The following is a 128,455-nucleotide window of genomic DNA, read 5'->3' on the forward strand; positions in this document are numbered from 1 at the left end:
ATTTTATATGACATTATTAGGAATACAATGCATTGTATATGAAATAAAGTTACGTCGAAAAAGCAGACGTACTGGAGCAAAACTAAATATACTAAAAACGTTTGTTTATGAAGGGTGTTTGAAAAATGTCATTTGCTATTATTAACCAAATTTGATGTCGTTAGTGTAATTTATGTTGAACTTTAATTGTAAATTGTGACAAAACCAGACATGTGGCGGCAAATTGGAAGCCATATTCTAAAACTACAGGAAAAACTGTAGAACATGCACTTGTTTTTTGTTAAATCACCTAACAAAACATTTTAAAATGTCGCCCAGTGTATTATATGTCTATGTTATATCTTTATTTAGGCCATATGTGCTCTTGATGTGTTATTTCTCAGTGAGCTGGAGGGATTAAACAAAAACATCCTTTTAGAAATGTGTGAGGAAGTAAGTTCTTTTCTTTTTGAAAAGTAGTGTATCTGTCAGGTTTGCGGCACAGAGAAATTAAATATTATGTTTCACTCCTCAAGGTCAAGACTCTGGTCTCCAGCTCACTGCTCTCTGTTACATTTCCATGGCCATTTTGTCCGATAGTATTATTGGATTTTTCTGTGCTATATTTGTATGTGTAGTTATTGTCTGCTGTATAAATCATTATAAATAAGTTTCTTTTCCTTGTGATGTCTGTGCTTAATAGTATTAAATAGGAGTAAAAGAAACTGCAGTTTCCTTAGTAATGTATTTAATGAACTGATATTTTCCCAACAAAACCCATGTATGCATTCAAGCCTCTGTCATGGTTTGTACATAATATTTGCAACAACCATTATAAAAATTTTGCAGAATATGTACTACAAGCCTCTCCAGTTGCAGCCAGACCCAAATCCAAATTCATATATGATATCTTTATATATGTGTGTATCAACATTCCTACAAAACCATGAGTTACATAATATATCCAAATGCAGGGAATTTCAGTGTGAGTCCTGACGTCCTATGCGTACTGCTGTACTTCCCTACACAAGGTGAGTTTATATTAGTCACAGAAACATCTTAGCCAGTCATTACTGTGTAGTCGTCACATGTTGAACTCTGCAATTAAAACTCCTTGTTTTTGGTCTGTGAGGGTGTAAAATGTCTCTCCTTTGTCACCTACAGTAAGGCTGACATTTGGTTAACTGAAATATACAAAATATAAATTTAAAAGGAAGACAATTTTATCCAAATCCACATTTATATGATGGGGGGAAACACGTTATGGTCATATGGGTGTAATGAACTCTGTTCATCTGTTCACTCTGATGTACCAAATTCAATACAGGAGAGAATTCATACTAATCTGTAGAAAATAATCTGAATAACCTACCAAGTCAAGAGCTTTAGGATGAATGATCTAAATGAAAAGGTAAAAGTGAAAGATTTTGCCTGACTTTCTCCAGCTTTGTCTGAAACATCATCTCTATCTTACAGAGGTGTTAAATACCGTTATATCATTATGGAAGGTTTACTGTTGATCAATTGAGATTACAGTCTTCATGTGCGTCTTTTTATTCATATAAACCCTCGTCTTTAATGTATAAGAGCAGGGTATCTGCAGATTCTTAAAAAATGTTACATTGGATTTTCCAAAATTAAGGCCTTAAATATCTTTAAAAATGACTAGTAGTCCTTAAATCCAGAGTTCAAAGGTCTTAAAATACCACAGACCCAGTAAACAAGATTGCTATATGTTTTTCTGGTAATCTATAAAGAATTTGGTGAATTTCTAATTGGTGTTTTGCATTTTTGTGTATGAGATCGGAATGAGCGGAACCGCCAACATTTCCGTTGTGTTTGTGGGAGGGGCGCTATTTCAGGGACGCACATTAGCAGTTTGTTGCTAGTGGACACGTCATTCATGGAGAAGTGCAAGTTTAACGTTAACTGGGTTGGATAATCCCACATTTGCGACATGGTTAAAAGCAGTTCCAGGTAATAGCTATGAGACCCCTGTACGCTGTGCAAGAAGCTTTTTAAACTTGGTTCAGTGGGAGTTAAAGCTGTAGAGTCACATATGCACAGCGTGAAGCACAAAGCTGCTGCCATAACCCGCCAACAGGCGCCTGCCATTTCTCACTTCTGTTCCGTCTCAACAGTTTCTCAGACTTCAGCTCCATCTCCGAACCCAGCAGTGACCGCCACATCAGTTACAGTGACAGACCTCAGGTCTACCTTTGGGTCCAGCGCTACCCTCCAGGCAGAGGTACTGTGGTGCCTGCACAGCGTAACAAGACACCAATCCTACAGCGCTAATGAGGGAGTTGGGGATATGTTTCTGTGTGTCCATTCATTTCTACATAGAGTTTTAATCCCGTTTACATGAAAAGCTGTAGTTATATTGCCCCTGACAATTCCAAATTTCTATTTGCAGCAAACTGACAACCCGAATAAGCCCAGGACACTGGAAAATACTTGAACAACGTGGTAAAGTGGATTTCAGCCTTTTCTGTTGTTACATTTGTATGTTTCCCGACTAGGAAATCGCAATAAACTTCACGTGTGGTAAAGACAAAACAGCCTATTTCACAAGATTTGATTTGGCTCCTGACATCATTAAACTCCGCGTGGTCGATGTCAACAGTGGCAGTTTTACTTTGATGTTTGATGAGACCCTCAACCAAACAACTAAAACCAAGCAACTGGACCTACATGCTCGTTACTGGAAAGAGAATCAAGTCCAGTCCAGATAGCTGGGATCCCAATTCATGGGTCATAGAACACCTTAGGATTTACTACACCACTTTAAAGTAAGTTATAAGCCAACACTAATATCTAAATCTAAATACCTGTAGTCTAACTATAGCTGTTTTGTTTTGAAATGATGCATTATTATTATTCTTGCATTCGTGTTGGAATCTGTAACAGAGAACACATTTTATTTTTCAACTGGAAAATGCGTAAATCTAAAAAAAACAACACATTTTTGAAAATTTCACAATAATAAAATATGACTTTCCCGTGCAGCAGTTCTAAGTTTTACTTGTTGTGATAGATGATCACCTAGTCTATATATGCTTGATAAATGACACTCAGTTTTTCATCAGCTGCTTTCAGTCTCCATGGATGGACCAAATGTAAACTGGAAGTTTTTAGAACTGCTTCATGAAGAACAGCATGAGCAGTATGAGGGCACTCAGCTGATTGTGGTTGGGAGCTGTGGCCTTCAAACCCCATATAATGCCAGCAAATGTGGTTTCTCCTTATGGCAGCTAGAGGAAGTTTGAAAGCCATTTGTATTATCTTCCATAGTGTGCCAGCAAGGAGAGAGGACTTCACTGCTTTTACTAAATCTGCAAAATTTCCACTTGCATCCTGTAGCCACCGATGGCTTAAACTTACCAGTAGCAGAGAGCCCTGGAGGTGTGGCCGTCTCTGACCAGGTACCTGGATGCAGTCAGAATGAGGAAGCTACCAAATCCAGGAACTGCATCGTTTGACACCCTTGAAGCTGCTCAGACAGACCCCTCATTTTCGCAAAGCTACATTTCTACATTTCTGCTATCACCAGGACCTTCACTCCTTTCTTGACAAGATATCAAACTGATGAACCAGTGATGCCATTCTTAGCCACAGACTTGGCTGAGTTGATGAAGGTAATATCCTAGCATTGGACAGGTTGATTTATTTACATTTCTCCCTGAACATAATCTGTCCTCAGGTTAGTGTTTTACCTGATTAATATGTGATTAATATGAATGATTTATTAATTATATACAGATACTCATACCCACACATCCATCCATCCATCCATCCATTTTCCAAACCGCTTATCCTACTGGGTCGCGGGGGGTCCGGAGCCGATCCCAGAAGCAATGGGCACGAGGCAGGGAACAACCCAGGATGAGGGGCCAGCCCGTCGCAGGGCACACTCACACACCAGTCACTCATACACGCACACCTACGGGCAATTTAGTAAGTCCAATTAACCTCAGCATGTTTTTGGACTGTGGGGGGAAACCAGAGTACCCGGAGGAAACCCCACATGTGACCCAGGCGGAGACTCGAACCCGGGTCCCAGAGGTGTGAAGCAACAGTGCTAACCACTGCACCACCATGCCGCCCCAGGGTGCACCTTGACATGAGAAATTACAATGGGAGGCAAATGGTAGAGGAGCTAGACAGTAGTGGTTACATCACCAATGACAAGTCCCCTCCCACCAGGATCAGCAGCGACCATATGCTGAGACACCGGGGTACTAAAGGGCTTTGAGTCCCAGGGAGCAGACATAAATACTCATTTATTGGATCGAGGCATCATCCATCCATCCATCCATTTTCCAAACCGTTTATCCTACTGGGTCGCAGGGGGTCCGGAGCCTATCCCGGATGCAATGGGCACGAGGCAGGGAACAACCCAGGATGGGGGGCCAGCCCATCGCAGGGATCAAAGCATCAGATAAATGTAATTTATGCATTAATAAGATATTCCTACAGAGCAATTTCTAAAAGACATGGCAGTGCCCTAACATCTCATGTAATAAACCCTTTGGCATCATCTGCTGCCTTATTCAGCCTAACCCAATAGTCCAGAGGATCCTCCCTAGCATCTGACTTGGTTGAACAAAAATCTACTGGAGGCATCCCAGAATGCACAGTCAAATAAGAATGCTGCTTCAGGACACTAAGGACTGCATCCACATCTCCAGTGGCAGTGACAGTGTCATTACTATGCAGCCATGCTCTGACCACATCTCTGGCACATCCCATCAGTCTGCTTGTGCCTGCAGTAGGGATGGGTGAACCTAAGCATTCAGAGGTTTCCCCAGCAGATAGACTATTTTGCATCTTAGAGAGGGCACTGAGGTAGAGATTGGTAAACAACTTCACAATATTATTCTTAACCTGCCAGATCTGGATTATCCCTTCTGTCAGAAATCTTGCAGGCAGAGCCCACTTGAAGCAGAGCCGAGAGGTAGGGCTACATGTTAAACTAAAGGCAGAAAAATACTTGCTTTTCATTACACACTTATGTACGTACGTACAGCCGCGGTCCGTATCCTGCGTTCTTTGCGTCGGTTTTTGTGCACGTACTCAAAAATTAACGGAACGTATACGGAGATGCAATACCTGCATAATTTATAGGGGGCAGTGTTGCGAGATCTGCAGTCAACAGTCAAGATGTCCACGTTTGAGGACCTGTTGATTGAGCAGGTCCGCAATTATCCTCATCAAAATAACATGTAATAATAGATGGCAAGAGATTTCAAACATCCTGAATTTTAATTTGGAAATTTGTAAAAACAAGTGGCAACAAGTGCGAGACCGGTATGTTAGAGCGCGGAAAATGTTAGTCGCGAAACGAAGCAGTGATCCTGCTGACCTGATGTTTTGCAATTATCCACCGTCTGGACTGGATGAAGTGTCACCTCAACCACAAAACTACTGAAACTAATTTCCCTAGAATTGACACGGTAAGTGTTTTTTTTACTTATTGTTCTGAATAATATCCATCCATCCATCCATTTTCCAAACCGCTTATCCTACTGGGTCGCGGGGGGTCCGCAGCCTATCACAGAAGCAATGGGCACGAGGCAGGGAGCAACCCAGGATGGGGGGCCAGCCCATCGCAGGGCACACTCACACACCATTCACTCAAACATGCACTCCTACGGGCAATTTAGCAACTCCAATTAGCCTCAGCATGTCTTTGGACTGTGGGGGGAAACCAGAGTACCCAGAGGAAACCCCACGACGACATGGGGAGAACATGCAAACTCCGCACACATATAACTCAGGCGGAGACTCGAACCCGGGTCCCAGTGGTGCGAGGCAACAGTGCCAACGACATGGGGAGAACATGCAAACTCCACACACATGTGACCCAGGCAGAGACTCGAACCCGGGTCCCAGTGGTGCGAGGCAACAGTGCCAACGACATGGGGAGAACATGCAAACTCCACACACATATAACTCAAGCGGAGACTCGAACCCAGGTCCCAGTGGTGCGAGGCAACAGTGCCAACGACATGGGGAGAACATGCAAACTCCACACCTGATGAACCAGTGATGCCATTCTAAACTCCTGCACCACCGTGCCACCCCAGACTTTAACTTGATTTATTTAAAATATTTCCTAGAATTGCGTATACTAAATTCAACCCAAAAAAGCGAGTGCAAATTATTGCATCATTTAATTTGAGTAAATTCTACAGTTTATTTATTTGCAGTTTACGTACTGAATTACAGTGCATTGCAGCATTTTATCAGCAAGGTTCTCATAAATATTGCCCTACTTTCTACAGTATTGTGCTATTTTACTGATAAACAGTGTTACTGTGATAATTTCACTGTTTATTACAGCAGGGGTGCAGATTGAACCCACAACCCTGGAGGTGTAAGGCTACAGTAGGAGCAATGGGCCACTATTGATACTGTGAGAAATGATGTATTTTTAATCATACACTATAACTGATGTGCCGCTACACTGCTTGTGTATGCTCTGCACCATGTCTTTCTCCCTTACTTGTCTTTCTTGTTCTCCACACCTTGTGAGCTTCAACATGAGCTGATTGATTGTTTTTCATAAGGCCCCAGGTTAGTTAGGTCCAGTCTCCTGGAAAATCACTAGAATGTGTCCTTGGCTTTGGAAGCTAAGAACACCTTATTTTCAGGGAGAGTCCTGTAATATTTATTTTAATAAATTATTTTTATTGATAAACCTTCATACTGATAATCCTCTTTTAGTGGTCCTAAAAAAACATGATTTAAGACACATTTCATGATTCAGTAACCCTACTTGTCCAATAGATGGCAGTGTAGTACTTCGACTAAGACGTGCTATGGAAATTGCTGGTAAAATATAAAGCTCGTTTTCCATTTTAAACGTTTGTCTGACTGAAATGCCCACATGTTGTACATATGTTATTGTACTATACGTCTAACCTTCAGCGTTATATGCCACACCTACCTCAGTTATCTGCAGCAATAAAATATGGATGTGTAATTGGACAGCTGCAAGTCAAGTTGTAGAATCGATTATTTTTCTAAACGTTTATCTGTCTGATTTTACAGTAAAGTATGCATGGAGGCATGGTACAATAAGGTGTGAATAAGTTGAAAATATACATGAAATATAATAAAATAATAAATATTTGTAAACATTTAACTAGATAAAGACAGCTTCACAGTACTTATATAACCCTGCACAATTTAGAATATCATCACGGCTCCCTGGAAATGATCAGTTATCATTATAGTACAAATAAGCAGTTATCCAGACATCCCAAGTCTCCCGCATATTGACAGCGGCTCCCTGATGCTCCTAAATTAAAAAAATATATATTCCGGAAACTAGAGCAAGCAAACAAGAGCATGCACGCGAGACAGTAGCGCGCACTAATGAGCAAGTAAATGAGCTAGGAATGAGCGAGAGAGAGAAGGATAGAGAGAAAGAGAGAACGTGCATATGTGTGGATCCCTATATGTGTGACTCTTCATGTAGTCAGTGCTAGACAGACAGCATCCTGATTGGTTTACTTAGCCATATAAGCCAATCATATTTCAGTGCGGGCGGGCTTTTATTTAACTCCTAGAGAACCGAAGGTATCGGTTCCATGGAGCGTCACGGCGGAGGGAGAGTGTCTCAAAAAACGAAAATATAAAATGCATTTCACCACAGACTACACAAAAATGTGTCCTTGTTTAATAAGGATGAAAAATAATGACAATGTTACGCGCTGAACTGTTTGCAACAGTGATTTCAGCATTGCTCATGACGGTTTAAACGACTGTAAAAGGTACGTCCAGGTGAGTTTAACAAGTGTCATTTAATTTTCTGTATTATTCAGGTAAACACTGGTTAGACACTTGGTTAGTTGTCATGAAAAGACCAAACTCCCTGAAGGCTTTTGTAAAGTAGCAATGGAATATAATTAAGGAATTTACATATAGTAAAAGAATAATCTACTTATATTATTGTCAAAATAATACATAATATTGGCCGTCGTAATTCAGTGCGTTGCCTAGATTAAATTAATGAACATATATATATATATATATATGAGGCAATACAGAAATTCTGTTCTGTAAAATTAAGTTTGTTGAAAGCTAAATAAATTGCCGTGCATAGGATACAGTGAAATTAGGTTGGTAAGAGCTTTTTTTAACGTAAGTACTACTAAATCTCATTATGGCGGCGCGCGTCAGTCAGACGTAAACACGCGAGAGTCTGACTGCGGTCAACGACGTTGTGTGGCGCCAGCGGCAGGCGGTTGTCATGGTTACTTTGCCACAAACCGGCCAAAGTTCGCGCCCTTTGAGTAAGAGATGTCCGACGTTCGAGCTCCGGCAAACAAAGCCGGATTTATTTTGATAATTTCTGCTTAAACTTTATTAAACTAATACATGTATGTTTCGTGGTAATAGCTGGGGGTAGCTGGGTTTCGATCATTTAGAAGTTAATTGCGACTTTTTAGCTGGTTAGCTAGTTCTTGCTAGTTGGTACTAGCATTGCACTGTGTTTTCGTTGGTGTACCTCTGGGTTTTTTGTGTCTGTTAATCTATTAACTACTACAGGGAAGTTTACATCGTTTTTGATAGTGAGTCAGACATACCTGTGTATTAATATGTTTTTCGGGTTGTGTGATTTCCATACATGTATATAGTTGCCACTTGGTTTACCATAGCTTGGTGTTAACTACAGATCTGATTTGGGATTCTGAAATTGCCCTGGTGTGCAGCACATGTCACACTGTCTTCTGATTACTGGTTGCATTTACAACATGCCACATTATATATAAGTCACAGTATTTTGTGTGTCAGGTATAGAGAGAAATATAATTTTTTTGGATGAATTCAGTTAAACTAATTGAGAGTTAGCTGTAGTAAGCTGCCCTACACACAAACGCTGTGACCCCAGAGGTAAGCTGCTGTTCACCCAAACGCCCTGACTCCACAGGAAGGTTCACATCCAACCGAAGACCGTGACCCCAGAGCTAAGCTGACATGTACCCAAACACCCTGATCGCAGAGTTAAGCTGTCATCTACTCAGATGCCCTAATTCCAAAGGTAAAGCTCTTATCCAACCAACTGCATCCAACCAAGCGCCTTGACTCCAGCGTTATGATGACATAAACCCAAACACTCTGATAAAAGAGGTATGTTTTCATCCACTCAGGCTCCTTGATCCCAGTGGTAAGCTGCCGTCTACCGAAACACCCTGATCACAGAGGCAAAGCACTGTCCACCCAAACACCCTGATCCCAGATGTAGGCTGCCATCCACGCAAACACATTGTTCCCAGAAGTAATCTGCCATTCACCCAACCATGCTGATCCCAGAGGTAAACTACCTTCCATCTAACCGCCTTGTTCTCTGGGGTAAGCTGACATTTACCCAAATACCCTGATCCCAGAGACAAGCTGCTGTCCACCCAAACACGCAGACCCCTCAGGTAAGCTCACATCCACCCAAATGCCCTAACCCCAGAGGTAGGCTGCCTGTGACCCAGCCCCCTGACCCCTGAGGTAACCTCGCTTCCACCTAAACACTCTGATCTCAGAGGCAAGCTGACATTTGCCCAAACACCCTGATCACAGAAATAAGCTGCCATCCACCTAAACGACCTACCCCTAGAGGTAAGCTGACATCCATCTAACTGCCTTGATCCTAGGCTGCCCCAGTACATCTAGGTGGTGACAATCCATCCTACAGGGTTGACATGATGTGCTTTCCTGAAGCACACAAAGGACACCTCGGGTTTTATGTAAGTTTGCTTTCTTTTTCTGTGCTTGTGTTTTATTTGGTTTGGATTTTATTTAATGGCATGTACAGAATTTACTGAGCACTTTTTTGATGTTGATCACTGTTAGCACATATTCATCAGTATTAACATTATTAACATTTTATTTTATCTGTTGTGCTGTTTATTCTGTGATTGACCTATTTTGTTCCTAAGGTTACTGCTTTTATGTGTTTTAGGAAGGTGTATGACAGTGTTTTAGCCCGACCCTTGTGCAGAGGTCGGAAGTCTGCGGGTATGTTCCTTTTTGAACTTTTTCTTTTTGTCTTAACTTTTTATTGGCATGCATATAAGGTAACATTTTAATTGTTTTATTGGCCATGTAATTAGATTTTAATGGTGTATAATTGTATTTGTTGGTGGAATTGCTCTTTTGCCTGTTTTAAGGGTAATAGTTCTGCAGGTAGTTCTATTTGTTAAATGTTATCCTTAAAATTCTTATTGTACTGGGTTGGCATTGATTTGCATGGTGTTTCAGCCTTTTAAATTGTGATTTTGTGTTAATGCAAGTAGTACAAGCATAATATTATTTAAAAATCGGCGGGGTGCAGTCTGCGGGTATCGCTTCTTGGCCTTTTGGCTAAGATCAAGTGGATTTTACTGACTTTTTACTGCTTTTTTACGGACTGCGTCGGGTTTTTTAGAGGAAGGCACGGTGAACCTAAGGCGTGACCAGCAGGTGGCTTGACCGCCGCTGCCACGGGGCGACCCGTGCCTTCCTTTTTAGCCTTTTATCCCTGCTTTTATTTCTGTTTATAGTAGGCTGGGGATCCCGCAGTGGCTGGTGGCTTGTCCGCCGCCCTGCTGGGCGAACTGGTGTTTTTTTTTTTTTTAGCTGCTTTTATAGTTTAGCTCTGCTCGACTCATCCCAGATTGGCGGACGTCGGGACCACGGCGGCAGAAGGACTCTGCTCCAGCGGCGACGTCGGTGGACCTTCCCGGATGGCAACGGCCGGCGGACCATCGAGGAAGCCCTTCAGCGGGCCGTGGCTGGTAGCAGGCGGGGGCCTGCGGAATACCGCCCGGTTCTGCTGGAGGGCTGAGGAGGAGGTGGGCACCTTCCCCGACCGGCTGGCCTTCATCCGGGAGGTGGCCTTCAAAGCACTGGGCCTTCATATTCTTTGCGTACAGCGGAATGGCCCCTTCCAATTCTTTGAGGTCACCTTGTCCACCGACGAGAGTTACACCAAGGTCCTGGAGCGGAGCAAGGAGGGGGCCCAGCACCCCCTCCTCGGACGTTACAACATCGAGCCGCTGTGGTGGCCCGACAAGCGGGTAATAACAGTCCATTGTTTCAACCCGCATGTTACCGCCGAGGCCGTTTCCCAATTTCTGACAAAGTATGTGGATCTTCTTCCTGGCCACAGGGACATCCGGGATGAGCTGGGGATCTGGACTGGCCGACGCCAGTTCCAGGCCCGCCTGCGCCCGGACGCTAATGGGGCAGGCGGTTTTAGCCACCCCCCAGCCTATTTTACTCTACAGGGCAATAAGGCATACCTTTTTTATTCTGGACAGCCTCCCTTCTGCCTGGCAGTGCCACAGCTTTGGACACACCCTGGAGGGATGCGCCAATCTGCGCTGCCGCAACTGCCTGGAGTCGGGGCACATGGCCAGGGACTGCAAGGGCCCCCGTCGCTGCATTCACTGCAACGGCGAGGACCATCTGCCCAAAGAGAGAGACTACATATGCCGACGCTCTGTCGGGTAACAGAGCAGTCGGCACGGAGAATGGTGGGGGAGCTCTAGCCCCCACGACTGGGCAGGAACAGCCGGCGACGGGGGCAGGAGGAGAAGCCCTGGTCGAGGTGGAGGAGGCCCCTTCAAGTACGACACCAATGCAGGAGGGGTCTCCGAACAAGGTGGAGCAGCTCGCCCTGGCTCCAGGCGTCAGCAGCAGGCGAAAGAAGAGCGGTGCATCCCCCCGGGGGAGGAAGAAGAGCAGAAGGGAGGCGCAACCCGACGCACCCAGCCCTCCGGCTGCCACCTCGCCAGCAGTGGCGGCCGGGGACCAAGGCCGACAGTGTCCCCCCTCCCCGATGTTAGAGGCCCTCCCTTTCCTGATGTACCCCCTGTGCTGCTGTTGGTTGATTCTCAGTGTTAGTAGTTTGTGAGCCATGCCTGCCATGGACCCCAAAGGGGGGCCGTGCCTGTGGCGGGCTGGGAGTGGAATTTCCCTGGGTCATAGGGATTTTGCCCTCCCTCCTAGGCTGGATGGACAGGATTGTGTGTGGGACTCCTTGGAGTCCCAAAGGGGGAAATATATGGAATATTATTTAGCACTATATAACGTAGAATACAAGTATTATGATATTATTAAAAAGTGTGTCAAATATCCATGATGTAATCATTACAATATAAACATTGCTTTGTGTTGATTACAATATAATCAACTGAGTATGTATTTGCACCTTTTGTTAGTCTGAGATTCTGTTATCTACTTTATGTTAGTCCTGAATCTATGAATATTCTTTTATTAACGTATATTTTATCACAATGTTAAAGGATAAATATATTATCAACCTTTTAGTTAGACAATGTGTAAAAGGCTGAAACTGCCTAGGTTTACTACTGAAGGAAGGGATTCGCCTGAGTTCACCCGAAGTTCACGGCTGAGCATTTTTTAAAAACCAAGTGGAGCTGCTCGCGCCACCATTATGTTCAGCCGAGAGACCAAACGGTAAAAGAAATGATGGACAAACTTGTCACCTAGGGGTGTGGATTAAGGGAAAAAACAATTATTGTGAATGGCTGAAGGAATGATGATGCTTAAGTGACAAGATATTGTTAAATGATAAGAACTTATAAAAATTGGTGTAAAACAGTACTGGACACACTTTTACGTGTCCAGCCTTGGTTGTAACTTCATTGTTGCAATAAAGACTGAATTCTGGATACTGCACAAGCGGACCTCTGACTTCTGATTTGGCGGGGAAGGAGAAAAAACCACGACAGCATCTCACTCAAGGGCACTGATTGGCTGAATTCATGTTGCTATGTGCGTATCTTGTCATAGAAGTTCTAGAATTTTCAAGTATTATATAACTTTGACCTATCACCAGTGGCGCTCATTCTTGATCAAGATGGCTAGGTAAGTGGTAGACTTCTATACAGTTCTGAACTAGGATTAAATATTGGCACTTGATTTTTGAGTCCCCCAAAATACATTTTGCAGGGGGGTGGGGGCGGGTCCCCCACAAAAGAATTAGCGCAGTGATGGGGACGGGGGCAGGGCGTTCCTGGGTTAACACTGATCAACCGGCTAACATTGACTGCTAATGACAATTTGCTGAACAAGAGGGCAAGGTGGTCTTCCACAATGCACTGCTACACTGTTACTTATAAATTTTGGTACTTGGGGAGTGGCAAAGAAAAACCAGTTTTAAACTTTTTTGGCGATTTCTCTCGAAATAAAATCAGTTACAGATTTTCATCCATAATCATCGTTATCGTCAACGACATTTATTTTTAGACTAAAACGAGACGATATCTAAATAAAAATGATTTTGCGAGACCTAAGACTATGACGAAGCGTATTAACACTTTCGTCAACAAATAAAAACGAGAGGAAAATGTTTGCCAGAGACGACATACAATCAGAACTAATGTAGTTCGCATAAGGCAGGGGTATTCAGCTAAAAGTTAAAGAGGTCCATTTGGAGAATTTCTTGAAGCGAAGGTCTGGAAGATCATAATGTCTAACTCTTTAGTGTGACATATTAAGTATCCTATTAGTTGTATCAACATTGCATGTAATCAAAATCTAACTATCAAATGAATTCAGTACAATTCAAAGACTTTTTGACAATATTTATTGTTACGTGACAGAGCTGAACATACATGTATGAGTGCCGATATGTTTTATAATGTTCTCTCATTTACTAGGTTTAAAAGGACAAAAGTTTTAAAAGTATACAGGACTGCATTTCAAAATTAGATAAAATAAAGTGCTTAACTTAAACCGTAAAACCTTAATACAATCGTTTTTATGTCATATATTTTACTGTTCGTGGATTTAAGTATTGGTTTGTATACTGTAATTCCACACCGGTAATTAAATTAAAGTCTCGTTTTAATATAAATACATACGAACTTATCACTTCAATCGCAATTAGAGTAGGATATGGGCGGTCTTATTATTTCGAAACATGTATAAAACGTGACATGTTCTTCTTATATTAGCTTTATATTTGTCGGAGTAACAACGCAAAAGGAATGACAAGCGGTTTCAGGCGAGAGCAGCGTATTTTACTTTTCTTTTCAAATAAAACGCGGGGTTGCCAACTTCGACTAGCTGGCTGGAGTGAGATTTTCAGTTCGAGTTGTCAGCACACATATGTAGCAGTTCGTACCTTGTAAATAGTCTGCTTTTGTATTTACCATGTATAAATTGGACGTAATTTTAGGTTTATAATGGTATAATACAGTAAGATTGCCGTAATATTTCCTGCGTGAGTCTGAAAGCGTATCATGCCAGAAGCTTAAGGTCTGTCAACCATGAAAACGTACGCTTTTTTTTTGTTTCACCTGATTTATATAACAAATAACATTACTTTATACAGTTGTTAAAAAGCGGAAACTTCAACGAACATGAAATCACCTGAAAGAGAGGTTTTTTGGCTCTATATACTCATAAAATTGTTGCCTTGGGGTAATTATTTTGATGTTGAAAATGTTCAAATAGAATGGTTGCAATACCTGCTACCGTTGAGAGGTATGTTTTCAACGTTTGGATTTTTTTTCTTGATAATGGGTATAAATCCCTTATTGGTCTTTTTCTTTAAACATATTTGAGAATTTCAGGTGAAACATTTAACAGCGAACAATAGTAAATAAAAATATCGCAAATATTTATTTTAATATTTTTATTTTAATATTCAGATAGAGCAGGCCAGGTGGCACTATAGCCTGTGCACTTTTTCTTTATTTTTGCATTAATGGCATTACTGATTTTAGTTTCCAGGTGAATGAACATGTTTATGTTTCAAATAAGAGTGAAATCTTTGTCACTGTGCACTGCACAGTCAGACCTTAACACCGTTCCTTAACATTGGTTTAATTTCATCTTGGTGAACATAATGACTTTCAGAAATCGAAGGGAAACTTTAAACATTATTCTTTGAACTTTTCATTTTAGTCGACTAAATCAACTGGTTGGGCGGCATGGTGGTGCAGTGGTTAGCACTGTTGCCTCACACCTCTGGGACCCGGGTTCGAGTCTCCGCCTGGGTCACATGTGTGCGGAGTTTGCATGTTCTCCCCATGTCGTCGTGGGGTTTCCTCCGGGTACTCCGGTTTCCCCCCACAGTCCAAAAAAAAACATGCTGAGGCTAATTGGACTTGCTAAATTGCCCGTAGGAATGCATGTGAGAGTGAATGGTGTGTGAGTGTGCCCTGCGATGGGCTGGCCCCCCATCCTGGGTTGTTCCCAGCCTCGTGCCCATTGCTTCCGGGATAGGCTCCGGACCCCCCGCGACCCAATAGGATAAGCGGTTTGGAAAATGGATGGATGGATGGAAATCAACTGGTTTTACTCAACTGTAATCTTATGAAATATAGTTGACCAAAACTAAAATATTTTAGATGACCAAATTATCACTGAAACTAAATTACATTTTAGTCAGAAGACTACGACTAAAACTAAATAAAAATTTGTCAAAATTAACACTGGTTCGTATTAAGTGGATAACTTTTGCCAAGCGATACATTTTATTGACCGGGGGAGGGGGGGCGCCACGAGAATTAATACCATACAGGAGAATGCTCGGTATGCCATATGCTCTGTATTTGTATTTCCTGTAGCTGCATTGAGTATATTAGCATTATTGTTCATATGTGTACTGCCACTATAACAAGTGCATATATACGTGACAGTAAAACTTTCTGGGCATCTACATTGATAAAACTTAGGTGATAGTACTGTTTTGTTATTAAGTACAATTATTAGATTGAACCGGCTTATTTATTTGCTCTTTAAGAGGTTTTTACTGTTGTCTGGTGTGCTGTAGTGCAACCTGTCTGACCGATACCTTTTTCTCCTCTCAGCACTAGGAGAATGGAGAAAGCAGTGGATTGGACAGATGACGAGTACTGGGCAGCCTGGGATAAGTGGGATGAGGTGATAGATTGGGGAGATGAAAAGTCTTCACCCACAACACCTCCCTCTATCCAGGCTGGCACCAGCACTGGAGACGTGGATGTTGGGGTGGATCATCACCAGCAGCCAGTATTCAAACGTATGTATTTCAGAGCTTTTTTTTTTACATTAATTAGAGACAGTCTGATCATAATTGGAGTTTAAAAAATTGGTCGGCACTATGAAAATGATTCTCACTGATTGAATAACAGCAGAATAGTTGCTGAAATTATATTACAATGTACAATAAAGAGAAATGTTTCTGTGCAACAGGCCAGCAAAAGAAACTGGTTTTGAGGATGAGACTCCATCTGTGTGTCCAGCCTCAGCCTCAACAAGCGGCGCAGAAAGTAAATGACAGGGAGGAAGAAGCCGCAGTTCTGTCTAACATGTCATCTTGGAGGGAACCTGTTACTCAGGAACACAGGGAGTCAAAAAGGCATAAGGACCCATTCTCCGTGCCTGGATATGAGACCCACCACTGGCCCAGAGAAAAATACTGGTCGCGACAGCCAGCAAAGACAGTCATTGATGAAAATATCATCCTGGGCTTCTGCAATGGCCTGATGGCTTTTTCACTGTCGTGAAAATTATGAATTTTAAGAATTTATATTTATTATGTAATAAAAATTTCAAGCTAATGCTGTCTCAGCCAAATTCTGTCCTCTATGTCCATCAATAATGCAATGAAAAAGAAAATATATCAAGCATCTCAGTAGATACTGACTGTATTGAATTGCACTGGGATAGTGAATCCCTGGGAGAAAGTTCGATGTAGGCAGGGTTTCATCTATTCTGTTATATAATCATGTGTGACAAATTGCAGTAATGGAAAAAAATAATCCTATTAGAATCTTACATACCTGGATCATGTCCCCCCTTAGTCTCCTTTGCTCAAGGCTGAATAGATTCAGCTCAGCTAACCTCTCCTCATAAGACATTCCTCTAAGACCAGGAATCATTCTTGTAGCCCTACATTGAACCCTTTCAAAGGCAGCAATGTCCTTTTTAAGGTAAGCTGGATTTATGAATTTAACAATATTGTGCATTTAAAACACACAAATAGTTCAAATCAGCAGTTATGGTTTTAACGGTAAGGTGACCAAACCTGCACACAATATTCTAGGTGGGCTCTTACCAAGGAATTATCCATCCATCCATTTTCCAAACCGCTTATCCTATTGGGTCGTGGGGGGTCCGGAGCCTATCCCGGAAGCAATGGGCACGAGGCAGGGAACAACCCTGGATGGGGAGCCAGCCCATCGCAGGGCACAATCACACACCATTCACTCATGCATGCACACCTATGGGCAATTTAGCAACTCCAATTAGCCTCAGCATGTTTTTGGACTGTGGGGGGAAACCGGAGTACCCGGAGGAAACCCCACGACGACATGGGGAGAACATGCAAACTCCACACACATGTAACCCAGGCGGACACTCGAACCCGGGTCCCAGAGGTGTGAGGCGACAGTGCTAACCACTGCACCACCATGCCGCCCCCCCCAAGGAATTATATAATCTAAATATCACCTCCCTTGACCTAAATTCCACACAGCTAGAGATGTAACCCAATATCATACTGGCCTTTTTAATTGCTTCCCCACATTTGTGAGAGTGGGACATGGCAGCATCAACATACACACCAAGGGTAGTCTACCATTTTGTCTTAGATTATAGCTTCCATTACTTTTCCAGAAGCCTATAGTTTGATGGATTACTTCTATCCTTTTCAATATGGGTGTTATATTAGCATGCTTCCAATCAGAAGGTACCACAACAACAGATACAGATTTATGAAATTATTAAAGGTCGACAAATAATATCCCTCATCTCTTTTAAAACTATAGGTAAGATGCTGTTATGATATCCTGTCTAGGGTTGGAGTGTAACAGTATTCACGGGAAAGGGGAATGGGATAAAGGGACAAACAGGGTGAGGGCAACAAGGGAACACCAGTGGACAAAGGGATATTTTTTTGTATTTTATTCATACACAATACTGACACTAGGAACTAAAACTGGGCCGTCACTGGATCTTCCAACAGGACCATGATCCTAAGCACATGTCCAAATCAACACAAAAATAGTTAGCTGACTATAGGATGAAGCTTCTGCCATGGTCATCTCAGTCCCCTGACCTGAACCTCCCTGGGATCAGTGGAAGACTACAACCACTTCCTATACAACGACTTCCTACAGTGGTGGCCAGGAGCACCAGTGCAAGGGATGAGCACCCCAGGAGCCGGGCAGCGTGCCTTCCTGGGGCAACCCGATGGATCCAGCACAATCCCCTCATGACTCCACCCGGAAGAGTGAGCGGACACACTCCACTCACCTACAGTAGAGGGGAGCTTCTCCAACTGCGGTCGTCTATCACCTCAAGGCAGTTGCTCTTCCTCCGGAGTTTCGCCTGAGGAAAAGAGGTAGGCGAGGAGGTGTACGCTCCAAGCTGAGGAGGAGACCCTTCAGACCACCGCTACTGCCCATCATACTGGCCAATGTATGTTCACTCCAGAATAAAATGGACTTATTGCATGCCAAGTGTCGGGTGGAGCGGTATCACCTGTGTTATTGCCCTGACTGAAACCTGGCTTGATGACACCATCTCAGACTCAGGTTATTCTCTCCAATCAAATCTGGTTATTCTCTCCAATTTTATGATCTGGCGGACTGACAGGACGTCTCAGTCAGGTAAGAAGTGGGGTGGTAGGGTCTGCATCTTTGTCAACGAGCGGTGGTACACGAATATTAAAGTACACCGCATTGTTTGTACACCTGACAGAGATGCTGATTCTATCTGTACGCCCCTTCTACCTTCCGTAAGAATTCCCTACTGTAGTAATTACACTGTAAAAAGTAATACCTAGATCTAACATAAAAAGTGAGGCAAGTGGCTGCATTGGATGTTTTAAGTTGAGTCAACTTGCAGCCTTTTTTAAGTGTAATAAACACTGTAGCATTACTTAATACAAACACAACAAAATCAAGTTGAGTTAACTAATAGTACTAGTATTGCTCAGTTAGATAAACCTACTTTTATTGGTATAGGTAACTTATTTATGGGTTGCTACAAGTAACCTGTACTCATTTTAATTAGGTTTTATTAACTTTATTTTCTCAGTAAAATTAACCTAATCAAATGTGAATAAACATTTTAATTGAGTCCTGTCTATAACCTCAGAAAAAAAATCTAAATGGCTATATAGTCTAAGTACTACAGTGATTAACTGTACATAAACAGACTTTGTCAAAAACAGTTACAAATTAAATTGAAGAAGAAAAAGATGGGAAGATAGATTGAAAATATTTCTATATTTTGACCATTATTTTTAAGAACTTCCAAATTGTGCACACAACACTGTTGAGTATTTACCTTATGAGGTAATAATCGGCACAGAACACAGGCCAAAGTGCACATTAATTAAGGCACTGAATAATGAACAAAAAAGGAAAATAACCAAATTATATTACCTGAGCAACTTGTACCTGTCAAATGAGTTTTAAGATCAAAAACAAACAAAAGAAATCTGTAAAACTAATTATTTCAAATAAAAATATTGGTAAAATTCAGAGACAAATATTTATATCACCCTGAATATTATAAAATTATCTGATTATGTTACAGTACGTTTATGTTGGCATTTAGCAAAATCACCTACCAAAGTGACTGAATTTTTTCTAATGACAGCAAACAATGTCAGATGCCACTGAGAAATAATCTAAGACAACTTGGTAAGGAGGTTTGCATACTTGGATGATGGCTTAGGACGCATGGGGTCCAATCCCACAAAGAGCCTCTGATATATCTCAAATGTATACACCATTTTTGAGGGATACTTGAGGTCGAGGGCATAGGTAAGTCCAAACAGGAGGCAGCATGCTTTCGACAGGTTTGGCACACCTCTGACCACGGGCTGTCCTCCTATGATGATCCCAATCGTGTCGGGCTGATGGCATATGTAAATTTTCAGTGGGCAACTGCCAAGCTCAGCGTGCACCTCTGTTTCATCATGACTCTATTGGTGGAGACAAAAAAGAATCAAGAGTTTGGTCAGACAAACAAGTAATGAGATAAATATGTATACCTCACAATATGAATACATACAAGCAGTAAAATAGACAAGTAGCTCTAAGCACGATACATACGTGGTGGACACTGATGAGGTCTTCATGTCTCTCCCCCATGTACTCAATCAGGCATCTCAGGACCACTTCTCTCCTTTTCTCCACAGAGGCAGATGGATCCTGTTAAAAAGTAAAATCTGATCAAAATTCACAGCCTGATGTCAGATTGCTGTTAAAGGTCCTACTATACATATAGCTCCAGTGTTATCAGGTTCAAAAGTTGGTTCTTCATTTGGCTTTTCCAGAAGAACTCCTTTAAAATCACTCAGAATATGAGGAGTGTGCTTCCTGTGCTTGTGTGCTGTAAATGTTCCATAAATATTGGTTTGAAAATCACACCCTTCAAACACACTCAACAGTCTCATTACTTAAGGTGATGGCCAACATGTGCAAAATATTCTCTCTCTGTTGGAAACCCTTGTGTCCTACACACCACGCATGTAAAGGACAGGACAATCTCAGGTCTTTGTGTCTGACTTTCCACATGACATCGAGACAAATGTGAATGCAAACCACTCCATGTTTTGAAAGAACATGGACATTCCAAGCAGGGGCGGACTGGCCATCGGGAGCACCGGGACATTTCCCGGTGGCCTGACGGTAGTTCTGGCCTGCCGGCTGCCGCTGTGCAGACGATCAGCCTGGCATGTGATAGGCTGGTGTGCAACTACGAATTAATTGACGGATCTCTCAATCTACGAATCAGGCAATGGCGGAGGGAAAATTACACTCCCACATGACCCAACGTCAGCGCACTGCCTAATATCTGGCTATATCCAGAGACAGGGTAAATCTGACTAAATCGTTCAAGAAATGGAGCGTAAACGCAGAGGAGGAGCAGAGAGGGAGCGTATAAAAAGGAAAAAAGCCCTGGCCGCAGACGCAGCAAGCTGCAAAATCCCAGCCATGTTCGCCAGTAAGGGAACAAGTTGGTCAAGATTACATTTACATTATATTTATAATAATTTGGCAGACGAACACTTTCATCCAAATCACTTAGATAATCACAATAGATAAAATTAAACCAACAAACGAGCAACAATATGTAAGTGCTGCTGTGCTGTGTCAAGTTTCGTTTCGTCTACATGTAGCATATTTTTTATATAATAAATAAAAATGAATAAAAAGTAGACAGAATAGTGTTAGTGGGTCAAATTGTTTTAAATAATAAATAAATCAAGTAGATGGTATGGAAAAGAATACAGTATTAGTTATTTTGATTTTTAATTTCTAGTCTACAATATATAGCCTACAATGTTTGTTTGTTTATTTATTTATTTTGAAAAGGTGACAAAGGAAGCGTCAGTAGCACTAGTGCTGCAAATGCTCCTGCTGTTGAGCTAGAGGTGGTGGACAGTTCAGCGTTTGAGTCAGAGCAGGAACCTTCAGGTAAAGTTTAAGATAAGCAAAACTAAACATGCAGGCAGCAGGCTATACTTTTTAAACAACATGTGCTTTTTATGATTTATAAGATCAGTAGTAGGACTGTGATTTTGGGGACATACAACTGATGGCTGCACAATTATAAATACAGATTATTGAACCCGCTTATTTCATATTGCAGAGCAACTAGATGTGCAGAGTGAGAGAGAGAATGATTCAGGGAAAGGTGAAGGAGACAGTGAAAGCCTTGATATCTCTTTTGATTATTTTGCCCGTCCACAGTCTAAGGATTTAGATTTTTTTTTAAGTATCACCCAATTCAAACATCTGAAAGAGCCATTCCTGATGTATTACATTCAAAAGATGGCACAAACAGAAAATGGCTGACATACAATGAAAGTAATCACTCCCTATTCTGCTCAGTATGTCTTGCATTTGCAAAACCTTTAGGCAGTGATTGATGTAGTGAAAGTTATTGGTAAATGTGACTGCAGCAGCAGAGGTGGCCTGGGAGTGGAGTCAAATTCCCGGCCTGAATTATTGTCCCAGTCCGCCACTGATTCCAAGTATATGCATGAATGACTATGGCTGAAGGTTCCATGATGGAGTCTATAATGTTTCAAAATGTGACTTCTGGTAGATAGGCAGTCACTGCATCTTTTGCATTGCCAACTCATTTTTGCCTGTGCCTACATAAATTAGAGAGGAAATGAAAGGCAAAGTAATGACGTCTTAGGTAAACTTTGCAGTTACAATAATGAAGGCACACCATTTATTTACAAATGTTAAGGATAAGAATGATACAAGAATGAAATCCCTCAGGTTCATGCCAAGACTATTAATCCACATTAATAATTTAAAGCAATATGTAACTTTTTGTAGTAAAATGTCTACAAAAATCTGTTATATACTTTGAGCTATGTACATACAATATTCCAACTATTTTCAACAAGATCAAATTTTAAAGAAATCTGTCATTTTATTCAGTGTAATGGTCCATTACATTTTGGTCACCTGTCAAATACAGTATCCCCTATGTGCAGGCATCAGTGTTGTGGTTGTCTGCTGAAGCCACATTTAATGGACTTTTTCTCCAATTTATTTTTTTATGATACACTTTTTAAAGTCTGTTAGTTTTTAGTTGTACAGTTTATTTAACTTGATTAAGGATTTTAGTCATCACATGTCAGGATCTTAAATTATCACAGAAAAAAAGTTGAGTAAATGTGGGAACTGACAGCTTACCAAACTGCCTCAGAGAAAGAATGACTGATAGCAAGTAACTGCTTTATTAAGTGATTTTTACTGTTTTTTGTGGAGAGGAGGAGACAAAAGGTGATCATATCTGCCTAATTGTATGGAGCCCACTACTGTTTGCAATTTTACTTAAGTTTTAATTAAGTTTTACTTAACTATACGTATCTTTTCTGAAGTTTTTCTTACCTGAATGTGAAGCTTTAAGACCTCAGGTAACAAAAGCACTTGGATATCTAAAGATCAGGAAAATGCATGTTAGAATAATTTAAAAAATCAGTGGTAAATTTAGTTTATTTAAGCAAAAGGTTAAAAATAGTTTTAGGGTTTTTTTCAAACAACAATATATCATTAATTGACTATTGAGCATTAAAAACCAATCAAATCTCTAAAATCAGACAGACTACTAAGCATACATCTCTACAGTCAAATCTGTGCATCTGCTTTAGTAATGCAAAAGTATACTAACATGATCTCTGATTCCAGAATCATGTCAAATTCCATCTCGTTTTGCCTGTTGTCCATGGTAGAGAAAAGCTTACTTTCCCTTATTTGCCCGCACAACAACTGCCTGAAGGCTCGAAATTGCGACCGTTTCAATTGCATTTGAGCCCGTAATTTAAATTCGTGCAACCTAAAAATATAACATTTGCGCAACTAATTATTAACTACGTATCTGCGTTTTCAAACACGTCCATCCTAAATGTTGTAACAGTGGCGATGATGAGACCATTAATATGAAATTAAACAAATGCGTTTTAAGGCTACTTTGGATTAAATTTTTTAATCTTTAGTTAACGTTAAACTAATATTTGACATTAAACTGTAAGGCAAACGTCATAGACAAAACACGTTAACATTAGTTCTACGCTAGTTTAAAGTAACGCTAATTTACGATTAAAAGTGATATTATTGGTAAAATTAAAACCAAAGTAGCCTTGAAACACATAGTATACATGACTACAGCACTTATTTAATTTCATATTAACAACACGGTCTCAACCGCCATCTTGCCTACAAGACCACACTGCTTCTACACTGTGCAGCCAACTTAGCGTGCGATGTGTGCAGGATAGCTAGCTATACAGTACAACTTACAAACTTAACCTCAGCTCTTTAGTGGAGTAGCGATTTTGCGTGACTTTACATCACCAATCATTTGGTTAAATTGTTCAACTTACCGTGTTAACCAGTCCCTGAAATCCAGATCCACTGCAGCGAACAACAGCCGAGAAAAATGCTGCACCTGCGTGGGAAAGTCCCCACCAGTGAAAAAAGGATAATGCCAACTTACAATAATTTTTAGATATTTAAGTTTGATGAACACACATGCCACATCGGCAGCTGCTCTAATAAAATGTGTATGTCAACTCACTTTTATAACATTTCTTGTACACAACAACCACATACAAATAACTAACCTGAATAAATTGCAATTGTTTTATTTACAATATATAGTTATGTAAAAAACTTATATATTTTAAGTAAAGAGGAAGTATATTGAGACCTTTTAGTAAAAAACAAATAAAATAAACTAGATTACAAATATTTAAAGTATATAAAACCTACTTTGTGGGTGTAGCACTTTTTACAGTGTAGCTGTGTCTACATTCCACCAAGCGCCAACACCAAGGCAGCGGCGGAGCTTTTGTGTGAGGACGCCAGCTCCATGACGGCAAGATATCCCGACGCCCCGGAGTTACTGCAAATGATTTTAACAACTGTAATGTCAACGCTGTTTTGCCATCTTTTTATCAGTATGTGGATATTCCCACTAGGAAGCTTAATACTCTGGACTTATGTTACAGTAACATCTCTGACGCCTTCATCGCGCGTGTACATCCTCCACTTGGCCACTCTGACCACAATGTTGTCTTCCTGCTACCTCACTGCAAACCAGAACTGAAGCGCATTAAACCGCATGTGCACCTGGCCACCCTCTGGTCGGAGGAGGCAATTGAACGACTATAAGGTTCACTTGCATGTACAGATTGGGACATTTTCCAGGGTGATCAAAACCATAAAGTTTCTGTAATTACAGACTACATCAAGTTTGTATTTATTCCACTATTCCCACCAGTACTGTCTGGAGATATTCTACCTACAGACCCAGTATCACTTCCCATGTTAAGCACAGCTTGAAGGAAAAACACAAAGCATTTCTATGCAAGGATTGGTCTTCTGTCCAGTCACTCAGTAGACAAGTAAAGAATGAGATAATCAATGCCAAACTCAAATATAAGGGTTGGCTGGATCAGGAGTTCAGTACAATGAACACCAAACAGGCCTTTTGGTTACTCACTGGTCAAATACCCTACCATGGCCTTCATCCCATAGGCACTGATCTTACAACTTTTGCTGACTCCTTAAACTCCTTCTATACAATGTTCGATAACCAGGAGTACTCTGCTGTCTGTGAGGAGCTGCTCAATGGCCTTCCCTCTGATGATCCTACAAACCCTCCCTTTACTGTAGAGGACGTGAGGCAGCAGCTAAGCAGATGCAAAGCTGGCCAGGCCGCCGGGCCTGATCGTGTACCAGCTAAAGTTTTGAAGCTATTCGCCACAGAACAAGCTCCCATCCTTCATTCCATCCTCTGAAACTCATATAGATTGGTGATCATTCCTAAAGTTCGGAAAACTTCTACCATCGTCCCGGGTACTAAGAAACCTCGTCCCTCTGAGCTAAATCATTACCGGCCAGCAGCACTCACATCGATAATAATGAAATGCCTAAAGAAAATTATACTCCATATCATCCAGCCAGCTGTCAGACCGCAGCTGGACTCATACCAGTTTGCCTCCTGTGTGAAGAGCGGAACAGAGGGTACTGTAGTATGTCTCCTCCACTCCCTTCTCCAACACCTTGAATCTCCAGGCACCTTCGCTACTGTCCTCTTCATTAACTCCAGTTAAGCTTTTAATATCATTCAACGGCACCAGATGATCAAGAAGCTTCTTCAATTGAACATATCCCCATCTCTCATCCGTTGGGTCCATAATTTCCTCAGCAATAGACCACAGATTGTAAGGATAGGCACAGCCAAATCAGCAACTGTGATCAACAACACTGGACCCCCTCAAGGGTGTGTCCTCAGCCCCTCCTCCTTACACTCTATACCAATGACTGCATTATTTTTCTAACTTTTTCAGTGTGAGATGAAGCTACTTCAGAAAATGTACATTTTTTCTAACCCTTTTCACAAATATTTACAAGGGCTGCCAATAATTGTGGAGGGCGCTGTAGCTTCTCTAGCTATATTTTTATCAGTGAGCTCCCTTGCCTGCAAGTTTTCTTTTACATATTCTGCAACACCACCTCCCTTCTTGCTTATCTGCTCCCTACTATGTAAAAGATTCTCACTGACTGAACAACATTGAAATATTTGCTGTAGTTATGTTACAGTTTACTATGAAATGTTTCTGTGCAACAGGTCAGCAAAAGAAATGGGTGTGCAGAGGCCTAACAGTGAGGATACGTAAAGACCACCATCCTCAGCCTTAGCAAGTGGTCCATCAATGTCAAGCGGATGACAGTGAACAGCAAACCCCAGTTCTGCCAACCATAGTTACCCCATCAGCTTGGAGGGAATCAGTGGCTGAGGGAATGAGGAGATCCACGGGGTGGAAGGACCCATTCTCTGTGCCTGAGTACGAGATCCACCACTGGTCCGGAGTGAGATACTGGTCACGACAGCCAGAGAAGACATCTGTAAATGAAAAATCCATTCTGGACCTTTGTAATGCCCTGCAGTCGTTTACTCTCTCTTGAGGGGGAGCATTATAGATTTCTAAGGCTAACAAGATGTCCAACACCCAGAACTGTATTTAAACCTTTAAAATTATAAAATAAATTCAGTCTGATATTGTGTCTGCCAAATAGTGTCATCAATTTGCATCATAAATAAAACACTTAGCTGATGGTGGACCTAAATTTTCCAAATAAACCAGGAATCATATGAAACATGTCAGTGCATTTCGTACTGAATTGCACTGGTATAGTGATGTATGCAGGGTTTCATCTATTCCCTTACATAGTCATGTGTGACGTATTGCTGTAATGCAAATGAACTTCCCATTCATTTGTGTTCCTGCCACTCTATAGCTAAGTACAAACATTAAATGCCAAAGGCATAGCGGAAACTCGATGAGCGCATTTGACTGAGATCCAGTGATGGATGTCATCTTCTCCTCGACTGTGAGTGTTAATGTCTCAGCCCCAAGATGCATTTTACCATAGATTACACAGATCCATTCATGTCACTTTTGCAGGCTTGCTTATAATTTGCTGAGCTTCCATTGTGAGTCAAGTGTCCCGGTCATAAGCTCAGGTCTGCCGGTTGCCCCACTGGCCAAACGCCCACGGCTCTGACTTTCTGAGCTGGATATCGTGGTTTTAAGTCCCATCTGGGGTGATTCTTTTTTTACTTTTCCCTGCTGCCTTCTACTCTGTGATATAATAAATATTGCAATAAGTTTCTTCTTCATATTCAATTAATCAAACTGTATGAAAACTATATTTGCAGCAATTACAGCTTTGCAGTCCTTTGCCATTAGAGCTGTCCGTTTATGACAATATTAGGGGAAATTTCAATCCTGCTATTCCCAGAGGTGGGACTGGCTTGGTATTTTCTCTGACCTCACGGTGAAGCTGGTCTCACATGAGCTTGATAGGCTGGAGATGTGATGATTCTGTAGGCCAGTCAAGCAGGACAGTTCTCTGGATTCCTCATCTTTCACCAGTGTGCTTTGAATCAGCCTTGCTGCTTGATAGAAGTGCTGACCACAGGGGGTGGCATGAGTTGTAAAACAGAGCGGTAACCTTGCTGGTTCATTGCACCTTGTACTCTGTGTAAATCACCCACTTTACCAGCACCAAAGCAGTCCCATACCATTTTACTCCCTCTGCCATGCTAGACAGAAGCATGGCAGCTATTCTTTGAAGTTGTGCTTCTAAGGCCAGCATAAAAGTTGTATTTTCCCTGTTGCAAAAAACACTGGTAGAGATGGTACGAGGCACTGAAGGCTTGAACCTTTTTAACCATTATATTGAAAACTGGTTCACTACTCGAAGACACAGTGCACATGGGTGACATTTTGTGGTGAAAGTACCACTCCTGATTATATATATATATATACAGTACAGGCCAAAAGTTTGGACACACCTTCTCATTCAATGTGTTGTCTTTATTTTCATGACCATTTGTACATTGGTAGATTCTCACTGAAGGCAAAAAAATAGCCACCCTTTGCTCTGATTACTGCTTTGCACACTCTTGGCATTCTCTCAATGAGCTTCAAGAGGTAGTCACCTGAAATGGTTTTCAGTCTAGAGTTCCCAGAGGTGTTTAGCAAGTGTGCAAAGCAGTAATCAGAGCAAAGGGTGGCTATTTTGAAGAAACTAGAATATAAAACATGTTTTCCGTTATGTCACCTTTTTTTGTTAAGTACATAACTCCACATGGGTTCATTCATAGTTCTGATGCCTTCAGTGAGAATCTACCAATGTAAATAGTCATGAAAATAAAGAAAACACATTGAATGAGAATGTGTGTCCAAACTTTTGGCCTGTACTGTATATATATATATATATATATATATACAGGTATGAATGCATTTGACTGTTTGTGTGTGTGTGTGTGTGTGTGTGTGTGCAAACTGACAGACAGCGTGCAAAGGCTCTTAATTTGGATATGTTTGTGAAACGTTCTGCTGCACAGCACAACAAAGAAAAACAACTGGTCAGTGATAATGAAAAGTACAATCAGCATTGTTTTAACCATGAGAGTCCAAATGCTTAGATAAATTGTCACTTTTTCAGTGTAAGTATGCTCCTGAGCTCCACGATTCTGAATGATAGTCGGTTTCTCACTGAACCTCCATGCCACTCTGTTAAAATCTCTTGCCACCCCATTTAAAATTTTCTAGATCCACCACTGTGCCAGAGCTAAGACTTAAGAATCTTGAGTATTATTTCAACATAAACTTTGCTTGGGTGCTTCATACTTTAAATTAAATATAAATTATGGCAACGTGCAAAACTATTAAGCAAAATGCAACATATTTGTTTTTCATTTACATAATTATATATGTTGATTATGATTCTTTTTAGTTCCACAGTACATGCAGATACTAAAATCCAAGCATGCACTCTTAGTTTAATTGCTATCAGTTCATATAAAGATTTATAGAAATTTCAGTCAGAGACTAGCTTCTGATATAGAAAGAATGTTTACATTTTTTTTGGCCGTGGAATAGTTTTTCAGTGCTGCATGTAGTTTCTCTTTATTGTTTGAATAGGACACACTTACACATCAACAAGTGCAGTGGCAGTTGTGATGTTCTCGCATATGAGAAAATACACGGACAACATTTATTAAAGAAAACGAAAGGCTTTACTCTCCATACTCCAGTCAATTGCATGCATAGGCCTACTGCCGCATCTCACTTTGCCAACTTCCGCTTCCGTGCGGCTCAGGAGGATCTGGCTGCAGAACACTGGAAAGGGGTCCACAGCTCAAGGGGACCACCAGAGGACCGATGGAGTGGAACCGGGAACCAAGGGATTTGCCAGTGACTGGCACTCACTGTTGTTTTCGACTACAATAAAAACAGCTGTACTGGCTAAATAATGAGCATACAAAAGGAAAAAAAGACGTGGATAGGAATAAAAAAGTAATTAAAAATAGAAAAACAACTGAAGAGTCATTCACACTGAACACGCGTCTCTGCTCTCAGGACGATGATCCTGCCAACTGCGCCAGACTGCGACAGACCGAACTACAAAACGGTGAACCACTCAGTGGACAGCTGACTACGCCACCCTAGGAATTTCATCCAGCTTTCCATTGAGACTACAGTTTTGCAGTCTGTTCTGCCAAACAATGTATTAAAAAGTGCAGTGTTATACATGACACTGTAATTAGTTCAATTCAAGAGATGTACAATCAAGTTATAATAGTGTGATTATCATAATCACACAAATATATGAGTTCCTCCAATACTGAATTAAACAACCCTTTATGCTGTCCCTTATGTGAATTAGTAAAACTTTTCACACCTTTTTCACCATAGTCAGCCATTCTCTCCATAGTCATATGCAATTCCAATTCCCCCTTTTATTTATTTTATGGCAGACAGACAGCAGTGTATTATTATATTATAATTATATTATATTTATTATAATTATATAATTATATTATATTATAATTATTATATATATCATTATATTAGGGTGCCCCTCGCAGAAGGTAAATTTAATCTTATTTAATAAAATTTGTTATATAGCTTCAGATCACAGCTGAAGTCATTTACTGTAAGGTTACCTTTACTATAGAAGATATAACAGCTCCCAAAGTTCTTCATTTGGTACAGAAAACATGCGCCTGACAGATGTTTATTCCGTCTTTATTCTTCTAGACACCGTGAAAAACTATAAAATAAACATATTATTAAATTCCTGCATTACATTTAATCTTACAAAACATTCTAAAAGATCCATGATATTACCGCTAAACAGCGGCTCATACATCACCGCAATTACACTTTTCAATACAAGACAACAAGTAAATACAATAAATATAAATTACTGTGTGCGCCTTCTGACCAAATGCTTAGGAGTTATTACAGATCCTGCCGTGACAAGCCGACAAACCACAAGTTGACTCCATGAATCTCCCAGCATGCATTTACTCCTACCCTATTCCGTCTCATGACCATGTATTCAAGGGTTAACACGGATCAATTAAATAGTCAGCAGAGGGCACTGGCATACATTTCACAGTATACATTCTATATTAAATCAAACCAGCAAAAGGTGATTATAAAATAACCGTCTTAGCGACAGTTACAGAATGGCGTAGTCACCCTTTCGCTCTATAGCGCCCCCTACCCCTACTACGTTTATAATTATAGTAATTGCCTCATGTGCAGTTGCGTTGGCTAAGTTACCTGGAAATGTTATTAGCTGCACATTCTCCTAGAAACTAACAACGGTGCTCACTCAGGTATATTTATATTGGTCAGAAAGCTGATGTAAAATCTGATATAGTGCTGAATGTGTTATTTTGTAGACAGTAATAGGCATAATTAATTTTATATTCCATTACTGTAGTAAGCTATACTTGCTTACTTAAGGTATTTTGCGTTATTAATGTGTGATTTAAATGAAGGTAGTTCTATTGCAGTCAGCTTTTATTCAGAGTGAGTAGCTTGTCATCATGAAGAGGAAGTGTGACAATCGTGAGTTTTTGGGCAACCACAGAAAAGCAGGAAAGTAAGTAGAGACAGTGAGATAATTAGTGCCAGTCAGATGATAGACGTATACAGTATGTGAGTCAAAGGTTCTTCATATATTAATCATCCCATTCAGGTAACAAATCCTTAGAAATCCATTCCTGAGCATCATGCCAAGAAACACCACTTGTTTACTGATAACTGCTTTCATGTAAACTCTGCTGTGCTGAGAGTAAAGATGAAGAGGGAGAGACAGCAAGAGGCTGCTGACGGCAGAGAATGCAGGTGACATGGAGGGGAGTGAGAAAAGGAGCAAATATTGATGGTTAAGAGTGAATAATGACGTCACAGCAGCCTGATCCTGATGTTAGTTTAATATGCTTCTTAGTTTGGCTTGTGGTGTGTATTTCAGATACAGCATTTAATCAGGGAGACTGAGTGTGAGTCAATGGCAGAGAAAGAGTGAGAGAGAGAGAGAGAGAGAGAGAGAGAGAGAGCAGACAGGCAGGTGAAGATGAAGGTGTATTAGGGAGGAGGGGGGAGGAGCTTGGACCTTCACCAAATCAGCCAAATGTAAATGTCACGTCTATCAAACAGGAGACCCTGCTTTCAGGAGAAATGGTTTAAAGATCACACTGGGGTCCATTACAGCCCCCCCTCTTCTTAAGGGGGGTTCTTCGTTTCTACTGTGCAAAGTAATTTGTAACACAAATGTCTAAACTGGCATGAAAGACAGATTCAGCTCTTGTGACGACTGGCATGTGAAACTGGAAAAGGCACTGGGGAAATTCAGTGCACATAAAGACAGGCAGTGCCACAGATTAGCACTGATGACATGGATTCAGAAGATCAATCCTGTTAATATTCAACCTTCAGATGAGCTGGAAAGAGCAGCAGCAAGTGAGGAAAAATCTTCTGGAGTTAAGTACTTGGCACGGCAAGGCCTGGCTTTTCGAGGTGTTGGTAAGGAGAGTGGGAATTTCAAGCAGCTTCTAATGCAAACAGCAGAGGGCGATGCAGAGCTGACCATGTGGCTGAAAGGCCACTTTGATTTCACCAGTGCTGTTTAACTGTAACACCTGTTCCTGGGTTGCCCTCAGTCCTTCTTATTGGTTATGATTCTCACTGTCCTGCATTGTGTCTTGTTAGCTGTGTATTTAAGTGCCTGTTCTGCTTCTGTTCTTTGATGCTTCATTATAGCTGTATGTTGTATGTATGTATATAGTTCTATAGTTGTGTTTATTCCATCATTTAGTTCATTCCTGGTCATTTGCTGTTTATTTTGGATCCATCCTGATCCTTTTGGTTTTGATGTGTGTGTTGTAATAAACCCTTTGGTTTCTCTGAGCTGCCGGTGGATCGTCACCATTTTTCCACCCGTGTCATGCACTGCCGCAACCAGAAGAGGGCAGAAGATATGGCACAAAAACAAAGGAAGAAGCCTAACTTTAAAAAGAACAAAAAACATCAAGACTCATTCAGCATGGGGTGGTGGGTTAACGAATAACACAAACAATCAAAGAATAAGCAAACAAAAGAGTGAAAAGATGCAGAGATGACTGAGAAGCAGAAGATGACTGGAGAAAAGACGACAGGACCAGAAGACAGGAGGGATACAGGGAGAGCGGAGAAGACAGTATAACTGAAGAATGGGAGAAGAGGAGAGACCACAGAGGAAGGAGAACATAGATGACTGGAGGGGAGGGAATATAGGAGCAACAGAGAGAAGGAGGAAGGGCTGCGGAGGAGAAGACAGGATAAGAGGGGAAAATGTGAGCAGAGATGGACAAACCCCCCCACTGCCCAGCAAAGTGCACTTGTAAGTAAACCACAATTTTTGCCTTGGGCTCAATATCTGGACTTGTCTCTGTGTAGCGATGCGTAGAATCCTTGACACTGGTTATGACTATACTGTATTAGTCCTAAACCTGCCATTATAGTGTAAGGAGAAAAGATTATTTAAAAATAAATCATTTTACAAAAAGGTAGAGCGATGTAGCCCCCGGAGAAGTCCCCCCCCCCAAAGCCCTGTTTGTTCCCTTCTAGCTACCAGATGAAACTCACAATGCACCCCAACGCCACCTAACTTCTCTTCCACATGATGCACCTTATTTACCCTTTGAATCCTGTCCATTATTGAGCGTTTTTCTATCCATTTGATTATAAGCTTATTACACTGTATGTACATTAGTCAGCCACATATGCTGTATGGCTTTGTTTTCTGGACAGTCTGGGCTACTCAGATATGTCATAATTCGATGTGTAAATGCTGACAGTCTTGATATTATCCTTCTTATCAGGAAAAACTACTTCTGCATATAGATATTTCTCAATTTTTAGTCTCATCTAATATAAAAATTGGCAGGTAGTACAAATATAATCTTATAAATGCTGAGATTAGAGTATCTGCGATGCAGGAATGCAGGGGTTTTATTGGGGACCTTTCTATGGCTTAGTATTGTGAAGGAATACATGGTTAGTGCCAGGCGCAAATGAATATCTTTGATTTTGCATACATTTCGTAACTTGTTGAAGTTGTCTGATAGTAATACATGGTTTAATTATTATGAATGTTTATTTACTACTTTATAACATCTGAAAGAAACTGAAATAGAAAAGCTTATTTTAGTTTATGGTCCACTGGATAAAGCAGGGTCTCCTGTTTGATAGACGTGACATTTACATTTGGCTGATTTGGTGAAGGTCCAAGCTCCTCCCCCCTCCTCCCTAATACACCTTCATCTTCATCTGCCTGTCTGCTCTCTCTCTCTCTCTCTCTCTCTCTCTCTCTCTCTCTGTCATTGACTCACACTCAGTCTCCCTGATTAAATGCTGTATCTGAAATACACACCACAGGCCAAACTAAGAAGCATATTAAACTAACATCAGGATCAGGCTGCTGTGACGTCATTATTCACTCTTAACCATCAATATTTGCTCCTTTTCTCACTCCCCTCCATGTCACCTGCATTCTCTGCCGTCAGCAGCCTCTTGCTGTCTCTCCCTCTTCATCTTTACTCTCAGCACAGCAGAGTTTACATGAAAGCAGTTATCAGTAAACAAGTGGTGTTTCTTGGCATGATGCTCAGGAATGGATTTCTAAGGATTTGTTACCTGAATTTCCCTCCTTCTCAATCTTCCCTCAAATACTGTTACATTTGTCTTTATTCCACACTCACACCCTATCTTGATCATACTCTGACTGCATGGCATCCATATACAGGGCAAACTATTTTACAGTCTTATCTAGTATAATAGGACATAAACATTGAATTTGATCGTTATCTTTTATTTACACATTAGAACACAACGCATGAATATGAAGGGATCGTTTGCATTTGCAACCAACTCCTCCGCAAACCCCCCTGCGGAATACTGGCCGCGGACAGGGGTGGGAATCCCCAAGCTGGAAGACTGTACTGCGTCATGTTAACATTAGCTAGCTAGTTATGGATACAGAGTGCACCGGACTAAAACTATAAAGGACGTAAGGTGTGTGATATAGTAAAACACTTACTAACTGGTAATGCACGTTAGCATTACGTTAAATGACAACTTTACCTATTACTTACCAGAATAGTCTCCTATACGTTCGCCGAATGACAGCAGTTAGAAGGCGGTGCGTTTTTCAGAAACACACCGGAGTTAAACTTACGGCGCGTTATTTACCGGCACTTCTAACACCAACATTTGCAGCCATTAACTCATAGGTGGTAGTAACACTGAAATTACTTTCTCTGCGTCAAAATAAGGTAACACTGTGATTTTGATACTTTATCATTTCCTTTAACTTAACCGTACCTTCCTCCCATTCCTCCGTCTCTGCTTATTGACATTTAGGAGAGTGTCAGATATAAATTAACGGTGCAAAATTATCAAACACTTAAGAGACAGACACAACACTGAAGAGATGACAAAGACACAGTTTGAAAAGTAAATATATGTTTTATTGTAAATCTCTTATCTTAACTTAGCCTATCATATGTTAACCTATCTTATATTTTAACTTAGCCTATCTTATTATATTTTAACTAATCTTATTATGTTTTAATTTATCTTATCTTAATCTATTTCATCTAAGCCTCTTATCCGATCCTATCTTATCCTATCCTATCTTATATCTATAATAATCCTTAAACAACATTTCTACTATCCCTCCGTCCCCGGCCATAACCCACAAGTCCATCACCAATGTCTCTGTCAGTCTTCTGTCCCCGGCCATAACCCACAAGTCCGTCACCAATAATGTCTCTGTCAGTCCTCCGTTTCCGGCCATAACCCATGAGTCCGTGCATTCGTTGCAGGAGTTGCTGCTCGGCGGAATGCTGATGCTGCCCCTGGCCTCTCTCTGCTCGCAGGGCGCAGGAGCCGTTGCTGTCCGGACGACGGAGGAACTTCAGCTGGGGCCTCCTCCTCGTCGCTCCTTCTTCCTCCAGCGTGGGTAGCCTGTCCCTCCCGCTCCACGGACGAACCCTCTGGCCCTGGTGATTTTCTTCTCTTCCAGTCTGGACAGCCGGTTGTTAAAACAAGGAAAGATTATTGATATAACACATTTTATGCTCTAATTAAAGTGCTCTAATAAAGTCTCTTAAGCCAGGGCTTTACCTTCGGCATGTCAGGCACCCTCCGTGTCAATCGAGGCTTTTCCGTCTCTTCCTTCTTTATCACACCTTCCTTCGTTGATATTTTCACTTTAATTATGATTTTAATTTTAATCTTAACTATTTTGCTGTCGTTGTTCTCCATTGTGAAGACTCTCTTCAAAATACAAGCTTTCCCTCAGATGATCGGAAGAAGTGTGAGAAGATAAGTAAATGTGATTCAAAAGTAATTAAGCTGTTGTCACGGACGCCCATTCGTACCATAACAGACAATGCGGTGCTATGCAGCTTGTCGGCGACTTTCGGCCGCGTTCGGCACCGACTGACCGGTCGTAGGTCCGATTCGGCTGTAAGCAGGTTGCCAACTCTGACGCACCTGGCGCGAGACTCTGGCTTTAAGATTCAAACGCACACAGCAAGAAATCTTATGGAGAATCTCTATTAATCCATTTAAAACCTAAAACTGGCTACATCAAAAGTGTTTGGGCAGTTTGCAAATCCTAAAGATTATTTACAAGGTAATAAAACCGTTATATAAATGTGAATACGTGTGTAGACTTGTCTCGCCCTTTATTTTATATGCAAAAATGATAATATGCAGGGGGCACATAACTGGTGTGAAAGTACTTATTCGCTGTTTAAACCGATACGCGCGGTAATGTCTTGTAGCAGCGCAAATACGTGTTTATTTAATGTACATTCGCGCTGTTATGACAAGAAATCATTGTGTATTTTAGCCTTCATGCCTGCAGAAGTAAAAATTAGCTACATAAATGTTAAGATGCACGGTAATTTTTTGTCATAACAGCGTGAATGCACATAAAATAAATACGCATTTGCGCTGCTACAACAAAGAATTGCCGCGAGTGTACGGGAATGCGTACTTGCGCACCACGCAGTTATGTGATCCTTATCATATGTATAGTATATTGTACAATAAATGTTATAACAGTTAAGTTTTATTGTTAGGTCTTTTTTAATCATAATTTTCTTCCTTCATTCCTGCTGACAGTTGGGGCAGAGACTGTCATACGCTCTGGGTAACACTCAGAGCCAGACGCAGCCTAACAGTAAAACATTTAGAAATGTGACAAAAGGTCTTCTGTTTGTCCATTAATTCCTACATAGAGTTTTAATCCCGTTTACATGAAAAGCTGTACTTATTGTGTCCCTGACTATTCCAAATTTCTTTTTGCAGCAAACTGACAAACCGAATAAGCCCAGGACACTGGAAAATACTTGAAAAACATGGTAAAGTGGATTTCAGCATTTTCTGTCGTTACATTTGTATTAGAATTTTAACAAATGTCTTCGTTAGTACTATATTGTATTTTGCAGGATGTTCCTCAACAGATTGGTTCTCTGGACTGTGGTGCGTTCATGTTGATTGTTGTCACGGATCGGGGAAGCAGGAGCAGGAAGACGGAGAATCGGGAAACAAAGGATTTATTGGGGAAACCAGCTAGGAACACGAGGCAATAGAAGTAGCGACTTAAATGACAGGTCTGGGGAAACATATTTTGACGCGGAGTTAAATACATAGGACTAATGAAAACAGCTGGAAACAGCGAATGACATCGGGATTCCACGCGTGAGTAACGAGGGGGCGTGGCACACGGGAGCAGTGGACGAGCGCCCAAGACAACTGTAAGATATAATACCTTGAATTGTTGGATGTAACACTTGTGATACAGAGAATGTATTGAAGTTTTTCCCCCTTCCTCTCCCTTTTATCAGTATGCACTCTGCATGGCCTTGGTGTGTCTTGAGTATTACAAAATGCACCATGAACTGTCTATATTATATATCTATATTATATTTTTATTTATGTCATAATATGTGAATTTGATCTGTTGTTTTGCAGTGAGTTGGAGGGATTTGACAAAAACATCCTTTTAGAAATGCGTGAGGAAGTAAGTTCTTTTCTTTTTGACAAGTAGTGTATCTGTCAGGTTTGCGACGCAACAGAGAAATTAAATATTTTATTTCACTCCTCAGGGTCAAGACTCTGGTCTCCAGCTCACCGCTCTCTGTTACATTTCCATGGCCATGTTGTCCGATAGTATTATTGGATTTTTCTATACTATAGTTTTTTATGTTTAATTATTGCACGCTATATAAATTGTTATAATAGTTTATTTTTCCTTTTGATGTGTGTGTGCTTAAAAGTATTAAATATGAGTAATAGCAAATACAGTTTCCTCAGTAATGTATTTCATGAAATGATATTTTCCCAACAAAACCCATGTTTGCATTCAAGTCTCTTATGGTTTGTACATAATATTTGCAACAATTGTAAATATTTTGCAGAATATGTACTACAAGCCTCTGCAGTTGCAGCCGCACCCATATCCAAATTCATATATGATATATTTGTATATGTGTGTTTCAACATTCCTAAAAACCCTTAGGTTACATAATATATCCAAATATAGGGAATTTCAGTATGAGTCCTGATGTATTATCCATAATGCTGTACTTGCCCTACACACGGTGAGTTTGTAATAGAATCTTAGCCAGTCATTACTGAGTAGTTGTCACGTGTTGAACTCGGCAATTAAAATCCCTTTTTGTAAAATGTCTCTCCTTTGTTACCTACAGTGAGGCTTTGGTTAACTGAAATACACATGAATTATATTTAAAAGCAAGACATTTTTATCCAAATCCACATTAATATGATGGGGAAAAACGTTATGGTCATATAGTAGTAATGACCTTGTAATGATGCTGCAAGGCTGTATCTCAGCTTCCCACATACAGGTGCATGACTGATTATACATTATAAGAGGCATGAATAAATAAAGCACATGAACACAGTAATCTCACCTTATCAGCAGCAAACCTTCCTTAATGATACAACGGTATTTAGTATTCAAACATTAATCGGCAGGGGGTGTAGTGTTCCTGTATATGCAACATAGCAAACAAGGACTGTAAAGGTTATTTTAAATTATGCCCAGTATCCATTAAAACATGGCAGATGGGCGCCCCACCCTGGGTTGTTCCCTGCCTTGTGCCCATAGTGTCTGGGATTGGCTCTGGACCCCCCTGCCACCCTTAACAGAACCAGTGGGTGCAGAAGATGGATGGACTTTAAACATCATGTTACCTTAGCAACAGCGGTATGTCAGATTGTCTACAGAGCCTATGTGGAAATCTCTACCTGTCTTCTTCAGATTGACTGGCAGAGTGCCCCTAGACACCATGATACTGTGTGATTCTTTAAATTAGGACCCATGGCAAACATTAACTGAATAAATAGTTTGTCAGAACTGTATATGTGGAATTGGGTGCTTTTGATTGGGGTCACCGGGGACCCAAAGCATTTGTTTTTTTTAAAAAACTCATCAAAAGAGCAATTGAAAATATGATATTGATTCATAAATAATTGGAATTTTTAAAAGCACCAGTGAGATATGACAAAAATATACACCTCTAGAGTCTTTGCAGCCCCCAGTTGGTTGGATGAGAGTTAACACCTCTGTAGATAGACAAGATGTTTCAGACAAGGCGTCAGGCAAAATCTCTCATTTTAACCATTTTATTTAGATAATTCATACTAAAGCTCTTGATTTGATAGATTATTTAGATTATTTTCTACAGATTAGTATGAAGTCTCTCCTGTGTTGAATTTGGTACATCAGAGTGACCAAGGATAATCCCTCCTGTTTAATATAATAATATTAAATATTAAGTTGTAAGTGATATGGTCGGGTTACTGACACAGGGCCAGTTTCTTTGCTAAATCTAACATAAGTGGAACATTCCGTCTTTCTCTCTCAATCCAAGTCTTCTCTCTAAACCAGCAAACTTACAATCATTTAACCGTAATTTCCGAACTCGACTCCATCTTCTAAGTATGTCATTTACCTTCATCTTCACCTAGTTTACAGTAACACTATCTGACGCTACAATACTGTAAGAGAGGAACACTTTTCCCCAATGATGCAGGTTTGTGACTCGACTATACTGGGCACCAGGTATAAGAAACAGCTCACAACAGAAGTATAGCAATAAGCCTTTATTACCAGGATTCCACAATTCAGTGTTCCTGACCCAATAAGTGAATAGAGCACCCAGGCAACACCGCAACCCCCCACACAATGATCTCAGCACAGCAATCTCTAAAACATTTGGGAAAACACTTCACACTCAGCTAAAGCACCCGGCTAAAGTTCGCCTGTGAAGATCACCGCACAGGCAATGGCCTCTGTTCCGCCGCTGATCCCTGGATTGGAGGTAAAGTCTGTTGGAGTACCTCCATGACCCAAGGGTAGGCCCACCAGTCCCTGGTCACTGGTCACTGCTGGCCTCTCAACCTTCATTTCCTCCGCTACAGTGGTTGGATCCGGCTCTTCAAACCAACATGGACTCAGATTTTGGTGCAACACCCGTTCTTCTCCATTACCAGAAGATCTCACCACATATACTGGCAATTCCACATTAGGTTGTGACAACAACATAGGCTTTAACCTCCCACCTATTCCTCAATTTCCCTGGTCCCCGGGCCGCCTGTTCAACACCAGTACTCTCTGTCCCGGTACCAAAGGTTCTGCTTTTACCTTTCGGTCAAAACCCCTTTTCTGCATTGCACTTGATTTTTTAATCTGATGTTGAGCATGTGTATAAGCAGCCACTAACCTCTTATGGTGCTGATACACCCAAAAGGTAATTTAGCATAACATCCAAACATTAAGAAATAGGGGCTGTAGCCTGTAGAGGAATGAGGTGTGTTATTATAAGCCTGCACCATCTCCAGCACATACTTATCCCATTCCTCTTTTTGGGCTTCTGCAAGTGTCCCCAACATGTCCAATAATGTCCGATTAAACCGCTCATATTGTCCATTCCCTGAGGGGTGATATGGGGTCGTGTGTGTCGTCTTTATTCCATACAACTCACAGAGTTCTCGAATAACCCCTGCTTCAAAATTTGGACCCTAATCGGAGTGTAATTGATCAAACCCCCCAAATGGCTGAATAAAATGGGTCCATAAGGCCTGTGCCGTTATCACCGCCGTCTGGTCCAGAGTGGCCACTGCGACCGCATACCGTGTAAAATGGTCCACTATGACCAGCACATTCCACTTCTTGATGCCTCCAGGCTCAGAAAGTCCACCGACACCATCTGAAGGGGATACATTGATTTAATTGGGACCAACGGGGCACATACTTTAGCGGTTGGCGTCTTCCTTAAGCCACACCGTTCGCACTTTTGGCAATACTCCTTCAATTGCTTGTACATCCCTGGCCAAATAAATCGTCTCCATGCGACTCCACCCACCTTCTCCACAGCCAAATGGCCCGCTCCATCATGCACCCACTCCATCACACCCACCTTCTCCACAGCCAAATGGCCCGCTCCATCATGCACCCACTCCATCACACCCACCTTCTCCGCAGCCAAATGGCCCGCTCCATCATGCACCCACTCCATCACACCCACCTTCTCCGCAGCCAAATGGCCCGCTCCATCATGCACCCACTCCATCACACCCACCTTCTCCGCAGCCAAATGGCCCGCTCCATCATGCACCCACTCCATCACACCCACCTTCTCCACAGCCAAATGGCCCGCTCCATCATGCACCCACGCCATCACTCGCTTCCGCAAAGAGGAGGGCACCAAAATCTGTTTGACCTCCTCCCTTGTCTTGGGGTCCACCACCTCCCTACAAAGTAGTCCTTGGTGAACACAAAGTCGACCCCACTGACGCAGTAGTGTGCGGACCTGTCCATCTTCAGACACCCTTTCTCTCGGGGTAGGTTCTTTTCCTCTGTCCACATATAGCCACACTCGTGCCATTGCTGTATCCCCTCTTTGGGCTGCCATCCACTCCTCCACCATCCCTGCTCCCAGTCCCTCGGTCTCCATCTGGGCATTAACACCCTCACTGGTAACTGGCTGTCTGGCGGGGCTGTAACAAATGCTTGCAAACATGCCTGCACTACTGCGGGAGCCACTCTACTTCCACCACCTTCCGGTAGGATACCGTCCTCTTCATCTTCCCCCTCTCTCGACACCGCTCCCACCGGCCATCGGGAGAGGGCATCCGCATTCCCATTAATCCCACCTGGCCGATAACAGACTTCAAACTGGAATCCAGCCAGCTGTGCCACCCAGCGCTGTTCCACGGCTCCCAGCTAAATGAGCCAGGGGATTGTTGTCTGTAAACACCACAAATGGAGAGGCAGTTAAGTACGCCCTAAACTTTTCAACAATAGCCCATTTTAATGCCAGCAACTCCAACTTGAATGAACTGTACTTCCTATCGCTCCTCTCCGCTGGTCGCAGACTCCGGCTGGCATAGGCGATCACACGCTCCTTCCCTTCCTGCACTTGAGCCAACACTGCACCCAATGCAGCCACACTGGCATCTGTATAAACCCTAAAGGGGACTGAGAATCAGCATAAGCCAACACTGCACCCAATGCAGCCAAACTGGCATCTGTATAAACCCTAAAGGGGACTGAGAATCAGCATAAGCCAACACTGCACCCAATGCAGCCACACTGGCATCTGTATAAACCCTAAAGGGGACTGAGAATCAGCATAAGCCAACACTGCACCCAATGCAGCCAAACTGGCATCTGTATAAACCCTAAAGGGGACTGAGAATCAGCATAAGCCAACACTGGTGCTTGCAGCAGGCACTTCAGCCTCTGAAAGGCCATTTCCTGTGCTTCCCCCACGTCCACGACTGTAATTACCTGATGTCTGATGAGAATATTTCTTCGATGTTCCCCTCAAAAGTTCATTCAAGGGAGCAGCAATCTTTGCAGAGTCCTCAATAAACCGTCGATAATACCCAGTAAAGCCCAAAGATGCTCGAAGCTGGAGGCTATTGATTGGGGCTCGTCATGCTTCCGCCGCCAGCAACTTCTCTGGGTCTGGAGAGACTCCTCCTTCAGAAACCACGTGTCCCAGATATCTAACTCCATCCTGAAATAAAGAGAACTTTGCTGGTTTCACTTTAAGTCCATAACCCGGCAAGCGAGTAAATACCAAGTCCAGATGAGCAAGATGTGCATTAAATGTTGGAGAAAATACTATGATGTCGTCCAAATACAACAGCAACATCTCAAAATTTTTATCTCCCAAACAACTCTCCACTAACCTCTGTAACGTCCCGGGTGAGTTACACAGCCCCATCGGCATCCGATTAAACTGGAATAGACCCATAGGGGTAATAAAAGCAGTTCTCTTATCAGCTGGGTGAACACCAACCTGCCAATACCCATGCGCAAGATCCAATGTTGAGAACTGCGGACTTTTTCAATGAGGCCATGGATTCTTCCACCCTCGGAAGTGGGTATGCATCTTTATGAGTAACCATATTAAGCTTCCTATAATCCACACAAAATCAAAGTGTACCATCCTTTTTCTTTACCAACACGACTGGCGCTGCCCAAGGACTACAGCTTTCACTTATTACTCCCCCCTCCAATAACTTTTTCAAAAGACTTATGACTTCCTGGTAGAGCTTAGGAGGAATCCGCCTATATCGCTCCCTAATAGGAGCTGTTGTACCTGTTGGGATCACATGCAGTACTTTATCTGTATACCCATAATCCTCCTCATGCTGTGAAAACACTCCATAATGTTTAACCAACAGGTCCTTAATCTTTCCCTGCTGCTCTACTGAGAACTGACCTGGATCAAGGGGTGCTCCCCCAGGCACGCAGTCCCTTCTCTCTCTTCCCTTTCAACTGTACATTGTCTAACACCCACCTCTACAGTCGCCTCATCCACTGGCCGCACTTCCAACTCTCCTTGTCCCCTTTTTTGACAAACTTCCACCTCATGAATCACTCCCAATGTAACTCGCCCAACCAATTTAACCGACTCTAGAGCCAAATTTACGACTCTAACCTTTACACGTGGACAGGACTGAAACCCTGTATCTTTCACGATCAAAACTCCTTTATTAGGTATGACTTGGCCACAGATAGAAAGATTTACCTCAATATATCCTATATAGGGGATCCTTAATCCATTAGCTGCAATTAAATTAAGCTTTTGAATGGGCTGCTGCACCTGTGGGCCTCCTACCTCAAAATGTTCTTTAAAATAACTCTGTCAATGTCGTAACTTGTGACCCCGTATCAAATATTGCATTTTAATACCATTTATTAACACTTCAGCCACTGAACATTGACCCACTATATCATTGCTATGAATCTCCTGGCCACCAACCCCATTCCCCACTGTTTGGGCCTTAACAGAGGGCGGTTCTAGTTTAAAGGCTCCTCCATGGATCCTACTGCCCGGCATCTTCTCTCAATATGTCGCACCCTTTTACACCGGCGACAGATTGGTCTCCCCGAGTCAAAGGCAACACAGCAACCCCCCACACAATGACCTCAGCACAGCAATCTCTAAAACACTTGGGAAAACACTTCACACTCAGCTAAAACACCCGGCTAAAGTTCACACGTGGACAATAAAAAGGCCTGGGCAGCTCACATCAACACAAGGGCCATGAACACCAAAATCACATGTGGTTCCTCCTAAATAACACATAAATACACAAGGAAAAACATCAATTCATATCAAACAATATTATTTAAATTAAGTAGTTGGGGGAAGACAGCCCAATCCCCCGAAAACAAAACCCACAACAGGAACCATAATCCAACTCCTAGAAGGAACTACAAACCTTTCCTGTGGCGCCTGGAATCCACGCCGCTGCCACCAATCGCTGACCGGCGTCATTAGCTTCCCAACTCTGCGCACCCCAATAACTCGCCGTATGTCCCACAATGCAATACTTTTTCCCAGCGTACGCACTTCAGCTCTCTCTCTTTTCCTCTCCCTTTTTCTTTCCTATTTCTTTCCTATTCTGCTCTTTGCATCCATATTATGTTCTATATATAAGGTATTTACTAAAAATGGAATCGCGGCCATGTTAAAATGTGCTGATGTTTCTTTACATTAACCTGTGTCAGTAAATGCTGGGTGAGGACTTGGACTCACAGTGGTATAGAGGTATAAGCAAGGTGTGTCTAAATAACCCTCAGTTTTAATCCCACAGGTCCTTTTGAAATACAGTGTATATTATTAATAATCATGATGCTCTCATACAACAGGCACTGTGGACAGGTTAATGTGCCCTGCAGTAATTTAACATGTCTGGCTTTTAAATAGAACAGACTTTACTTCCCCTTCTGTGGTAATTATGAATCTGCGAATCTGTATATGAAGCTGAAGAATCAACACAAAACATTTGCAATTGTCACTAATTAACCCAGAAGCAAATTCCCCCTTAACACCGTATATTTTACACTGGTATATTTGTGACTCCATTCTGAGAGCACAGTGATATCCACAAACATCACAAACCAGCCAATCACAGGTTGGAGAATTTAGCCAACTGGTCCTGTGTGTATATTAAATGTTTAATGTACAGGACAATAAAACGTCATGCTTTTTAAAGCCATTTAAGACCTTGTTTGTCAATTATACCATTTTTAATGCTATGTAAGACCAAATTGGTTTAATTACTTCTAATCCTTATAATGTCCCATGGAAACCCAGTCTTAGAGCTGTCCTGAAAAAAATATATTTTGATGATATTTCAAGGAAATTACTTACTTTGTAAAGGTGCTTAATAGGAGGTGTGATGTCCTGGAGGCAAACCTCAAGTGCTTCTGTTCTTTCTACAAGAAACCACAAACATTTCAGGTATGTAGCAATTTGAAACATTGTTCAAAATTAAGTTCAATTCACTCCACACAAGCAATAGCTTCCATTATTTCCATTCCACATTTAATGTTTTGGAATTAGGTTAAATGACTGATATTTTAAACTATATTTGTCAAACACTGCGCCCACTAACAGGTGAATAACATTGATTACCTGGTAATAGTGGCACCTGGTAGTGGGTGGGACCTATTAGGCAGCAAATAAACAATGTGTGGGATATACTGGGATGCAGAAAAGTGGACAAGCCTAAAGATTTGAGAGACAAGGGCCAAGTTGTGATGGCTTGATGATTCGGTCACAGCATCTCCAAAACTGTAGGGAAATATGTGAACGGGTGACGGAGGCTCATTACATGTCAGATAGTACAGCAAACCTTCAGAGGTCTGGAGGAATCCACGCCCTGATGAGTCATGGCTATTTTGGCGGCAAAGGTGAGCCTGGGCCCCACCATGAACCTGCTGACCACTGCAGGACCATCTCACAAGAGCTGGGGGTTTGGAGACGCTATGATCCAGCTCTCTAGCCATCACAAAATGGCCCATGTCAAAGTCACTCCCATCCTTACACTTGCACATTGTTTCTGCTTCCAACACATCAGCTTCAAGGACAAAGCGCTCACCTGCTGCGTAATATAACCCCCCCACATATAACCCCAGGGAACAACCCAGGATGGGGGGCCAGTCCATCACAGGGCACACTCACTCACCATGCATTCACACATGCACACCTACGGGCAATTTAGCAAGTCCAATTAGGCTCAGCATGTATTTGGACTGTGGGAGGAAACCGGAGTACCTGGAGGAAACCCCACGACGACATGGGGAGAACATGCAAACTCCACACACACGTAACCCAGGTGGAGACTCGAACCCCGGTCCCAGAGGTGTGAGGCAACAGTGCTGACCACTGCACCACTATGCCGCCCCCCCTAGGTCAATCCATTCAACAGTTATTAGCCACAAGGCATGTTTACTTATTGCAACACCACCTAGGGGTGGAATGACACTATTTTTGTTCTTATTCCTCAGAATTGGGCCCCAAGTCTAGTCACCAAATCAATTTTATCCAATCAAAGTTTTGTTGAGATATGGCCACACATCCTGTTCAGTGGATTTGTCATCAAATTCATTGGATGATAGTGGCCATAGCATCTGACTTTTAGTAACTTTTGGTCACAATCCCTTCTAGATGATGCCCCCCAAATTTGATGATGATTGGATCAACAGCCTAGGTTTCCAAAAAACTTTTTTTTCAGAAAAATTCAAAATGACAATATGACAGACTTAATTAATGAGTGCAATCGAAGTTAGACAAGCCATGGCTTTAAACACACCAAAGATCATAATCCCAGGTTTAAGAATTCAGAATTTACATGCAGAAACATATCTTGAAATTTGACCTGATGGTGTTGCTACAGGAATGAATGGATTAAACCCAAATTTGGTGAGCCAGTATTTTGGATGGGCCTCTGTCAGGGTGCCAAATTAAAAAGTAGAAGATTGGACAAAATTTTTGGCCTGTGCAAAATAAGTAGGTTTTCTGAAAAATTCAGAATGACAGAAAATACAATAAGGAAATTGACGGCAATGGATGAATTTGAATCGGGATGACCAAAGGATTCAGAGGAATGAAAGATCACAAATCTAGGCCAAGGGGTGTTAACATACTTCATATATCAAGTATAATACCCGTAAGAAATGCGTTTATTATAAGAATGTCCGCTAAAGTCAGCTAAAACTGCTTAATTTCATTCTTTTTAGCTTTGCTCTGACTTTAGCTGAGTATTTTGTTCACCCTGGTGCTTGTTGGTAATACCCCAGTGAGTACAGTGCACGCCCCCTCCCCCAAACAGATTCTTCCCAAAAAAATGCGCCAACTTCCTTCACGAGGGAAAGATTTGGGATCCATTTAGCCTTTATTTATTTGTAATAGAGTATAAACGACTCACATATTTTAATTAATTACTTACATTCAGTGCTGTGTGTGGTTGTGCATTGACTTTAATAGGAAGGAGTGTCTGCAGGTTTTCTGCCACACACAGGTACCAGCCCGTGTCCTTCCTCTCCAGTCGCCTCATTGTGACGCTGAGCACTTTATTAACTCTTTCATCACTGAGCTCCACAGGCCTCCCATCCAAACTTCCAGAATTCTCTACACAGGAGCCCCTGCCCATCCTACACCACATCATGTCAATGTAAATGTCAGTATAGTGACACTGAATACTGACAGTGTCTCCTTTCATAGGCGTCACCTCCTGTTTGTCCACAAGCTGTCCTGGAGATCCTGAAGACACAAATCAGAAACAAAGGAAGCACTAACGTTTGCATAACAATAAGATATTCTCACTATGATTATGAACCAGTAACAAGATGTTTATATCGTCTTTCCGTACATTTTATGCATATCTATAGCTAAGCTATGACATTTGTCATATTACTTATCATACTTAACACGGGGGCAGCATGGTGGCACAGTGGTTTGCCCTGCTGCCTTACAGCAAGAAGGTCCTGTGTTCAATCCCAAGTCCTTTCTGCGTGGAGTTTGCACGCTCTGCCTCTGTTTGTCTGAGTTTTCACCAGGCGCTGTAGTTTCCTCCCACGGTCCAAAAGCATTCAAGAGGGGTTGAATGGTGAGTCTAAATTGGTCCTGTAGTTGTGTGTGCACCCTGTGGTGTGTTGGTGATTCCCCAGGGTTGGTTCCCACTTGTGCCCAGTGTTCTTGGGATAGGTTCCAGTCCCCAGGCAACCCCAGTTGGAATTAAGTGGCTTCAGAAAATGGATGGATGGATACTTAACCCCCTGTAGAAGCCCATGTAAACTGATATGGTTACTTTTTCCACGCTACATTTATCATATTGGGAAAAATTTAAATGCATAGCAGCGGCCCTTCTACCTCCGACGAGCTAAAAGGTGTGGCACAAGTCCCCTTATCCTCAGGACACTTTATAACTGTGTCATCAAGAGCATCCTAACTGGATGCGTCGCCGGCTGGTATGATAGCCACACCACCTACCCCAGCAAAGCTCTGCAAGAAGTAGCACGGTGTGGGGAATATCATTATGAGATGAGCTTCCTGTCAGGGTCAGCTCCTGTTGTCCCAGTCTTGCATCCATAGCTTCTGGCTTTGACCTTGAATAGGATAAGTGCTACAGCCAATGGATGGATATTCCATACTTACATGCACTCCACACATTAATGTCAAATGAGAGTATAATTTTCTTTACATGCAATATTAAGTATTAACATGGTCTATATGAGTAATTATGTAACTAATATTAAATAATTTTAAAGAATATATACCATGCAGTGTTGGCCTCCCATCTGCAGGGTAGGCCACACGAATCCCAGCCATAGTCTGTGCCTATGTGTATAGACTTTGCATGTCCTGAATATGTCACATTAGACATGGATTGATATCAGGCTTGGTACTTCATGATTAAAGCTAAATCAATAACGTAAAACATTCCCATTTAAATATTCAATTGCTTGGAAAAAGGCCTATTTACCAATTAAACCAGTAGCAATAGCACATAAATCCATTAAATACACAGATTAAGTTTAATTTGGTCTCAGATATTACAAAACCTCATGAATAATACACTGACATTAGGTCTATATATTTGTGTGTTTTTTTCCCATTAGCCTAGCCTACTTTTTGTCTCTGGGGAAAAGGATATGAATGAACTCGCATGTACGCTAAACATGACTTTATCCACAAACACGGAATGTAGTGTCCAGTGTTCAAACTCATTGATTTCAGGTCATTTTCACCTGTTGAAATGATTGAAGACAACAAAAAGATCATTTAAAGCATAAATGCATTTATTTTCTAATTAGATGTCAGCAAAACATTAAACATTTGTATGTAGTAATTGTAAGAAAACAAAAAGAAAACAAAATGTACCATTTTAAGTTTCTGGTACTGTGACATAACACTGATATCAGCGCATTTAACAACGTTACACATGACAGGCTAAACTATTCCTTCTAAGCTAGGTATCCTAAACTCAGTACGTCCAAACAAAAGCAAAAACAGAAATACTGTCACAGGTCCAGGGCGGATTGAGAGCGACAGCGTGTCATGGAGCAAGCAGAAACAGAGAGTGGACGACTCACTCAGGGATTCAAAGGAGGAAAGGGGAAAAACACTAGAGACACAAATAAAAACAAAAGCAGACCACGAGGGGTCAAAAACAAAACAAGGAACAACAGTAATCAAATAAGAAATCGGTCAGTGGGTCACAAGCTTTTTTTTTTTTTTTTTCCCTCCACCACCCCCCCTCTGCGGAGGACCACTTTATTGTGCCCGAGATGTTATTTCAGGTGGAGTCTAGGACCCAACCTGACACGTGTGTATAGACAAACAGGCACACACATATACAAGCATACGTTCCCACCCTCATGCAGACATAAACAAATATTTACACATTCACCCAACATTTAGACACACAGAAATGAACGCTGTACACATACTCTCACTCCCCATATATACTCTATGTGGACCCCTATTTTTCCTCTGGCGAGGAGACCAGAAGATCACCCCGGACCCCGCAGTAGCCGAGAAGCCCACCAGCCCAGACCCCGACCAGACGGCCAGCTCTTCCTCTCAGCCCCCAGCCCCAAATGGCGAACAGGGAACGGGGGTGTGAAAAGACCCCATGCCCCCCTTCGCCCGCTCAGATGTGGTGTTGGTGTGTGTTGTTCTAAAGTGCTTTTAAAACAGGTGAAGGGCATGGCACTAACCACCCCCTGCCGACCAACAGCTGGTGTTAGCTCCGCCTCTCCCCAGAGCCCTCAATGTCTATGTGTGATTAAAATTGAGATGTGGGCCCTGGCACCAGAGGTAAGGCTGAATGAACAGACCGCCCTCTGGATGCCATTCTGTGTGCCCATCCCCAACGCCCTAAATGTATGTGTCATGAGAGAGTAAGTAATGAGTGTCTACGTTGTAGTGTATGAATGAGGTACAGGTGGTCGCGAGGGGACAGAGGAGGAATACCTACCCTGCATCCCAGCAACGCACCTACACCTCAAAGCCCTACATGTGTGGTGGTGTGATGGAGCGGGAGGAGGGAAGCATTTAGGGATGGGGAGGAAAGGAATGGGGGGGGGGCAAAATACCTCCCCCCCCGGAGCCAGCTCCCCCGCTGACCCCCATAGGCACTCCCCATTCCCCGAAATCCATCCAGGGAGGGGGGCCCAGGCCCATCCAGACCGGGGCCCAAAGCAGCAGCACCACCGGGCCCCACAGAGCCCAAGGCGCCCCACCGGACCCCACTACAAAGGAAAAGCTACCCCCGCCCCAGCATTCAGTCAACTCCCAGACTGCACAAGACAAAAGACATCCAAAGACATTGTACCTCTCTGAAAGGTAGAAACGTTTCACCGCTCGTCCAAGCAGCTTTGCATGTGCAAATGCACAACCCCTCACTCAACAGAGGTAGAGGCATTAGGCACAACCTGTCTCCAATTTAACCTGCGGCCCTCTCATCATTTGCCAAAACAAAAATAATTCCCAGGAAAAAAACAGACCCAATTCACACCTCCACCAGGTGGACCACCCTTAACGACCCACTCTATTGGAGTAGGAGGGACTGGTTACATCTACCCGCAACTCCCCCCCCCCCCGCCACTTTGTTTCACTCAACGAGCCCCCTTAGACTACTTACCCAGGAGGATAAATATGTGGACACTTACTACCTCCCTCAGTCTGAAGAAGCTGCTTGGATGAGCAGCGAAACGTTTCTAACTTTCAGAGACAAGTCCAGTTGCCACGAGTCAACCACCAGAGAGTATGGTCTAAGGTTGCCTGGTCCTTCTGTTCCTCTGTGGTGAAGGGTACCTTAAGGGTACCTTCACCACATTGCCATTTGATACTGACACCTTCACATTGCCTGCTTCTAAATCGCCAACGATCAGTTCTTCCAATAATAATTTGTCCACCTTAGTTTCAACAATATCCAAATTTATAGCATTTGGCTGGAATTCACTGTTTATAACTTCTACTGCCACATCCACGATTTCCAATTCAAATGCTTTTTCAAAAGCCTTTTCTCTAGTCTCCTCCACTTGAACTTCTCCAATTTGTACTTGCACAATTTCAAAATTAAATTTACTTTGATCTAAATATTCGAGATCAAACTGGCAGAGGTCTACCAGCACAGCTCCTATCTTCAGACTGTCTTGATGGTTGTCTACAGGCTTTATGGAGATTATCCTGTTATTTATCACAAAAGCCTCCAACCCATGTACATCTATCCCCTTATCCCTCCCAAGCTGGCTAGTGGGTGGAGTTACTTGGGAGCACTCCTCTTCATCACCCCAGCAGATGATCTCTTCCCACTTGTCCCAGGCTGCCCAATAAGCATCATCCGTCCAGCTAACTGCCTTGGCAATTCGCCTTCGGGAATGTGACTCAGTGGAACTGTCAGCCTGGTCAGAAGGTGATTCTGCTGGGGAGCACAGCTCTTTCTCATCTCCCCAGTCAATCACCTCTCCCCACTTGTCCCAAGTTGCCCAGTATCTGTCATCGCTCCAGCAAACAGCTTTCTCCATTCGTCTGATTCTGAATGAGGAAAAACAACATACAGGCAATGCATTGGAGCTGTCAGTCACTCCTGACATGTGGACTACACTTCTGCACTGACCCACACCTTCCCAATCAACAACCGCATTACTGCACAGGCAGAGCTGCTATCTTTGGTCAGCTGACTGGCGTGAGATTCTCAATTCCAGACAAGTCTGCACATTCATCTCCATATGTGTAACAGTCTTACTACCTTGTAAATAGTCTGGAGGGTTTGTAGACTACCCCAACACTTTTGATGGAGATAATTTTAGGTTTATAATGGAACAAAACAGACTGACTACAAGACATCTTGAGTGAGGGTTGGCAACCCTGCATATGACACTAACTAACCTGCACATAAAATTTAAATATAATCCAAACAATATACTGAATTTTACACAAACATATTTCAATATACAGTCATACCTCGGCTCACGAACTTAGTTCCTGACCTGAAAAGTGCGTGACCTCAATCAATTTCTCCCATTTCAAATAATGTAAATATGTATTATGTTCAATATGTTTAAACCTCAGAAACGCTGCATTTCCTTCAATTTTTTATATTTTTCTGTGACCAAGAATCCATCCATCCATTTTCCAAACCGCTTATCCTACTGGGTTGCCTATCCCGGAAGCAATGGGCACGAGGCAGGGAAAAATCGAGGATGGGGGGGGCAGCCCATTGCAGGGCACACTCACACACCATTCACTCACACATGCACACCTACGGGCAATTTAGCAAGTACCCGGAGGAAACCCCACGACGACATGGGGAGAACGCGACCAAGAATATAGACTTAAATTAAAATAACCTTACTTGTAACAAATAATGCTGTTGGCACGTCAAACTGTCGGTGCAGCGGTAAGAAAATCGGGAGAAGACTAACAATAATAGAGGATTTATACATGGAAAAATAAGTTCACACAACACGTTATTCACCATGAACTAGGACATATCGCCGACTTTCTCTTTAGGTCACTCTATACATACATATATATACTTCGAACACGCGCAGTACAACTCAACACCCCCTACCGTACAATCAAATTATGACACTGTGCACATATAACTGAGAGCATACATTTACATTTACATGCTAACAAATGCTAAATTAAATAAAACATTAAAACTGAGCATACGCTGGTCGCTCGAAAGACGCCAAAACACGGAAAAGAACCACAAAACATCCCCCCAAAAAACTAAACAATCAACATTAAAAGACTAAGTAACAGTCAAATGCAGTAATTTCGAAAATATAATTTTTTTTTATTATTATTATACTGGACATTTCTTTGCGTTTCGGGTGGTTCTTTGGGGAGCTTTCATTGGACCCTTTTGGGGACGTTTGTGGGTTCGCGGCCCGAAACACGGTTCGACAACCGGTACAAAACATTTTGGAACATCTGGTTCGTAACCCGATTTATTTGTGATCAGGACTGTTCGTGGGTCGAGGTACCACTGTACATACAAAGACAGATACTAAATAATAATATAAGTTATACGATAAAATGGGAGCAGAAATGCAACGTACCTTGCCATCTTGGTGCAGAAAAGCAAGTGAAGCCGCGTCTTTCAAACCGGTAGCTTCCCACGTGCGGAGGCATCAAATGTAACCAAGCAACAACATAACTAAATAATAACATCATAATACGTATAGTTGTTATATAATAATGACAGTTTTATACGTTTTTTATTTACTAATAGAAGTAAATAAGAAAAAAATTGTGTAAGAACTGCAAAGCAAGAATATAGTAGTAAGCATGAATCACACATTCAGCTCTGGATAATATCAGACAATGACTTAAAGACACGTGAAATGAACTGCACTCTTGGAGTCTGTCTCTCCCCAAAGCACTATGCAAGGTAACTTGTTTAATATGGGAATTATAAAATGACACTTTGGTAACATTTCAAACTGTTGTATACAGCGATCAGTATGTCGAACTGTCACGCCCAGCTCGTACGATCCTCATGTGTGCCACGCCCCCCTGATTATCCACGTGTGCTTCCCCATTATACCCAGCTGTGTCCGATTATTTTCGCCCAGTCCTGTCTATTTCAGTCCATGTCTTGCTTTCGTTCCTGGTCCGTCATTGATGTTAGTTAGTCGATGTTCGTGCTTCGTCCCGTTTTAGTGTTAATAAATCCCAGTTTCCCCGTGTTCTGCCTGCCTGTTTCCTGCCCATGCGATCGCGCTCGCAACCAGCCCAAAACCTGACATGAACAAGGTTATACATCACACAAGCTTCCCACAAGAACCTGTAATTAGACTAAGCGCGTACCACACTGGGCCCGGCTGCCTTATACGGCAACCGAGCACGATCGCATCCCGCCCCCCTCCCCAGTTCTGCCCCCCTGTTGCACTTACTGGTCCGGACGCGAGCACGTTTTGTCGTCAACCTGCAACTTTTTGTGTGAAAGAAACATAAGAAGCAAAGCTGTGTACCACAGTAGGGTAGAATTCATGGTTAATTTCGTGGCTTATTTGGGGCGGTTTTGAGTATGATGACACACACAGATTTGTCAAGTATACAAAGCAGAGGTTTTTATTTATTCGTGCTGCACGTACAGGAAGATCCACACTTTATCAAATATCTCAGGCAGACTGATGCTGCGCGGGATACCGGTGCCAAAAAGGTATTGCGGTACCGCATTTTTGAAAGCTGTTCGGTATTACATTACATTACATTTCTTTAGTACTTGTACTAATTACACTATTTTCGCTTCCGCTAACTATGGGATCATGACGATGGACTCTATATAGCAAAACCACTGCCGAAACTAAGTAATACACTAAGTTAGATCTGCACCCATCATGCTATATAAAATACTAAAACGTCAGCTAGTTAAGTATGATGTCCATAGCTTCACGTCAGTGATTTATGTCAGGTATATACATTGACGTCATTAAAGTTTGATGTTTGAATAATAAATAGATAATAAAGCATAATGTGCTGCGTGGGAAGTGTTTTATATGTGATCAGGTCATCAGAGCTGTATTATGGGATGTCACCAAGACAGGTAATGCTAATACTTAAAAGTAAATAGCATAATCATACAATGATAAGAAAGAGAATAAGGCAAAAACATTTCTTGAAATTTGGCCTGAGGGTGGCGCTAGAGTGATGGATGGATTGAACCCAAATTTGGTATGAATAGTTGGAACTGACCTCTATCGATGTGCCAAATTTCAAAAAAGTTGCCAATCGGCTCTATGGGCTGCCATAGACTCCCATGGCAAAAAGCATAATAATAGTGAAAACTACTAAAAACTATAGGTATCCTAATAATAATAGACTGTCATCTCTAAATTGCCCACAGTGTGTGAGTGAGTGCATTCCCTGCAATGGACTGGCATCCCATCCAAAAGTATACCATTGTGTCCTATGCTACCTGGGATAAGCTCCAGGCCCTCGTCTCCAGGATATGCGGTACGAGGATGGATGAATAATAATCATGTTTATTTCAATTTCAATTATTGGCAAATATAAACATGTACCAAGGATAATAGCAATAAATACAGTATGCCAAAATAAATGCTAGAGGAGAATCCTGCAATTCCTGCCCCAGTCCTGGGTCTGGGGAGTTTATTCTCACTGAGATTGCATAGGATTCCTCTGGCTGCTGTTTTTCTCCCGTACACGTGAAGTGCTACTTCTTCATTGCCCACATGTGAGCCAGTATGTGAGCCCTGATCCGGGCTACCATCCCGCCCAAGGCATTTCCTCTGTATGCTGCTTCCTGCAGCCCTGCAGTGGATAAAAGGAAAGGACAATGGTTTGTTGATTTATAGCACATATATTGTTATATTTTATATTGTTCAAATATACATTACTCAGTAATAACTCAGTAACTTCTCAAGTACAAATGATGAACAAATACAGTAACTGTTATGATTAAGAATGAACGAACATGGGATCAGTATATAACTAATACTTTCTGGTTAATTAATAAATTAAGTAAGAGTGTACTACTTCAGGGGCGGCATGGTGGTGCTCTCATGCCCGGCTCGTACGATCCTCGTGTGTGCCACGCCCCCTGATTACCCACGTGTGCTTCCCTGATCTTGCCCAGCTGTGTCCACTTATTTTCGCCCAATCTCATCTATTTCAGTCCATGTCTTGCCTTAATTTCTGGTCTGTCATTGATGTTAGTTAGTCTTAGTGCTGTCTGCTCCGTCCCGATCCCGAATAAATCCTCGTTTTCCCCGTACTCCGCCTGCTTCCTGCCCGCTTGTCAGCCTGTGCGCACTACCCGCTTTAACCAGCGAACTCTGACAGGTGCACTGGTTAGCACTGTTGCCTCACACCTCTGGGACCTGGGTTTGAGTCTCCGCCTGGGTCACATGTGTGTGGAGTTTACATGTTCTCCCCATGTCGTCGTGGGGTTTCCCCCCACAGTCCAAAATCATGCTGAGGCTAACTGGAGTTGCTAAATTGCCCGTAGGAGTGCATGTGTGAGTGAATGGTGTGTGAGTGTGCCCTGCGATGGGCTGGCCCCCCATCCTGGGTTGTTCCCTGCCTCATGCTCATTGCTTCCGGGATAGGCTCCAGACCCCCCGCGACCCAGTAAGATAAGCGGTTTGGAGAATGGATGGATGGATGGATGGATGGATGGATGGATGGATGGATGTCTATATCAATATACAAGTGAAGGGAACATATGCAGGAAAAATGTATTGAACACCCTTAAAATTATATTTATCCCAGATAAATCTATTGAATCTATTTATTTTTCCCCAAGTAATATGATGCATTTAGATTTAATCAGTATTATTTTACTTTGGATTCGGAAGTTACAAAATCACCAGGTAAGTTGATTTTAGATGTTTAACTCATGAACAGATAGAAATGATACGGCTTAAGATTAATTAGAATTAATTTATTGTCTATTTTTGTTAAGCACAGGATCCCTCGTAGACCGAGACTTCAAGGGCATTTTGTACAATTCATCTGTACAACTTTAACTGCTTCTGCAGTCTTTTTCTCCCCACAGCCTCTGTTTCTTCCCTTATTCTCTTTCTGTTTTTGCTCCAGAACAAATCCTCAGGCATCTCCATCCTGCAGTTCCTGGGAAAAGCCTCCTGCCACTCATCCTTGGAGCAGCGGCCCAAGCTCAGGATCTCATACGTCAACATTCATTCTCATACATCACAGCAGCTGTGGACATCTGGAGAAAAGGAGAGACCCTGATGTGCAGCCTACATTTTTTAAACTCGCACAATAAATTATCTTATTACCAGTTTATTGTTTGAAGTTTCATTATTTAAAATTACATTTAGTATGGATTAAGGCAATTCCAGAATCAATAATAATTTTTCCCCAGTAATGGGTGGAGACCTCAACACCTCCAATGTTCCAGCCAAAGTTATGCCCTAATCCTACGTTATTTTATCTTTACAGTTTTGCTCGACTGGTTACACACAATTCTCGGAAAACTGCACAATTTAGCAGAACTATAAACAAAACCCAAAATCAAAAATTGACAATGAAAAAACTTACACACAGATATAAAAAATGTATATTCTCATCAAAATACACAAGCATAGCAAGAATGTGGGCAGTAATGGTACACTGGTTTGCAAAAAAAAGAACCTTTTGGTTAAACAAAAAAAAAAATAGAGAAGAAATTCAGGATTTTCTCATCGTGCTTACAAGCGAGCCTTGGCAGGGACAGCTGCACCCCTTGGCTGGGCCAAACTGGGGTCACCAGCCATGCCCGCGTATCACCCCTTTCGGCCCACAAAGAGGAAACCATGGTTAATATTAGCATGCATGGTCTGATTGCCCCCTGGTGGTTGATGGCGAGTTTGCAGCCGGCTATCGCATCACGCAATAGACAAAGTGGGAAGAAGTAGACACAGTTCAAACCGAAAGAGACAGAAGGAGCTGCCAGGAGGTTATGCTGCTTGTGAGGATGGACCTGCTTGCCAGAACTGCAGGTAACATCCAGGCCTCCCTCAGACAGCTAAGGGAGTAAAGGTGCTGATGGGCCTTATTCATAGCAGCTGCAGCATTCTGTGCCCACTTAACACTGACCTCAGTGATGAGCTGGAGAGTGTGCTGAAGGCAGACACTTATATACATGGCAAAGACCCAGACCGTATGAAGGCTCAGGTTAGGCTCAGCTGATGTGCGGCAGTGTGCAGTAGCTCTTTGTTTTACGATACTGCAGGCCCAAGTACACTTAGAAAAATGGGTAAAAATTTGTACCTTTGCTTCTACCGTTGTGGGGACTGTACTACAAAGAGTCAATGCAAGGTAAGCTGCAAAGTGCAGACAAATGTACAACCTACCCTACATAGTGCACTACGTTTACTTTGTTTGTACCATGAGTTCTGTCTTTGCACCGTATCCGTTTGCACTATATGTCGGTCATTCCTGTTATTCTGTGGTTTTTCTGTCCCCATGGTTTACTTACATTTTCTCTAACATGAGTCACATATCTACAGCAAATAGCTTATATATTTAGGTCTTTATCACGTAAACAGATATAATACGTATTAAAATACCATTTTGTATATACACACCATTTTCTTGATATATGCATTAAGGCTTCCGTGACGTAGTCCATGACATGTCTTTCTTCAATATCACTATGCAATTATTGGAGTAGTTATTCTCTATAGCCCTGCAGTGACATACAGCTTGTTGTTGTCAAAATTAAACTTAAATTACACGCTCAATGTGATTTTCTGCAGGAAAATTAATTGCTTAGATTGATCGACCAATCATTAAAATAATTGATAGATTAATCAGTAGAAACATAAAGGGCTCTAGCTACTTATTTGTGCATGAATCTCCTTGCGTCAGAGGAAGCTGGAAGGGGGATGTGACCTTTATGGAGTAGAATGAGACAGAAGAGCTGTAAAATAAATGGTTATGCTAACTGCAGTGAGGCCTCTTTCACGCAGCCCTGCTCAGTCTGTCTAGTCATACCATGAGAGTCAGTTAATCAAGGAGGTTTGGATTGTCTGCTGGGAACCTGTACAGCCGGTGCTTTGTACTGCTGATGGCCTCTTCTTCACACGTGCTTTGCTGCCACCTGCTGGTCAAAGATTAAAATGGGTTTATTCATTAGTGAAAGTAAAAATCTTATTGCATTGCTTATTAATTCTTAAAAATTCTATATTTGTCATTATTTTGATTTAATAAATATTCTGATTGAATTAATATTTTACAAATATTTCAAAATTAAATGTAAATGGTTGTGGTTTTCAGATCACAGCTCCCCCTCAGAGCCCACCAATCAGTGACCATCTTGATGAAAGACATGAAATCAGGACAGCCCACTTTTTTCTCAGCCTGTAACGTCTCTCCTTTATGCCCTGTTGCTGTACCACAGTTCCTCCTGTCATCGGAAGCAGCACCAGCACCTGCCTGCCATCACCTGCCCACTTTGAGACTCAAATCTTAAAATACAGACAGTGTGAATTGGGACCTTGCCGTTTTGTTCATATCACTTCCTGTGCCGGCACTTGGAGGATGGGCTTCCCCTGTGAGTCTGGTTCCTCCCAAGGTTTCTTCCTTCTAGGGAGTTGTTCCTTGCCACTGGTTTGCTCTCTGGGGGCTTTGGGCAGGGATGAGGTAAAGTGCTTTGAGACAATATAATGTGAAAATGCGCGACAGAAGTAATATTGAATTAAATTGAAATGTATCACACCAGCTTGTCTCAGCTGACAGCAGCTCTTACTTATCTGATAAGGGGTAAGGGGAGAAAGATATCACATACCTTCTGGTCAACATCAAAAGAGATTTACATATAAAATAATGTACTGGAAAGTGGTATAACACTCACTAAATTGGACCTATTATGCTTTTCCCTTTCTATTAGTGTGTTGTATTGCTTCAGGTGCATGTAAACAGTCTGCAAAGTCTTAAGACGCAAAGTACATAGCAAAGGGAGTAACTCTCACCACAGAAACCACTCTTCTCTCATCTGCCTAAAACACCTCATTGGAATTCCAGCCCTTTCACAATATGATGAGGTCTCTTCATAACACAGTCCTTATTGGCTGTCTACCTGCAAGGATCCGTCTGCTGACTGCAAGACAGGGGAATGAAGGGTAAGCTGACCAATCAAACCACACTGGACTCATTGGGGGTGGGATTAGACAGAGGGTGAATAGAGATGTGCATTAATGAGAAATGATATGTGATTTTGGAACACTGAAGCATGCAAACTCTATTCTAGTAGAGCCTAAAAATACAATTTTAAACTGAAAGTGAGCATAATAATGCACCTTTAAGCAACAGTAGGTTGCTGTCCATGGTGCTGAAAACCCGGATTGGCAAATTTTACACAAAATTCCTTTATCTAATTTAACTATAACCCTCTTATTTTGTTGGCAGTGATGCTGTGTGACGTCTACAGAGGTTGGTATTGAAAGGATTACAGTGGGTAATGGGTGATTTAGATGAACCTGGATGAAACTTGACATCCAAACGGGTTTGGACACTCAGTTCAACTTTGCACAACAAATCTTCCCAGAAGTTTCTCTCTGTCTCTCTTGCCAGTTATTTTCTGTTTCACCCGAATCAAGGAGGAATCAAATGCACAAGCACACTGTAGGATATATAAGATGCAAATCCATTAAAAACCTTTTTGTTTAAACATTATAAAACAGATTTACATACATTAATTAAGTAGTTTGAAACTTCATTTAGAAAAAGGAGGCAATGACCAGCCCAACCAGTAGTTCCATCTCTGATTTTTCAGAATCTCTTGTCCCTTGGATAACTCTTGAAGTCAAGATTTAACTAATTTTTAGCTCTGTCTTCAACTTCATCAGTTAGATGATCATTGTGGAGGGAAATGCAGTGAAGCCATGAAACATGCTGTCAGGGTTGGTCGCGATCGCTGGGTGAAGCGGGCGGCCGTTCGGGCAGGCGAGCAGGCAAGAAGCAGGCAGGCAAGCGGAAGACGGGGAAACGGGGATTTATTGGATGAACTAGGTGCGGGAAACATCAGACGCCAACTAACATCAATGACAGACAATGAACTCAGGCCAGACATGGACTGAAATAGACAGGACTGATCAAAATAACTAGACACAGCTGGGCACGATCAGGGAAGCACACGAGGATCGTACGAGCTGGGCGTGACACATGCTAGATTTAAACTTTTCAGGTGTTTCACTGAGACCCATTGCCAAAGGTGCATAAGACCAAGCACCTAACCATGCAGACAGGTTTACAAACATTTGTGAAAATATGGGTTGTTCTGAAGACCTCAGTGAATTCAAGCATGGTACTATCATGGAATGCCACCTTTGCAATTAGGCAGTTTTTGAAATTCCTTTCCTGCTATATATCCCATAGTGAACTGTCAGTGGTATTATTGCAAAGTGAATGTCTTTAGGAATAACAAAAACTGTGCTAAAAAGTGGCAGGCCACATAATGTAACAGAGTACTAAGGTGCAAAGTTGCTAATGCTTTGTTGACTCAATAATTGCAGAAAAACTGTGCACTGAGAAATTTACGGAATGGGCTTCCACAGCTGAGCAGCTGCATCCAAACCTCACATCACCAAATGCAGTGCCAGATGCAGTGGTGTAAAGCACGCCACCACTGGACTCTGGAATAGTAGAAACATGACCTGTGAAGTGATGTATCATGCTTCTCTGTCAGGCAGTCTGATGGATGAGTCTGGATTGTCAGATGTCAGGAGAAGATGACCTGTCTGACTGCATTGTGCCAATTAACTGTAATGTTTGGTGAAGGAGGGATAATGGTATGGGGCTGCATTTCAGGGACTGGGTTAGGCCCCTTTGTACCAGTTAAGGGAACTCAATGCTTCAACATACCATGACATTTTAGACAATTCTATGCTTCCAATTTTGGCATTAATATATCCTATAACTTAGTATAGATGGTAATGTCTGAGTTACTGCTGCCCAGAATGTATGAGCTGGTTGCTAAGTCCACATAGCATGAAAGGAATCATGGATACTAGTATGGGAGCACTGGGAACATGTCTGCATCAGCAAGGCCCACATTGGACATTTCATACTGAGTTATATGTGCTCTATAAATAACGCTATACTGAATTAATTGAAGGTTTGTAATTCAATTTCGCCGTCTTTGTTGTAGGGCACACAGGAGGATCGTACGAGCAGTGTCCTCCGTTGGGATAGCGGCATGCTGTAACAACACGAGACCACGAGAACCACGGCAGTATTGAACATGGCGGCATGCAACTGACTACAAAAAGGTTATCAATTGTATTCTTTCCACGCCAACTTATCTCTAGACAGCCTTAAAGGTAATCAAAATACATTTCAGTTGTATCCGTAAAAACTTTAGCATGTTGGAGCACAGTGAAATTTTGAACAGTTTATAAATTTTTATGGACGAGTGCTTTGAGAGAATTGCTATGGGGAAATCAGACAAAACACCGACTTCCTCCACCTGTAAAAACAACTCGTCCTCCAAGAGAAGCCGCCCCGAGGAATCCGCCGAAAGCGGCTTCTCCTAATACCAACGACGTGACGGACATTTTGGAGTCTATAGATAAACGACTATCCAGCTTAGATGCGCGTCTGTCCCTAATGGAAATTCTCCATAAAGAGTTCCAGGCTTTGCGTGAGTCAGTGGAGTACATCCAACAGCAGGTGGAATCACTCGCTGCAGAGAATGCGACCCTCAGGGAATCGGTAAAATCCCTCACAGACTGACGTGCCTTTCGGAGGAAAATAAAAAAATTAAAGAAACTATCATTGACCTCCAGGCCTGCAGCATGAGACACAATTTAGTAATTTCAGGCATTATTACGAAAGCAGAGTTTAGCACTTTGAAATTGTTAAAATATAAAGTGCATTACAAATAAAATTTATTATTATTATTATTATTACAGTGAAAGAGTTCATCCAAACTCAGCTAAAACTCCCGGAGGACACAGTAAAAACCATCAGCTTCCATCGAGTTCACTGCTTAGGAGGGAAGAGACCCGACGGACGCAGACCCAGACCAATAGTGGCCAAATTCTAGCACTTTAAACAAAAATAACTGGTTAAAAGCCGCGGCCGGGAACTAAAAGGAACAAACCTTAGTATCAACGACCAGTTTCCCAAGGAAATCCTGGAAAGAAGGAAGATCCTGTTCCCTATACGGAAAACATTCATCGACGGAGGCTCCCTTGCTGTCATTGCGGTCGACAAACTGTAAGTCAGCGGACGGCTCTGTTGCCACCAGAATTCCACCCCCTGGCTGTTCTGAATCTGCAACAGGTGATCTGTATCCACACCAACATTCTTGATGTAATAATCCATAGATTATCTAAGAGATCTAGATATAATAATAGTTGCCGGTCTAATGAGCTTAAGGTATTGTCATCGTCTCTCTTCCTTTATTAGTATTGCCATTATTATTATTATTATTATCCTTTTCTTCTCTCTTTCTTTTTGTCCCTTGTTTTTCCCCTGTTGATTGCTGTTGTCACTTTGCAATGTTGCTTTGGCTCCTGCACTGTTTTAGTTCACTTGAGGCTCCTTCCACGTTTTCTCACTACTTTTTCTCTGCATCACATTTCTGTTACCTTCCCATTTTCTCCATGTTGCCATATGCTCAATGCACAGCATAAATAATGACACTAAGTGTACACAACGCCAAGCAAAGTGTACACAAGCATACACAAGTGGTGCTGGCAGTGCCCTGGGGTGTGGTCGCCGGGGGCCCCGGGTCCGCTCCTTCCTGCTCGGCGGTGGGGGGCTGGGGTGCCTACTGAGCCAGCTGGTTAGCTGGCTCTCTTTTGCCAGGGGGTGAGCAATCTGCCCCCTGGCCTTATGAATCCCAGCCCCTCTCCCCCCTCATTCACAATATGCCACGCACACATGTAGGGCCTCGGGGGAGGGGGGGGGGGTGTATGCCGTGCATTCTACGGTGGGGAGGGCCATTTACGTGGCCTTACTCACTGTGCTGTGCGGCCTTCTGCCTCCCCCTGTTTTAATTGCACTTTAGTCATCACATGCCAGTATACACACAGGGCCTTGGGGGCGGGGGCACTACTCAGAGGCTGGTGGTATCACTCGCCTCTGTGCTGCTGCCGCCCCCCAATTTTACTCAGACCATATACATTCAGGGTCTTGATGGGGGAGTAATGTGGAGGAGAGCTGTTCACAAGCAGCGCCCGTCAATTTTAAATTCATCTTAGTTTCTCAACAGTCATACTCACCCCTACACTACATACAGTCTCATACATCTCCACACGCATCCAATACTCTACCTCTGAGTGAGTGGGCACGCACGCTAGCCTGCATCTCGCCTACACAATTGAGCACACATGTACATATACTTGCACGCACCCATCCAAGCACACACTAAGATTTTATATGCTTGTATAGTTGTGTTACTTTCTGCACGCTATAATTTTGTTTATTCCTTTCTGAATCTATCACTCCTTTTTTTTCTTTTTCCTGTCTTTTTTTCTCCTTTTCCTTCTTTTTTCCCCTCCTAATATGTCCCTCCTCTACGGCCAGCTCACCCACTGCAATGTTTTTACATGATGAAACTGAAATAAATAAATTAAATTAACATAAAAAGAAATAGATCAACATGAGGGGCCTATACAGAGTTTATAGAGCCCCTTATGGTAAAGCAAGCATGTTTGGCACAGCAGTGCATTCAGACCATGATTCTGCTAAAGCTGCCAGACAGGACAAGGGGAAAAAAGAGAACATTTCTAGAGCCTCTTGATATGGGAAGTCAGAAACGTCAGGCCTATTTATTGAGATCCGCATGAAAGCTACAAGGTGGTCTCCTGGCAGCCTATTGCGGATGTTTGGCTCGAGCTGAAAATATATTAACTGTTAGGCTTTAAAAACGATAGCTGATAGCATAAAATGGTGATAGTTTAAAGCAGAAAATTCCATTGTGAAACGTCTTTATCACCCTTTAAAAAACGCAGATATTATTCTTTGCTTTTCAGGTGGCTGACGCTACATATTTTCTGACGCGCGCTCTGTCCGCTGGTGGGAGTGTGCTCACCTGTGTGTGCGCGCACGTGTCTGTGAGCGCGCATCGGGACGGAACTCCGCCATGCGCGAAAGTGTAGAGCAGGGGTGTCCACACTTTTTCAGCTTGCGAGCTACTTATGAATGACCAAGTCAAAATGATCTACTATAAAAATGCAAAACATATTGTTATTTATATATTTATAGATATTCGTTATTATTTATTGTTGTTATTATTATTGTTATTATTTAATATTGTTTATCATTATTATTAATTTCCCTTTGGCATAAATGAAGCATTTTTTAATTGAACTGGGATTTTAGTTCCTTCACCTTTCTCTTTCTAGCTCGCTTTTCGGAGGGAAGTTAATGCCGTAGTTTTTATGAGCAGTCCGAAAATGCCGCTCCACATTTCCCTTCTTCGGAATAGCAATGGTAGACTGACAGATGAAACAAACGCACTTCGAATATGACCTTGTGGGGAAAAATACTCCTCCTTTCATTCCGTATGGAAGTGGTAGGTTATTGGCTTCGTACTTGGTCCTGCTCCCCCATTCAGATTTATACCCTCTCTTAAGTTTAGTAGAAATAAATTGGAGGCGACTAGGTTGCTTACTGGAGTTTTGCAGCAGCTGGTGCGGTTGATCGCGTCACCCTTCCTCTATTTTTTATGTCATGCGATCTACTCACTCTTTGCGATCGACCAGTAGATCGCTATCGATGTATTGGGCACCTCTGGTATAGAGACAAAAATGACAAGCTGTTGTGCAAAGAAGATAAATAACAAAAGGCTATTTAATCTATTTATTAAAAGGACAATGTATAGAGCTCTTCTATAGTAAAAGTAACCTTTCAGTAAATGACTTCTGCTGTGATCTGACGCTATATAGAAAATGTAATTAAATAAGATGAACTTGACCTTCTGCGGGGGGGCACCCTAATATAATGATAGGGGAAACACTGCTGTCTGTCTGCCATAAAATAAATAAAAGGGGGAATTGGAATTGCATATGACTATGGAGAGAATGGCTGACTATGGTGAAAAAGGTGTGGAAATTTTTACTAATTCACATAAGGGACAGCATGAAGGGTTGTTTAATTCAGCATCGGAGGAATTCATATATTTGTGTGATTATGATAATCACACTATTATAACTTGATTGTACATCTCTTGAATTAATTACAGTGTCATGTATAACACTACACTTTTTAGTACATTGTTTGGCAGAACAGACTGCAAAACTGTAGTCCAGGGGCGATTCTAGGTTCAGAGCTTTGGGGGTGCTGAGCACCCAGGGAGCTGCCCAGCAAGGCAAGATACACTTTACTCATCACAATGAGACTTTTTCCCTGCCTCTTTCAGTCCCCGCATCCTTAAATGTCTCCAGTTGTCCCGAGTTCTATCTGACTGTCTCCTTTGTGCATTTAAACCCCTGTTCCTCCCTGTTCTTTTCGTCTGTTGTCTTCGTCTCCGTCATCAGTCATCATTTTACCATCTCTGTGCAAGTCTGCAAATTTCTTTATTAAATCCTAAGAGTTTCTCTGTGCCTGGGTCCTTGTCAAAAAACATGACATGACTGTTTTGTACATTTTAACAATTTAATTACAACATTTGTGTAAGAAAAGCAAAACACTTTTTGGAAAAGTCTTTAACAAGACCATCAAATTTGATAAAGGTTTTTTTTAAAAATGCTGCAAAAGACCACAACTGCAAAAGAAGAATGGATTGGAATAAAAAAATACATATCCTAACCTTAATTACTGGAGGAGAGTAATGAATGATGCTAATAGTGAGTAAAAAGTAAACGGAGTGCATTTTTTGGACAGGGATTCACTCTTAATGTGTATGTATAATATAATACATATACATAAAGAATACCCTCAAAAATAGAACAGTGTGAAATACACAAATGTACAAAATATTAATAAAAAAATTATAAAGATGGAGGCAACTTTGTCTATGGTACAATGTATGCAATGTATGAAAAGATCTTTACTGCAGATACTATTATGACTCTGCAGATTTGTTTTTTTATTTTAACCTATGTCGCCTCACCTTGTGGCTGGCAAATCTGTCTATCACTTTTTGGTGGTCAACTCTCTCAAGCATCTCCTTCTCAACTGACATCACAGCCAGGTGCTGGAGTCTGCTTTGACCCATGGTCCTTCTCAGCCCGGTATGGAGCCGACGCAAGACACTGAAAGATCTCACAGCTACAGCTGCTAACTGGGATTGTTAGGGCAACCTGAATAACAGTTTTCAGTGTGGGGAAGATCTTATCCAGAAGTTTGTATAATGTTAACATATCTGGAATGGCACCAGCATCACTCTGGAGCTTCAAAAAGTTTTTGGCAACTGCAACTTCCTCTAACTGAAGTTCAATATGCTAATGCAGTGCCAGGGCTGACAAATGAGGCTCAGACAAGAATTGGTTTGAGGTTGGACTACACGCCTGAATCCCATTAAGCAATTCCTGACTAACACCAGAAAAACGCTTCTCAAGTTCAGAGATCATTCTGTCCAGACAAGGAAATAACAATTTCCTTTTAAGCTCTTCTGACACAGAAGAGCCACAGACTTCACTGCCTGCCCCACAGGTTGACTCAACAACAAATCCATCCATTTTCTTTCGTTTCTGCCTCTGTCCAGAAGACTGCTCCAAAACAGCTATCTGGTTTGCCGCACACAAAGCCTTTGTCCTTGCATGAATATCAGTAGCAGTGGCATCACTGCGCTTCTGCTTCAGAGTCTCAACCACCGCATCTTTGTATGTCTGTGCCTGGGCAATATCTATGGTCTCCTTTTGTAGGTATCTGTGTAAACATGTGGTTACAGACAGTAGATCCTTGAAAACAATCAGCAAATACACTGAGGAGAATTTACTGAGTTTTGCCTTTAATCCCACCGCAATAGGTGTGTTGATAGTGGAGAGGCACTCAATTATGGCATGGAAGTTGTTAAGCACAGCCGTTACTGAACGAACCTGGCATGCCCAGCGTGTGTTTGACAGTTGCACAAGTTCACTTTGCTCCAATCCTAATTTCTTCTGAGTGTCCATGAACTTATGATGGTTTACAAGAGACACACTAAAGAAGGAATGGAGACTTTCAAGCACGTTAAAGAACTCTACAGTTTCAGAAACAGCTCTGCATGTGTGACATAGGATGAGATTTAACTCATGTGCATAGCAATGAACATATATGGCCTCAGGGTGCTTCTTTTGAAAATGGGATTGCACCCCCCCAACTGTTCCGCTCATGACAGCTGCTCCATCATAGGTCTGTGCCACACATTTCAACTGCTCAATTCCCTTTTCTTGCAGCTGATTCTCAATAGCAGCATTTATTAAGGCAGCATCAAACTTTGGCATCTCTGTCAGGGCTAGGAAGCTCTCTTTAACTTCCACAGACACATACCTCACACAGAGGGCCAACTGTTCTGTCTTTCCATCTCTGGCCTCATCAGCCATAATGGCATACATCTGTGATTCCGTCATCTCATGAACAATAGCTGCAGTTACCTTTTGTGAACAACATTCAATCATCTCATTCTGACTACTACAAGAGATGTATGTTGTGTTTGATGGGGGTGTGTACCTCTGCAAGAATCGATCAAACTTTTCCAAAAGTTTTATGCACTCACAGAAATTCCCTTTATTGTCACTCTCTTCTGTTTCATCATGACCTCTAAATGATATTCCTTGCTTCCCCAAAAAGCAGGTCACTGCCACAATACGTTCTAGGTACTCCCTTCTTTCACTTACTTCTGCGGCACTTGCTGCCTCTATCTGTTCCACAATATTGCCTTTAGACAGACTTGCTTTGTAGCTGTTCCAACAAACTACACTGTCCTTGTGTGACTGAGTGGATTCATGTTTTTGAAACTTGCTCAGTGCCTTTTGCCAATTACTGACTCCATCGTTCACTAATGTGTCATACCTAAGACTTTTGTCAAAGACTCGACAAGCGTAGCAGAAAGCAGCATTTTTTTGGATAAAGAATATTCTAACCATTTAAAGCTTTTGAACCAGTTTTCTTGGAAGGATCTTTTTTGCGTGCCAAACTGAGTGAGAGGGTACTGGGACAGTTTTACCTGTTTAGGACCAGTAGTCTTATCCCCCAAATCAAGAGCCATATCTTGAACATCTTTGGATTGCTGACTGGAACTCTGCCCTGTCTGTCTCTCCTCATCTCTTTCCCTGGTTGGTTCTTTCTGCCTCTCCTCATCTTGTTCCCTGGTCTGCTTTCTCAGAGTCTCTCCCTGTTCTTCGCCTCCTTGTGTAATGAGATTTACCAAACAGTAAATCAGATCGATAAATAGGAAAATGTAATGAAGGTGTCCTGTTTACATTTCAGAATGAAGTCTAATGATATAAGATCATGGTTCTCAAACTGTGGTACCTGGTACGTGAGCTCCCCATTGTGGTACTTGGAGGAAAGTTATAAGCATCTTTTGAAAATAAAAATACTTCAAACATGTACAATTCAATCAAAAAAGTACAAAACTTTGAATTAAAATACCTAAAGTATACTAAATTCATATTTCGAATATACTAAGCATTGTCTTCCCTTTTCTTCTTGTTTCAATGTCAGCCTGCTAAATTTTCACGTTCTTAGGATGCTCATTCTGACTTAATGCAAATGTGGGGGGCACGTACTGCGGCAGTCATACAGACTAGATGGTCCAAAAGTTGACCTACCTACTATTGGCTGAGGTTTTGTAGATTTGTGGCTGAACCAAAGAAAAATATATCATTAATTTTATTCTGCCCAATTAATGATAATAATGTTATGTTGGAATATTGTTAAAGAGGCACAAACTGCTTCAACACAGTTTGTTTTGCAGATTCTGTATAGCAGCTTTAATATAGAGAGAACACAACTTCCAGATTGTATGAGTAAAATTAGGATCTTTTTCTGTCAGTTTAACAGTTTCTGTTTTGCCTGTCACTGACTATTCCCTGTTTGTTTTCTTACCTGGTTCTTCCTGACCTTGTACTTTCTCCTCACTATCTGCTCTTTCCTCTCTCCCTCTTTGAACTGACAATCATACACAAATAGATAGTATTCAATTAGATAAAGAAATTACATTAATATAAAAAAATGCTATTGACATCACTAATAAAAAAACTCTTCTCTCAGTGTACTTTCAATCAAAAGGCAAATAACCAAACCACGTGTGCATTTAATAAAATATATGACTATTTAAACACTGATCCAACATTATTCTTGATTGACAGATCATGATCTTCTCCTTTTATCTGAATGCCCGTCCTTTTTTTGAAAAAACTTCCTTATATCCATTATGAACCTGGCTGTCTTTCTGTGCAAAATACACACACACACACACACACACACACACACACACACACACATACACACACACACACACACCAGAAGTTATAAAGGTAATGGGCATCCATTCAGTTAGCTACCTTAGGTTTAATATTCGGAACATGAAAAAATAACCAGCTTCTCTCGTTCCATTTCAAAGAGGACTGGTGAAACGGTTGGCAATTTAAGTTTGTAGATTTAGGCTATATAAATTTCAATGGGAGCAACAGGACGGTCAAAATGTTGCTGATTTTCCTACAGAGTAGGGCGGATTGTAGGGTAGCAAACATCGTCAGAAAACGTGTTTTCAACACTGCAGTTTACCTGTGAAGGTAATGTTTTTCAGCTAATAAGAGACATGGTCAGACTCCTACTACCTAACTATATAAAGAAAGAGTTACTGAAGGTTAAATGCAGCTAACATGTCCTGTTTTAAGCCAAGTACTCACACCACTGCTGCAATGCGTCTCAGCCACCATTGCTCTGGCAGGAGCGCTGGAGCCAGTCAGAGTAGCGAAGAGTGAAGCTGGAACGAACCATTTTTCGGGGCTAGGGGGGGGGTATCTATACTAGTTATTAAAATATTACATCTGAATGATTTTTCATATTTTAATACTGTCTCACATAAACAGCATGAACTGTCAAAAAAAGTTAGAAATCTTTAGAAATCCTTGGGGGTGCTTTTATTCATTTTGGGTGTACTGAAGCAGCCCTAAAAATGGGCTAAAATCGCCCCTGGGCAGGACCCTGTTAACCCTAATCCAGGCAAAGTTACAGGGTCCTCTCTGTTTCTCTTCATAGGGGTCTTTGCAGACATCCAGACATGAGCTTGTTTTGCTCAGTGAGTAACACCACGGCCCCACAATTACGGAGCTGTGAGTTCAGTTCTGACCCTGACAAAAAATCAGTATAATGTTGCAAGTTTTCTGTGTTCACTAGTTTCCATCAACAGACTGTGTGAACTATGACTGTGTGTATACTACTCTGGGTACCTTGGGTCCTGTTGTAAGCTCCCAGCACAGCAGTTCCCTGTACTGGAGAAGCAGTAATGGAATATGAATGGGAATCTACAGTAGATGTACTGTTTACAGTGAAATGTAGTTCAGAAAAAGAGAGAATGTCAACCTTGAGAGGATCACTTACCTCAGCAGTGACATTTAGGTCTCTCGTGCCTCTTCCTATCATGTCAGTAGATGGATTGGGAGAGCATGGGGGTCATGTAGTCGCTGGAATGGGGTCTGTGGCACTCCTGATATTTTTGTAAGACGGTGAAGGTCTCCTCGTGCTCCTTATTTTGCTGTGTGGCTGCTAGACATGGACGTTATCCAGTGACCAGAGATGAAGACTGGACTCCTTTGGTACTGTGTCTCTTCGGAGAATCCTTGGGTACCACTGGTTTGACTTCGTGTCAAATGAGTGGTTGCTCAGGGAGTCCCGCGTGAGTCAGGTTACCTGCATTGTAAGTGTCAGGTACAGCACTATGACCATGTGGCATGATTCCCTGAGGGTGATCCAGCTCGCAAGGTCCCTACTACCCTATTCCAGTGCAATCTCCCCAACCTGACCTGACCTGACCTGATCTGACCTGATCTGAAATTAAGGTAGTGGTCCAAGCTGTAGGTTTACTGACAGACCACTGTAGGTCCTTATCAATGAAGTCTACCATTCTATCAAGACTGAGGATAATAAGTAATATAATTCAAGTGCTATAATAGTACACTCAAACAGTGATCCTCCTTTATTCGTCTGTAACATACAATATTACCTGCCCAAGAGCCCACTGGAGCAGGCTCTCAGGAAATATGAAAGAGCTTTGTGGGTGGAGATGTGATCTTTCCACATGATTTTAAGTGAAAACATGAAAAGTCATCTTTAAAACGAAGGCTTTCGCTATTGCAAATGTCACACTATTTAAGGTCTCAGGAAGTCACAAATATATAGTGCATATAGCTGTGTCTCACATAAAAAGGTTGTGCATACTCTGCTCATATTGTTCAAAATGGAGTAACACTTTGCCATGAATTTTTAATTTTAGTATGAGCCCATATAGTTAAGTCTTGACTGTTTACACATAAACACTTAAAAAAGATATAGCTGAGGTCCTGGATTCAGTCTCCTGCATTTTCTCTCTAACCCCCTCAAAGAATTTCTTGCAGGGATTAATTCAGTATGTTTTAACAACATATAAAAAGACCAGATGAGTTAGGAGCAACACTTTACTTGAGGGGGCACAAATAATGTCGTAGTACATCCATCCATCTATTTTCCAAACCGCTTATCCTATTGGGTCGCGGGGGGTCCGGAGCCTATCCCGGAAGCAATGTGCACAAGGCAGGGAACAACCCAGGATGAGGGGCCAGCCCATCGCAGGGCACACTCACACACCATTCACTCTCACACACACACCTACGGGCAATTTAGCAACTCCAGTTAGCCTCAGCATGTTTTTGGACTGTGGGGGGAAACCCCACGACGACATGGGGAGAACATGCAAACTCCACACACATGTGACTCAGGCGGAGACTCGAACCCGGGTCCCAGAGGTGTGAGGCAACAGAGCTAACCAGTGCACCTGTCAGAGTTCGCTGGTTAAAGCGGGTAGTGCGCACAGGCTGACAAGCGGGCAGGAAGCAGGCAAGCAGGCGGAGTACGGGGAAAACAGGGATTTATTCGGGATCGGGACGGAGCAGACAGCACTAAGACTAACTAACATCAATGACGGACCAGAAACTAAGGCAAGTCATGGACTGAAATAGACGAGACTGGACGAAAATAAGTGGACACAGCTGGGCAAGATCAGGGAAGCACACGTGGGTAATCAGGGGGCGTGGCACACACGAGGATCGTACGAGCCGGGCATGACAGCACCACCATGCCGCCCCTGAAGTAGTACACTCTTACTTAATTTATTAATTAACCAGAAAGTATTAGTTATATACTGATCCCACGTTCGTTCATTCTTAATCATAAGTTAGTGTATTTGTTCATCATTTGTACTTGAGTAGTTACTAAGTTATTACTGAGTAATGTGTATTTGAACAATATAAAATATAATAATACATGTGCTATAAATCAACAAACCATTGTCCTTTAGTTTTATCCACTGCAGGACTGCAGGAAGCAGCATACAATGGAAATGCCTTGGGTGGGATGGTAGCCCGGATCAGGGCTCACATACTGGCTCACATGTGGGCAATGAAGAAGTAGCACTTCACATGTATGGAAGAAAAACAGCAGCCAGAGGAATCCTATGCAATCTCAGTGAGAATAAACTCCCCAGACCCAGGACTGGGGCAGGAATTGCAGGATTCTCCTCTAGCATTTATTTTGGCATACTGTATTTATTGCTGTTATCCTTGGTACATGTTTATATTTGCCAATAATTGAAATTGAAATAAACATGATTATTATTCATCCATCCTCGTACCACATATCCTGGAGACGAGGGCCTGTAGCTTATCCCAGGTAGCATAGGACACAATGGTATACTTTTGGATGGGATGCCAGTCCATTGCAGGGAATGCACTCACTCACACACTGTGGGCAATTTAGAGATGACAGTCTATTATTATTAGGATACCTATAGTTTTTAGTAGTTTTCACTATTATTATGCTTTTTGCCATGGGAGTCTATGGCAGCCCATAGAGCCGATTGGCAACTTTTTTGAAATTTGGCACATCGATAGAGGTCAGTTCCAACTATTCATACCAAATTTGGGTTCAATCCATCCATCACTCTAGCGCCACCCTCAGGGCAAATTTCAAGAAATGTTTTTGCCTTATTCTCTTTCTTATCATTGTATGATTAGGCTATTTACTTTTAAGTATTAGCATTACCTGGATGGATGGATGGACATCGTTCATCCTTTACCTGGGGAATGAGGCTCCCAACTCGTGGTGACTTACCCAAGCCCTGGTGCTGGATCATCATTAAATGCTTACATGGGGAAAGAGAGACCTTACCCTTGGCCTCCAAGCCTGGAAGTACCCTGAGCTCTAGACCCAAGCTTAACCCTAACCCATAAGCATAGGTTCGCAGCATGAACGGTTCTCACCTGATACCAGAAAACCATACATGTTCTTAATCGGTTCATCGTTTTCCCAGAAGGTGGCAGCACATCAACACTGCAAGCTTGGCACATCCCTTTGGATACAATGAGCTATCCTTATATTTTGAAATTTTTTAAAACTTATTTAAATCAGTAAAACAAATTGCATCCAAAAAGGATAGAATCATGACTACCCAATACCCCTTGGCACCATGTTAGTGTGAATGGAGTTTTCACTCCAGCCCTGAGGGATTCAGAGCAGACACAAAAGATTGTGAACCCATGTGTGATTTACAGTGAAAGGTGACTGAACACAACGCACAGCCTCTGTTATGACTCCACTGTTCACCATGGTTCAGCACCATCTATATTTCTATTATTTTTCTAGGTATTTTACTTGTGGTTTTACACTTAACATGGTATCGACAGGCTTGCTCCAAAGAGATCTCATTGTATTTACACAGTGACAGTAACGCTGCCTTATCTTGCGAGAGGAAGTAGCATATGGGTGCGCTGCTAACGTTAGCATTAGCAAACCTAGCTGCCTAGCAGTGTTGGTAGTAACTCGTCAGTGTAATTCCACTACTTTTGTTTGCACCATGTATTTCAACATCGACGCGATGTTACTGTGATCACTATGCAACCTTTAGCCCACTGTTATTTTCCTTGATTATGTAATTATACAGGGCAGGTCAGGCAGAGGGAGCAGACGCTGATGCAGCACATTGATGACCAACCACACGTCCAAACTGCTGGCGATCCTGGCCGGCGACCCCCCAGGCAGACACACGGTCGAATCCCACCCTTATTATAATTACTTTTATATGCAGTAATTGGTAATTAGTAATTTTCAGTAGCTTGCACAAGGCTGCTGACTAGCAACGTTATTCGTTGGCTGAATCCGAAATAGCTGTAGTGCTACGATGCTGGATTGTTACAGGGACAGTGATAAATGCAGACCCCTTTATTCTGATTGCGTTAAAAATCAAATGTTTTTACTCAGATTTCATCCATTTGGTGGTGTGCTCTCTATAATGTGCCATGTTTTTCTAAAAGAAGATTTTTTTTAAAAAAGAATGGCAAAATAGAGCAGCGCATTGAATTGTAATGCCTGTATCTTGAAACGTAGCGTGTTGTCAGACTCTCCGATACACAGCTCTATGGTCCATACAGAGGAGATGAGGAACATGCAGTCTGCTAAGTCACGTGGTTACCTTTCGTTAGGTGGCTACGTTTACATGCCTTAACGCAATTAAGATGTTTTCATGTAAACAGATTAATCGGGGAGCTCATTTATAAAGGCTTCGTGTGACTGAAAAAGACGAGAAGCATTCATACATACATTTATAGGAAGATTTTGGGATTTACAAAGAAAAACGTTTTGTGAAAAAGACAAATCTTGTGAACGAGGTTGAGAGATGCTGTTTCGACAGAATCCTGTAGAGGGCACTGTGTATGTTAAATCGAAGGCTCCAGGAATGTATTCGGCATTTATAATCATAAACAATAATAATTGAAATATTTGTGGGCACATGGCAATTGGCTCTGAGATTAAAGTTATTTAAAATGAATTTGTTTAAATTTGTGGGCCGGCATGGTGGTGCAGTGGTTAGCACTGTTGCCTCACACCTCTGGGACCCAGGTTCGAGTCTCCGCCTGGGTTACATGTGTGTGGAGTTTGCATGTTCTCCCCATGTCGTCGTGGGGTTTCCTCCGGGTACGCCGGTTTCCCCCCACAGTCCAAAAACATGCTGAGGCTAATTGGAGTTGCTAAAAAATTGCCTGTAGGTGTGAATGGTGTGTGAGTGTGCCCTACGATGGGCTGGCCCCCCATCCTGGGTTGCTCCCTGCCTTGTGCCCATTGCTTCCGGGATAGGCTCCGGACCCCCCGTGACCCAGTAGGATTAGCGGTTTGGAAAATGGATGGATGGATGTATGATAGAATGATTAAGCTGTAGCACATTTCAAATAATATTTCATTTGTAACACATTTGTTCTCCAAACTTCTACATTTTTAACCTTTGGCCACAAGATCATCTTCTTCCTGCCAGTATCTTTTCTTTCCTTTGATCCTCGGTTGTTGGAATCTGCTCTGCTGCTTGGAAGTTCCCTGGGGAGTTAGTGTTGGGGGGTTCTGGTGGAATGTGACCATCGGCAGCCATGGGCTGGATAGCGCTGTGGTGCTCAGCCTGGCTCTGTGCCCTTCTAGGGGCTCTGTGTCCTTTGTTAGCACAAACATTTTGCACACCTGACATTACCATGCATACAGTATTTCTCGTATTTTACAAAATACAAAAACACTGATCAAAGTCTGTAGAAAAAAACATTTTATTTCATGAACTCAAATATGAATCATAAAACACAATTAAAATACTTTTTTTGAATACATGCCTCAGAAATTGCACATCCCTGATTGTGCGTTACCTTCATGCTGCCTTGAAATTTTTGATTTCTTCACTGTAGCCCTATGTTATACAATCTAATCTTAACCTTATGTTAACTGATCCTATTTTTATTTCTTAAATATTCCCTCCACCACCCCCCCTCTAAGGAGGACTGCTTTATTTATAATTAATCTAATCCTATGTTATACAATCTTATCTTTACCTTATGTTAACTGATCCTATTTTTATTTCTTAAATATTCCCTCCACCACCCCCCCTCTAAGGAGGACTACTTTATTTATAATTAATCTAATCCTATGTTGTACAATCTTATCTTTACCTTATGTTAACTGATCCTATTTTTATTTCTTAAATATTCCCTCCACCACCCCCCCTCTAAGGAGGACTGCTTTATTTACAATTAATCTAATCCTATGTTATACAATCTTATCTTTACCTTATGTTAACTGATCCTATTTTTATTTCTTAAATATTCCCTCCACCACCCCCCCTCTAAGGAGGACTACTTTATTTATAATTAATCTAATCCTATGTTGTACAATCTTATCTTTACCTTATGTTAACTGATCCTATTTTTATTTCTTAAATATTCCCTCCACCACCCCCCCTCTAAGGAGGACTGCTTTATTTATAATTAATCTAATCCTATGTTATACAATCTTAAGCTTACCGTAACCTATCCTATCTCATCCTATCTTTCTTATCTTATGCTATGCAATCCTATCTTATTCTTATACTATGTTATCTCATATAATCTTATCCTAAACTTATGGTAATTTATCATGTCTTTGTAAAACATAAAATGGCATACAAGTTAAGACTATCTTAACCTCATCCTATCTTAACCTTATCCTATAGTACCTTATGCTATAGAACTACATGGTAACATATCCTAATTTTTATCTTATCCTAAGTACGTATGACAAGTCTCGTGTAATTATGTGCTGAATCTACAGGGAAATGTAGCTATGTGCATCTGACTGATAGCCCATTTCCACACCCATCTCCTGAGCCCTGGGCATGGTACTTAGCTGCTCCAGTGCATCAATAGGAAAGATGAACTCATCTTCATCAATCCTACGCCTCTTGGATGAATGAGTACCCTCATTATCCTCATTCTTCCCCTGTTTCGCTAAGTTAATTTCATTTAAATGTCTGTTCCAAAACTCCTGACACCAGTACTCAGTAAAGCACTTGGCGTCATAGGTCATTTTAGAGTACTTGGTTACATAATAGTTATACAACCAATAGAATTTTTCCAGGTGAGATGAGGCGGCTACAGCCTGTGCTGGAGCCTGAAGCAGAGGGGTCAGATGAACCAGGCCTGGAGCTGAATATGGATGTGGAGCTGGGCTTACAGGTGTGACTAAGTGTGGGGATAAAACAGAGGAGCCCATAAAAAGAAATGGGGATGAAACAAAAGAGGAGGGGGCTGAAGACGGAAATAAAAATGAAGAGGAGGAGAAGGTTGGTGAGCTGGGCTTAGGCTCTAACCCCTTCTGTTGGTCATACCTCCTTCTTCGCCCTGACCGGCCTCCCGCCGTATTTCTACGGCGGCCTGTGCCCTGCTGACCCCTGCTGGTTGCCACCGGGATGGCAGCAGATCCAGGAGAGGCAGACGTGGTCAGGGAGCTGGCTGCCGGCGGCCTGGTGCGGCACTTCTTCCTACGGCCAGCATCACTGGAACTGGTTTGTCCTTTGGGATTATAAAGACAGGGGACAGCATATTTAATTTAAATGAAACATTATGTCACTGTACAACAACACTACATCACAACCATCACAGATATCACACTTGGCAGTCGGTATTGCACACTAAGAAAAATTCTGCAGTCTTTATTGGATACAGGAAACACACGCTTGGGAAACTTATGCGCTGGTCTTGACTTGGGCCGTCTGCGTTTCAGCAGGGGAACCTGACCTATAAAAACAAGCCAGTTTGTGCACAGATTCCCTGATACGCAGAACAACAGTGAAAAACAACACTGGAAAGGTTCATGTGCATCAAATATAGCAGCCCACTCAATCCAAATGCTGGCATCAACAACTGACTATTAAGTCAAATCCTTTACATATCTTACACTTTCCATAAGTTGCATTATTTATTCACTCTCAAGGTACCAAACTAAGATTTATGCTTTTTCTGATTTCTACCGCGTTTCCCAGCAAATAAGCCCTAACATGATTTTTCAAGAAGCCCGTAATATAAGCCCTAGTTATTGTCCCATGGATTGTACGGTAACTAGAATGAGATGCGGTTATACTACGAGAAGGCTACATGGACAAGAGGCGCTCATTTAAGGACAGAGTTATTGCTAAACATGAGAGATTGGGGACACTGGTTCTACAGGAAATTGAGTTGCGAGATATTCAGGACGGAATTTGGAACTTGGAGATTTACGATGATGTTCCAGAAGAACATGACATTACGACTATATTTGAATAAACATATGCGGTATACAGCAGAATTTTGTTCATGAATAAATTCACCGTCAAATTGTTTACATGGAAAGATACTGTTAGAAGATGACATGATGTCTGTTTGAATAAATGTGGATTTTTTTCATGAATACCGATAAATATACTGTAGCATGTTATACTTGGGAAAATACTACCTTAATATAAGCCGTAACGCGTCATTTGGAGCAAAAATTAATATAAGACCCTGTCTTATTTTCGGGGAAACACCGTATATTAGGACATATTCAGCTGTTACTTTATCACTTCATGATGATTTTCTCTGATGTTTAAACACAGCACAGCCACAGATTTTACTGATTTCATTATATAATGCAGTAGACATGCAAAAAAACTCCCGTATATTAAAGCTAAAGGTGAACTACTTTATTATTTAGACATGTACTTCTAAAACAAGATAATAGAACAGAAGATTCAAGAAGACTAGTCAAGCATATTCTGACTTTAACTCTTTAAGTGCTGAGTTAGTCTGGGCATCATTTTGCCATCCTTACCTCGGCCAACTGGACCGGGGATGTATTCCGGGGCGATCCGCACACTGACTGCACCTTTCGGCAGCAGCCAGTCAATCCTCTGGAGATTCACGGTGGTTTTCACGATGGACATCTTTCGCGTCTTCTCTCTTGCTGATAAACTGCAAGTCTGAGCTGCTTTAAATGTTCAAATGAAAACTCTAAACGGAAAAGAATTGTTATGATTCGGTTGCTAAGCTACGGTGGCCGATTGGTGTCAGCGCGCTGCAAAGTCTTCAAACGCTTTAATCAAATGACAAAACATACGATCTACATTTACAAAAGCGCAGAAACGTAGAAGTACCACAAAATTTTAAGACAAGTTTAAAAACATATAAGCGCTGAAAATCCGCTCACAACACAGTTGTGAAGTTTCTGGGTGACAAAGAAACAAGACGGACCAATTATGGTTTAACTGTATATCGAATGTTTACGAAATGTCGATATCTTATCAAAACAGGATATAGAATGAAACACTACATTATATCAATCAATCATTCGGTCGCCATTAAAAATATAGAATAATGTTCCTTCCTTGTTATAAGTAACACGAGAGCTGCGGTCTTGAAGTTGCACAGACTCCCAGAATTCATAGCGATAATTACGCGACCCATTCAATTAGTGGGTTTTTTTGATAATTGGGAATGCGTTGGGTGCGTTCGACTTCACTTAGGTCTGACTGCAGCTGACGTGAGGGGGAGCGCCATCTGCCGGCGGCTGCAGGAGTGTAATATAATAATATAAACTGTAATATAAACTTGTAATATAAACTGACAGCAGCCAAACTAGACAACTTCTACTCCTCGTAGTGCGAGACCTGACTGAGATGGCCGCACTTCCAAAAGGGTGTAGATACATCTATAAAAATATCACCTGCATGCACATTACCTCTTCTACAATAAACAACTCCTGATCCAAAGTGCTAGCAGTGAAAAGATAGCTGCCAGGAAAAAGATCAAATACATTTATTTCAAGGATTCAAAGTTTTTATTGTCATGCACAGAATACAATGCAATTCTTACTTGAATGCCTTCTTCACAGACTAGACGATTAAACACATAAACCAGCGCAACATTACAGTAACTAACAATAAATAAATGATTAACTTATGTGTACTATTAGAGCATTTATTGAAACTTTACTTCTTTACAGGCTTTTCGGGAGAAATAGCAGATAACGTATCGGAACTTCCAGAGATACAAACGTCATGCGTGTGACTAAAATTGTTCAGCCAATAAGGGCAAAGTTGTGTCACGGAGGCAGTTCCAGTTTGTGCAGCCGGCTGAGAGGTTTTTTTATTATTTTTGTTATTGAAGCTTTAAATTACAACAGAAGTAATAGCTGACCAGTGACCATTAAGATTAACAAAACAAACAAGAACATTTACGAGACATTTACAAAATAAGCCAGGGGCACATAGTAGCGACATTTACAGTTACGCCGGCTGAAAGGTGCTGCACGATCTTACTTGCTCTCTGCACGTGCTGCACGATCTGTCACGATCGTCTTGTAGGTTTTTGTACCATGTGACTTGGTGACGTTAGGTGACGTTTTGCAGGGCCGGCTTTATGTCGGACAAAAGAAATCTAACCATGATGCAGTAATTCTAGAGGCAGCAAAGCAGACTAACCAAAGATCTCATAGTAAACAAAGGAATGTGATACTGCAGTTAAGTCTCGGAACAAAGCTTTTACAATGTTAAAAAGTACTCACAACTTTCAGAATTTGATTGAGTACAAAAAGTTGCAGGCTAACGTAAGGAGGGTAGTTAAATGAGCAAAGAGGGAGTTTTGGAGGTCCTTCTGTAATTCAGTAGGACGGGAAACTGACATTAGTAAAGTCTGGGGAATGATAAAAAAGATGCATGAGATTAAAAGGGAGTATGGATATTCAGTTCTAAATGATAATAACATAATAACAGTTACAGATGGGGAAAAAGGCAAAATGTTAGTTTTGTGGTTTTTCATTCCCTGCTAAATCAGAAGTCAGAAGCCGCTGGTGTAGATCCAAATTCAGTCTTTATTGCAACAATTAAGTTACAACCAAGGCCGGACACTTAAAGTGTGTCCAGTACTGTTTTATACCTATTTTTATACAAGTTCTTATCATTTAACAATATCTCGTCACTTAAGCATCATCATTCCTTCAACCATTCACAATCATTGTTTTTTACATCAATCCACACCCCTAGGTGATAAGTTTGTCCATCAATTCTTTTACTGTTTGGTCCCTCAGCCGAACGTAATGGTGGTGCGACCATCTCCACTTGGTTTTTTAAAAATGCTCAGCCGTGAACTTTTGGTGAGCCTGTTGCACATTGTCTAATTAGAGGGTTGATAATATATTTGTCCTTCAACATAATGATAAGGCATAACACTAATAAAGGTGGATATTCATGCATTCAGGGCTAACATAAAGTAGCTAACAGAACATTTGAGGCTAATACAAGGTGCAAATACATACTCAATTGATTACATTGTGTTGATTACATTATAATGATTACATCACGGGTATTTGGCATGCTTTTTAATAATACCGTAATGATTATATTCTACATTGTATAGTGCTAAATAATATCCCATATATTTCCCCCCTTTGGGATTCTAAAGAGTCCCACACACAATTCTGTCCATCCAGCCTAGGAGGGAGGGCTAAAACCCTAAGATCTAGGGAAATTCCACTCCCAGCCCGCCACAGGCGCGGCCCCCCTTCGGGGTCCATGGCTGACATGGCTCACAAACTATCAACACTCAGAATCAACCAACAGCAATGAACTCCCCAGGATACATTGCATATATTATCAGGAATACATAATCTACCAGGAGTACATCACCTACCACAAGCTCATTACATAAACATATACGGCTAATGCAAAGATAACTGAAAGGTTAACTGATAACACTGTAGATTACTATAACAGGCACTCTGTCATGAGCAGGAAAGTCCCAGGTGTCGTGGGCGGCAGGCAGGCTGCAGCGTTTCCAACATGGAGTATTCACAGGCGGTACGGCCGAACTTCCGCTATGGGCAGGAGCGTATCCAAGGTGTCTATGTCGCCATCCGTTTCCGTGTTGGTCCAGGAGGTTGCCGCTCCAAACGGTCCTCCCACCACTCTAAACATTGCAGCTATAGTCGCCTGCTGAGACAGCGCTCTTCCCACTAGGGAGCGAACAAGAGGAAGTACACAACAAAAGATTAGTAGCAAAGCAAGAATGAACACAGCACGCACACAGAGTGCTTTCATAAGGGCTTACTGCCAACTACCCCACATATTATAGCACCAGTCAAACAACCCGTCATGTTGTCCCGAATTTCTCACCATCTCATCCTGTAACCCCTGCAACTTTCTCATACCCTCAGTAAATGAAACATCCAGGGCTGTATTGTTGGGAATAAATGTACAGCACTGATCCCCGAACAGCACACACACTCCCCCTTTTTCTGCCAGGAGCCAATCCAGGGCCATCCTGTTCTGTCATGCCATCAGACTGGTGGCCTGAAGCTGCTCCCCCAGAGATGCGAGTGCCTCCTGAGTATAGTTGATAAACCTCTGCTGATTATAGTACAAATAATTTTTCCATTCCACATTTTTGTTAACAGTAGGCCAAATTAATATTGATTCAAACCCTGCAGCTATCTCACTTCTCACCTTATATTTCTCTGGAATGCCCCTCGGCTGGCATATGGCATCTATATACACACTGGGATCATCTTCGCAGCTCGTAACAAACCTGTGGGACCTAGAGGGCTGTTTGTCAGAGTAAATATCCACCTGGCTAGCTAACATCCCCCTAGTGCAGAGGCCTCCACAATTATTGGGGAGAGGAGGCCTCAATCCTCCCTCCTGACCACACAGCCACCACGTATCTGCCAGAGGTACGCTCTGGTTCTCTAATGCATCCAGCGGAATGACATCTGAGTCCTCTATAGGCCTGTGTGGGGGGCTGACGTCTGAGTCCTCTATAGGCCTGTGTGAGGGGCTGACGTCTGAGTCCTCTATAGGCCTGTGTGAGGGGCTGATGTCTGAGTCCTTTATAGGCCTGTGCGAGGGGCTGAAGTCTGAGTCCTCTATAGGCCTGTGTGAGGGGACCGACGTCTGAGTCCCCTATAGGCCCGTGTGAGGGGCCGACGTCTGAGTCCTCTATAGGCCTGTGTGGGGGGCTGACGTCTGAGTCCTCTATAGGCCTGTGTGAGAGGCCGACATCTGAGTCCTCTATAGGCCTGTGTGGGGGGCCGACGTCTGAGTCCTCTATAGGCCTGTGTGGGGGGCTGACGTCTGAGTCCTCTATAGGCCCGTGTGAGGGACCGACATCTGAGTCCTCTATAGGCCTGTGCGAGGGATTGACGCCTGAGTCCTCTATAGGCCTGTGTATGCATCAAATATCATATATATCCATCCATCCATCCATCCATTTTCCAAATCACTTATCCTACTGGGTTGCGGGGGGTCCGGAGCCTATCCCGGAAGCAATGGGCACGAGGCAGGGAACAACCCAGGATGGGGGGCCAGCCCATCGCAGGGCACATTCACACATCATTCAAATATCATATATATAATTTATTAAATTTAGATTTAAGTTTGCAGTCAATTCAATTTCCACGTTTCTCAATTTTCACGTTGCCTTTTTAAACGCAATTATGTGAATTTTAAGTAAAAATGTAGAATAAAATTATATCGTGATAATTATCAATATCATTTCCTATGAAAAAAACTTTACTATTGTACAATATTGCCCAGCCATAGGCTGATTTCAAAATTGATTTACATATTGTCTGTCTAAAGGGGCGGCATGGTGGTGCAGTGGTTAGCACTGTTGCCTCACACCTCTGGGACCCGGGTTCAAGTCTCCGCCTGGGTCACATGTGTGTGGAGTTTGCATGTTCTCCCCATGTCGTCGTGGGGTTTCCTCCGGGTACTCCGGTTTCCCCCCACAGTCCAAAAACATGCTGAGGCTAATTGGAGCTACTAAATTGCCTGTAGGTGTGCATGTGTGAGTGAATGGTGTGTGAGTGTGCCCTGCGATGGGCTGGCCCCCCATCCTGGGTTGTTCCCTGCCTCGTGCCCATTGCCTCCGGGATAGGCTCCGGACCCCCCGCGACCCAGTAGGATAGGCGGTTTGGAAAATGGATGGATGGATGGATTGTCTGTCTATCATTATACATAAGAACATAAGAACATAAGAACTATACAAACGAGAGGAGGCCATTCGGCCCATCAAGCTCGCTTGGGGAGAACTAAACTAATAGCTCAGAGTCGTTAAAATCTTATCTAGCTCTGATTTAAAGGAACCCAAGGATTCAGCTTGCACTACATTATCAGGAAGGCTATTCCATACTCTGACTACACGCTGTGTAAAGAAGTGCTTCCTTAAATCCAGCTTGAAATGTTCTCCCACTAATTTCCACCTATGGCCACGAGTTCGTGTATTTAAACTAATGCTGAAGTAACTATTTGGTTGAACAGCATCCAAACCTGTTAGAATCTTATATACCTGGATCATGTCCCCCCTCAGTCTCCTTTGCTTGAGACTGAACAGATTTAGCTCAAGTAACCGTTCCTCGTATGACATTCCTCTAAGACCAGGCATCATTTTTGTGGCCCTACGCTGCACCTTTTCTAAGGCCACAATGTCCTTTTTAAGATATGGTGACCAAACCTGCACACAATATTCTAGGTGAGGTCTCACCAAGGAATTGTATAATCTTAGCATTACCTCCCTTGACTTAAACTCCACATACCTGGAGATATACCCCAACATCCTATTGGCCTTTTTTATTGCTTCCCCACACTGGCGAGAATGGGACATGGAAGCATCAACATACACACCAAGGTCTTTCTCATGATCAGCTACCTTTATTTCAGTGACACCCATGAAATACCTGTACTTTATATTTCTGCTCCCTAGATGGAGTACCTTACATTTATCGATGTTAAATTTCATCTGCCAGGTATCGGCCCAGTCACTAATTAAATCAAGATCCCGCTGTAGCTGCTGAGCCACTAATTCAGTATCTTCTACACCACCCACCTTGGTGTCATCTGCAAATTTCACCAGTTTACTGTATATATTGGTATCCATATCATTTATGTAAATTAGGAACAATAGTGGTCCTAAAATCGAACCCTGCGGTACCCCACTATGAACGCAGGCCCACTGTGACATTGTGCCTCTTATAACTACTCGCTGTTTCCTATCTGTTAACCAGTTATCAATCCAGGTCGCTACGGTACCTAAAATACCTGTCGCTTTGAGTTTAAGTAGGAGCCTCTTGTGGGGGACAACATCAAAAGCCTTTTGGAAATCTAAGTAGATGACATCATAGGCCTTCTTATCATCAACTTCCTGAGTAGCTTCCTCAAAAAACTCCAACAGATTTGTTAAACAGGATCTACCTCTCCTAAATCCATGCTGGCTATCCCGCAAAATGTTATTGGAGTCCAGGTAATCTACCATTTTCTCTTTGATTATAGCCTCCATAACTTTACCAGTTATACAAGTTAGACTGATTGGCCTATAGTTAGACAAATTACTTCTATCCCCTTTTTTGAAAATAGGCGTTATGAAGGCGTGCTTCCAATCAGAAGGTACCACACCTTCAGATAAGGATTTTTGAAACAGTAAAGTTAAGGGTCAGCAAATAATATCCCTCATCTCTTTTAACACTATAGGTAAGATGCCATCAGGGCCCTGTGATTTATTTATTTTGAGCTTAGCTAGGCTTTGCAAAACATCTGCTTCAGTTATATATATATTAGCTATAGACAATGCTGGATAGGTAATAACTGGTAAATTACTAAGGTCCTCAACAGTGAATACCCGTGCAAAACTATCATTGAACTAATTTACTATATCAATGTCGTTTACTATTATAAGACCTTTACTATCCTGCAGATTAGTAATTTTAGGTTTTAGAGCTCTTTTAGAGTTAAAATACTGGAAGAAACTTTTAACATCATCCTTAGCTTCCAATGCAACCATCCTTTCGACATTTCTTTTAGCTCGTCTAATATCATTTTTTAACTCAGCCTGTAGACTTAGATATTCCTGCTTAATTCTGTCATCATCAGTTATTTTCCATTGCTGGAACAAAGCCCTTTTCCTCCTTACTTTATACTTTATTTCCCTAGTAAACCACCTAGGTTTCAATTTCCTAGATTTATTCTTGCTGGAAACAGGTATGAAGTCCTCTTGCACTTGCAATAATGTGCTTTTAAAAAATTCCCAGGCCTCTTCAACAGTTTTGTTATTTAACTCCATCCAGTTCACAGTTTCTAGTTTTAGTCTCATACACTTAAAGTCAGCCTTCCTAACATTATATATTTTTGATTTGGACTTAGCTCTTCGAACACTAAACTTAACCTCAAATTTGACCATGTTATGATCGCTACTGTCAAGTGGTTCTAAAACGTCTAATTTACCAATCCTGTCCTGGTTATTAGAGAGAACAAGATCAAGAATGGCATCTCCCCTGGTAGGGGTGTTAACAAACTGAGTAAAAAAACAATCCTGTACTAATTCCACCATCTCCAGTTCATTTTCTGAAGAGCCAGTGACAATGTCCCACTGCATTCCTGGTAGATTAAAATCACCCATAACTACCACATCATTTTTATTGCTCATAGTCCTAATATCACTGTATAACAATCTGCTTTCCTCAGCAGCTATATTAGGTGTTCTGTAACAAACACCGACAATTAGGCTATTTGAGTTTTTAGCATCTTATTTTACCCATATTGCTTCCGTAGTTTTATTTATATCAGTAAGTTCCCTTGCCTGCAAGTTTTCCTTTACATATACTGCAACACCACCTCCCTTTTTTCCTATACGATCCTTACGGAACAACGTGTAACCATCCATATTATATTCTTGTCCATTCTTTTCACTCAACCACGTTTCAGTTATTCCTACAATATCATAAGAGTCCGATGAGATAAAAGCCTCTAAATCATGAATTTTATTCCTAATACTTCTGGCGTTTAAATACAGACAACAAAGGGTAGGCCTATTACGGTGCCCACTTACAATATGATTATTTATGGCTTTCCGTTTCCCCCCACTGACATAGTTAACTAACCTCCCTGCCCCCCCAGTCCCTAGTTTAAACATTCCTCAACTACTCTACACATACGCCTCCCCAATACACTGGTTCCCCTCTGGTTCAGGTGCAACCCATCCGGCTTGAACAGGTCCCACCTGTTCCAGAAGGTCTTCCAATGCCCCATAAACCTAAACCCCTCTTTCCTACACCATCCTTTTAGCCATGCATTTAATTTCCTTATCTCAGCTAACTTAGCCTGACTTGCACGTGGCACGGGAAGTATTTCGGAGAATACCACCGTGGACGTTCTGCTTCTAAGCTTATTGGCGACTTCTATAAATTTATCCTGCAGAACAGCCCTTCTACCCTTGCCTATGTCGTTGGTGCCAACATGCACCACGACAACTGGATCCACCCCAGCTGGGGCCAAAAGCTTATCCACGTGATCTGGAAGGTCTCCTACCTGGGCACCAGGCAGGCAAGACACCGTACGGGACCCTCTATCACGCGTGCACACATAACTGTCTACTCCCCTAATAATGGAACCCCCCACTACCACAACCTCCCTCCTCCTGGGGGGAGGGGGCTCCTCAGTGCCCAAGGGCCCACCTGCCTCCCCAGTCCGTTCCGGCTCTAAAGCTGGAAGAACCTGAAACCTGTTCGACACAGTCACCTCAGGTGATGCCGCCTCTGCAACGTGTGTACGCCCTTTCCTGCGTCTACGACCTACGGTCACCCAGCTCTCTCGACCTCTCTGCTCTTCATTCTCCCCCCTCCCGGCTAGTGGCGTACACACCTTCTCCCTAAAAGGCGTATTAACTTGCTCCTCTAACTCACTGTTGCATTGGATGAGAGCCAGTTGCTCCTCAAGGTCAAAATGCGCTCAGCAGCAGAAATTCTCCATCCTAGATGAGCCTGCAAAGTTCTGTAGAAGTCAAATATACTTTAGTCAAATGAGAGACTAACCTGCTGTCAGGCAGGGGAAGCTTCAATAAGGCCCTCATTCATGACAGCTCCACTTGGCTTTTTGACGAGTCCCCATTTAGATGCAGCACGTCAGAGACTGAAGAGCAGGATGAAGGCTGTAAGTACAGTTTACTGTGGATTGTGTTTGTGTTTAAATCTAATAAAGGATGAGACAATTTACTTAAAGCATGATATAGTTCATATTGCTCTTCAGGCTTCGTGATAAAATATTAAAATTATTGAGTACAGAGTTGTACATGCAAAGAAAACAATGCAGAGCGGCAGGGCGCCTGGCCCAGAGGGTCTTCACATAGAATTCTACAAAGGCTATTTTTTCCTGTTGGATTAACAGCTTTGGTTGTCTTGCCCTTTAAAGAAATTCTCTCAAGAAAGAAGTTGCCTCTTACCATGTCACAAGCAATTAGTTTCACCCAAAAAGGAGGAGGACCCCTCTCTGCTCCCCGTGTTAGTAGGTTCTCCCCGACTCCTCCTGCTTATTCCTTCCTCCCTCCCTCCTATTTGCGCTCTCCTCCTCCTCTTGGGTTCTATTCATGTCTTTTGGTTCAGCAATAAAACCCACAAGGCTGCCCTTGGATTGTCCCTCTTCCCATCGTGACATATTATGTATTACATGATTATGAAGTGATTTGATTATTATACAATAGTCAATTAACCACTTTGTTTCTTCAACTTGTCTTTCTTCTGAATCATCAGATATGTGTCGTAGCTGGTAATTTGTTACACTCTGCTGTCAGTGCCAGTGTAGCCTAGATCCAACCAGTCGTATGTTTCGGTCATGCTGATGTTTGAACAATTTTTGGGAACAGATTTTCATAATGTTTTCTCATATATGTGGTGTGATAATTGAGCATGACCCCACTGTTGCTGTGCTTGGTGCTCCTGTCATGATCTGTAATCTCTTATTTTTTCATGTCTCCTCCCACTCATGCCAGCAGGGGTCGCTGCTGGCCCTTTGTAACCCTCCTAATTCTCCTGTATCCCATTATAGTTCTCCATCCTAACCCTGTACACCTGTTTTGTCGCTGATTAGTGTGCTGTGTATAAATATGCCTGCCCTCACTGCGTTCCCCAGCTCAGTCATTGCTGTTCCATGTGTAGTCTGTGTTTCCTTAAAGCCCACCGAGCTACACACTGCCCCTAAATTTAAATTTATATGTAACCTGTGTGTGTATGTGTAACCTAGATTTGCCCTGTATGTAAATCTAATCCAGGCCTTGATCCTACACCTACTATAATTATAAGTACCTCACTATACCTATATCTAACACTGCCATTCATCACCAGTGTTACATGTCAGGGCTTCGCTGCAATAGATCCCTCAGTGCTGCAGGTTATTACTGTGACTTTGCACACACACACGTTGCTGCTTCCTCAGCCAGTGTCACATATACTTTGTTACACACAGACCTCAGTAATCTCTGCTACACTCACACCTGCTCACTTTACATCCATGGTTAAATTCTCCTAATGGAATTTATCTTAATGTCTTTATTCTATTTTATTTTAATTGTTGCCATATTATTCATTGTATTGTTCTTTTGATTTTATTTCTATTTTATTATTGCTAATACACCGGATCTGAGTGCCTCATTTTGTTCCCTTCATGTAGAACACATTTTGTAATGACAATAAAACATCCTTATCCTCATCTAAATCACACTGTCTAACTACTAACCTGTTTAAATAATATAATTGGATTTCAAAGGTTAATAGTCACTCGATTACCCCCTCAGCCCAACAGTACCACAAACACCCAACATGCACGGAAATTTTCTCCTAAGTTGTTTTCCCTGCCTGGAACAATACCACAGCAGTCACATGGACTAATGTTTCAAAACATTTCAGAAACCTTGCATTGAAACTTGAGGTCTTTAGAAGGGATCAGTCCTGGGTGGCAAAGTTGCCATCACAAAGGTTTTTGATTTAGGGATTCATGATGCCAGGTAGCCATCTTTCACAAGCTGGTGGGCTGTGCCACTGATGCGTTTGCTTTGGTTTTATATGTCTGTCCTGGTTTGTGTTCTTGCCACTTCAGGTTCCCTGGTTTTGGTCTACATTCCTCGGTCCTCTACTGTGGAGTCTAACTTCTGCTTCACCTCATTCTGGAGTCGCCCATCCAGTCAGCGGCCCATGTCCCCCTAGTTCCCTGTTTCCAGAGGTTGGTCTGTTAGTCTCCGGGGCCAGGGGGCAGAAATCTGCCATGTTGGATGGGCGGCCCAGGTTGGGGTGCTCCATTATAGACTGGTACATGAAGGATTATAAATGGTTTTCAACCAGTATGTACCGAGTGTGCATCGTGACGAAAAGAATGTCATGGGAACATTTAGGACTGACTGCAGTATTAGTTCAAAGCATGATTGTGTTTTTCTTAATTTTTATTGATTTATTTTTGGATTATTAATTTTCTTAAGTAACTTGATTCAGTTAAAAGGGGTTTGTCCATTTGCTTTAGCAGAAGTTCGTGTAAGTATGATGTTCACCTTCCCTTTTCATAGTCTAGTCTTTGCCAAGTTTTATGCTTATTTCCCCTTGTTAAGTTAATCTGACTTGTGTGTTTAGGAGGGTCATACAGGCTTTTTGTTTGTAATGGAAGCACAGGGTCTGTACTTGCAGCTTATTTGCCATGCTAATGGAAGCATTTTACCTTCCTCTCTAATCTCTTTTTTTCTTGGCTCTCACTGCAATCTCCTCTATGCCAGGGTTTCTCAACCCAGTCCTTGGACCCCACTGCAAAGATCCACAGTTTTGCTCTGTCCAAGCTCTCAGCACAGCAGTAAAAGGTAACTGTTTGGTTCATGCATGCAGGGATCTGGGACAGAGCAAAAACGTGGAGCTGTCTGGTGGGCTGAGGAATGAGTTTAGAAATGCTGCTGTATGAAGTATTAAACCATTTGACCGGTTGGATAAATGTTAAAATGTTTTCTCAAAATATAAAAAGAGATAATCTTCTGTTTTGCGTCTCATTACAAGCAAACTTGTTTTTTGTTTTTATGTCACTCTAGTATTTGATATCTAATTTTCAGTCTTCTGGCAATATAATCTGGTGAATGGGGAAAGACTTCCAGCAGGGGCTCCGGTTTCCTCCCACAGTCCAAAAGTGCGCAGGGTAGGTTAATTGGCAAATCTGAGTTGTGAGTGTTTGCGCCCTGCAGAGTGTTGACTCCTGCCCAGGGTTGGTTCCTGCCTACGCCTGTTGTTCCAAGGACAGGCTCCGGTCCCCCCCGCGACCTCAGTTTGGCTTCCTGTCTCCCCGCTTGGTTTTCTTTGGTTTACGTCTTCACTAGCCCCCTTGTTGCTTTGACTTGTGTGTAAGTTATGTATGTGTGATTGTATTGCTGCATAGGGAGTGACTGCTATTTTGTTTTGCAAGTGTGTGTTGGACTCTGTTTATTTTGTCAGGGAGTGAGGTGGAGTGTTTGTCTTTTGGTTTCCTTTTCTTTTGCACTTAGGTGAGATTAGCTGTGGGTCGCACTTGATAGTTGGGGATTTTGTTTGTTATTTTGGCTGTGGTCACTCCCAAAGTCTTTTGCACTGGGTTATTTGTTCAGTGTCAGTATTATACATGAAAAAAAATGAAAATACAAAAAATATCCCTTTGTCCACTGGTGTTCCCTTCTTGCCCTCACCCTGTTTGTCCCTTTATCCCATTCCCCTTTCCCGTGAATACTGTTACACTCCAACCCTAGACAGGATATCGAAACAGCATCTTACCTATAGTTTTAAAAGAGATGAGGGATATTAATCATTGACCTTTATCTTTGCTATTTCAGAAATCCGTATCTGCTACCTTGTGAATGGAAGTATACACTGTAAAAAAAGGCAAAATTTGTCACAGTTTTAAATGATTTTATATCAGCCAATTTGACTACAGTATAATTATTTTTTTCCTCTTATGTTAAATGACAGAAAAGTTTTATCAAAACTACATTGCATAACTGGCATCGTAGTACTGATTAGCACCGATTCAGACATCCCGATGAACAAATATGAAGTTCATTTAAACTGTGGTACCTTAAATCCGTCAAGTTACCTCGATAAGCCAGTAACCCTGATTCGTAGTATAGGCCACTGATCACAAGCACTCTGTGTAAACGTATTGTTTAACCGGCGCTGTTGCATTACCAGGGTGAGAGGTTGACTTGCTGGTTAGCTATAAAAACAGACGTTAGTGCAACTCCACGTTAATGGTGCAGTCATCATGGCTTATAAATGCTTATTATCGTTCATCATTGTTTGTGTCAGTAACGATAACATAAACAAGGGTAGGCACCAGGAGAACATCATTGGCTCTTGCATCGATTACTTTTCCCGTAACACCCTTTAGATTGTTTCCCTGAAGGGCAGCAAACCGACAATTTCGGTGTGATTGAGCTGATCACGTGTGCATGGGGAGGGAAAGCGGACCTCATGACCTTCCCGGCGAGCTCAGCACATCCAGCATCGCTTCGCAAATACAATCAAAATGTTTTATCTTTATTCACACTTTCTATCTTTATTCATTATCTCTACAATCTCACTGCTGGACGAATGCCTGGCATTCAGAGCATTCTTTATTAGCCATTTGCCTTTGGATGCAGTTTATTTGCATGCCCCAAAGCTTCCAGGCATCAGTAATTGCTTCCCACGTTACTCCGGTCCTGGGGTCTTCTGTAACTGCCCTTTGGGATTACATATATTCAGCATATGCTTTTGTCCGAAGTGATGAGAGTTTGGGGTCACAGCACTTGGGTCTAAGGGACTTGCTCAAGGGCTTAACAATGTTACGATTACTCTGCCATGGGAGTTGAACCAACAACCAAACTGGCAGAGATGGCCAACCTGCTGAGCTCCACACCTGCTGACGATCTCCTTTTCCTGTCTGCTGCAGTCTCCATGGACCTGAGTCCAGAGAAGCACTCTGAACTTGAGGACATCCGGCTGAGGAAAGGAGCCCTTCTGCTGGAGATCCAGAGGCTGCGGGAGGCGCTGAGAGAGGCCCTCATGGAAGTGGAGGGCCTTGAATCCAGCACCAAACGCAGCCAAATCTTAGAAAAGAATAAGCATGTCGCCATGGGAAGAAAGAAATTCAACATGGACCCTAAGAAGGGTATCCTGTTCATGGTACAAAACAATCTTCTCCGGCACACGTCTGAGGACATCGCCCAGCTCCTATACAAGGGAGAGGGGCTGAACAAAACAGCCATTGGGGATTACCTGGGTGAGAGAGACGACTTCAATATCCAAGTCCTCCAAACATTTCTTGGGCTTCATGAATTCGCAGGGTTCAACCTGGTACAGGCTCTCAGGCAGTTCCTCTGGAGTTTCCGTCTGCCAGGAGAAGCACAAAAGATTGACAGGATGATGGAGGCCTTTGCGCAGAGGTACTGTCAATGTAATCCTGGAGTCTTCCAAAACATTGACACCTGCTATGTACTTTCATTTTCCATAATCATGCTAAACACTAGCCTTCATAATCCAAATGTGTGAGACAAGCCCAGTGTGGACAGGTTCATCTCCATGAATCGAGGAATCAATGATGGAGGCAACCTGCCAGATGATCTCCTCCGAAATCTTTATAAGAGCATAAAGAATGAGCCATTCAAGATTCCTGAAGACAATGGGAACAATGCCTTCTTCAACCCTGACAGAGAGGGTTGGCTCTTCAAAATGGGAGGAGGACGGGTGAAAACATGGAAAAGGCGGTGGTTCATCCTGATGGACAACTGCCTTTACTACTTTAAACATACTATGGATAAGAAACCCAGGGTGATCATTCCGCTGGAGAATCTGAGCATCCGTGAGGTGAAGGATCTCAGGAAGCCTAACTGCTTTGAACTGTACATCCCTAACAACAGCAGACAGCTGATGAAAGCCTGCAAAACGGAGGCGGACGGCCGCCTGGTAGAGGGCAATCATGTGGTGTACCGCATCTCGGCGCCAACCCCTGAGGAGAAGGACAAGTGGATACAGAGCATCACTGCTGCTGTGAGCACTGACCCTTTTTATGAGATGCTGGCAGTAAGAAAAAAACGGCTGAATAAATAAATAACGATAAAGACTGTGTGAATATGGTTGGATGTGCTATTGCAGAAAGTATTTATTTCAGAACAAGGAACTTTGCACAAAGTAATGTTTAACCTTAAGGTAGCATGACCGAATACCAGGTTTTGTTTTGATGCGACTTATTGTTCACTACAGATTTTATCATCGAAATGCCCTGTCCTTTTTTTGTATAAATGTTAAATTAAATGTTATTTGCACAGTATTGCTGATCTTTATGTCAGAGTACCTTTTTTTCTGAGAATCCACACTGCTGTAAATTTGCATTAACATGATTGGGATTGGGATGGAAAAATTATTTTCCATCTTAACCCATATTCTAAGCATATTGATTTCTGTTGTAAATTTTACTTCTACAGCAGTATGATTTAAGACACTAACAGCAATTCATTTTTCAACCAGTAATTGTTAATGTGATAGGAATTGCATTCAACAGCAAATGCGTTCAACTTAACCAAATGTATAAATCTTACATATTCTGATGATTCGACATTCCCCCGACGTCTGTGTGATGTATTTCAGCAACAACACGCAGTTAATGAGATCACTATGCGGAATTTAGCCGACTGTTATTTTACTGATTAGGATATATCACCCAAGATTGGGGTATACTATATATCAAGGGTCAGCAACCTTTTTGAAACTGAGAGCTACTTCACGGGTACTGAGCCATACAAAGGCTACCAGAACAGACTTTACCTAAACTTATCTAAACTTCATGTAGAATAAACACGTTTTAAATGCTTTTTTGGATATTGTCATTTTCAAATCTATATAAATACAAATGTGATTAAAGAAGAATAGCAACAAGATAAAATTAAATTTTAGTCGCTGCCCACTGGTGAGTTGTGGTATTTTTAGAACAGGTCCGTGGGTGACTCATGTGGTCCTTGGGGGCATCCTGGTGCCAGTGGGCACCATGTTGGTGACCCCTGTTCTAAATGGTATGTAGGGTTTGCAAACTACACCAACGCTTCTGATGGAGCTACATTTAGGCTTATAGTGGAATAATATAGTGGAAGATTCCTTGCATGAGTGTCTGAGAGCGTGAAAGTCATGCCAGATGCATGGTAGTTGGCAGCCCTGCTTTCCGTGTGCATCTGTCTCTTACTTTAAGTGGCTAGAGATCCAGCATTACTCAGGATTAGGAGCCACTTGCACTGATAATAATTAGTTTCTTTTTCCCCTTGCAGTCTGCTGCTGTATAACATTATGAAATCAGCCCAAAAATCCGCAACCCATGACCTCCTAATATTTACCCGAAACTATGTTTTCAAAATAGCACAACTGGGCATGAACACCGCGGACCTGGAAACTGCTGAGCATTGAGAATCAGCGTGCAAAGGCTCTTAATTTGGATATGTTTGTGAAATGTTCTGCTGCACAGCACAACAAAGAAAAACAACTTGTCAGTGATAATGAAACGTACAATCGGCATTGTTTTAACCATGAGAGTCCAAATGCTTAGATAAATTGTCACTTTTTCAGTGTAAGTATGCTCCTGAGCTCCACGATTCTGAATGATAGTCGGTTTCTCACTGAACCTCCATGCCACTCTGTTAAAATCTCTTGCCACCCCATGTAAAATTTTCTAGATCCACCACTGTGCCAGAGTAAAGACTTACAGTAAGAATCTTGAGTATTATTTCAACATAAACTTTGCTTGGGTGCTTCATACTTTAAATTAAATATAAATTATGGCAACGTGCAAAACTATTAAGCAAAATGCAACGTATTTGTTTTTCATGTACATAATTATATATGTTGATTATGATTCTGGGGCGGCATGGTGGTGCAGTGGTTAGCACTGTCGCCTCACACCTCTGGGACCCGGGTTCGAGTCTCCGCCTGGGTCACATGTGTGCGGAGTTTGCATGTTCTCCCCGTGTCGTCGTGGGGTTTCCTCCGGGTACTCCGGTTTCCCCCCACAGTCCAAAAATATGCTGAGGCTAATTGGAGTTGCTGAATTGCCCGTAGGTGTGCATGTGTGAGTGAATGGTGTGTGAGTGTGCCCTGCGATGGGCTGGCCCCCCATCCTGGGTTGTTCCCTGCCTCGTGCCCATTGATTCCGGGATAGGCTCCGAACCCCCCGCGACCCAATAGGATAAGCGGTTTGGAAAATGGATGGATGGATGGATTATGATTCTTTTTAGTTCCACAGTACATGCAGATACTACAATCCAAGCATGCACTCTTAGGTTAATTGCTATCAGTTTATATAAAGATTTATAGAAATTTCAGTCAGAGACTAGCTTCTGATATAGAAAGAATGTTTACATTTTTTTGGCTGTGGAATAGTTTTTCAGTGCTGCATGTAGTTTCTCTTTATTGTTTGAATAGGGCACACTTACACATCAACAAGTGCAGTGGCAGTTGTGATGTCCTCGCATATGAGAAAATACACGGACAACTTTTATTAAAGAAAACGAAAGGCTTTACTCTCCATACTCCAGTCAATTGCATGCATAGGCCTACTGCCGCATCTCACTTTGCCAACTTCCGCTTCCGTGCGGCTCAGGAGGATCTGGCTGCAGAACACTGGAAAGGGGTCCACAGCTCAAGGGGACCACCAGAGGACAGATGGAGTGGAACCAGGAACCAAGGGATTTGCCAGTGACTGGCACTCACTGTTGTTTTAGACTACAATAAAAACAGCTGTACTGGCTGAATAATGAGCATACAAAAGGAAAAAAAGACATGGATAGGAATAAAAAGGTAATTAAAAATAGAAAAACAACTGAAGAGTCATTCACACTGAACACGCGTCTCTGCTCTCAGGACGATGATCCTGCCAACTGCGCCAGACTGTGACAGACCGAACTACAAAACTGTAGACTCAGTGGACAGCTGACTACGCCACCCTAGGAATTTCATCCAGCTTTCCATTGAGACTACAGTTTTGCAGTCTGTTCTGCCAAACAATGTATTAAAAAGTGCAGTGTTATACATGACACTGTAATTAGTTCAATTCAAGAGATGTACTATCAAGTTATAATAGTGTGATTATCATAATCACACAAATATATGAATTCCTCTGATACTGAATTAAACAACCCTTTATGCTGTCCCTTATGTGAATTAGTAAAAATCTCCATAGTCATATGCAATTCCAATTCCCCCTTTTATTTATTTTATGGCAGACAGACAGCAGTGTATTATTATATTACAATTATATTATATTTATTATAATTATATAATTATATTATATTATAATTATTATATATATCATTATATTAGGGTGCCCCTCGCAGAAGGTAAATTTAATCTTATTTAATTACATTTTCTATATAGCGTCAGATGACAGCAGACGTCATTTACTGTAAGGTTACCTTTACTATAGAAGATATAACAGCTCCCAAAGTTCTTCATCTGGTACAGAAAACATACGCCTGACAGATGTTGAAGTTTATTCCGTCTTTATTCTTCTAGACGCCGTGAAAAACTATAAAATAAACATATTATTAAATTCCTGCATTACATTTAATCTTACAAGACATTCTAAAAGATCCATGATATTACCGCTAAACAGCGGCTCATACATCACCGCAATTCCACTTTTCAATACAAGACAACAAGTAAATACAATAAATATAAATTACCGTGTGCGCCTTCTGACCAAATGCTTAGGAGTTATTACAGATCCTGCCGTGACAAGCCGACAAACCACAAGTTGACTCCATGAATCTCCCAGCATGCATTTACTCCTACCCTATTCCGTCACATGACCATGTATTCAAGGGTTAACACGGATCAATTAAATAGTCAGCAGAGGGCACTGGCATACATTTCACAGTATACATTCTATATTAAATCAAACCAGCAAAAGGTGATTATAAAATAACCGTCTTAGCGACAGTTACAGAGTGGCGTAGTCACCCTTTCGCTCTATAGCGCCCCCTACCCCTACTACGTTTATAATTATAATAATTGCCTCATGTGCAGTTACGCTGGTTAAATTACCTGGAAATGTTATTAACTGCACATTCTCCTAGAAACTAACAACGGTGCTCACTCAGGTATATTTATAATGGTCAGAAAGCTGATGTAAAATCTGATATAGTGCTGAATGTGTTATTTTGTAGACAGTAATAGGTTTAATTAATTTTATATTCCATTACTGTAGAAAGCTATACTTGCTTACTTAAGGTATTTTGCGTTATTAATGTGTGATTTAAATGCAGGTAGTTTTATTACAGTCAGCTTTTATTCACAGTGAGTAGCTTGTCATCATGAAGAGGAAGTGTGACAATCGTGAGGTTTTGGGCAACCACAGAAAAGCAGGAAAGTAAGTAGAGACAGTGAGATAATTAGTGCCAGTCAGATGATAGACGTATACAGTATGTGAGTCAAAGGTTCTTCATATATTAATCATCCCATTCAGGTAACAAATCCTTAGAAATCCATTCCTGAGCATCATGCCAAGAAACACCATTTGTTTACTGATAACTGCTTTCATGTAAACTCTGCTGTGCTGAGAGTAAAGATGAAGAGGGAGAGACAGCAAGAGGCTGCTGACGGCAGAGAATGCAGGCGACATGGAGGGGAGTGAGAAAAGGAGCAAATATTGATGGTTAAGAGTGAATAATGACGTCACAGCAGCCTGATCCTGATGTTAGTTTAATATGCTTCTTAGTTTGGCCTGTGGTGTGTATTTCAGATACAGCATTTAATCAGGGAGACTGAGTGTGAGTCAATGACAGAGAGAGAGAGAGAGAGCAGACAGGCAGGTGAAGATGAAGGTGTATTAGGGAGGAGGGGGGAGGAGCTTGGACCTTCACCAAATCAGCCAAATGTAAATGTCACGTCTATCAAACAGGAGACCCTGCTTTCAGGAGAAATGGTTTAAAGATCACACTGGGGTCCATTACAGCCCCCCCTCTTCTTAAGGGGGGTTCTTTGTTTCTACTGTGCAAAGTAATTTGTAACACAAATGTCTAAACTGGCATGAAAGACACATTCAGCTCTTGTGAAGACTGGCATGTGAAACTGGAAAAGGCACTGGGGAAATTCAGTGCACATAAAGACAGGCAGTGCCACAGATTAGCACTGATGACATGGATTCAGAAGATCAATCCTGTTAATATTCAACCTTCAGATGAGCTGGAAAGAGCAGCAGCAAGTGAGGAAAAATCTTCTGGAGTTAAGTACTTGGCACGGCAAGGCCTGGCTTTTCGAGGTGTTGGTAAGGAGAGTGGGAATTTCAAGCAGCTTCTAATGCAAACAGCAGAGGGCGATGCAGAGCTGACCATGTGGCTGAAAGGCCACTATGATTTCACCAGTGCTGTTTAACTGTAACACCTGTTCCTGGGTTGCCCTCAGTCCTTGTTATTGGTTATGATTCTCACTGTCCTGCATTGTGTCTTGTTAGCTGTGTATTTAAGTGCCTGTTCTGCTTCTGTTGTTTCATGGTTTATTATAGCTGTATGTATGTATATAGTTCTCCAGTTGTGTTTATTCCATCATTTAGTTCATTCCTGGTCATTTGCTGTTTATTTTGGATCCATCCTGATCCTTTTGGTTTTGATGTGTGAGTTGTAATAAACCCTATTTTTCCATCCGTGTCATGTACTGCCGCAACCAGAAGAGGGCAGAAGATATGGCACAAAAACAAAGGAAGAAGCCTAACTTTAAAAAGAACAAAAAACATCAAGACTCATCCAGCATGGGGTGGTGGGTTAACGAATAACACAAACAATCAAAGAATAAGCAAACAAATGAGAGAAAAGATGCAGAGATGACTGAGAAGCAGGGGATGACTGGAGAAGAGACGACAGGACCAGAAGACAGGAGGGATACAGGGAGAGCGGAGAAGACAGTATAACTGAAGAATGGGAGAAGAGGAGAGACTACAGAGAACATAGATGACTGGAGGGGAGGGAATATAGGAGCAACAGAGAGAAGGAGGAAGGGCTGCGGAGGAGAAGACAGGATAAGAGGGGAAAATGTGAGCAGAGAAGGACAAACACCCCCACTGCCCAGCAAAGTGCACTTGTAAGTAAACCACAATTTTAGCCTTGGGCTCAATATCTGGACTTGTCTCTGTGTAGCGATGCATAGAATCCTTGACACTGGTTATGACTGTACTGTATTAGTCCTAAACCTGCCATTATAGTGTAAGAAGAAAAGATTTTTTTTAATAAATCATTTTAAAAAAAGGTAGAGCGATGTAGCCCCCGGAGAAGTCCCCCCCCCCCCCCCCCCCAAAGCCCTGTTTATTCCCTTCTAGCTTCCAGATGAAACTCACAATGCACCCCAATGCCACCTAACTTCTCTTCCACATGATGCACCTTATTTACCCTTTGAATCCTGTCCATTATTGAGCGTTTTTCTATCCATTTGATTATAAGTTTATTACACTGTATGTACATTAGTCAGCCATTTTCCGGACAGTATGGGCTACTCAGATATGTCATAATTCGATTTGTAAATGCTGACAGTTTTGATATTATCCTTCTTATCAGGAAAAACTACTTCTGCATATAGATATTTCTCAATTTTTTGTCTCATCTAATATAAAAATTGGCAGGTAGTACAAATATAATCTTATAAATGCTGAGATTAGAGTATCTGCGATGCAGGAATGCAGGGGTTTCATTGGGGCCCTTTCTATGGCTTAGTACTGTGAAGGAGTACATGGTTAGTGCCAGGCGCAAATGAATATCTTTGATTTTGCATCCATTTGGTAACTTGTTGAAGTTGTCTGATAGTCAGTAATACATGGTTTAATTAATATGATTCTTTATTTACTACTTTATAACATCTGAAAGAAACTGAAATAGGAAAGCTTATTTTAATTTATGGTCCACTGGATAAACACAGACATTACAGACGGTTTTAGAGTCTAATGCTGAATGTTGTTTGCTATGATTTTTCTGCCTGCATATGCTGTGATTGGTGCAGTGAAATTTGAGAATGTGTTTGTGGTCAGTATCATAGCCTCAGACAACAAACCAACGCTGTAGCGTGTCACTGTGTTTACATGTGAGAGGGGTTCCAGTTACATAAGGGACTCGTTCTAATTGTTTTGACGGAGCTCGACAAACCTAAAAAATAAATGCTGGTGTTATCAAAAACTGTCATATAGCTATATTCCAGATTTATTACAGCCAAACACATCTCGGAGCTCCGAGGAACCTCCTTCTCCTTATATTTCCCTCTATCCCACTCTTCTCATCCCTCCATCCCTCAAATACTGTGTAATGATGATATGTGTGCATGTGGAGGGTGAGGGATGGGCGTGGAAGGTAATAGTTAATTAAGTGGCTACACCTGGGTTGTGAGGGATCTGGGGTTAATAGAGGGAGTGGGAGGCGCGTTAGGGAGATTTGGTCTGGTAGGCACCGTACGCGTTGGGTCCCGGGGGGAGGTGCCGCTCGCATGCCGATTAGGGCTGCCGGCGGTGAAGCCAGAGAGTGGGCGGTAGGGACAGTTCCCGGTGCGGTAGGGCGAGGACAGTCAGGACAGTGGGGGTAGGAGGCTATGACCACTGCTTAGACGGGGTGGTTGATAGACGGGAGTAGCGGCACCCTCATAGGGACGGATTGGCGGTGGGGGGGTGGTATTCCCTTTCCGTGGGACGTTCTAGGTGACGGACCGGTGTGATTGTTCCTTCCCCGGGGGAGGGTCCTGATCCCTGGGGGGGAGGGGGTGTTCTGTTTTAACTATGTCTTTATTGTATGTGTGTTACGTGTGGTTTAAATGCGCAGTGTAACCGCTTAGGGTCGGGACAGGACTATATACAGTAGGCGGTTCTGGTCCCGTAACGCTTGCCTGTGCCCGAAGTGTGGGGATTACTGTGCATTGCAGTGCTATTGGTGTGCCGTGCCCTAATAGGGATGTTGTGTGGTGCGGGATTTACTGTGTGGTAGCGTGGGTTAACACACGCTTAAAAAGGGGTGGTGTGCTACGGGGAGAAAGCGGGACCGAACTCTTTGTGAATCCAGATCCGACCCAATGGGTCGCTGCATGAATTGTACTGAATAAAAGTATCTTTGTAATTGTAGCTGCAGTCTGGTGGTGATCTGTTCTCCTTTCACAGCCTCTGACGCTAGTTTAGGTTAGTTGCACTGGTGGCAGCGGTAGGATCATTTCTTTCCTTTGTGGTTTTCCCGTTTAGAAATCTAGAATTAGCTTTAACATGTCGGAGGCCGAGGATAGTGTACAATCTCCTAATTATGAGGGCGCTGATTGTTCTGTTACGTCTAGAGAGTGTTTTCTCAATCTCCCGGTGGCCCCCCTGCTTACCCAATATTTATACCGGAAACTTTTAATGGTGTGGGGCGTGAGTGGTCTGACTGGTCGGAACAATTTGATCTGGCGGCTGAGGTAAACAGGTGAGATGATTCTCTGAAAATTAAGTTTATGTCTTTGCTATTGTGTGGCCGTGCTAGGGAGATACTAACTACATCAAAAACCAAATGAATTAAAAAACGCGGAAAATAATGTTGAAATGAAAATATATTTTTTGACAGCGATCGACGACCTGTAATATTTTTGACGATGTCGCTGCTATATCGCTATTTGTAAAAAAAAGGAAAAAAATAGTTACTGGAAAAGCTACAGCGTTTTAAAAGTATTTGCTCTACCGATAAGCTACTGAAAGAAGTAAAGTTAGTAGCGTCGATTATTTTAGTTAGCTACTCCACAACACTGGACATAAAAATAACTGAACAATGTTAACATTTTCGTAATTTAAGCCCTCTCAACAGAAGCACTTTAATGAGAATATTTGAAAAATTAACTGATAACATATCAGTTATCTATATTTTTTTTATTTGCTTTGAAAACAGACTCAAATTAAGCCTATACGAAAAATTCAGAAGCCTATACAGTCTCAATTGAAGCCTGTTGCGTTTTTATACAATCGGTCTGGGATTCCGCTTAACGTCACGCCCGAAGCTCACACTTTGATTGCAAACGGGAAGAAACATAACTATTGTCACGTACACCGGCGGATGTCATCAATTAAGCCTGCATACTGGAGACTACAAAGGGACAGCACACGCAACGGGGGTTGCGAAGTATTGCCAATGTTTCATTTCTATATCGAGCGCTTGCTTGTCCAGTGTCATTCCCTCGTTCCTTACCTTGCCTGCCTTCCTTTCCCAGAGCAGCCCTCGTCCCTGAACCTCCCGTCCTGCCTTCCCTGCCAGCCCCAGGATCTCTCGTCTCCCCTTCCCTTCGTCTCCATGTCCTGTGCCTGCCTGTTGGACTGGATCTCCCCGGCTACCGAATCTACCTTCTGTCCCCGACCATTCTTCTTGCCTGGCCCATTGAAAGCCTGTTACCTGCTCGATCTAATAAAGATCGCGCTGTTCCGCATTCCTGGGTCCGCGTTTCCCTGCCGAGGGTGTCCTAACAATTATGTCTCCAGTAATAATTTTCTGCTAATAGCATTAATTCTCTTATTTCGGTATCGGTGTACTGCATGTACATGTTATCACCATCAAAGAAAAAAACGCGTTATGACTTATCAGTCATTATTATTGTTTTTGTCGTTTATTTAATCGTGTAGCAATACTGCCACTTGTCATATTATTAATTGCGTATTTATATAATATTAACCAATGACCAATCTCTGTATCTTACTAGCATCTTTTGCGCATTTGTCTTTGTATCAGCCGTAGCGGTCTGCAGGGGGAATCGCAGAAGCTGGAGTTTCTTAGAGCGCTGCATGGGTTTGGACAAACATTAGGTATTGGTAATATTACTGGACAAAAATATATCGTTATTGGTGTCCACCAAAGTTTCCAGCACTAGCTACAAGAAATGAGATTGAATGCATTTGCTCGTTTTTATTTGTATTTATTTTTTAAAAAGTTTCTTACATTATATCCGTGCTTTTTAAAGGTTATATCTCAATTTTTCAAAAGTAAACACAAAAAGGATGACACTTAATGCCCCCTCCCTGCCCCCACCCTATTTAGAACGTTAGCGTTCCATTACGTAAAAAACGCAGTACTACGTCATGATGCACCGCTTATAAATAATCTGTTTGATAAGGGAGAAGCAAACACAAACGATTCGTGAGTGCATCGTACGTGTTGTAAGAGCAAGTGAAGCTGAAAGACATTGACAGTGAAGGTAAGGCCTCCCCTTCAAAATGTATACTTCACTTAGATCAAAGGTCTTAAACTAAAAAAAACGCTGTGATATGCTAAACTACCGACCGCAAAACGTGCAGACTGGCGGGTGTCAATTGCGCTGGAATGACATTACATGGTTTTAATTTTTCTCTGATATCGGCCGGCCATATACAGTAATTTGTTTGAGACCCCTGAATTTAAATAATAATTAATTTTTATAACTATGGTGGCCTATATAATGTGCCGATTTACTTGTGAAGTTGTTCAGCTGGTTGGCATGGCATTGATTACTGCTTTTTAAGAAAGTGCATGTAGTCTCACACTGCAGAAGTCCATTGCTCAGTTGTCAGCATGCTCAGCGTGTCGCCTGTGATGTGTCCTGCACAGCAGCAGGCTACATTGCGTTTAATGGACTAATACTTCTTCAACCCATTAAATGATTCCTTTCTCTCTCCCTGCCAGTGATGGCTCCCTCTATCAATCTCTTCACCTTCCTCGTCCTGTCCCTGGTGGGGGGCAGCTCTTCATGGGACGAAGCTTCGCCTTGCGGATCCGGCTCCATCCTGACAAGGCCCTACACGGCCTTGTGTGAGCTGGATGCGGTGTGGGGCTTGGTGGTGGTGGTGGCGGCAGCGGCGGCGGCCCTCGCCTCGCTGATCCTGCTCCTGGTGGTACTGTGTCGCCTGCGGAAGATCACAGAGGCTGAGGAGCGCAGCGGGGTGGCGCCGCTACTCCTGCTGCTCGCTGCCATATTTGGGCTCTGTGGCCTCAGCCTGGGATACATCGCTGAGCACCAAGAGAGCCTCTGCTTCGCCCGGCGTGTCCTGAGGGGGGTGTTGCTTGCTATCTGCAACACATGCCTCGTGTTTCATGGTCTGCGACTGCGCCGGTTGGGACAAGGTGCTCATAGCCCCAGCACAGGTCAACTGATGGGGCTGGCGGTGGCCTTGGCCGTGTTGGATCCGGAGTGGATCCTTCTAGCCACGATGTCCACATGCCAGCCAGCCTGTGAATACCAGCCGCTGGACTTTGCGCTGGCCACCACTTATGTGCTGGTCCTGCTCCTGGCAGCACTGCTGGGGGCGGCCTGCAGTCTGTGGAGGCAGCAGCCACGGTGGAGGTGCAGGACCACGTGGCTGCTCATCACCTGCCTGGCCTCAGTCCTGCTGTGGGTGGCCTGGATCACCTTCTGCCTGTATGGCAACGCGGCGCTTGGCCTGTCCCCAACATGGGACAACCGGGTACAGGCAGTGGTGCTGCTGGCACAGGCATGGCTGCTCATACTGCTGCACGCTGCTCCTGAGGTCCACGCCACCTTACGGCCCCCGTCCCGCATGAGAGAGGCCAGTTTAGAGGAGGGCCTTTCTCACCTGTAGTTTGGAGCAAACCGGGACTTCGTGTTCAGTGACAACAACTCAGGTATGGTACTTTGTTTTCGCTTCTTTGACCTACTCTGTGACTCTGTGTGTACTTGAGAGAGAGCATAGCCCTCGCTCTTTCCTCACATGGAGCCCCTACTGGAAGTCTGTGGAACAGCAGCATATAAACAAGGTCTATGGACCTTTCCCTGTAACTCAGATCTCACTTGAGCAGAGCTTAGGTACCATGGCTGCATGTGCCCCCCCCCCCCTAACAATCCCCCCAAAAAAAAAATGTGAAGTATGACTACTGCACTGCTGAAGGATGTTTACATGATCAATATCTGTCTCTCTCCTGCAGGTGCCCTCCCCAGCCCCCAGGAAACATTACATTTTAAATAAATAATATATATATCATCATCTCTGGAAGTGGTGTGTTTTTTTAGGGTTAAAAAGTTGAGAAACATTCAATGGTCATCATCATACCATATATCAGTTGCCCAGCCACTGGTCAGTTCCTTCACTCTACTGTTACAGACTTTCATGAAAACATTTTTTAAATGTGGGTGTTTTACCTGTATGATATGCTTGCCTTTTGTACTGGACATAAAATAGAATTAAATTTTTACATTATATTACTCATACAACAGGCAGCATGGTCCTGCAGTGGTTAGCACTGTTGCCTCACACCTCTGGGACCCAGGTTCGAGTCTCCGCCTGGGTCACATGTGTGTGGAGTTTGCATGTTCTCCCCATGTCGTCGTGGGGTTTCCTCCGGGTACTCCGGTTTCCCCCCACAGCCCAAAAACATGCTGAGGCTAATTGGAGTTGGTAAATTGCCCATAGGTGTGCATGTGTGAGTGAATGGTGTGTGAGTGTGCCCTGCGATGGGCTGGTCCCACATCCTGGGTTGTTCCTTGACTCATGCCCATTGCTTCCGGGATAGGCTCCGGACCCCCCGCAACCCAGTAGGATAAGCGGTTTGGAAAATGGATGGATGGATGGATTACTCATACAAACACACACATCTGTAGGTTCTCAACTCTAGGTTTATATGAAACACATTAAAGCCAAACAAATGCAAAAAGTCCATGTATCGTTTGTCCTTGGGTTTTCCAGTCCAAAACGAAATCAGAAAAACTAAACAACAGCAGCGTTTTTTGGTTTTTCTGTCAGAAGGGGAAAAAGCGAAAAGCAGAAAACAAAAAATCAGGCTTCATATTTTATCCTAAAATGTAGAAAATATTACAAAAATACACCATTCTAAGGGTGGGTGTTTCCAAGCTTATGACTGGGACTGTTAATGTTGTAAAATTAAGATAAAGTTCACATTAGGCTGTATCTTACATCTCTGGTATCTGTTAGATCTGAATTTACTCATAGAAAAGAAACAAAAAAAGGTGATTTTACGGTTTTCCCATTTGGTTTTAAAACAGAAAAACAAATTTATTTTTGTATGACGCGTTATCCCAACAATACATTGTCTCAAAGCGCTTTACAGCATCCCCACCCAAAGCCCCCAGTGAGTAAGACATAGGTGACAGTGGCAAGGAAAAACTCTCTAGAAGGAAGAAACCTTGGGAGGGACCAGACTCAAAGGGGGAGCCCAACCTCCAGGGGCCGGCAGGGAGAGTCAAATAGAAGAGATGGCTAAGTGCCAAGTCACATTGTCCAAATCACAGGATTTGAGGCACAACCGGGAAGCAGGGAGGTGATGACAAGCCCGTGCCGACTCTCCTTCCAATCGCCAGGCAACCAGAAGTAATTAGGCAGCGGGTCATACATGGAAGATGGCACAGGCAGAACGCGAGCTGGATGCAAGGACGTCATGGGTACATGTCACATGTAGCAGGGTGTGCTGAAAATCTTGATAGATTGAGGTCTCCAGGCAGCACACCCCAGGAGGAGTTGGGGAAATAAAATGTGCAATTAGTCAAAGTATAGGGGAGACTATAGGCAGTGCTAACAGTTAGGTGAGTGCAATATGAAGTGCAAAGTGCAAGCTCCGGCAGATATGGCAATGGCAGCATAAGTAGGAGGGAGAGGCAAGTGGGAATGCAGGCATGGGGAGTCCCTGAAATGTCAGCACTCCAGTTCCACAAGGGATGGTGAAGCTAGAGTGACAGCGCTGACAGTTCAGTTTATCTAAAGCCAATGGCATCGAACGCCACCCAGCTCTACACCTCACACTGTAGGTCTGACTGGTGGGATCATTTCTTTCCTTTGTGGTTTTTCCGTTTAGAAACCTAGAATTAGCTTTAACATATCGGAGGCGGAGGACAGTGTACAATCTCCTAATTATGAGGGCGCTGATTGTCCTGTTATACGTGTAGAGAGTGTTTTCTCAATCTCCCGGTGGCCCCCCCTGCTCACCCAATATTTATACCGGAAACTTTTAATGGTGTGGGGCGTGAGTGGTCTGACTGGTCGGAACAATTTTATCTGGCGCCTGAGGTAAACAGGTGGGATGAGTCTCTGAAAATTAAGTTTATGTCTTTGCTGTTGCCTGGCCGTGCTAGAGAGATGTATAGTGGGATGCCGAGTGAGGCTAAAAGTAATTATGGGTTGTTAAAAGCGGCTATGGCAAGGTGTTTTGAACCTGGTGATAGTAGTGATTGGAATAGAGCTAGTTTTACCGCCCGTCGCCGCCTGCATAGCGAGACGGCAAGGGAATTTGGTAACGCCTTACGGAGATTAGCCGCTAGGGCTTATCCCACGGCTGATCGTCGGATTTGTGATCTGTTGGCAAGAGACCAGTTTATTACGCATTTTGCTACCGGTGATTTTCGGGTTAGCCTGTGTAGTGCCAAGCCTAATACGCTGGAAGATGTCATTGACCTTGCTTCTGAAATGGAGTTGCTGAGAAGTTTGGAGCAGACTTCTTTGCCACCTGACGTTAAAGTGAGGGGAGTGGTGGAGCATAAATTAGAAAGGGATGAACAAATGGAGGTGTTGTTGGGGGTGGTAGAGGAGTTAAGGCAGGAGGTAAAATCGCTTCGTACCACGGTGTCTAAGATGCAAGAGGGGATGAAAAGCTTTCTAAGTAAATATGGGGTGGTGTTGGATTTTGGTAGGAAGGAGTGTCGGGTTATGGGTCAATTATTACCTCTCCTTGTGCCAGCAGATGTGGACAAGCCTCGGGTCGTCATGGTTCCAGAAGATACTGTAATCCCCCCCCCCTCGAAGTGAGGCAATCATTGCTGGTAAGGTGGAGAATACAGGTGGGGCTGCTTTTGAGGGTATGTTGGAGCCTTTGGATTCGGCATCTAGCCAGTGTAATATAATGATAGGGGGATGAGGGTAGGTACCTTGCATACGGGTATTGAGGTGAGTCGGAAAGCAGAGAATGTAGACCTGGGTGAGGATGAGGAGGATTCTGTTGTGCCCTGGACAGTCGATAGGCTTGTAACATATTTTGATTGCACCAGAAGGGGTTTGCCTCATCCGATATGACTGGTATTTATACCGCGTTGCAGAAGAATTTGTCTGTATTTAGTGCCGGAGAGGGAGATTTGGGGAGAACTCGCCTGATGTTGTATAACATTGATACTGGTGAGGCGAAGCCGGTAAAGTTGCCTCCCCGCCGTGTCCCCCTCCATTTGCAGGAGGAAGTATCTGGTCACTTAAAGCAGATGCTGGAGAATAACATCATTCAGCCCTCGAATAGCCCTTGGGCAGCGCCGGTGGTTCTGGTACGGAAGCGAGATGGTGGCCTTCGGTTTTGCGTTGATTATCGCAAATTGAATGATGTTACCCGTAAAGACACGTACCCCTTACCCCGAATTGATGATGCGTTGGGTAGTTTGAGCAAGGCTTGCTGGTTTTCTACATTGGATTTAGCCAGTGGGTACTGGCAAGTCGAGGTGGATCCAAAAGATAAGCATAAGACGGCGTTTATCACTCGTCAGGCCTTTTCCAATTTAATGTGCTGAGTTTTGGCCTGTGTAACAGTCTGAGAACTTTTCAGCGTCTCATGGATTTAGAGTTGGCGAGTCTTCAGTGGACTACTTGTTTGGTGTACTTAGACGATACAATAATATTTGGCCGTACCTTTCAAGAACATCTGGACCATGTGGATGAGGTTATAACGAAATTGCGTCAGGCTAATCTGAAGGTTAAACCGGCGAACTGTAACTTGTTTGCCACAGAAGTGCAGTATTTGGGTCATATAATATCGGCTAGGGGTGTGAAAGCTGATCCGGCTAAAGTGGAAGCTGTGCGCCAGTGGCCGGTGCCTAAAAATCAGACAGAGGGGAGGAGTTTTGTGGGCCTTGCCTCTTATTGTAGGAGGTTTATTCGGGGTTTTGCTGAACTTGCTCGCCCTCTGCTCCAGCTGACCGAGAAAGGCAGACGGTTTACATGGGCAGAAGCTTGTCAGGCAGCATTTGAACAGCTCAAACTTAGTTTGATGTCTGTACCAGTCCTGTCTTACCCCGACCCTAATAAAACCTTTATATTAGATACAGATGCGAGTGATGCAGGTATTGGGGCAGTATTGTCCCAGGTAGAAGGGGGACGGGAACAGGTGATAGCATATGCTAGTAGGGCTTTGACTAAACAAGAAAGGAAATATGCAACAACCAAGAAGGAGTTAAGTATGGTTACCTTCATAAAACATTTTAAATACTACTTGTTGGGGAAGGAGTTCGTCTTACGGACAGATCATAACTCCTTAAGATGGTTGCATAATTTCCAAGGTTTAGAGGGGCAGTTGGCTAGGTGGGTGGAGCAGCTGGCCAGCTTCCAATATAAGAGAGTGCATCGGCCGGGTCGGGGACACGCTAATGCGGATGCCCTCTCTAGAGTGCCCGCTTTTCTGCCAGTAACCTCAGACTCACCGCCAGCTACCCAGGAAAAAGGGGGAGAGGTGATATGTGCTGTGAGAGAGGTGTGTCAGGAGGCAGTGGCATGTCAGGAGGAGTGTGATGAGCTGGGGCAGGATCAGCAAGGAGATGCTGAGCTGCGGGAGATTTTTGCTATAAAGGAAGGGAGGGAAGGCAGGTAGTCAGCCTCCAAATGAGTTGTGGAAATATGCATCAGTGTGGGATCAGTTGCAGGGTTCTAGGTTGGTACGATATCCACCTTTGCATTCTGATGCAGCAAACCAAGTCCAGGTTGTTATCGACAAGTCTTTGGTGCCAGAAATTTTGAGGCAGTTGCATGATGCTACCACTAGGGGTCATTTGGGAATACAAAAGTTGCAAGCAAAGGTGAAAGATCGCTATTATTGGCTGGGATGGTTTGGGGATGTTAAGCACTTGTGTCGGGAGTGTGTGGATTGTGGTTCCCGGAAAGTGGTGGGGAAACAGGGAGGTGCCCCGCTGCAGTCTGTTGTAACTGCTAGGCCATATGAACGGGTAGCATTGGACATTTTAGGGCCATTACCGGTAACTCCAGGGATAAATATGTACATTGTGGTCATTGGGGATTATTTCTCAAAATGGACTGAGGCATTCCCTCTCCCTAATCAGGAAGCTTCCACTGTGGCCCAGGTCTTGGCGGAGCAGTGGGTCTGTCGCTTGGGGGCCCCTCGCTCTATCCATACAGATCAGGGCCGAAATTTTGAATCAAATCTATTCAACGAGGTGTGTCAATTGTTGAACATTCAAAAGACTAAGACATCAGCTTATTACCCCCAGTCAGATGGGATGATTGAGAGGTTTAACAGGACATTGTTGGCAATGTTGTCTCTCTTTGTGGAGGAAAATCAGTCCAATTGGGATGTTTTGTTGCCTTGTGTGATGATGGCTTACAGGAGTAGTATTCACTCTAGTACTGGGGTTACACCGTACAAGGTTGTTTTTGGGCAAGAGATAGTGTTGCCAGTGGATGTTATGTTGAATCTCAACGAGGGGGAAAGATTTTCCTTTGTAACGGAATATGTGGCCAGACTAGGGGACATATTGTCCACAGTGGTGGGAGCAGTGAAATGTCATCAGGCAAGAGCTTCGGGTAAGCAGAAGCAAGCGTATGACTTTAGAGCGCAAGTCAAGTACTATTCAGAGGGGGAACTGGTATGGGTTTGGAGGAAGGCTAGAAGACGGGGGTTATGTCCAAAGTTACAGAGGAGGTTTAAGGGTCCATATAAGGTGGTGGAAAGGGCAACGGAGGTATTGTATCGAGTGGTACCAGTGGAAGGGGGAAGTGAGGTGGTGGTGCATTTTAATCGACTTAAACCATTTCTCTCTACTGTAACAGAGGCTGCCAATCAGGAGGGCAGACACCAAGTGATACCTATTGGTACCCTGCCTGAGCTAAGAGATTCCCCCCCTGGTGGTGGCTATCCGCAACCACGGCCCTAAGTAGAAAAGGGTAGCGAGATGGAGGGGGGGTGCCAGGGCTAGAAGTGTGGGCAATGGCAGCGAATCGGCCAGAAGAGGCAAGTGCAATTGGACCAGGGCAGCAGGGGGAAGGGGACCAGCCTACCTGAACCTGGCGGAGCCGAGCCCGTAAGGTCCCTCCAGAGCCACACAGCGATGGGCCTGCTGCTGTGCATGGGGCCAAGGAACAAGAACGGAGGGAAGGGGCTCCAGTTCAGAAGACTCGTCTGCGACGTCAGAGGAGGCCACCAACATGGTCCAAGGACTATGAAATGTTGTGACTCAAGGACGAGTCTGCCCTAAGGGTGGGGGAGTGTAATGATGATGTGTGGGGTGTGAGGGATGGGCGTGGAAGGTAATAGTTAATTAAGTGGCCACACCTGGGTTGTGAGGGATCTGGGGTTAAGAGAGGGAGTGGGAGGCGCGTTAGGGAGATTTGGTCTGGTAGGCACCGTACGGGTGGGGTCCGGGAGGGAGGTGCCGCTCGTATGCCGTTTAGGGCTGCCGGCTGTGAAGCCAGAGAGTGGGCTGTGGGGACAGTTCCCGGTGTGGTAGGGCAAGGGCAGTCAGGACAGTGGGGGTAGGAGGCTATGACCACTGCTTAGACGGGGTGGTTGATAGACGGGAGTAGTGGCACCCTCATAGGGACGGATTGGCGGTGGGGGGGTGGGATTCCCTTTCCGTGGGACGTTCTAGGTGACGGACCGGTGTGATTATTCCTTCCCCGGGGGAGAGTCCTGATCCTCGGGGGGAGGGGGGTGTTCTTTTTTAACTATGTCTTTATTGTGTGAGTGTTCTGTGTGTTTTAAATGCGCAGTGTAACTGCTTAGGGTCGGGACAGGACTATAGAGGCGGTTCGGGTCCCGTAACGCTTGCCTGTGCCCGAAGTGTGGGGATTACTGTGCATTGCAGTGCTATTGGTGTGCCGTGCCCTAATAGGGATGTTGTGCGGGATTTACTGTGTGGTAGCGTGGGTTAATAACACACGCTTAAAAAGGGGTGGTGTGCTACGGGGAGAAAGCGGGACCGAACTCTTTGTGAATCCAGATCCGACCCGATGGGTCGCTGCATGAATTGTACTGAATAAAATTATCTTTGTAATTGTAGCTGCAGTCTGGTGGTGATCTGTTCTCCGTTTACAGCCTCTGACGCTACTGTAGTTTGGGTTCGTTACAATATCAATTCGATGACTCGCATATTCCCTATAATATAGGGTCTAAATTTTCTAATTTTAAGTTTTTTTAATGTTTATAACCTTAGATCTATGCAAACCATTTCGTATATATCCAACAACACAGTACAATTATGGTGGTCATCTGGTTTATGACAGTAAAACAATGTACATTTTATGTACACTGAATGTAAAATTAAAGTTAATGAAAGCAAAATTATTGAAAACAGCTGTTGTGCCTTCGATTTACTAAAACACATGTTGGTACAATAAAACCATTAAAATTTTACAGATAAAGCATATGACCATCCATCCATCTATCCATTTTCCAAACCGCTTATCCTATTGGGTCGCGGGGGGTCCGGAGCCTATCCCGGAAGCAATGGGCACGAGGCAGGGAACAACCCAGGATGGGGGGCCAGCCCATCGCAGGGCACACTCACACACCATTCACTCACACATGCACACCTACGGGCAATTTAGCAACTCCAATTAGCCTCAGCATGTTTTTGGACTGTGGGGGGGAAACCAGAGTACCCGGAGGAAACCCCACGACGACATGGGGAGAATATGCAAACTCCACACACATGTGACCCAGGCAGAGACTCGAACCCGGGTCTCAGAGGTGCGAGGCAACAGTGCTAACCACTGCATCACCATGCTGCCCCTGCATATGACCATAAGTTTAATTTCTGTAAAAATACAGAAAAGAAATTGACCAGTTTCACTGAAGGGGTTTCTTTTATTTTACAAACTGTGCGTAAAAATATGTTTATGCAATGTAGTTTTGATAAACCTTTACTGTCATTTAACATAAGAGGAAAAAAATAATTATACCGTAGTCAAAATGGCTGATATATCCATCCATCCATCTATTTTCCAAACCGCTTATCCTATTGGGTCGCGGGGGGTCCGGAGCCTATCCCGGAAGCAATGGGCACGAGGCAGGGAACAACCCAGGATGGGGGGCCAGCCCATCGCAGGGCACACTCACACACCATTCACTCACACATGCACACCTACGGGCAATTTAGCAACTCCAATTAGCCTCAGCATGTTTTTGGACTGTGGGGGGGAAACCAGAGTACCCGGAGGAAACCCCACGACGACATGGGGAGAATATGCAAACTCCACACACATGTGACCCAGGCAGAGACTCGAACCCGGGTCTCAGAGGTGCGAGGCAACAGTGCTAACCACTGCATCACCATGCTGCCCCTGCATATGACCATAAGTTTAATTTCTGTAAAAATACAGAAAAGAAATTGACCAGTTTCACTGAAGGGGTTTCTTTTATTTTACAAACTGTGCGTAAAAATATGTTTATGCAATGTAGTTTTGATAAACCTTTACTGTCATTTAACATGAGGAAAAAAATAATTATACCGTAGTCAAAATGGCTGATATAAAATGGTTTAAAACTGTGAAAAAAAATTGCCTTTTTTTACAGTGTATACTTCCAGTCAGAAGGTACCACACCGGCAGATACGGATTTCTGAAATAGCAAAGTAAAAGGTCGACGAATAATATCCCTCATCTCTTTTAAAACAATAGGTAAGATGCTGTTATGATATCCTGTCTAGGGTTGGAGTGTAACAGTATTCACGGGAAAGGGGAATGGGACAAAGGGACAAACAGGGTGAGGGCAACAAGGGAACCCCAGTGGACAAAGGGATATTTTTTGTATTTTCATTTTTTTTCATGTATAATACTGACACTGAACAAATAACCCGGTGCAAAAGACTTTGGGAGTGACCACAGCCAAAATAACAAACAAAATCCCCAACTATCAAGTGCGACCCACAGCTAATCTCACCTAAGTGCAAAAGAAAAGGAAACCAAAAGACAAACACTCCACCTCACTCCCTAACCAAATAAACAGAGTCCAACACACACTTGCAAAACAAAACAGCAGTCACTCCCTATGCAGCAATACAATCAGACATACATAACTTACACACAAGTCAAAGCAACGAGGGGGCTAGTGAAGACGTAAACCAAAGAAAACCAAGCGGGGAGACAGCAAGCCAAACTGAGGTCGCGGGGGGGACCGGAGCCTGTCCTTGGAACAACAGGCGTAGGCAGGAACCAACCCTGGGCAGGAGTCAACACTCTGCACGCACTCACAACTCAGATTTGCCAATTAACCTACCCTGCGCACTTTTGGACTGTGGGAGGAAACCGGAGCCCCTGCTGGAAGTCTTTCCCCATTCACCAGATTATATTGCCAGAAGACTGAAAATTAGATATCAAATACTAGAGTGACATAAAAACAAAAAACAAGATTGCTTGTAATGAGACGCAAAACAGAAGATTATCTCTTTTTATATTTTGAGAAAACATTTTAACATTTATCCAACCGGTCAAATGGTTTAATAATTCATACAGCAGCATTTCTAAACTCATTCCTCAGCCCAGGTTTCCAAAATGTTTTGAAACATTAGTCCATGTGACTGCTGTGGTTGTCATGCCCTGCTCGTCGGCTCCTCCTGTGTGCCACGCCCCCTGCTTACCCACGTGTGTTTCCCGGATTGTACCCAGCTGTGTCTGCTTATTTTCAATCAGTCCTGTGTATTTCAGTCCGTGTCTTACCCGAGTCCTTTGTCCGTCATTGATGTTACCTGATGTCAGTTGCCGTTCAATGTTCCCTGCCCCGGATCACTTAATAAACCCCTTGTCAGCCCTGAATTCGGCTTGTCTGCTCGTTCCTGCCTGCCGATCCCGCTTCGCCCGACCGCGTCCCGTGACAGTGGTATTGTTCCAGGCAGGGAAAACAACTTAGGAGAAAATTTCCGTGCATGTTGGGTGTTTGTGGTACTGTTGGGCTGAGGGGGTAATTGAGTGACTATTAACCTTTGAAATCCAATTATATTATTTAAACAGGTTAGTAGTTAGTGTGATTTAGATGAGGATAAGGATGTTTTATTGTCATTACAAAACGTGTTCTACATGAAGGGAACAAAATGAGGCACTCAGATCCGGTGTATTAGCAATAATAAAATAGAAATAAAATCGAAAGAACAATACAATGAATAATATGGTAACAATTAAAATAAAATAGAATAAAGACATTAAGATAGATTCTATTAGGAGAATTTAACCATGGATGTAAAGTGAGCAGGTGTGAGTGTAGCAGAGATTACTGAGGTCTGTGTGTAATAAAGTATATGTGACACTGGCTGAGGAAGCAGCAACGTGTGTGTGTGCAAAGTCACAGTAATAACCTGCAGCACTGAGGGATCTATTGCAGCGAAGCCCTGACATGTAACACTGGTGATGAATAGCAGTGTTAGATATAGGTATAGTGAGGTACTTATAATTATAGTAGGTGTAGGATCACGGCCTGGATTAGATTTAGTTAGAAACATACAGGGCAAATCTAGATAACACATACACACACAGATTACATATAAATATAAATTTGGGGGCAGTGTGTAGCTCAGTGTGCTAAGCCTGTGATCAGAAAATAGCCCACTTTAGCCCAGCCTGGGCACATCTGTGGGTCCTTCAGCAAGGCCCCCAGTTCCCTGGGTGCCACTATGACTGGCTGCCCATCACGGCCAGCTCACTCTGAGCAAGTTGGGGGAGGCAAAACGAAAATATCTTGATTGGGATCAATAAAAAGTATTAATTCTTATCCTACGGTCTGAGCATTCGGTCAATCCAAGTACAGAGAGTGGTAATGTGGACAATGCTGCTTGCATTTCCGGCCCAGCAAGGTCTGCTGCTGCTCCACAGCTATATATATTCAGCACTGACCTTTTTCCATTCAGTGGTTGTTAAAATAACTTTGTGTAGCCTAGTAATGGTGTAGTGTAATATTCTTTGGTTTGTAATATAAGGAATTAAATAATATCTTCCAAGTGAGATACAGGCCCTCCACATTTTCAGTGAAAGGAGACCAGACAGCATGAAAGCTCTTCCTACAGTTGCCTCTGCTGTATCTCAGATTTTCAAAAGGTAACATAGAAAACACATCTTTAACCTATTGTCTGAAGGCAGGGGGTCTGGAGGACTTCCACTGTGTGAGAGTTGTTCTTCCACCCAGCAGAGAGGAGAAGGCTGTGGCTCTGGCCTGTGAGGCGGTGTATTGTTTTTCTGCGGGGAGATGTGAGCATCGGGTGAGACTCAACTCAAATGCAGCCACTTTGAGACAGACGTGGACTTTAAGGAAACACAGACTACACATGGAACAGCAATGACTGAGCTGGGGAACGCAGTGAGGGCAGGCATATTTATACACAGCACACTAATCAGCGATAAAACAGGTGTACAGGGTTAGGATGGAGAACTATAATGGGATACAGGAGAATTAGGAGGGTTACAAAGGGCCAGCAGCGACCCCTGCTGGCATGAGTGGGAGGAGACATGAAAAAATAAGAGATTACAGATCATGACAGGAGCACCAAGCACAGCAACAGTGGGGTCATGCCCAATTATCACACCACATATATGAGAAAACATTATGAAAATCTGTTCCCAAAAATTGTTCAAACATCAGCATGACCGAAACATACGACTGGTTGTATCTAGGCTACACTGGCACTGACAGCAGAGTGTAACAAATTACCAGCTACGACATATATCTGATGATTCAGAAGAAAGACAAGTTGAAGAAACAAAGTGGTTAATTGACTATTGTATAATAATCAAATCACTTCATAATCATCCATCCATTTTCCAAACCGCTTATCCTACTGGGTCGCGGGGGGTCCGGAGCCTGTCCCGGAAGCAATGGGCACGAGGCAGGGAACAACCCAGGATGGGGGGCCAGCCCATCGCAGGACTTCATAATCATGTAATACATAATATGTCACGATGGGAAGAGGGACAATCCAAGGGCAGCCTTGTGGGTTTTATTGCTAAACCAAAAGACATGAATAGAACCCAAGAGGAGGAGGAGAGCACAAATAGGAGGGAGGGAGGGAGGAATAAGCAGGAGGAGTCGGGGAGAACCTACTAACACGGGGAGCAGAGAGGGGTCCTCCTCCTTTTTGGGTGAAACTAATTGCTTGTGACATGGTAAGAGGCAACTTCTTTCTTGAGAGAATTTCTTTAAAGGGCAAGACAACCAAAGCTGTAAATCTAACAGGAAAAAATAGCCTTTGTAGAATTCTATGTGAAGACCCTCTGGGCCAGGCGCCCTGCCACTCTGCATTGTTTTATTTGCATGTACAACTTTGTACTCCATAATTTTAATATTTTATCACGAAGCCTGAAGAGCAATATGAACTATATCTTGCTTTAAGTAAATTGTCTCATCCATTATTAGATTTAAACACAGTCATAATCCACAGCAAACTGCACTTACAGCCTTCATCCTGCTCTTCAGTCTCTGACGTGCTGCATCTAAATGGGGACTCGTCAAAAAGCCAAGTGGAGCTGTCATGAATGAAGGCCTTGTTCAAGCTTCCCCAGCCTGACAGCAGGTTAGTCTCTCATTTGACTAAAGTATATTTAATTTCTACAGAACTTTGCAGGCTCATCTAGGATGGAGAATTTCTGCTGCTGAGCGCATTAGAAGAGATTCTCAGAGGGAGATACGAGTCCTAGGTGCCTGCTGGGTACATATTCAAGACAGAGTTAGGACCGACTCCAAAAATTCTGCACTGTCTCCCAGATTAGAGGAAAAAATTGTATTTTACTGAAAATTTCATTTCTAATAGATGGAATCTGATTTACCTTAGACTTGGTCAGCAGTCGTGGATAAACTTCAGAACAACAGACGGCCTTTGGGCTGGGGGGGACAGGCAGGTTGGCAGGTGGGGGCACGCGGAATGCTCCTGGGGGTGTGGTGGGTGTGCTTATATGATTTACAGGAGCCGAGGCTAAGAAAGGCACTAAACTGCACAAACATCCTCATGTACGAAGTTTTACATAAAAAGGGGCCATGGGCTTGTTGGCGCTATAATTCTTAGCACTCTGACTTGCTCTCTGGGGCTTTGGGTTTTTGAGACAATATGAGAAGGGCAGGTGCCCTTTTGCGTGGAATGTCTCCCATCCCTGTTTTTCCTTCTTCCTCTTTTTGTTTTCTTCAAGTGCCAACAAGAGAAATTAATATGACAATAGCAAAGCATCTGTAATCGCAACAATTTTCTGGGAGAAGGTGTGTGTTTTTTGACATAAATGCAGGGGTGCCAATATTTTTGGCCATGACTGTAATAGTTATTTGTGATTTGTAATCATTATTTAATTTTATCGATCCATCTACCTACCTACACTAAAAAATGTACAGTTGGATGTAATTAATTTTAAGACAAATGGTTACATGAAATTACTATCCAAGAACATTTTATTTTGTAATTCAAATTTTTTTTATTTTTCAAACCAAAAAGTTACAGCACTTCAGCCATTCACATTTATAAAACAATATGACCAATCACTAGTTCAACCTCCCAGCCATTTATCCTTCAAAAACATGGCCCTAGAAACGTTCCCACATTTTCATCATATCTTGTTTCCCATTTAGTCTGTCCAACATTTTTTCATATGAAGCTGCCTTAATCATCTCATCGGTCCATTCCTTTATATTGGGGATTGTTGAGGATTTCAAATGCCTTAATATTACCCTCATGGCAGTTATGAGTCCCACCATCACAGCCTTAAACTGTTTATTATTCACCTTTGGCAATTCCACTCTATCTCCTAGCAGACAGAGTCGGGTTTGCGGGGTAAAGTAAAGCCTAGCCATTTGTCCAGGAGACCAAGAACTCTACCCCAAAATGGATATACCTGAGAGCACTGCCACAGCATGTGTAAATAAGCCCCCACCTGCCTTCTAAAATTCCAACACTGATCAGTATTAATTAGTCCAGTTCTATTTAGTCTAACTAGTGTCCAGTACTATCTGTGTATAATTTTATACTGAATAAATTTACCTTTTACTTCCCTATATTTCCCCACTCTAGAAAGTATTCTTGACCTTCTCTATTTTAACACTCGTGACTCAATGCCTCAGTTGCAAAAACTTCCAAAAACTCCCTCCTCCTTCTACATCATACTTACTCTTTACGTCTGATTATGACATAAACATCCCATTTACGAATAAAGAGTTTTCACTCCTTTGGGTTGCCATTGTTTCCATACTTTTTCCTATTCGTATTTCAGGATTGTGCCAAATTGAGGAATATGGCTGCATGTAATGTGATACTTTAAGCTTCTTATGTATTTTGTGTCACGATCTCGCTGGCAAAGCGGGCGATCGGCGGGCAGGCGAGCGAACAGGAACAAGCGGACAGGCAAATACGGGGCAGAACGAGGGTTTAATAAGGTTTCGGGGAACAGGGAGCATCGGACACTGACTTACATCAAACGACATTAATGACGGACAAGGGAAACCGGGGAGACCAGGACTTAAATACACAGGACTAATCAAAGTAACTAGACAAAGCTGGAGACGATCAGGGAAATACACGTGGGTAATCAGGGGGCGTGGCACACACGAGGAGCGGACGAGCCGGGCATGACATTTTGATCCATACATTCCTCAAAAAAGATATTATCGGGTTTGTGTTTCTTATATTGTCCCCCCATTGTCACAGAATGTGCAGAGGTTGAAATAGTGAAGCCAAATCGCTCTCGATAGCTATCCAGTCCACATCAGAATTCACATTCTTCCAGTGATAGTAGAGTTCGGCTATTTCAAATGACATGCTATATAATCTAACATCTGGCAATCCTAGACCTCCCTTGTCTCTGGGCAAAGTAATTTTAATCCTAGGTTTTTTCTTTCCCAACAAAAATCTTTTACTATACTCTCGTACTGCTTAAATATCCTTTGCGGAATATTAAATGGAAGCATCATAGAGAGATAAGTAACTTGAGGCACCACAACCATTTTAGTAACATTAACTTTCCCCCCATAAGGATAATTTCAATGCTTTCCATTTGTCCATATTAAGTTTAATTTTGTTCAATGAGGGTTCAAAATTCTGAATTATTATTTTGTCAATATATAAACTCAACAGATTTAAATTTCATGTTTATAGTTCAATTTTATGTTATATAAACAAAATAATTTTTAATACAGTGCATTTTTTTATTAATTCAATAGCACCCATGTTCAATCCACTTAAGTTTGGAAGGTGTATTGGAAGGTAACGCAGATATTTCTTAAGTGGGCATCCAGAGATATCGTCCCCCCTCCAAGTACCCCTTTTCTCCACCAGTTCTGTACGGAGCTCGACAGGAGGAATGGAGAGGTAGAGAAAGGGGTTAGTCTCACACAAAATGTAATGCAAAATAAAGAGTAAATACAAGTGCCATGAAGCAGAATTGAGCTCCAGCAGGCCTCGACTTACAGTAAAGGAATTGTAAGGCAGACATGCTAACAAAACAGCTTTACATTCCCAATTCCAAACCATTAATGGGCAACCTTAGAGTGACAACGGCTAAAAAAAACCTTAGCTATAAGTTGGAATGAAACATTGTGAAAAGCCAAGACTCCACATGAACATGTTCTCCCCTTGCAGAGTCAGATCACGCATTTGAAGTGTTCCCAAGTGTTTGTGTGTTTTAGGTTCCTGTTAGTGAGGGGTCCTTTGCCGTTCTGTCTGACATCCAACAGAAAGTCCACTGTGTCTCTGCAACTTAAGCTGAGTCAGTGTAAGTGTGTGGCTCAGTAGCTCAAGTATTTGGGCTTGTAATCCAAAGTTTGCTGGTTTAAATCCAGCTTCAGATGGATAACTGTATGTTTATGGGCCATTGAGTTATGAAAAATAATCAATGTAGTGAATCACTATATTCTCAAATTACTTGTTGTACTTTTACGAACAACACCATTTATTAAAGAAACAAATTTGCATTGGCAGAATGAAGAATTAAAAATGAAAATAAACTATCATTTAAGAAATTGTGGAAAACTGAATTTACAATATTTGTAAATTGAAGGAAGAGTCCATTAACTTAACGGAAAATGTGCTGGTAATTTTCTGCCAGTACATTTTCCGTTTTTTGGTGGATTTTTTTTTACAGTGTATGACACGCTTGAATTCACTGAGCTCAAGTGTATGTGAAAATTAATATATTTACATCTAGTATGTTTCATGGCTTCACTGTATTTCCCACTGCAATGATCAGTTTCATCTAACTGCTGATGTTAAAGGCAGAGCTGAAATTTAGTTTAGTCATGACCTCAAAATTTAATTGAAGTAGGTATTCTGTACAACCAGACGGAACTGCTGGTTGGGCTGGTCATCACCTGCATTTTCTAAGTGATGTCTAAATGTAAAGTTTCAAATTGCACAATATATATTAATCTGTTTTTAATGTTTTTACAAAATATTTTTTATGTGTTTGCATCTTATATTTTGTATAATGGGCTTGTACATTTGATTCTTCCTTGATTTCGGTGTAATGAAGTGTAACTAGTGAAAAAGAGAGAAACGTTTGGGAAGCATTATTGAGCTGATTGTCCAGAGTCAATTAAGTAAGTGACAATTAAGGTCAATATAAATCACCTATTACCCACTGTAATCCTTTGTATTCCCCCTGCACACTCTGTTAACAAAATAAGAGGGTTGAAGTCAAATCAGGTTAAAAATGTAAATTTGATCCTCCGCCCATCGCGGAAGATGCGTTCCAGACCCATCAGCGATAGGTGAAAATCCACGATACAGAAAGACCATATAAATTATTTTTTAAGTTTAAGCCTTAAAATACCCCTCCCACATGCTTTAAACACATGTAAACTCATTAAAACAACACATATATCTGTTTGTCGGGCTAAGGATATGAGTGACATAATAATAATAATAATAAAAATAAATAATAATATGTAATATATATATATATACACACACACACAACTTTCTCTCTATATATGTAATGGAATATATAAAAATAAAAACATATATGGCTCTTACACATTCTTTTCATCCTTCTTCATGTAGCGTACTGTTGATTCATTCAAGCCATAATGGCGAACGCCGTCCGCATAACGCTTTCCTTCCCGAAGCACATCCAGAAGTTTTACCTTCTCCTGAATGGTCAACGTCTTCCATCGTAGGGCTTAGAACAAAACGAAAACAATCGGACCACAAACAATGTACGGGATACGCAGAGAATCGTGAGGCGTCGGAGAAAAATCCGTGATATAGTGGGGGAATCGCTGTAATGTGAAATCTGCCAATCCTGGTTTTCAGCACCATGGACAAAAACCTGTCATTTATAGGGACCTATTATGCCCATTTTCACTGTTCATAATTGGATTTTTATCTTCTGCTAGAATAGATTCACCCTTTTAATAGGTGATATCCTAGAATCCAATATATTATTGCAGGGCTATTTTCATTTGATGTTAACCAAATGTGATATATTTATTTTTACTTTTGATATCTCGTCCTTTTCCCCTTATCTGATAAGAGCCGCTGTCCGCTGAGACAAGCTGGTGTGTTTTTACTGCTCATTGAAAAGTGGGTGGTGCGGACTTTGTGTATTACATCACACTCTGAGACAGTCACTGACTGGTGGGCTCTGAGGGGGCGGTGTGACCTGAAAATCATCCATCAATCAACCCAGGATGGGGGGACAGGCAAGTGTAAGGCAACAGTGCTAACCACTGCACCGCTCCTGAAAATCATGAACCATTTTAAATGTTGAAGTATTTTTGAAATATTTATTAAATTTAAATATTTATTAAATCAAAACATTGAGCAGTATACATGATATAGCGACTCATTAATGAATAAGCAATATAATAAGATTCAATTTCGATTTCACTACTTAAAGCGCCAGAACAACGCATTTGAAAAAATCAACAGCTATATCTCTTACCAGAAATCAGGAACAGGTTAAGAAAATCCACAGACTTCGTCGCGAGCAGTTTAATATACGATCTATTTCCTTCTACCCAACTCCACACATCAATAATATCACTGCGCAGCAGATATCGCCAGGGAGCTCGTGCTTGTGTCTAATGCGCAGTGATACGAGTAGTGTACTTCGATAGAAGCACGACATTTCTACGGCTGATATTTCCAAACCTGAACAACTCCCAGCACAACTTTGATGGATAGATAGCATTAAGGCCCCTCTAAAATATATTTTTATAGTTTTGGGGTGAACCTCCCATTTAAACGAAGTACATCGTGGTGCTCATGAACTTGAAAGCCTAGATGCCTCATCTCGCTTTTCCACAACGTGTCAGCAGCGCCACCATCTTGGAGCGGTAATTAGGCATAAACAAGCAACATGTCAGGGTGTAGATGGAAAGATCTTTTGGCCATAACTTCTTTACTAATTAACGCATTTATATCTTACAATTATGTAGAATAAATAAAAAAGCCCACCACTCCCAATTTATGTAGTACTCCTGATAGTACTCTCAACGAAAACTAATCATGCTAGTATCCCGTCAGTGTCACAGGCTAGTAAACATTTTATGTATTTTATTTGACCGTACCGCAGATTTTTTTACCTGTGAAATGTGGTTCCCTGTTTTCTAGTTTTAACATTCCTCATGTTGTTGCAGTTTCGAAAATAGTCGGTTCACTAAGAGATATCACTCTTCTATTTCACAATTGCCGCGCCAATATGGCGTATCGCCCAACGAGGCATCCAGGCTTTCAAATCTATGGCGATGCTGCCTACGCTACTACCCGTCACATGACACAGGAGCTACCGAATACCCGCCAATCGGGAGCCGGCTAGATCAACCACGCCCACCCGTCACATAGAGAAGAGTGAGGCGAAAGAAGCCAATCAGTTTAAAAATGTCACCATTAACGCGGTATTTAGTAGTCCGGAGATATTTTACTTTAAGCAAGGCACAAAATAAAGTTGTAGTATTTGTAATAAAATTTGAAGATTAGCCATCCCCGAGGAGCTGACAGGAAAGTCAGGTACAGATATAGTCCTCATTAACCAGCTAGTCGGTTACTAAACGTCGCCAAATAAGGTTGCCTTTTTCTATGATGTTTTTTTTCAGTTAAATTGACATTAAACAAAGTAATCTGAGACCTGAGATATAACATTGGCAACTATGGTCATTTTTTACAATCATGGATATTTTAACATTGAGGACGTGTGTCTCATGTCATTTTCACATAGCGGGAGTTTAATTGTTTTTATCTATGTCTATGTGTCAACATATATCTATTTCGTTATGTCACTCAAATGTATGATTAGTATCGACATTTCGGTAGACTACTATGTTGTAATAAAACTGTATGGTCCTCTGGGAGTTGGGCAGTAGAAAGGAAATGTAAAGTATCAATAAGAAATACTATTAATGAAGTAGCCGCCCTATCCTTTTACTTTGTATGGAGTGTGCATACAAGACACAACTAATGCAGTTGTACTGTTATGTATATAATTTAAAAGGTATACTTGCCAGCAACAGATTGAGTTAATAAAATTAAATGAAAAGTATTAAGACCCCTTGTCATTCATAGTATTATATACTTCTTAATTTTACAAAGACTTTTTTCCTATCATATTTTTAAGTTTTTGAAGTTGATAATCTGGAAAACTGCTGCCTGGGATCAACTATCCATTCTTGACTCTTGGAATAGGAATTGAAGTTGAATAAAACAGCCTTACAGCACCCTCTTGTGACATACAGTAATATGGAAAACAGAACAATTACTAACAGAACGCAACATCCCCCCTTATGTATTCTTCTTCCTGCAGCAGCACTGTATTCTATAAAAGACACGCCTTACCTGTAACATTTCTTCCTTTAAGGTCACTACACCCCAGACAAAACAATAATGTAAGTTCAACAAAAAACATTGTGCTTGTGCCTTCCTGTAAGTGCACAACCTTTCACTATGAACTGCCTGTTTTGCTTCCAACAGAAATCAATTACAATTAGAAATGTTCCATTCACTGAGGACCACAGTAAGAGGATCTATGAACAACTGTTATATATTTTACACTGAATCTCTCTTTTCCTTTAAGGTATCTCTTTCTAACCAGAAAATCACGCTCAGAACATGCATTTCATTTCTTTGTTTAACTCTGTGAAGTTCCATAGTCCTTGAGCCGATGACGGTTTGTGTGCCCTGGCTGCACAGCTTCCAGTTCCTTAGGCCATTCCAAGCTCAACTGTTCTTTCAGGACCAGTCTTTGGCAGGGCTGGAAATTTGGGAAGTCCACTGGGTACTGAGGCCAAATGGGCAGCATGCCATGCTTTCCCGTCAGCCAGGATGGGTCTCGATGGGTGCAGAGAATTTCTAATGCCCTTTTTGCACATGCGCTGGTTTCCACAGCCGCACTCTGTGCCCTTCTCTGAATGAGGGAGTGCGAGCTCCCTGTCTTGCATCACAGTACTGTTTCATGCGAGATTGGCAAAGAGACACCCAGCAATGCACTTTATTATCATGTCACTTAATTATCACTTATGCCCCTTCAGTATCAGGCCAAGTACAAACACTACACAAGCAGAGTATTCTGTGGGGAAAGATTAATGTCCTCAACTGCTGAGAGCAGCGTGCTGGTGATGCTCTGTGCTCATTACATCTGTGAGTTCAATACTCTCTGTAGTGCTTTTCAATGCTGCATTGAGCAGTTGCCAGGATGTTATGCTGCCTCTGAGGATAACTGTTTGTTTTGAAGTAGAATAATTCAGAATAATTCAGAAGATGGATACAGATTTTCTCTTATTAAACAAGACACGGGCTCACTCATAATTGTCCAATAAGAGATAAGGAGCATTCCTATTGAACAATCATGACTTCTAGCTTAAGTTAACTCCGCTAACTGAGAAATCCTGCTTAGTGGAACACCTCCCAGGTCAGAAGAGAACAACTACAACAACCAAGAGTCACTGCCTGGCTTCTGGTTATTGTGCATTAGCTCACAGCTCAGACTGGGAGTCATTTCATAATGAATCGACTCCTCAAGTCCAAGCCTTGCAGTGGACTGCAAAGCATCCAGGGACACTGCGCAGCACGTTAAAAGATAGCTCTTATGGAGTGACCACTAAACGTAAAAGTGGAAAAATAAATCATTTTAAAAATGTTAAATGAATAGTTAAGGAAGATGTGGCATTTGATTATGTCCATGCATTTTATAATCTATTCAGTACAGGATCATAGGGGAGTCACAATAGGACATACTGTAAGGAAGGGGAATATTCTGCCAAGAAGGTCAGTGCATCATAGGACTCACTGACAGACACAGACACACACAGGCACAAGGAAACAAGCAGCAGAACATGCATATTACATGCAGAGCCAACAAGCCTGTAGGACCTAAGAACAAACTTAGATTTGGGTTTAAAGTGTTCTATCTGGGATTTTCTTGCTGTTGGTACTACAGCCAGACACACAACAGTCTGTAGTCATGATCCTCGTTCCCCAGTAAAATACTCTTATTTTCTTTCATGCGTACTTTGACAAAGACATCAGCTTAATACAATGCACAAGGCTCACAAGTTGAAACTTCAAGAATAGGCACAGACCATGACATCACCTTAAAACCAGCTTGGAAGGTGATGAAACTGTAACCTGGCTGTCTTCATCGCCTGATTTAATCCCCATCGTTAACTATGGGGCCTTAATGTAGCATAAGATTAACCACGATCACAAACATTACACTTCTCAGAGCGGCGTCTAGGAGGTTGTCCTAGTTGCTTGTGTGTGTGTGCGTGTGTGAAGTGATACCAGGCTCATGATGGTCATTGACAAGAAAGGGCATTAAACTTGGCAAAAGGGACCGCAAAGAATGGCAGATTGTTATTCTTTATATAAATTCAATAACTAACTAAGTCTTCTTTTATTATTGCTTCTCTTAAAAGAAAAGAGAGAAAAATCCATCAGTTTCTTTTGTTTTCGTTTGTAACTAATTTTCTCTAAAAAAGAATTTACTTTTAGCAAGACAAAACTTCTGAATTCATTTTCTCAGTCTGTCAGTTTGCACGCACACACACACACACACGCACAAACACACACACACATACACACACACACACACACACACACACAGTCAAATGCATTCATAAATGTATATATA

General features: G+C 42.4%; 3 protein-coding genes, 2 long non-coding RNA genes and 1 pseudogene across 6 annotated transcripts; 3 read left to right on the forward strand and 3 right to left on the reverse strand.

The window, feature by feature from the left end:
- Nucleotides 1-8,926: 8,926 nt before the first annotated feature.
- On the forward strand, nucleotides 8,927-95,311 carry LOC125723840 (cytohesin-2-like; annotated as a pseudogene).
- Nucleotides 36,534-38,023, forward strand: LOC125723878 (uncharacterized). The gene is made up of 3 exons (XR_007387006.1): nucleotides 36,534-36,750; nucleotides 37,364-37,412; nucleotides 37,498-38,023. It is a non-coding gene; the product is annotated as an uncharacterized LOC125723878 (long non-coding RNA).
- On the reverse strand, nucleotides 40,484-41,654 carry LOC125723857 (uncharacterized). Its single transcript, XM_049000700.1, has 2 exons — nucleotides 41,053-41,654; nucleotides 40,484-40,890 (listed from the first exon to the last, which is right to left on the reverse strand). Exons 1-2 carry the CDS (start codon nucleotides 41,437-41,439, stop codon nucleotides 40,567-40,569), a joined length of 711 nt encoding a protein of 236 aa, XP_048856657.1. The 5' UTR covers nucleotides 41,440-41,654; the 3' UTR covers nucleotides 40,484-40,566.
- Nucleotides 76,410-77,174, reverse strand: LOC125723881 (uncharacterized). Its single transcript, XR_007387010.1, has 2 exons — nucleotides 76,830-77,174; nucleotides 76,410-76,712 (listed from the first exon to the last, which is right to left on the reverse strand). It is a non-coding gene; the product is annotated as an uncharacterized LOC125723881 (long non-coding RNA).
- On the reverse strand, nucleotides 77,350-80,322 carry LOC125723849 (uncharacterized). The gene is made up of 2 exons (XM_049000690.1): nucleotides 79,483-80,322; nucleotides 77,350-78,206 (listed from the first exon to the last, which is right to left on the reverse strand). The coding sequence occupies exons 1-2, from the start codon at nucleotides 79,592-79,594 to the stop codon at nucleotides 77,461-77,463; spliced, it is 858 nt and encodes a 285-aa protein (XP_048856647.1). The 5' UTR covers nucleotides 79,595-80,322; the 3' UTR covers nucleotides 77,350-77,460.
- Nucleotides 95,312-102,848: 7,537 nt separating the features above from the next.
- On the forward strand, nucleotides 102,849-106,429 carry LOC125723846 (G-protein coupled receptor family C group 5 member B-like). 2 transcript variants are annotated; one of them, XM_049000686.1, is made up of 5 exons: nucleotides 102,849-102,899; nucleotides 103,675-104,260; nucleotides 104,569-104,649; nucleotides 105,114-106,070; nucleotides 106,371-106,429. In XM_049000686.1, exon 4 carries the CDS (start codon nucleotides 105,116-105,118, stop codon nucleotides 106,025-106,027), a length of 912 nt encoding a protein of 303 aa, XP_048856643.1. In that variant the 5' UTR covers nucleotides 102,849-102,899; nucleotides 103,675-104,260; nucleotides 104,569-104,649; nucleotides 105,114-105,115; the 3' UTR covers nucleotides 106,028-106,070; nucleotides 106,371-106,429. The 2 variants fall into 2 exon arrangements, with proteins under 2 accessions (XP_048856643.1, XP_048856644.1); XM_049000687.1 differs by lacking the exon at nucleotides 102,849-102,899 and having other exon boundaries at nucleotides 103,459-103,938; nucleotides 104,187-104,260.
- The last annotated feature ends 22,026 nt before the right edge of the window (nucleotides 106,430-128,455 follow it).

The sequence above is a fragment of the Brienomyrus brachyistius genome, unplaced genomic scaffold, assembly GCF_023856365.1.
Source record: "Brienomyrus brachyistius isolate T26 unplaced genomic scaffold, BBRACH_0.4 scaffold52, whole genome shotgun sequence".
Lineage (NCBI taxonomy): Eukaryota > Metazoa > Chordata > Actinopteri > Osteoglossiformes > Mormyridae > Brienomyrus > Brienomyrus brachyistius.

Coding starts and splice junctions, on each gene's coding strand:
- LOC125723857 (XM_049000700.1), bottom strand. CDS start 41,439: ATGTTTGCAAGCATTTGTTACAGCCCCGCCAGACAGCCAGTTACCAGT. Junction 40,891..41,052: donor GCCATTTGGCTGTGGAGAAG/GTGGGTGTGATG, acceptor GCTGCGGAGAAG/GTGGGTGTGATGGAGTGGGT.
- LOC125723849 (XM_049000690.1), bottom strand. CDS start 79,594: ATGTCCATCGTGAAAACCACCGTGAATCTCCAGAGGATTGACTGGCTG. Junction 78,207..79,482: donor CCCCGGTCCAGTTGGCCGAG/GTAAGGATGGCA, acceptor ATAATCCCAAAG/GACAAACCAGTTCCAGTGAT.
- LOC125723846 (XM_049000686.1), top strand. CDS start 105,116: ATGGCTCCCTCTATCAATCTCTTCACCTTCCTCGTCCTGTCCCTGGTG.